General features: G+C 32.6%; 15 protein-coding genes across 29 annotated transcripts; 8 read left to right on the forward strand and 7 right to left on the reverse strand.

The window, feature by feature from the left end:
- Positions 1–2,828: 2,828 nt before the first annotated feature.
- LOC100786518 (peptidyl-tRNA hydrolase, mitochondrial) lies at positions 2,829–7,925 on the reverse strand. Of its 2 annotated transcripts, XM_003524909.5 has the most exons (9): positions 7,747–7,925; positions 7,536–7,648; positions 7,272–7,356; positions 7,122–7,189; positions 6,237–6,287; positions 6,071–6,144; positions 3,848–3,906; positions 3,685–3,761; positions 2,829–3,120 (listed from the first exon to the last, which is right to left on the reverse strand). In XM_003524909.5, exons 2-9 carry the CDS (start codon positions 7,641–7,643, stop codon positions 2,989–2,991), a joined length of 654 nt encoding a protein of 217 aa, XP_003524957.1. In that variant the 5' UTR covers positions 7,644–7,648; positions 7,747–7,925; the 3' UTR covers positions 2,829–2,988. The 2 variants fall into 2 exon arrangements, with proteins under 2 accessions (XP_003524957.1, XP_006580163.1); XM_006580100.4 differs by lacking the exon at positions 7,536–7,648 and having other exon boundaries at positions 7,747–7,916.
- A 6,542-nt stretch (positions 7,926–14,467) lies between these two features.
- Positions 14,468–23,884, forward strand: LOC100787600 (importin-5). 2 transcript variants are annotated; one of them, XM_041015533.1, is made up of 20 exons: positions 14,468–15,953; positions 16,137–16,340; positions 16,647–16,751; positions 16,859–16,924; positions 17,009–17,173; positions 17,415–17,489; positions 17,575–17,729; positions 18,062–18,197; positions 18,296–18,365; positions 18,488–18,615; positions 18,928–18,984; positions 19,871–20,056; positions 20,181–20,273; positions 21,122–21,207; positions 21,306–21,372; positions 21,636–21,702; positions 21,779–21,915; positions 22,069–22,160; positions 22,256–22,322; positions 23,248–23,884. In XM_041015533.1, the coding sequence occupies exons 1-20, from the start codon at positions 14,730–14,732 to the stop codon at positions 23,410–23,412; spliced, it is 3,345 nt and encodes a 1,114-aa protein (XP_040871467.1). In that variant the 5' UTR covers positions 14,468–14,729; the 3' UTR covers positions 23,413–23,884. The 2 variants fall into 2 exon arrangements, with proteins under 2 accessions (XP_040871467.1, XP_040871468.1); XM_041015534.1 differs by lacking the exons at positions 21,779–21,915; positions 22,069–22,160; positions 22,256–22,322; positions 23,248–23,884 and having other exon boundaries at positions 21,446–21,702.
- A 5,450-nt stretch (positions 23,885–29,334) lies between these two features.
- Positions 29,335–30,642, reverse strand: BZIP111 (bZIP transcription factor bZIP111). The gene is given in 1 exon segment (NM_001250233.2): positions 29,335–30,642. A coding segment is annotated over 1 exon segment (492 nt). The 5' UTR covers positions 30,008–30,642; the 3' UTR covers positions 29,335–29,515.
- A 7,800-nt stretch (positions 30,643–38,442) lies between these two features.
- On the reverse strand, positions 38,443–41,580 carry LOC100788131 (mitogen-activated protein kinase 7-like). 4 transcript variants are annotated; one of them, XM_006579349.3, is made up of 4 exons: positions 41,480–41,580; positions 41,005–41,125; positions 40,082–40,508; positions 38,443–39,314 (listed from the first exon to the last, which is right to left on the reverse strand). In XM_006579349.3, exons 3-4 carry the CDS (start codon positions 40,502–40,504, stop codon positions 38,631–38,633), a joined length of 1,107 nt encoding a protein of 368 aa, XP_006579412.1. In that variant the 5' UTR covers positions 40,505–40,508; positions 41,005–41,125; positions 41,480–41,580; the 3' UTR covers positions 38,443–38,630. The 4 variants fall into 4 exon arrangements, with proteins under 4 accessions (XP_006579412.1, XP_006579411.1, NP_001242539.2 ...); XM_006579348.4 differs by lacking the exon at positions 41,480–41,580 and adding an exon at positions 41,461–41,479; NM_001255610.2 differs by lacking the exon at positions 41,480–41,580 and adding an exon at positions 41,349–41,453.
- A 9,417-nt stretch (positions 41,581–50,997) lies between these two features.
- Positions 50,998–53,367, forward strand: LOC732582 (tubulin A). Its single transcript, NM_001250372.2, has 3 exons — positions 50,998–51,419; positions 51,497–52,205; positions 52,702–53,367. The coding sequence occupies exons 1-3, from the start codon at positions 51,092–51,094 to the stop codon at positions 53,012–53,014; spliced, it is 1,350 nt and encodes a 449-aa protein (NP_001237301.2). The 5' UTR covers positions 50,998–51,091; the 3' UTR covers positions 53,015–53,367.
- Positions 53,368–54,596: 1,229 nt separating this feature from the next.
- LOC100803832 (ethylene-responsive transcription factor ERN3) lies at positions 54,597–55,994 on the reverse strand. Its single transcript, XM_003524150.4, has one exon. It carries the CDS (start codon positions 55,980–55,982, stop codon positions 55,233–55,235), a length of 750 nt encoding a protein of 249 aa, XP_003524198.1. The 5' UTR covers positions 55,983–55,994; the 3' UTR covers positions 54,597–55,232.
- A 1,271-nt stretch (positions 55,995–57,265) lies between these two features.
- LOC100804364 (pentatricopeptide repeat-containing protein At5g44230) lies at positions 57,266–59,493 on the reverse strand. The gene has a single exon (XM_003524151.5). The coding sequence runs from the start codon at positions 59,344–59,346 to the stop codon at positions 57,493–57,495; it is 1,854 nt and encodes a 617-aa protein (XP_003524199.1). The 5' UTR covers positions 59,347–59,493; the 3' UTR covers positions 57,266–57,492.
- On the forward strand, positions 59,347–67,181 carry LOC100804895 (probable acyl-activating enzyme 18, peroxisomal). The gene is made up of 15 exons (XM_003524152.5): positions 59,347–59,531; positions 59,644–60,025; positions 60,127–60,256; positions 60,339–60,598; positions 60,899–61,100; positions 62,019–62,059; positions 63,225–63,359; positions 63,553–63,626; positions 63,706–63,926; positions 64,137–64,231; positions 64,304–64,520; positions 64,851–64,976; positions 65,459–65,557; positions 66,354–66,560; positions 66,695–67,181. The coding sequence occupies exons 2-15, from the start codon at positions 59,769–59,771 to the stop codon at positions 66,806–66,808; spliced, it is 2,178 nt and encodes a 725-aa protein (XP_003524200.1). The 5' UTR covers positions 59,347–59,531; positions 59,644–59,768; the 3' UTR covers positions 66,809–67,181.
- Positions 67,182–67,976: 795 nt separating this feature from the next.
- On the forward strand, positions 67,977–71,001 carry LOC100805437 (thioredoxin-like fold domain-containing protein MRL7, chloroplastic). Its single transcript, XM_003524153.5, has 5 exons — positions 67,977–68,249; positions 68,436–69,316; positions 70,202–70,286; positions 70,515–70,626; positions 70,762–71,001. Exons 2-5 carry the CDS (start codon positions 68,496–68,498, stop codon positions 70,863–70,865), a joined length of 1,122 nt encoding a protein of 373 aa, XP_003524201.2. The 5' UTR covers positions 67,977–68,249; positions 68,436–68,495; the 3' UTR covers positions 70,866–71,001.
- A 4,746-nt stretch (positions 71,002–75,747) lies between these two features.
- Positions 75,748–80,689, forward strand: LOC100789017 (mitochondrial dicarboxylate/tricarboxylate transporter DTC). The gene is made up of 6 exons (XM_003524914.5): positions 75,748–76,139; positions 76,301–76,384; positions 76,720–76,781; positions 76,993–77,354; positions 79,958–80,172; positions 80,283–80,689. The coding sequence occupies exons 1-6, from the start codon at positions 76,014–76,016 to the stop codon at positions 80,337–80,339; spliced, it is 906 nt and encodes a 301-aa protein (XP_003524962.1). The 5' UTR covers positions 75,748–76,013; the 3' UTR covers positions 80,340–80,689.
- A 2,753-nt stretch (positions 80,690–83,442) lies between these two features.
- On the forward strand, positions 83,443–84,843 carry LOC100805973 (heavy metal-associated isoprenylated plant protein 28). The gene is made up of 2 exons (XM_006580103.3): positions 83,443–83,620; positions 84,388–84,843. Exons 1-2 carry the CDS (start codon positions 83,503–83,505, stop codon positions 84,726–84,728), a joined length of 459 nt encoding a protein of 152 aa, XP_006580166.2. The 5' UTR covers positions 83,443–83,502; the 3' UTR covers positions 84,729–84,843.
- Positions 84,844–88,823: 3,980 nt separating this feature from the next.
- On the forward strand, positions 88,824–98,166 carry LOC100790076 (uncharacterized). Of its 4 annotated transcripts, none has more exons than XM_014775697.2 (11): positions 88,824–89,159; positions 92,634–92,771; positions 93,212–93,274; positions 94,070–94,140; positions 94,263–94,529; positions 95,507–95,670; positions 95,758–95,813; positions 95,919–96,043; positions 97,356–97,524; positions 97,625–97,722; positions 97,804–98,166. In XM_014775697.2, the coding sequence occupies exons 1-11, from the start codon at positions 88,892–88,894 to the stop codon at positions 97,906–97,908; spliced, it is 1,524 nt and encodes a 507-aa protein (XP_014631183.1). In that variant the 5' UTR covers positions 88,824–88,891; the 3' UTR covers positions 97,909–98,166. The 4 variants fall into 4 exon arrangements, with proteins under 4 accessions (XP_014631183.1, XP_014631182.1, XP_014631184.1 ...); XM_014775696.2 differs by having other exon boundaries at positions 88,825–89,159; positions 92,634–92,775; positions 93,207–93,274; XM_014775698.3 differs by having other exon boundaries at positions 88,827–89,159; positions 92,634–92,775; positions 93,207–93,274; positions 95,919–95,971.
- Positions 98,167–99,970: 1,804 nt separating this feature from the next.
- On the forward strand, positions 99,971–103,941 carry GF14C (14-3-3 protein SGF14c). Of its 6 annotated transcripts, none has more exons than NM_001354032.1 (7): positions 99,971–100,311; positions 100,513–100,819; positions 100,903–100,990; positions 101,701–101,810; positions 101,931–102,079; positions 103,440–103,492; positions 103,567–103,941. In NM_001354032.1, the coding sequence occupies exons 1-6, from the start codon at positions 100,239–100,241 to the stop codon at positions 103,490–103,492; spliced, it is 780 nt and encodes a 259-aa protein (NP_001340961.1). In that variant the 5' UTR covers positions 99,971–100,238; the 3' UTR covers positions 103,567–103,941. The 6 variants fall into 6 exon arrangements, with proteins under 6 accessions (NP_001340961.1, NP_001340957.1, NP_001235679.1 ...); NM_001354028.1 differs by having other exon boundaries at positions 103,572–103,941; NM_001248750.2 differs by having other exon boundaries at positions 103,575–103,941.
- Positions 103,942–106,410: 2,469 nt separating this feature from the next.
- LOC100527802 (uncharacterized) lies at positions 106,411–108,102 on the reverse strand. 2 transcript variants are annotated; one of them, XM_014775315.3, is made up of 2 exons: positions 107,411–108,102; positions 106,411–106,661 (listed from the first exon to the last, which is right to left on the reverse strand). In XM_014775315.3, the coding sequence occupies exons 1-2, from the start codon at positions 107,823–107,825 to the stop codon at positions 106,657–106,659; spliced, it is 420 nt and encodes a 139-aa protein (XP_014630801.1). In that variant the 5' UTR covers positions 107,826–108,102; the 3' UTR covers positions 106,411–106,656. The 2 variants fall into 2 exon arrangements, with proteins under 2 accessions (XP_014630801.1, NP_001237635.1); NM_001250706.2 differs by having other exon boundaries at positions 106,432–106,666; positions 107,411–107,896.
- A 4,888-nt stretch (positions 108,103–112,990) lies between these two features.
- Positions 112,991–121,204, reverse strand: LOC100806495 (protein SCAR1). The gene is made up of 9 exons (XM_026128478.2): positions 120,537–121,204; positions 118,982–119,145; positions 117,628–117,751; positions 117,235–117,367; positions 117,050–117,114; positions 113,861–116,966; positions 113,658–113,759; positions 113,276–113,383; positions 112,991–113,174 (listed from the first exon to the last, which is right to left on the reverse strand). The coding sequence occupies exons 1-9, from the start codon at positions 120,689–120,691 to the stop codon at positions 113,124–113,126; spliced, it is 4,008 nt and encodes a 1,335-aa protein (XP_025984263.2). The 5' UTR covers positions 120,692–121,204; the 3' UTR covers positions 112,991–113,123.
- Between the last annotated feature and the right edge of the window lie 8,325 nt (positions 121,205–129,529).

Genomic DNA, 129,529 nt, shown 5'->3' on the forward strand with positions numbered 1-129,529 from the left:
TTTCAAGTTGCAACAGTGCTATGTAATTAATTCCATGTATGGAATTTCTGTGTGTGGGAGAGGAACAAAACATATGCATGTGACATAAAAGGAAATTAAGAGCATAAGAATTATTGCTTAAGCAAATTATCTACTTAAAATTTAATGATTAGATTAGATTAGATTAGATTAGGACACGATCAACGAAAAAATAAGACATGAAATTAATAATTTAGCACGCCATGCATGATTGTTGATCGTGTAAGTCATGCGTGGAGGCGAAATAGCAAATTAAGGAGCAGGTTATATGATTTTGCAAACACCTACAGCTAAAGCAAGCAGAAACATGTCACTATGTCAGTGGTTGAATTAAATAAACATTGAGTCAATTATATGTTAGTCAATAATTCTCCAATGATATTTGTAACCATAATTAACGAATGGCCCAAGCCCAATCAAATCCCGAGTTACATATATAACAATGTTTGTTATGCTCTCCAAATTAAAGTGAAAGAAAAGAAAATGCTATTCCTAATAATTCAACATTAATTCATGTTTATAATTAAACCATGAATGTACAACAAATCAAATGTTAAATAAATGGTCGTAGGTGATCAACAGATAATTTCCTCACTAGATTAATATTGCAGGCAGCATGTGATCCTTTATAGCATTTGCTTGTAGTAAAGTAATGAGCTATTTGTAACAAAGCCCAATGCCACCAAAGAACTATAAAGATTTGACCAAACTATAACATAACTTTAATCCTAGATCCCAAAACGAGTTAATTGTTTAACAATTATAAATTGTAATTTTCTCGAAAAGGTTGTTAGAAAATCACAAGGAGCTAGGATTTAGGAAGTGATTTGCGCTAGAGCCTAAAGGCTAAAAAACTCACAAGTCAAAAGATAGGGTCAACTATAAATAAACCACACCAAATGAACAAGCTGGCATATATATATGATTCATGCACAAAACAAACCTACCATCTGTGCCATCCCCAATTTGCTATCGGATAACACTAGGCATTAATTAAGCTTTCATGATTGCATGGGCTGGATCAACATACACAGCTTGACAATACAATGACGCCAGTTAGTTGTTTCAATCAAAACTAATATTTTTCGTACTCGTCACCCCATAATGGATTGCATGTGATCATTTTTACTCAAAACATTAACATTGGTGTTTGGTTTGATTGATCTTACTTTTTTACTGTTGATTTCACTATCTTTTATTTTTATACTAATTTTTTAAATAAAAATAGTGGTATTTTTAATATTTATTATAGAATGGAAAAAATATTTCCTTAAATGAAACAAGTTCAAAGTAGTGTTTGATTTATTTGTTGTCTCCATTTTCTGTTGATATCTATGTTTTCATTGATAGTTATAAAAAAAAATCACATTAATTTTATGATTTTGTGGGGAAAACGATGAAAATAAAATATTTAAAAATATACACAATAAAAATAAGATGGCATTTTTATAGATATTAGTAACAATGTTGAAAATGAAAATATAAAATAAATCAAACAACATAAAATTTTCTTTTGAAAAGAACCAAAGAAAAAGTACAAAATGGCTAAAGGATCTGCATGTCGTATCTCATAAAACATAAAAAATGTTATGCCATCTATTTTTTTTTTTTTTAAAAATGATGGTGGGTACTCATTTATTTTGCCTGTAGCTAAAGTATTTCATCATAAATGAACCATTACTGCTGAGAAATCCTAAACATAAATGCATTAAATATGAAGTTTGAATACTAGCAAAGCAACCTGCAAAAAAGTACAAGGCAAGCATATGGTACTACGGAAAATCAAATCTGGCAAATTTTTTTTATAAGGTCCCTTTGGGACGTGGAGCACATGGAAATTTTCTACTCGTCACATTGTTGAAAACCTGTTTCTGAATTTTCCAGCATGATGGTTGGATCTTAGAACAGCTGGCCACTGTATATCCTTAACTATCTTATTCGGCCCATAACGTTATGCAGCGTGATAAACAAAACATGGAGCGTATGAAACCAATTGGATCGAATTTTAGGGACGCAAAGTTCAATTTTAGTGAATATTCAGCTTGTTAAAATTTAAGTGTGATTAAATATATTTATTGTCATTTCACATGATGATAAATTCAATCAATATTTAGCCATATAGTTTATTATTTTTAATTTGAATTAGCTACGGCAAGCATCAAATCAAATACATAAAAAATAAAACTAAAAATCAAACTTAGTTCAAGACAAAATGTTCAGGCCTGAAATGGCTCCCAAAAGTCAAGATAAAAAGAATCACAAGAAATTAGTTAAAGACAATTAATAAATCAAGTAACATGAGTGATGGTTTACCAACCAAATTATTTAACACCGGCCCATGGCTTTAAAACTCAAGTATGATGCTGATAGATGGTCAATCCTCTAAATAATTTATTTTCCTGTCCTTATCCATGTATTTGTACCTTCTAACTAACATCCATATCAAGACAGATACATAGCTAGTGAAATAATGTATAATTTAAGTCCCTGATCTTCATTTACTAGTTACACCCAAGTCGAATATCTTAGATTGAATTTTGAGGAATTATCCCTCTTTAACTGAATATCACATTTCCCTATCTACTCTATGATTCATGCCATATAACGCATCTCCGATTACGATTAGCAATTACAATTTCCCTCGGGGGGGAAAGGTACATGCTACTTTGAAAGATGCCCCTTTCACCAAGTCTATACACTATACACAATTTACCAATACTTTAATGCGTGAACAGTTATCCCACCCTTGTGCACTCGAGTATGCAAAATGCACATTACAGAGACAGGATCCAAAATAAAACAAATCGAGATGGAAAAAAGTTGGTCATAAACCATTTTAAAAGCTATATCTATCTCTGGAATGTTACAAAATTAAGCCAATTTCCAATCGCTTAAGTTTTACACATATTGCAACCTATAAAGCGAAGAACTAATCATACTTATAATGCAATTTTCCATCACGGAATCCTATCAAACTGGTAAATTCTGCACTCTTAGGTGCTTATACTTTTGTTCTTTGTTGAATCTTTTTGCACTCACTGCCAAACCTTTGGATAAAAGGAGCTTCAAGGCATCAACCCCCTCTTGCAAAGCCTCATCAATCTGTCCAACAAGAAAAAACAAGAAGCATCACTGAGATGAAGATTTTTTTAGTGACTTGGTCAGTTTTCAATATAGTGCATGTAGCCCAATCTAAAAATATTTTCTATACTATAGAAGTGGGGTAGTGTGCCTCTTCATAGTGGTGCTCTACTGCCTCCACACATATCTCATGGTATTAATAACTAGGCTCCATTGCAAAAACCTTGCCCTTGAATTTTCTAGATCAGTATATTCATTCTCAATCATTAGAAAGCCACCCAAATGGGACTATTAGCATATATTTATGGCATTGCACTAACGTGACAAGTAACTGCAATCATATTTGACATTTTCCACACCCCATAGGGAAGCCACACACCATCCCCTCTTGGCACCACATGACCACAATGCCACTCATTTTTCCCATTATATTTGGACTGACATTAATAATTGGATTCAAATTGTACTGAGTAGAAAACTTGAGAAGAATCATTGCAATTTGAACCATTGGAACCAAATTGAAACTTTCATTACACGAGGAACCAAAACTCCAAAAGTGAATTTAACAGTAAACCAAGAACTTACTCGTTGCCTAGCTGTTACATTAAACTTTTGAAGCAAAAATGCTTTAGGATCCATTTGCCCAGGAGGACTCCCAATCCCTAACGATAAAGCAAATTGAAAATAAGGATTACATCAATAATCTAAACTATGGAAAGAATAAAGGATTTGCAACATAAGTACCAACCAATTCTCAGCCTAGGAAATTCTCTATTTCCTTTGAAGTGATAGATCACACTCTTCAGCCTGGTTCAGTGAGAAGTGAGGACCATGTACAAGATGAGTAGTGGTATTCGAGAAGCACTTGACAAGAAAATATCAGAGCTAAAAAGATTTCATGAACTCATTTTCCATCAGACTATCACCACTTATAAAAAATATTATTGAATTATAAACACACTCGAAGTGCTCCTTAGTGTATTCATATAAAGTAATAATTTTTTCTTCGAATCTTAGCAATTGATATGCTTTTGAAACAATTTTTTTCTTCATTTGAATTGACAGTGAATTCTTTCGATTTATGTATTCTTTTTTATAAATTAAACAAGGCTTCTTTCAGCCACTTCATAAAAATTATTTTCCTTTTTACCTAAAACAGTGAAGCATTACAGATATGACAACATATGGCCACTTGAAAAATGTAGTGAATAATTGTGAAGCTATATATCCACCATGAATAGATAAAGAAAAACTATGAACAATGACTATGTGATTAGGTTTCCATACAAAAGCACCAATAGATGTTCGTTTACTGAAAGATAGCATCCACTATTAAGAGCATTTCTTTGAGTAACAGGGTTCTTGAACAATGACTATGTGATTAGGTTTCCATACAAAAGCACCAATAGATGTTCGTTAACTGAAAGATAGCATCCACTATTAAGAGCATTTCTTTGAGTAACAGGGTTCTTGATATAAACTCTCGCTGGTATGCATTTTTCCTAACCATTTAGATTCCAAACAACCACAATTGGAGTCATGGATAACTCCTCACGGATCCATAATAGAATTGAAATAATCTATAATATTGCAATCATTAGTTTTTTCAATACTTTAAAGGCTTAATTATCAATTTGGTCCTCAAATTTCTAAATGGTTCAATTTGGTCTTCAAGTTTTTAAAAATGAATCAACTTGGTCCCCAAATTTTTAAAAGGTTTGATTTAGTCCTCAAGTTCTTAAAAATGAATCAATTTGGACCTCAAATTCTTAAAAATGAATCAATTTGATTCTCAAATTTTTAAGATCTTGAGGACCAAATTGATTAATTTTTAAAAACTTGAGGACCAAATTGAACCTTTTAAAAATTTGGGGACCAAATTGATAATTAAACCTACTTTAAATGGACAAAGAAGGCATTTCCCATAATTGGATAGCAACAATAAATATCAGGAAAAACTGTTTTTTAATTCTAGATGAAATGGAACACGCTTTTAAGAATTAGGTAAGGGCATAAAACTTACAGGAGGCTTGTGTATATGAGAACTAAGAAGGTGAAGGAAAAGGAAAGTCGGCCCAAAAATCAAGGCCTGTGGGTATATATGAGAGGAGAAGGAAAAAATGAAAAATGTGACACAAGAGGGATTGGAAGGAGGAGAGAGGGGGAATAACAGAATAAACAGGTGGCATTGGGAATGGAGGAGAGAATGCAGGAAGCAGGGAATCAGGCAAGTAGAGAGAGAATGATTATTTAGAGGAAGGTGCAACCAAATAGAGGGAATGAGAGAATTTCTGAAGGGTTATGTTGGGGTTTGTTAGTCTGAGCAGAGGAACTTGTCATTTCTAAGTCACTGGGTGTTACCGTTTCTTTTTTATCCTAATTCCTATTTGCCATATTGTAAGGAGCTTGCTCCATTCACTGTCATTTGTTTCCTATAGTTTCTTGCTTTATGCCAATATACTGTAACAGAGGATTACTCTTCTGGTTGTAAGGGGATCCTTCAATATATATCAGTTCTTTTATTTTTTTCCAATCTATATCTAGTTCCAATCAATGTATGATTGAGGGGGAAACATTTATAAGCAATGGAATTTTTTCCCTCAAACCACAAACCAATATACAACCTAATCAGGACTCTCACAATGTTAACTAATTTGGCTTATTATATCTTCTTAGTCTGTCCGCATCTTCTCATTATAACAAAAGGTAGAATAAACTTCCAAAATGTTGGTTATTGTAATAGGACTCCAATAACATCTACATGTTAAGTTCAAGACAGATATTTATTGGGTTCTGGAATTAGTGAATTACACAATCTAATTATGCGTAATAAACACCATAAATCTTTATAGTGTTTAGAGGAGTAAGTACTTGAATTAGCAACAAGTTTCTTATGATCAGAGTAAAAAAAAAAAACTTAAGGATGGAAATAATAGTAATTTTGCTTCACAATTATCATTTAGTGTTGTACCCTTTGTGGCTTCCATGACCCCCTTTGTCATGAAGACGAAGCACCCCACAAGGCAAGTTCATGTCATCATGGAACTGCAAAAAAAAATACATGATTAAATAAAGAAACAGCACACCTATCACTGATTAGATACTTAAAAGAAAAGGTAGGATATGGAATAACTCACCACAAGCACCTGATTAAGAGGTAGCTTATAATAAGCAGCCAGTGGTCCTGTCTGCAGTAAAATGAAGAGTCATAGAATAACATATATTGATAATAAGCCCAAGGCTTCATATGTAAGCTAAACATCAACAAACAAGTAAATGAAATCATTTGCATGCTACCACAAAAACATAAACCTTCCATGGAATCCATATTAGTATATTACCAGACCCCAACAAAAAAGTCAGCACTTCAAATAAAATAAAACCAGTAAAAGCAGAAATGAAAGATGTAAGCAATCAGCTATGATCATGATGGCCATCTTTCAATCCTCTTCTCCTTGGGTTTTGTATGAAAAAGGGGAAGGGGATTAATAGCATTCAATAAGGACCTCTATTTGACCAAAGAATTATTAATCCACAGGAGATTTGTAAGAAGCTATGTTTCCCTACTTCCCAGCACTTTCTTATTCCCTTCATTATTCTCCAATCTGAATGATACTACCAAAACCATGAATTCTTAATTTACTCCTTTCCACAATGACTATAACCTTACTCTATCATGTATGAAAAGGCTTTCCAAAAAAAAAAAAAAACACAAGTCAATTCACAGAGATGAAGGAACACAAAGTAAAATCCCCTATAGGAAACCACAAAAACCTATGGAGAAAACACAGTAAACTTAACCATCACAACTGCCCCAAGACTCTCCCAGGAAATTCCATGCACAAAAACACCTGCAACAAAAACGAAAATCTAATACTAAAATAACCCCAAAACACACTAAGGTGACTACAATTCTTCAAAATGACCAAAACGTATCTAGATGGCACAACTTGTAGAAACTAAAGCAAAATATCTAGATGGTTGAGAGAAAAAAGAAAAGGCAGCACATCTTAATTCCTTACTGATTCACCACTGAGATTCATGTAAGTTTGAGGCTTTGCAAGAAAAACAGGAACTTCACCAACAAAACCTGTAACAAACCACCACCTTGCCTAATAAAATTCATGAATTACAAGAAACATCAAAAGAGAAACAGAGAGCAGCAGACAAACCTTTTCCAGAAATGGCTTTGGAATGGACAGTGTCCATAGGAATCCCCTGTGACTCAGCAAATGCATCAATCATCTCAAAGCCAACCTGACTCAGACCAAAAATAAATAAATAAATATTTTCATATTTCACCACAAAATTGCTAATTCAAAACTAACTATGCCCCCCCTACACTACAGAACACTTTCTATGCAATTTGATGTTGATAACTAAAACTTGGAACAAACTGCAAACAGAAGCAGAAGCAGAAGTAAAAGGAAAGGTACATTGTGTCTGGTTCCTTTGAACTTCTCGCCAGGGTTGCCCAGCCCCACAAAAAGCCAAGGGCGTGGAGCAACGGTGCAAAAGAAGCGTCTGTTTAACCTATTAAGCATGTCCTCTGCTTCGAACGTAGGAGAATAATTCATTCATTAACCTGATTGTGTTATGAACGAAGAGGAAAATGATAGAGTAGAATATGCAACGGTAACTAAATACCTTCTTAGCTATCACCGTTGTCTCTCCGCATCTTCACAATCACTAATCGATTCCTGCAGCTAGGCAGCTACTCTCCCGTTCGCCGAGAACCGGAAGCTGTTCAATCGCGGTTTCAATGTTGGCACGGTTTATGAGTGATGAACCAGAGTGTGAGTATATATATTTGCTGCTTCGTAACTAGTTCAACCAGCCACTTCTAGATATTTATAAAATAAGCATATATAATTTCTAAATTTAAACAAATCCATCCACAAACACACTATTTGATTTTATTAAAATAAATTCTCTATTTTATTAAATATTTTTTTTAGAATAAATTTAAACAAACTCACCTGAAACTTAGTATCTGAATTTATTAAAATGTTTATTAAAATAATTGATTTTATTAAAAAAATCTTTATTTTATTATATATTTGATTTCTAATCGTAGTATCTGATTTTAAAAGGAGAAAATATGTTTTATTCCTAAAAAAAATTACTTCTCAAGGGATAGAATTTATGTTTAAAGTTTCAAAACTAAGGGCTCATTTGAGTTGGTTGTCAATTTTTAGTTTTTAATTATAAAATGCAATTTCAAAACAAAAATTTGTTTGACTAAAATGATTATGAGTTGATTTTTTTCTTTTCAAGATAGATTTCACTTTATTTCAAAAACAATGATAATAGATTTATGGATTCTCGTTCGTGGTTTCTCCCTAACCCCACTTCTCCTCCAAGGCCCCAACTACTCTTTCCCTTTGCTGACGATCATCGGAGTATGAATAGTCATGGCGGTCAGAGTAACGATGCTCAATACATAATGGATTGTCGCAGCAGCACCACACTCAAAGTGAGCGTGAGTTTAGGCAAATGCGATCCCAACATTGTTTTGTCTGATCACACAGTCATGACCACTGTCAATTAAGATATTGTTTTGTAACCACCATCATGAACGCTGATGTGTGTTGTTGGCGGTGACAACTCCCACCGACAATCTAATGGAAAAAAAAAAGAAGAAAAGCCCAAGATGGAAAAGAAAAGTCTCATGTTGTGTGAGATTTTTTGATGGGTTTGGTATCATAGGTACAACTATAAAGTCTCACAAAATCCAACCAACAAGACAATCCATTATATTTGTATGATTTTAAATATCAAATGAGTTTTTTTTTTTTTTTAAGTTATAAAAAGTCTCAGTAGAATATCGCTAAATTTTATTATCTTCTAAAAAAATTATGATTGTCTTCGTTGAATACCATAATTTATTTTTAATATTTTAAAATCTTGATTAAATACCAAAAATTTTTTTTTTTCATAAAAAAGTATTTTAAAATTCTTTAAAATCCCAATTGAATACAATCAATTTTAAATTGTGATTTTAAAAATATATATGCTTCGATTTTTAGAACTAGATAATACTTTCTCAACTTGATTCACCTTTAGTTTGATTTTAATGTAAATTCACCCCAGTATCCTGAATTCTGGAAACTAATACACTCCCCTTATCCCATATGCTTCCTCCCTCTAGGTATCTGATTCTGCTAAATTGACATGGCAACATAATGAATGCAAAACAATCATAAATAATGATGGATCCAGAAATTTTATTTTGTGGGAGCAATATTCATGTACACAAATTTTGTGAGGACAATATCTATATTATAGATTACCTTTTTTTTTTTATACTAAATTTCAAACTATGGAGTAACTTATAACCATATATATACATTGCATTAATAATAAAAAAATAAAAAATAGTGGGGGCAATTGCCTAATGTGTAACAAGTGGATTCGTCCCTCGTCATGAACCATAGGAAAATGTTTATATACATGTTAGTTTGGAAATATCTATACACATGTATGCTCACTCTACTCTTTTTTTTTTTTCCAACAAATATATATATATATATATATATATATAATACGTATTGACATAGCTTTTGTCACAACAAGTGCCAAAATACTCTACCCGAAAACAGTAGATGATAACAAATAATACTACCAGTTTGTATGCTATCTACAACATCCGGATTACCATATCAAATCTCCTAAAAATGACTCGCAAGCAATACTTGACAGAGTAGTTACTCTATCCAGTAACACCTCTTATATTGACCCCTCTATATTTTACCAAAAAAGAAAAAAATCCTGAAAGTCATATTGTACCCTAACAAAACATATTCCTCAAAATCCTGTTTTGCTTCCAACAGATAACGTAAATTGTTATGTCATACACTGTACTGATTAGAATAAATCCTTATTGGCATTTCAACTAATTCCCAAATATGAATTATAAGTCCCAAATTGAAACCTACATATTACATTACCACTGACAATGGAATTGGAGCAGGCTAGTAGGAGAATATAAAATATTGATTTATCAAAGTAAGACACAATGATATGAACATGTCAAGACCTAATTATTTTAAATATCCGTTAAAAGATTCACATCATACAAAAACCTGTTTTGGATTCTTTCCCTTTTCCTTGTTTTACTTTCTAATTACTATTTTAAATAAAACACATTAATAAATATATGTTTCCACACGTCTTCTGTGAAGATATGAAGGCATGATGGTTTCTAACGGTCCTCTCGCCTAAGCAAACCCCTGTTTACAATATTAGTTTCTAGAACACAAGGTATTTTGGTAAAACAAAATAACAAAGGAGAATGTATTAGTAATAAGGGGAGTGAAAATAGCAATTTCCTCACTTTCGAAACTAATAAATTGGGCTATCCATTTTTTATGGTCTGTCTGATATTTTTATACTTCTATTTTGCTTTGACGTTTGGAACTGTCAAACGTGAGTCCTAGCCAAGATAAAAGCAACTTTACCATTTTTTAGCTGTTTTGGTGCAAATTTCAAACATGAGTCAAAGAAGGGAACGCAAGTTCCACTTGATGCTACTAGGAGTTGCTTCTGCATAAGCCAAATTGATTTTATTTTGCTGGTGTGTTATCTTCTCACTTTTACCCTTTCCTTTTAACCCAGACCGAACCATAATCCTGTTACCCTCACTCTTGCGTTCACTTACAACGACCTTCATAAGAACGATTTTTTAAAGAAAAACATAACAGAAAATGCAGTTGGTGCCGGTGAAGATAGCGCACGATTACCTTTAAAATAGGACTTGCGACAATTACTACTAGTCATAATATTTTTAAGTTACTTTTAAAACTTTTTAGTAATTTAACTTTTTCACCACCAAGTCCCAAATTAGTAATTTAGTTATTAAATGTTTTGTTTTTTTATTTTTGGCCGTAATTCTACGTTGAATTATTGCTCACGGGATATAATTAATTAATTATTATACAAAAAATGTTCACATAAACAAATATATAAATAAGGAGATGAACTAAAACCTATTTACATACTCAAAATCAATTTTGATGGTAAGTTTCCAAACAATATTCTTTCTTTGTATTAGTGGAAACATAAGTGTTTTGATGCCTATGTGTCTATATAATTCTATTTCGTTAAAATTAAAATAAGGAGAAGAAGGAATGAGAATCGAAGAGAAGGAATGTGCATGTCGATGAAAGCACTCACGATAGAGAAAAAAAGAAAGCAAGGATTAAAAAAAGAAATGCGCCAAATGAGAAAGAAATTTTTGTGTACATTTTTTCTCTTTTTATCCTTTAACTTACTGCAGCAGTTGAGGGAGAATAAGAGGGTTGCAATATATCCGAGGGATAAAAGCATCTAAAACGTTGCGTACACTAAAGAGAAATTATCTTTATTAATAATTGTACATAAATCAATTTTTTTAATACTTATTATCAAAACAAAAATTATGTTATTTCGAATTTACATTTACTTAAAATTGAATCTATAAAATTATATTGATCCAAAATTAATTTTGAAAACACGCACTTAGTCACTTAAAGATAACATAAGTTGAATTATTTTATTTATTATTATTATCATTATTATCTTTCTTTCATTTGGAAAAATAAAAAAACCTGGCCTGAAAAGGATAACATAAATGGGCAGCCAAACGAGTGAAACAAGTAAAAAGTCAGCAATTATTTGGTTTAGAAAAGAGAAATTCAATAAATAAGAAATAGAAAAAAAGATAATTTTAAAAAAGAGAAATAAAATATAAATAAAATAATATGTTATATGGTTTATTTTAAGAAAGCAGGTGAAAAATAATGTTTTTGTATCAAAGAAAATTTATTTTTGTTTGTCCAACGGCGTAAAAGTTTGGACCCCAAATTTTTTTTTTAAATAACTCTAATTATTCAGAAATTTCGTATGTACCCACGTATCTTGGTTTGAAAAGACCCTGGGTCAAAAAAAAAAGAAGAAAAAGAAAAGAAAGACCCTACGACCCGAAATAAAGGGAAAAGATAAAAGACGAAGGGAAAACTGAAAAGTCTTTGTGACCCAAAACCTCAATTATTAAACACAACAATTATTGTGATTAACCATCTCTTGGAACAAATTATGCCGATGAAAAGGTTGCAAGGAGTAGCATGTATTGGACTGTAACTCTCGCGCTTGTTTGTATAGATTCCACTTCGTGTTTCTTATTTAACGGTAATTTCTCTTAAAACATCAAGATGATAGTCATTCAAATTGTTTAAGGAAAAAATATACCTTCTTAATATTAAAAAAAATATTTTACCCTGAGTAATCATACTATTTACAAAAACACTGTCTTTAACATTTTTACAAGTATTACTTTTTAGACTTTAAAAAAGGCTGGCGGAAGTGGGGTGAGGGTGAGAGTGGGCTCCGACCCCTTTCCTTTCTTTTTTTTTTTAATATAAAAAAACAGAATTTTATTTTATATGTTACACAAATAAATATTAATTTTATATAATTTAATTTTTAATAAATAAATACTTTTAAGATATAAATTATATTATCATTAGAGTTCATAATAAGTAAATAAATATTTTTAATATATAAATTAGAGTAAATAATATATATGTACTAATAGTATAGATGATTTTCACATAGTTAACTACTCATAAACTGTAATTTAAGGTAGTTTTTGTTAAATTTTATATTATTATCCTAAAAATGACCCCTAATGTAAATTTTTGTTGATCGATGATGTAAAAACTTTTTGAGTGAAATATTCTAATTATTCCTAAAGTTTCACACAATAACACAAACTCTCTTGGTTTTTTTAACATTTATAATAACCCTCGTGATGTTTTTTTTTTAAACAATTAAGGAAAATTAAAGGATGCTTGATCGGGAATAATTTTTTTTCATATTTAAGAATCATGATTATTGGGAAAATGAATTCTTGAAAATCATAATTATTTTAATTTGTAAAATACGTTTGATTAGTCTAAATATGTTTTTTGAAAATTAAAAATTTATGTAAATTACATTAAAACTTTTTTTTTTCACTAAAAAATTTGAATTGTTAGTCCCTCCTTGAGAATGTTTCTGCGAGAAGATAAACTAACATTGATGCTCAAGAGTCATAATTTCTTGACTTTTTTTTTATTAATTGCATATTAAAGGTGGGAATATTAGTTTCCTAATTTAAGATTACCGGAAAAGTAAAAACTTTTGTCTACCAAAATATCTCCTTAGTGTAATGTACACAGAAATATCAGTGTATATTTTTCAATGAATTAAGAAAATAACGTAGGAATGAAAAACAAAAAGAAATCATGTAATTTCATAAAACCCTCGTGAGTAATTACTATAATTTATTAAAACTTTTTATATTGTTAGTGTCACATTGTTTTATAAAATAATCACTTATTCTTTTAAAAATTAATAATTTTTTTTTTAGTTTTTTATGTATTTGTTTCAGCTTTTTAAATTAATTAGAATCTTAAAATAATATACATTCAATTAAAATTAAAAATCGTTCTATTCTTTTTATAATTCATATTTATGCCCTTATCTAGCCATGCTTTTTTGTCACATGATTGTATCTTACCTTTGGGAATTAATTAAGGATATATGATATGATAAGATTAATCCCTGTGAACCTAAGCTTGATCCGGTGAAGAGTCAGATTACACATTTTGATGTTTTGGATAGACAACTTCTCACCTTAATTTTTCTTATTGAAATTATTTATTTTTTTATAGCATTTATTGAAATAAAATTTTAAAATTCCAATAAACTCATTCAATTAGGTTTGTTGTCGTTGCTGCTGTAATAAATTAGTAAATTAATTCCAAAATATTATTAAATTAATTTTAAAATTTATAAAAATATAAATTAGCTCGATTATTTTATAAAAAAATAATATTTCTCACATAAAAATGCTTATATGGTTTCATTCAAAATAATAGTGTGAATGCAGGGTAGGAACAAACTCAAAAACATAAAAAATAATAATTTAAACATCCACTTATAGTAAGAACAGGATTGAATTAGATGAAGGTTGAGAATGTTTTTTGTAGATTTGGAATTGTAGACTTGTTCACTATCTTATCACAAGTACTGACTGGGTCTTGTATAGCATATCCGGTAGAACGAGATAAGATACTTGTATGCTGGATGATTTACTATTTTTTTTTTTTTTTGTCACATGCTGGATAGTTTACTGGTACGTATTTTTATATTTCTCACCATTTTATTATTCAAAAAAGAATTTCGTACAAAATTTAAAATAAAAAATACTTAAAAGCTACATTAATCCTCAAAATAATTCCATTAATTAATTAACTAAAAAGAGTTTTAAATTGATCCCCAAAGCGTAGGCTAATGATGAAGCATGACCTAAAAAACAAAACACAGCTAATAAAAATCATGTGGTTGCTCTAATTAGCCCCACTCGCGGTGCACGGTAACCTAACCCTTTTCCCACTGATATTATGACAGTAAACCACAACACAACACTCCCTCACTCCGCAACCGTATATAAAACGACACACAAAACTCACACCTCTCTCGAGAGAAGAGTGCTCCGCGAGTCTAGTCTCTCTAATCACATCATCATAAATCAAAAACCCTAACCCGCGCGCGTGCTCACTTGTCATCCCTCTCTCTTCTTCTTCTTCTTCTTTATCGTGGCCGCCATGGATTCCGAGGTGCAGCAATCGCAAGTCGCCGCCATCCTCGGCGCGGATCCCTCCCCCTTCGAGACGTTGATCTCGCACCTCATGTCCTCCTCCAACGAGCAACGCTCCCACGCGGAGGCCCTGTTTAACCTCTGCAAGCAAACCGATCCCGATAGCCTCTCCTTGAAGCTCGCGCACCTCCTCCACTCCTCGCCGCACGAGGAGGCGCGTGCCATGTCCGCCATCCTCCTCCGGAAACAGCTCACGCGCGACGACTCCTACCTCTGGCCGCGCCTCTCCCCTCACACGCAGTCTTCCCTCAAATCGCTCCTTCTCTCCTCGATTCAAAAGGAGAACATCAAATCCATCTCCAAGAAGCTCTGCGACACCATCTCCGAACTCGCCTCCGGTATTTTACCCGACAACGCCTGGCCGGAGCTTCTTCCTTTCATGTTCCAGTGTGTTTCCTCCGATTCCCCTAAGCTTCAGGAATCCGCGTTTTTAATCTTCGCGCAGTTGTCGCAGTACATCGGCGATTCCCTCACTCCTCACATCAAGCACCTCCACGATATTTTCCTGCAGTGTCTTACGAACGCTTCCGTTAACCCTGACGTCCGAATTGCGGCGCTTAACGCCGTTATCAATTTCATCCAGTGTTTGTCCGGTTCCGCCGATCGCGACCGGTTCCAGGACCTGCTGCCCGCAATGATGCGGACGTTGACCGAGGCGCTTAATTCCGGCCAGGAGGCCACCGCCCAGGAGGCGCTCGAGCTTCTCATCGAGCTCGCCGGGACTGAGCCTCGTTTTCTCCGGCGCCAGCTTGTGGATGTCGTTGGCGCCATGTTGCAGATTGCCGAGGCTGAATCCCTTGAGGAAGGGACTCGGCATTTGGCGATTGAGTTTGTGATTACTCTCGCGGAGGCGAGGGAGCGCGCCCCCGGGATGATGAGGAAGTTGCCGCAGTTTATTAGTAGGTTGTTTGCGATACTCATGAAGATGCTTCTTGATATTGAGGATGATCCTGCGTGGCACAGTGCTGAGACAGAGGATGAGGATGCTGGTGAAACCAGTAATTATAGCGTGGGACAAGAGTGCTTGGATAGACTCTCTATATCTTTGGGTGGAAACACCATTGTTCCTGTTGCGTCCGAACAGTTGCCTGCTTACTTGGCTGCTCCAGAATGGCAGAAACGGCATGCTGCACTTATTGCACTTGCTCAGATTGCTGAGGGCTGTTCAAAGGTATTGTATTGATCGGAGATGTCTACTATTCTTGTGGGATTTTTGCTTTTATACAAGTAAATGGCAGTTAGAATATTTGTGTTAGTTATAGTTGATTTGATTGTGATTGATTGTGATTGTTGGGCAATAACTTGTGTGTGCCACTTGTGATTTTGACTTTCTACCAACTTTTACTTGCTGCAGGTCATGATAAAGAATTTGGAGCAAGTGGTGGCTATGGTCCTGAACTCCTTCCCTGACCAACACCCCCGTGTAAGATGGGCAGCTATTAATGCAATTGGCCAGCTGTCTACTGATTTGGGTCCTGATTTGCAAGTTAAATATCATCAAGGAGTGTTGCCAGCACTAGCTGGTGCCATGGATGATTTTCAGAACCCTCGTGTGCAGGTTAGCTGCCCTTTTATTGACGTGATATTCTTTATTCTTGAACATGGATTGAAAGTCTTGTGATTCTTTTAATGAACTTTGCATCTCATTAAAGACGCCAATTATTTAAAATACAATGCAAACAGTAACTGCAATGTTACTTTATTATACAAATGTGAAGCATTGTGATATACTTCAATTTTATGAAGTGTGTTTCATTTTTTCTTCTATTCTTTATAGTCATTATGATTTATAATTGAAGTCGTCTTGCTATTTTAATTAAATAAGCTATCTGGTGTAATTATTCTCAAAATATTGTCTACACAGGCACATGCTGCTTCAGCAGTTCTCAACTTCAGCGAGAACTGCACACCTGATATCTTAACGCCATACTTGGATGGGATAGTTAGCAAACTACTTGTACTTCTTCAGGTATATTTATAGAGAATTATTCTCAAGAATAATGTTATTATGGTCATTTTGCTAAATTATCGTAATTATTCCTTCACTTAATTTTGGATATTCTATACATTTTTCAGAATGGTAAGCAGATGGTGCAAGAAGGTGCCTTAACTGCTTTGGCATCAGTTGCTGATTCTTCTCAGGTATTTTGTTAACTTCTTTGTTCAATCAACATTTATAATTTATTTTCTTTTGATCACTCATTTAATTATTATGGTCTTTCTTAGGAACACTTCCAAAAATATTATGATGCTGTAATGCCATACCTGAAGGCTATATTGGTTAATGCAACTGACAAATCTAACCGTATGCTTCGTGCTAAGTCCATGGAGTGTATAAGTTTAGTTGGAATGGCTGTTGGGAAGGAGAAGTTTAGGGCTGATGCGAAGCAGGTAGGTGTTTCTTGTTTGTTTTTATACTTTGTCAAAGAAGAATATATTATGTATGGTTTTGTTTTATATGTTCACCTTTTATACCACTTTATCGTCATTTGGAAAAATAGTCGGTCTAGAACAGGAAAATAGGAAGTTAACTGCCCTGCATCTCTGTTAAGCACTTCTTTCTCTCTCTCTCTCTCTGGTTAGCTATGTCTCTTATGATTTTAATATTCTATGTGTGCTGGTTCTTCACTAGGTTATGGAAGTTCTTATGTCCCTTCAAGTATCTCAAATGGAGACAGATGATCCAACAACAAGTTACATGCTACAGGTATGCTTTTTATATATTATTTACATCATATGCATAAAGTGCCAATTGGTATATGTTTTAGTCTAACAACTTTAATTTGTTACAGGCATGGGCTAGACTTTGCAAATGTCTGGGACAAGATTTTCTTCCTTACATGGAGTTTGTCATGCCTCCACTGCTTCAATCTGCTTCACTTAAGCCTGATGTAACCATTACATCAGCAGATTCAGACAATGAGATTGAAGATTCTGATGACGAAAGGTCTCAACTTTAATCCCTTTTCTACGTAAAAAATTTAAACAATTACCAAATTATGAATGCATAATGTATCGCTTTTATCACACATCTCGTCATTTTGGTCTTGCATGTTCACTAATAGTGACTTTAAGCCTTAGGAGTTAAGGTGCATTTATTGCTTTACTTATCTTTATATTATGACATCCATTCATGTGTAATTGCGCACACACAAAACCCTAACACACATTCTTATTTACTAATAATGATTTCATTCTTATGGAGAATAAGAAGCACACATAAAAACATTTTTTGTTTAGGCGGGACAAATATAATTAAGTTTTATTTATCCATTGTAGTATGGAGACTATTACTCTTGGGGACAAACGAATTGGAATCAAGACTAGTGTTCTAGAGGAAAAAGCTACAGCATGTAACATGCTTTGTTGCTATGCTGATGAGCTGAAGGAAGGATTCTTTCCATGGATTGATCAGGTTAGACTTAGGCCTTGATTGAATCCCTTTACTTATTAATGCTTGTTTAAGTGTTTCTTTACATATTTTTCCTTGTTAATAATTTGTATGCAATGCAGGTTGCTGGAACTTTAGTTCCACTCCTTAAATTTTATTTCCACGAGGAGGTTAGAAAAGCAGCTGTTTCAGGTATGAAAAATTATTGTTGCTTTGCATCTTTTTTTGGTTGGTGATTTTTCCTTGCACAGTAAATGTGCTTTATATCATTACCCTATCTGTTTGAATGTTTATCATTTCCAATATTGCTATAGCAATGCCGGAGCTATTACGATCTGCAAAATTAGCTATAGAAAAGGGGCAATCTCGTGGTCGGGATGTTACCTATTTGAAATTTTTGACTGACAGTATCATCCCAGCTCTGGTGGAAGCATTGCACAAGGTAAATTGATATTCAAGTTTATCCATTCCTAGTTGTGTTATGGAGTTTCTATATTTGGATTTTGGAAGTGAATATTTTTATTTTTGATTTGAAATTGTCCTGAAAATATTTCGAGTTCTGAATATTCATAAAAACCAAAGCAATCCTTTGTGAGTGCAGCATGCTCTTTTTTGTTAGTTTAGGAGACCTGGTTCTGCCATGGGTTTGAGGACTAAGATTACTCTAGGTGATGCTCGTGGTGAATGTTGCCTGACTTGTCAATGGCCCTTGGTATTTTTTTGCTGAGATTTTCCCATTTTTGTTTACTTGCAGGAACCTGACACTGAGATCTGTGCAAGCATGTTGGATTCATTAAATGAATGCTTACAGGTTTGGATCATGAGATAACATTGTTATATATTTTCTCTTTTTTTTTCTGGATAAATCTCTATTCTTTATTATATAGAGCCATGAGTGTTGAATATACCTTGGCATAGTTGATGTTATATCTTATAATTTGAAGTTTGATGCTTATCATTATTAGAATTCAATTCAATCAAGAGCCTCACTGGAACTGCTATTATTTATTCTTCTAACTGATGCCTATCCCTGCTAGGTTTTGTGATCAATTGGCAAATAAAAACTAAATTTTACAGTTTAATTATTTGCTTTTTCATGATTGGCATGTTGAGGATTTAAATTATTATTTAGTTGACTTAATTACGAAATTTGTCTTTTGCACTTAACAACTGCCTGCCTCATTAAAGTTGACACCGGGTGCATATTACTTTATACTAATGTAGATGCAGATTTTGCAGTATTAGAGTGAGGTATGCCATGCAAAAAATTGGTGTGCCTTCCTGTGAAGGTGACTGCATATGTTCATTTACTTTGGCACAGCCTTTTATGATGTCACCTTATATAATTTCTCTAGGAGGCCCTAGTAAGGAGATCCTGGTAAGATGTCGATTAGTCCTACCACTGGAGCTAGAGTGCAACTGAGAAATATTATAGGCAAAACTATTTAAGATTTAGAGGTCAATGGTTTATATATAATTAACAGAGAATGCTTGGTTGTGGTTTATATTCTTCAATTTCCCAATGTGTGCTTTTTTTTATTGTGCATGAGTGTTTAGTAGTTGTTCCTGTGATGCTTGGGTAATGATCGACCCTTTTCTTGTTTTTTTTCTGTCTTTTATATCTTTCCCTTGAGTGCCTATGGTGCACTATAGATATGTTTTGGATGTGTTCCAATCTTTTTTGTTTCCTCTTTTAGATCTCTGGGATGCTTTTGGATGAAAGCCAGGTCAGATCCATCGTGGATGAGATAAAACAGGTGATCACAGCTAGTTCAAGTAGAAAACGAGAGAGAGCAGAGAGGACCCGAGCTGAAGATTTTGATGCTGAAGAGGGGGAACTGATTAAAGAGGAAAATGAACAAGAGGAGGAAGTTTTTGATCAAGTTAGTTGTTTAATCTAAAAATAATTTAAAACATCTTAAGTACTGGACTACTATCTTTGTATTTTTAAGTTTATGTTGATCAGTTTCCTGGTCTTCCTTCTAATGTATGTATACATTGTCCCAGGTGGGTGAGATATTGGGAACTTTGATCAAAACCTTCAAAGCCAACTTCTTGCCTTTCTTTGATGAACTATCATCATATCTGACACCTATGTGGGTATGTTCTTTGAGAAAGCTAGCAATTCTATTATTAATTAGTTTTTCTATTTCCATTTATTCATTCAGCTGGCCTTTAAGCGTTATCTTTTGTATTTTGTTTTGGTGTAATTATGTCTAAAGTTTTCTGTTTTCTCAGTTTAGCTAGTAAATTGAAATATGATTTCAAAATGTAGAATCTGTGCAGTATTGCTAATTTTGAACTCGGGCCTTTTCAAAAGTGTGAAAGATTACTCTGTTAAAGTTATGCCAGTAAAGGTTTTAGCTCAATTCAAAGATGAATCTTTAATTTTTCTGAGATTGTGAGTGGTGGTTGCGTGCAACATTAAGTATAGATTTAGTCATTTAGAGATAAACTTGCAAACCACGTACTTGCATAGATCTATATTTGACTTTTAATTCTGATCTTCACATCTATCATCATCTTACCAGTTTACACTATTTTATTACACTTGCCAACTTGGAGCTCACATCCATTTTCATTCTCCAAAGCACATTAGCTTGCGAGATTTTTTTTTCCGATGAAATGTATCATTCTACCATGTTTAAGCTCTGAGATTGACTTTAACCATGTTCTGTTCTGCAAATTGAGTGGTCTATATTATGTTGTCAGCAGATTTCTTACAGGTTGTGCCTGCTGATTAGTTTTAAACTCAATTTTCAAAGAACTAATGCATATTAGTTTAGACCATAGTACAGACGTTGATACTCGTGTCCAACATATAAGCTAGTATTTAGAGCTTCTGGTTTTCACGTATCAGATACACTTTTTGGCTCTCTGATGTTGTACCAAACACAACTAAAACATGTACGTCATTGTTTTGACTTAGTTTAATGTTTTGGATATAGGGAAGGGACAAGACTCCAGAAGAGAGAAGAATTGCAATTTGTATTTTTGATGATGTTGCAGAGCAGTGTCGTGAAGCTGCTGTTAAGTAAGCACTCTTTGTTTTTCTAGGTTACCATTTTTTTGTGCAGTGATAATTTTGAAGGCATTTTATCAACTTCATTCTTTTATATACCAATTGAGCAGGTATTATGATACCTATCTCCCATTCCTGTTGGAGGCTTGTAATGATGAGACTCCTGATGTCAGACAGGTAAGCATTAGGCACCCTCTGTTTGTTGACATTTTGAATACCATTTTTATTGCATAAGCTGTTTGACTGTTAGAGGGCAAGACCTGGCACAGCAGTAAAGTTGTGCCTTGGTGATTGATTGGTCATGGGTTCGAATCCGGAAATGCATACAATTACCCTCCCCCATATCTTTGCTTAGCGAGGAGCCTCCGGACACTGGGGTATGATAGTTTAGTTTTAAGCTGTTTGATTGTTGATGTTGGTATTGCTTCATATTTCTGCAGGCAGCCGTGTATGGTCTCGGTGTTTGTGCAGAGTTTGGTGGATCTGTGTTCAAACCTCTGGTTGGAGGTACTGCTTGATCCATTAACAAACTAGGAAAAAGCTGTACTATATTGAGTAACAAGTTGTTGTTGGCTTACTGCAGAGGCTCTTTCGAGGTTAAATGCTGTGATCCAGCATCCTAATGCTCTTCATTCAGATAATGTAATGGCATATGACAATGCTGTTTCCGCTTTGGGAAAAATTTGCCAATTTCATCGTGACAGTATTGATTCTGCCCAGGTCAGTACATATTTTCCGTTTATAACTTGCCTTTGTGGTTTTGGTTCTTGATTATGTTTGTCATTATTATGATCAATTCTTTCTGAGTCTGATTTGTTGTTTTTAGGTTGAGATGATGGTTAATATTTTTGTAATGTTCTGTCATGTTTGCAGGTAGTTCCTGCATGGCTAAACTGTTTGCCAATAAAAGGTGATTTGATTGAGGCCAAAGTTGTGCATGATCAACTTTGTTCAATGGCTGAGAGGTTAGGGGCCATACTCTGCTTTTCTCAATCTTCTGATATGCTCAAGCTGTCATGCATATCTTTTTCCTCTGTACTAATTGTCTGTTAATCTGCAGGTCTGACAGTGAGCTGTTGGGCCCAAACAATCAGTACCTTCCAAAAATAGTTTCAGTGTTTGCTGAGGTTAGTTTTTGGTTGCAACTTTGCCAATTTGTAATCTGTGTGACTGTCTGCATTGCCTAAAATTAAGGGTTGTTTGCTTAATATTTTTGGGTCGTAGGGTTGAATCAGAAACATTAGTAGACTTTTTGTTTTTTATGAAAGAATTTAAATAGAAAGCAAGCTGCTTAATATTTTTGGGTCGTAGGGTTGAATCAGAAACATTAGTAGACTTTTTGTTTTTGATGAAAGAATTTAAATAGAAAGCAAGCTGTATACAAGAGTAAGGAGAATAAGATTACTTCTCTAAATAGAATAGAAAGAATACATTAATGTATAGAACTCCTCAATGGCGGCTTGTTTACCTAGGCAATTTCCTACAATGAAGTGTGTTTTTCACATAGGCCATAATGTCCAAGGTTCAAATTATTTTATTGGAAATTTGATCTATTTGGTATGTTTTGGAGACCAGGGAAGTGTAAAAATTGTTTGTAGCACCCTGTCATATGATGAAAGATGAATATTTGGGAAATGTCTTGGCACTTTTTTGATTGAGTAAAATGTGATTTCATAATTGATTGCAACTAAGTTATTTGCATGGAGAATATATACCAGAAAGCAATGAATTATTTGTTTGTAATTGTAGCCATTAGATTCTTTTATTATAAACTTTTGTAATTTTTGCTGATGTCATGCAATCATTTAAATAGTTCATTTGAGTAGTTGTTTTGGTGTTTATATTGACAATGTGCATGTATACATAGTTAATTGATATTTTTTCCTCATGCATTAGTCCCGTGAATACCTTAGTGTTGTATAAAATGAGCAGTCTTTTGTTCCATCAAACAAGGATGCATTCAGTGAATGCTTCTTTTTGGTAATATATATAATTATATTGGATTTGTTTGATATTATTTCTCTATTTAATGGAAAACATTTTTTGTGGCAGGTTTTATGTGCTGGTAAAGACCTTGCTACAGAACAAACAGCTGGTCGTATGGTTAATTTACTCAGACAGCTCCAGCAAACTTTACCACCCTCTACACTCGCTTCTACTTGGTCATCTTTGCAGCCGCAGCAACAACTTGCATTGCAATCTATCCTTTCTACATAGTTGTCATTGCTTTGCTGCATATCCATCATTTCTTCATAGCATCTGGCTTGGCAGTTGGTGTCTTGCTCTTTTTGGGAACAAGCTTTTTCCAGTTTGGTGGTCTCTATATTTGTACCCATTCTTTTTGCCATAAGATGGTTTCCATCATTCATTCTTGCATGGTGTTCTATATCAGTTTTGAGAATGCAGAGTCAATTGTGATTGGAAAGGGAACTTTCTCTAGAATGTGTATATTATGAGTGTTAATAGTGCGATTGAGTCCAAAAGAGGAGGTTAGGGAATTGTGGCGTGGGAGCTTCTCGTTCTATTCCTCAATTGTTTTTTCTTACCATATTGCGTGAGAATATAGGGTTGTCTGTGGGGCAATTCTTGCAGTTTTGGCCTATTGTATTGGTTTTATTTCCTTATCAGACAGCATGAAGTTGTACCATATGAAATTTTAATGCTATTTATTTATTAAGTTTGCAGACAATTGTTTCTTCAAACAATAATTTATTCTTAATTAAGGGCAGGGAAAAGCATATGATTTGTATGTAGTATGGGGAATGCACTTAATCTGGGTCCTGCAAATTTTTTGTATTCGGGTTTTTAAGATTTGGATCCTCATGTAAAAAAATAAGTGAAGAGATCAATGTGTGGGTGTATCCACCCCTGATTTCAAACTAAATTTTGTGAGTTGCTTAAATTACATCAAAGGGTGGATAGGTTTATTTCACTTAAAAGTATCCAATCCCGTGATGGTGGGCATTGATTGATGCAATCATTGAGGGGAAAAGTTCATGCTTTCATAGTCGGGGACATGAACATCGGTATTATAGATGGGCATTTAAAAGTGAACTGAATCGCTTGGAAGTAACATGTCTATATAGACATGTTTTTTTATGTTGGTGAGTTATAGGAAGAAATGTTTCTTGCACGTACGAATCCTGATTCGTCTTGGGTTTAGGTTTGAGTTTAGTAAGTTGTAACGGTGATTGAGATTTTAGAGCAACGACTAAAATTGACAAAATGTTAACGGTTGATGTTTTTTACATGAGGATAATTCTCTTATAAAATGCACTTTTTTGCACTAATAGCATAGAAATTAAAACATTCACAAAAAAAAGCATAGAAATTAAACTCTTTATTGCAACTCATTGATTGGCTAATGTACAATTATGATAAAGAAAAAAAAATACGTACAAAAGATAAAAGATAATCGCTTAATTTCACTTTTGGACCTTTAAGTATCACAATTATCTAATTTGGTTCTTGAAGTTTCAATTGAGTTCTTCAAGTTTTGAAATTATGCAATTAAATCCTTCGGTAAACTTTTCGTTAAATATTTAACAGTTGACACGACAAATTGAGGATAAAACCTAATATATTTTTATTTACAACATAAATGTAAAATAATTTATTTATTTTATGACTTCACATTTTAAAATTAATAAAAAAATTTAAATTTAACATTAGTTGAAGAGTTAAACATAAATATCTCATACAAATATATATATATATATATATATATATATATATATATATATATATATATATATAATAAATAAAATAAAAAATATCAAGTACGCTAGAATTATTAAAAGTAATCACCATTTGCAAAGTTACTTCTAAAAGGTTTATCACTGATTTACAAAATAAAAAGTAATAAAGTAAAAAATAAAACCTACCAAAATTAATAAGTCGTTACAAATTTCAATTACATAAAATGTGTCAGGAGAGTTTTAGAGTGTCGCTACATTCCTCAACTTTCTATCCAGGCCACACTAATGCTTGGCTGGGCCGTAACGTAACAAACACCATGCTCATGCTGCTGACCATGCATGAGTTGGAATAATAATTCTCGTTGCGACCTGAAGGTTAGTGGAATGAACAAGGGAGGAAGAAGAAGAAGATTCGGAGATGGTTGTGCGAAGGATTTTGTCATATTGTAATGTGTGGAGCGTCAAAAAGTTACAGGAAGAAAAATTGTTGTGAGGGATAACACGAGATTCCACCACTTTCTTAATGGTGCTTGTTCTTGCAGTAATTTTTGGTGACCGAGGCTATATAGCCATATGCGGGTGAAAAGTTGACATATTGATGTTGGAAGAAAAAATTTGAAGTGAGAGGGCCCTTTTCCATTTCTGATAAATTAGAGGCTTGTAAAGAACTTTTTTGTTGAAATTTTAGATCAACTGCATACTTGTTCATCTTACAGGGTTGTTCAATTTATTATTGAAGAGTGTTAAAAATGGATAGGGAAGACAAGTGATGCCAGCTACCACACTAATTTGTGCCCTCGGCAAAGCAAATGTTTAGTAATAGAAATCAATGTAGTTGTGTAGTGACATAAAATGTTGTTACATAAGTGAGAATCAAGGGTTGTAATTGGGGAATGAGAGAAACCTTACTGCATTGATTATGGTGCCATCCTGAAACTTTATATTGGCAATGACAAATAAAGCAATGCTTAGTAGTAGAAAGCAAGGAGTAAAGAGATACTGAACAAACAAGCTAAAAGCAGCCCTTATATTTTATTTTTTTTAATTTTACCCGGTCTGCTTTTAGCCCTTAGAATTCGGTTTTTAATCAACTTTATCTAGTGGGATAATTTTTTTATTATTATTAGTGTTGTAACTTTGCCTGGTTTATTGAAGATTTAACAAGTTTGGAAATCATTTAGCGGGCTGCTAGAATACCTGTTTTTGAAAGTGCTCTTCTTACTTAGTGGTACACTAATAATTCTTAAAATAAGGAAAGAAAAAAATAGTAGAGTTTTTTTTTTTAAAAAAAAACCTTTTTACTATTTTAGATGGAGATAAGAAGGAAATAAAATTGAGAATAAAAATATATCACCATCTTAAATGACATTTATATCTAACAAGAAACTTCTAACTTTAAATGTGTAATTTAGAAATAGTAGAGGATTAAATTTTAGATGTTTTTATGCATATACACTAGCCTTTGACTATGCTTGAGTAACCATTTAAACGCGTTCTAATGCATTTAAATGAAAGAAATTTTTCTTTGGATGAATTGAGATGAACAAATGCTTGAGTTGTTAGAACGTAAATCCAAACATACACTTAAACATTATGGTAGGTGACATCATTTTATTTTAATTTAACTTGTACCATTCAAAGAATCAATTCAATTTTATCTATATCTTATGCATATACCCCTTCTTCTCTTCCAAAAGGATAGATACCTCTTCCCCTCCTCCAAAAGGAACTACAACATTGGCAATTTGCTTATCATCTTGGGATAGTTTTATTAAGGGCGGATAAAGTTTTTTTTTTTTTTCAAAGACCAGTGACTAATTTGCAGTACACGGTTATTTAAACAAAAAAAAAAAGTGTGAAAGTTTGAATGGTTTTTCGAGACAATTTTTCTTTTAAAGCTTATAACTACCTCAGTACCTCGGTCATTCTATATAGTAATTAGCCCATGTTTGATTAACATTAATTTTGAAAAGAAACAAAAACAATCATTCATTTTTAAAACTCCCTTAAATGTTGATGAAAATTAGTGATTATTTTCTTAAAAAATAAATTGACTAAATCATATCACACGTTTATTTATTTATAATCCTTAAACACTTATCTACATCTTGCCGTTTGTTTTGAAATAGCTTATGTCGTTGAAACTTGATAGCTTGTCTGGGAAGGATGTATGACACAAATGTTTATAATCTATTGTACAATTTTAACGATTTTTTTTTAACTTCTTTAAGATTAGAAAAGATGACTTTTCTTTTGCTCATTACAAAATCATGACTCAAACTGGTCATATAAGTTTTGAAAAAATTGTTTTAATGAGATTACTTTTTTCATAGACTACTTTTTTAATTCTGGAAAAAATATCAACTGTTTTTTAGCCTTTTCTTTATAAATTATTTTTTATTTTATAAACACAAACAATGTGAGAATAATACAAATATACAATCAAGGGATTCGGATTTTCTGGGTCCATGCTGGGATCGTGAAGACATGATTTGGTCTTATTATGAGTTACGACACATTACATATTTCAGTTCTAGAAAATTAAAATTATATAGATGTGAGTTCATCTGCATGCTTCATAATTTGTCCGAACTGCTTAATTACACCGTCTTCGCATTTTCATTTCTATAACGATGATGAGTTAACTATTCAAACTCTCACTTGGAATATTTTAATTTTTCGCACTTGTTCTGTACAACAGTGAAATTCCAAACAATGAAGGCATGCATCACCATTTCACCAATAATGCGAATATTATATTCTAATGCACAACTAAACTTTTATATTTTAGAAAATGGTATAATAATCGATGATGTGCATAACTGGGTAGACTTTATTGTAGAATTCTCATTTTTTTCATCGAACTTCTCTAAGATCAATTAAAATAAATTATGACTTTCCCCCCACAAAACAAATCATGACTCAAACTAACCAGTAATCACGTAAAGTTTGGAAAAAGAAAAAGAACATTTTTAATGATATTTTTTTATAAAGTTTAAGAAAAACTCTAAAGCTGTTTGCTTTTATATTTTGGATTTTTTCCAACTTTATTAGTTATTAAAAAAATATAAGTAATCAAAAGTAATTTAAAAAAAAATCACACACAAACAATCAGGCTATAGTTTGGTGATTTCGAATTATCTGGATTCAGGATGAACTCGCGAGTGGCCATGATTAGGCCCTTTTCTGATACATGATATAATTCTTTTCAGATAAAAGGAATATCTAATAATAAATAAGTAGGTAGAATATAAGTAGTCTACTTTCGACTTTATCTTTTAAGTAAAATTTCAACTTTCAATATAAAAAAATATGATTAAAAGGAAAGATTTTATTGAAAATAAATAATTGTATGAATAAAAAAAAGATTTTATTAAAAATGAACAGTCAAATTTTTTAGAAGATTAATTATCATATTAAAAAAATTAATGATGGATAGTCTGCATCAATGTTTGGAAGGAAAAAAATTCCAATAAATTCCAATTTATTGCTTTCCCATTTTCATTTCTTTAAGAGGATATTGAACTATTAACTATTTAATTCTCACTTCTATGATTATATCTTTCCCCATTTATCTCTTCAACATTGAAAGCGTGCATCAGCAATAATGCAAATATTATATTCACATGCACAAATTAACACTTGGATTTTAGGAAGCGGTACAAATGTATCATTATATCATATATGAAACGAAACAAAAGAATAAGAAAAGTATCATAGTCTCTTTTCCTAAATTAAAAGATCTAATCATCCACCGACTTTATTAGTTTCCCCCTTTACAATTAATCAATCAAAAGAAGTTGCACATTAACTGGTTATGATTGGTTCTAAAGTTTTGTTTATATGACATACGTCATCTGTCTGTTAATTGTGACAATTGACAATAAATATATACACGCTTTTAACATCTAAGCGAATGTGAACCCGTTCTAGTTGTTATTATTATAAATTATAAATTTCTTACTAATTTATATACGTTGTTAACAACATTTTTTTAATTGTTTTTTGTTATCTCAAGCTTAAAGACGAACATGAAATGTTATTAAGTCAGAGGAAGCGTGACTCTTGTTTATATTTTTGCTTATTTCGAAACAGCGAGCGAATCAAATGCGACTCTATCTTATTAAATGATAATAGTAATAATAATATAGGAGTATTTGTCAAGATATTATATTTTAATCTCAAGAATCATATTTTCAACCCTCATTTTAGAAATAAAAGTACAATAAAACATGATAATACTACTTTCTAGGAATAAACAATGCCTAGAAATATATAGTTTTACAAAATTCTTAACAAATATGGAATATTATATTTTCAAGCTCACATTCCTCAAAAAAATCTTTTAATCCGTAAAACATAGTACTAAGTTAAAAGTTGAAAAATAAAATGGACATTTAATAAAATAAAAAGTGGAAATGAACGAAAATCACTACCTGGAAAATAAAAGGTCGATATTTTACATTTTCGAGAAGAAAAAAGAATCCCCCTCTTGAAATACGCACAAGACAAGACAACCCTAAACATAACATAAACTGAAAACAATAGACATCACTATTACAATAAAAAAAAAAAAAAAATTAAAACAAGAGAAGACGTGGGTGTTGTGCTACAACTCAAGATCAATACATGAACAACATTTCATTGTCAGCGGAAGCCATGATTGGTATTCCATTCCAAGCATAATCCATGAAGCCACAATCATTGAACAACTGAGTGGTCGTCTCCTGTGCCTCATCGAACATCATCAAGCAGTTGTTGTTGGTGGAGTTAATGAAACTTATCATTTCGTTCAGAGAGTTCAATCTGTTGCTCAGTTCCCCCATTTGAGCCCTCAGAATCGCGTTCTCAGCTTCCACGTTGAGGTACATCTGCGTCGTGATGCTTATGTTTGTGTTGATTTGTGCGTTCTCCTTTTTAAGCTGATCCAATTGGGCACTCAGACCTTCCAGGTGCTGCTGTTTCCTTATCCTCGATCTACGTGCCGATTCCCTATTGGACAACATTCTCTTCCTCTTCCTCTGTTCCATGATGTCTCTGTCTCCTTCAGAACCAGAGTTTTGAAGAGAACTGGAACCAGATGAATAGGTTCCACTTCCACCAGGAGAAGCCATGCAGTAGTCTGCTATTTGAACAATAATAACCCTAATCTGCTAGCTAGGTTTAATGATTGAATTTGAAAAAAGAACACTGGTACGTACTATGTTTATACTATGTACGAGGTTAATTTATTTAGTTCATGAGAAAACGTAGAACCAGTGGAGGAAAACAACAGAGAAAGATTGCACCAAGTGTGTCCTGCGTCTTAGGGAAGAGTTTATGGTGAAGCCAGAGAGGAGGATCTCGGAGATCACTGGAGAAGACATTTGTGTTGTCTCTCAATCATTCATAACTGCATAACATGTAAGTATGAACAAAAATTATAACAATCCAATTCAAGAGAAAAAGAATCAAACTTTGAGAGGAACAAGGTAATTGATGATATGTGGGATAAGAAGGTTTCTGTGAAGGAGATAATTATAGAGGGAAGAAAAAATCTAGAGGTTGGAAAAGGGTGTCAAAGACTATGGGCAGGAAGAAGAACTTTTCAATTCTAGAGGCAACAGAGAAGAAGAAGAAGATGATGATAAGAAGGAATATGCAAAGAGATTGGATAGATTTTGACCAATTTTTAGGAGGAGGATAGATGAGAAGGGGAAGAGGTTTTGAATGGATTCATCGGGTGGAATTTATAGAGAAAAAAATAGCCCATTGTAATAATGGAATACAATAAAATAATTGGCTAGTGGGGGGATTTTGGTCTTTGGACTTATGCTTTTTGTGTGCCTGCAAATAAGGATAGAAATGGGTAGGTCATCTATGAGGAACCTTTTGGCCTGTTTAAGACCTAACCACTTGTATTTTTTTTATTTATTTTAGTATTTGAAATTAAGATTAAATTATCCGATGAAACTTTTAGTATTTTATTTTATTTATTTATTTTGTTTATAATATTTTATTAAATACTTAAAGTCTTCCGATTATAATTCTTATTTTGGTTATTGTGATTAGTGAATTTTAATTTTATATTAAAGTGTTCTAATTAATTTTAATTTATTTCTTTTACACACAAATAAAAAAAATATGTATCTTTTTTTTATATTAAATTTTAAAAAATATTATATGAATTTTTAAAGTTACACTATATAATTATTAGATTTCTTCATATATATATATATATATAAATAATATTTATTGTAAAATAATTTTTTTAATAAGTTCATAGATTAAGTCAAACTTTTAAATAAATTAAATTAAGCCTTAAAAAAACTTATGATAAATAAATAAGACCAAATTTTATATTTTTAATTTAGAGGAAGATGAAGGTGAGGCCTCCTCAAGCCCTAACTGCAAAATTAAAAAAAGTCAATAGAAACAAGAGAAGGTGAAAGAGGGAAAGGGTCACATAGTACGACGATGGTCACTGCTCCTGTTCATGTGCACGCGCCGTTTTATTTTTATTTTTATTTACTTATACTCCTACTATATATATATATATATATATGTTGCCATTTACTAAGTGGTAACGCAATATGACAGTAATCTACTTGGTAGATGTTGGACCACCCATTTGAAATATTTATTTATCAGTGGAATCTTAGGTAGTTGCAGTTCCTTTTGGTTTTTCTATAATAATCATTTTCTGGTTTTTATTGGTGCTCCTTGGCGTCTGATATTCTACTCTTTCTATTGCCAATTCAATCATCTATTATTTGTTTGAGTGAGCTACAATTAAAAGCTTTGGACCTCTTACTGTAAACTCAAACTATTATTATACATCAATTTCAACGTGTCATTATTTTCTTTCCATGTATTAAACATTTTTTTTTAAGTTTGTTTAAAATTTATCATAATTTAAAATATATAACTTACTTCAACAAATAATACTATGTTTTAACTACCCTGTTATTTTAATGAAGCATTGATAGATGAGAGCTTTAAACATTTTTCCATAGAGTATTATGGGGCATTTAATGGGATCAGTAAACCTGAGCTCTGGACTTTATGATATACTGTATATATACATATAAATATTCGTATATAATAACCAAGTGCCGATAAAAAAAACGTATATGGCCAAGTAAAAAATATTAACGATAGAAATAATCCACTCATTTGCATAATTTATTTTTACGTTCAATTGATCCGTTGTCTTTAATTATCTAAATCTAATACAAAAATTAAAGAAAATCACGTAAAATGAATTTGTTTATTCCTCACAAATCATACCACCGAAAATTTAGAACTCACGAAAAAATAACACATAACTCTCTCTAATCTTTTCAACATTCTATAAAACAGAATAATTAAGTACATATAAACGAATCAAATAATTAATTCAAAAGTAATGTGCATAAAAGATAAAACTTCCACATTGTTTAGAGGCATTGATGATGTAGTATTATATATAGATATATAATTTGAACTTGGTTTAGGTTTAAATTTATCCGTCACTGCTATTATATTTATATTTGTATCTACCAAAAAAATGGACATCTTGAAATCACAGCATTCACATTTTCAATTACTAAAATATTACTATCATTAAGAAATTTTTTCCACATGGACTAATATAATTAAACAGGCAAAAAACGTATTGAACAAATTTGTTTATGCGTTTCATGTGAGGTTTTGGTGAGAGGAGTTAAACCTCGAATGTTAACAAACTTAACTATACTCCATATTCTGCAGAAATAATTTTAAATCAATTATTGTCACATGATGGACCATAACTAGCACAATACTATACTAGTATTTAATTTACCGAAGGTGATCGATACTTTCTTCAATAGAGCCAGCTTTTGACCAACAGAATATTTATTTCATTTACGATGTAAATTAAGCACATGGTTCCAGTTATGGGTTGTTGGAAAAGAAAGAAAAAGGTTTCCGACCAGAATCCAGTGGGGTGGCCATGCCAGTCCAAGTTGCCCAGCTATTTGTTCTAATTTTTTTTAAGAGGTTTACACTAAACTTTACAAGGAAGAAAAGAGAATAAGGTACCCGTCCCATAGAGTGAAAAAAAAAATGAAATAACTTAAAAAATTTGAATTAAAATAAAATGTAAGTGTGAATTCTCATTTCATTTTAATGTTTATTTATTCTCTTTTTGGCTCTATTTCTCTACAAATGAACTGATCCTAAGAAAAGAAAAAAAATGAGAATAGTATATATGTTCCCTGGTTTATTTTCCAGCTGTTAACTTGATGTAGTTAAGAGAAAGCAAGATCATTCAAGATTCAAGTGAGACCCATTTGTCAGCTAGGTTCCACTAAATTCTGCCTCTCTCTCTCTCTCTCTCTCTCCCTCTCTCTCTCTTTGTTGCATCATCCAGCAGCTAGAACTAGAAGGATCCAAATCATTCAATGTGAATGCAGAGTTTTAATAACACTATATTCTACAAATAGGTACAAGCCATGTCTCCAGAACAACCTTTTTGAGTTGGGTCTCACTCATTTTCAACTTTATATGTTGTTTCTCGGAAACTTCAACTAATCTTACATTCATGCATTTTTTTTTAATCAATAAGCATATTAGATTTCTATTTTACATCTAACTAATATTTTTCTCACCGAATCAATCTATTATAGGATAAAAGATATTTTAAGTTGTAATTTCATTTCTAAAATGAATCCCATTATTTAATTAAGAGACCAAAGAATCGAACCACTCCTACCATTGATTCTGGTTACATTAATAATGTTAGAACTATGCATATAAACCTTACCGCTTAAGTCATTGACATCACCAGCGCCAGCCAAATCTTATTTTAATATTGTTTAAAGACTTATGATTCCTTCTGTTTCAGGAAAATTACAAATGCTTTCCACGTGGGAGAATAATTAACTTATAATTTTATCCTATGAAAAACTAGATGGCTGCTTCGGTTCATTTTTTCTTTGACTCGATAATCTTCATTGTGCCAATTATCTATAAGATGTTATAATTTTATCCTAGGAAAAATCATATGGCTGCTTCAGTTCATCTTTTCTTTGACCGATAATCTCCATTGCGTCGATTATCTATTAAACTTATTATATAGTCCAATTTATATTAGTTAGAAAAAGACTACTCTTATATATGACATTTTAATGATTTTATTGCACAACTATTGCATCATTAATACTGCCGATAAGATGGAAATTTCTGAGTTGATAATAATCTCAACCCCCTTCCAAAACAAAATCAGATTTTTAGCTCAAATAATAAATAAAAAAACTGTAAATGGTTACTTACACGATTAATAAAGAAACTCGATCGAGTTGTATTGGGAAGGAGATGTTGCAAAAGTTCAATTATGTTAACTTAAAAGTAAGGTAATTTCTTGTGACCAGTCAAAAAAATAACTTGTTCTGAATTCCCTAAACATGTTCTTAAAATCTTTTGACAATTTCGACGCATGTTTCTATCGTTATGTGTTTGTCGGCTCTTATGTAGTTAGAATTACAAACCTGATTGACAAGGAGAAATAATTAGGCAACGAAAAACATAGCTAGCTACCCAGTCCGATGAATCGTCAAAAACAAAAGATGAATGTGTGTAAGTATGCCTACTCTCTCCTCAGTGATAAAATTGCTTTCACTGATCACCCTTAAGAAAATTTCCTGAATGTGTAGAGTTGCTAAATGGAAGACAAGTTACTTTACGCATGGTACCCGAAATTGATTGTTCATATATCCAACTATGACCAAAAAATAGAAGACACCGACACAATTTCAGAATGGGAAAAAAAAAAAAAGAGTCAAGTATGAAGTATGAGATGAAAATGAAAACATTATATAACCACAAAGTGTTATAGAAAACAGACTCGCAGCCTCACTGTCCAAAATCATGCATATCCATGGTCAATTTGTCATTCTCAACAAGAACGTCGATAAATCTAAAGCATATATAGAGCTTTTTTTAAAACATATTTTAATGTATATATTTAATTTATTTTTATTACAATTCTCAACTATTTTCAATAATTATAAGTGCATGTTGTTTTCTAAAATTTGGTGACTTTAGAAAAACGAAATAGTGTATATTACTATTAGAAGATCTGATCATATCATGGGTGCTACTCCAAAGACAAAGACGTACAAGCACATCACTGTAAATGCTCATTATGTTACTTTACGTTGTCAGCACTCCCTGCGTCTGCTTTTCTTTTCATAACGTTTTCATCGGTAAAGAACATCACATCACAAGTCACAGCCTCACATGATAGTACGGAGATTCTCTGGCATATTCTTGGGCCATTGCCCACTCTTCCCCCTCACTTTCTGACTTTGGAGTTTGGGCGGGAGAGAAAATATTGAGATACTAAATTAAGGATATTGTTAATCTGTCATTAAAATATTAGGATATTGATTATATTTTTTTAAAAATATATTTATTATAGAGATTATAAAAGAATATAATTTTTTTTATGAATAATATAGTTTTATATATTTTAATAAAAACTTTTTAATCAATGTTAAGAACACCAATTAGTATTTGTTTTAAATTAATTTTTAAAAAATTAAAAGAAAAAATATTTTTATTTAAATGTATAAAATTTTGTTGTTTATGATTTTTTATGTTTTTCTATAATTTTTACATTAAATGTTTTTTATTTTAATTTTTTTACCAATGTGAAAAGACACTGATTAGATTAGTAAGAACAAAAAAGTTAAAGCTAATTGTGAGACTACCCATTTCTTAAGAGAAACTAGACATTTAATTATTCATGTAGTATAAGCTAAAATTTGATAACCATATATCTTCAAATGATTATTATTGATAAACTATCATTTTGCCTGCTTATCTATCGGATTTGGGAAATTTTTGTTATGTTTTCTAATATTTAATGCTTCAATTTCACTTAATTTTTCTCATTAAGCGCAGAAGGATAAATTTCACTCACAGTCATACATGAGATTCAATATAAAATCATATATTTTAATTGATTTTTTTTAAAATATTTTATTCCTCATTATAATTGTATTTCAAATTAATACCTTGAGTAGATTTCTACCAATTTTTTTTCATATTTTAAGTTATTTCAAATTATTTATCATATTAATTAGAATAAAATATTTTATTTTATTATCATTTTCAAATATTCTATTAAATAAAATGGCATAATATAAATGGATTTATATTATAATTTTGTATTATGAAGAAATGAGGACAATTTTTTTAAACAATTTTATTTTAGTCAAATAACTAAAAAAAACATGTTTATATTGTATTTAGTGTGTTTAAATCATCTTAATTTTACTGAAAGTTAGTCCTTAATGAAGTGATTATCATTTTGTTTCTTCTTATTATGCAATGGTGTTTAATAGGATTTTTTTTGTTATGAAAAATTTATGTGAATTAAATCCCCGGGACTCATTAAGTTAAGACAAATATAGTTTCAATAAATACTTACTAATATACTTACATATTATTTATTAATTTTTTTTACATTAACAATAAAATTAAAATTCATATTTTTATGGGGATATGAATTCGTTTTTCACTAACTAAACCAGTGTAAGACTTTGTCATTAGTAAGCATTCTTCAAATACAAGTTGCTTGAATAAGCACAGGCTCTTATATCTTATTTAGGCGCATCAATATTAAAAAAAGTAACTAATAAAAATTAATATGATAAAATATGAGGATGTATAATTATTTATGAGACCTACTTAATAAAAAAATTAAAGTAAATATTTTGCTGAGAAAAGTTGCTTAAGTTGTAAAAAGTAAAATTTAATAATATGTAATGATGGAACTTACTTAAGATATGAGAAAAGTAATATATATATATATATATATATATATATATATATATATATATATATATATATATATATATATATATATATATATATATAAATGGTTGAAGATGCTCCTAGCTTAGTTTTAGATGCAACCTGCAAAGGAACTTTTTGGAGAGACAGAAAAAAAGAAGTGATTTTTTTTTAAAAAAATTAATCAATAAAATTATGTAATGTTTATAAACAAAAGAGTAACATATTAAACATGTGTAATCGTCTTAATCCATATTTTATTTCTTTTATATTAAAAATTAAATTAAATATTTATTAAAAACAAAATTTTTGTCTTTCCATCTCTTTTCTTCTAAAATTTAATTCCCAAAATGTTGCAGGAAGTTTATCAGTGTGGCAAACATATCCTTTAAAGGCTAAGCCAATCAACAAAAAAAAAATCCTTTAAAGGCTAAAGCTTGACTCCCATTGTGAACTATTTTCCTGGAATCCGACTTATAAGTAGAGAAATGATATACACACTCCCACTACAGAGTAAACACTCTATTGAAATTTGATACTTATATTTTTTTTTCTCTTTCTATTAATTTTTACATGACAAGTAATCTGAGTGTTATTAATTTTTTATCGTAAATTTTCTCTTTAGAGTATATTCTTGGGTTAATTTTTAGTCCAATTACGTTTCTCTCTTCGCCATCTTTCTCTCTCTAGGTGAATGCGAGCACTAACTGTTGATGGATCATTTTTCTCTTTAGTAACATGGGCTTATCTTAAGATTTCCGCACACATATTCGCATTTCTGGGGGGGGAGACAGTTAATTTCATTACCATGTAAATTTATGCTAATGCTGAATATGAATTTATATTTTGGGATGAAAGGAAGGAAACAAAAGGCCAAAAAAACTACTACTGAACTTGTCACCGACTACATTAGCAGCAAGATGGATACAGTGGAATACTCCAGCCTACTCAGTTCACTTCCTCTGAAGTCTACATTAGCAGTTCAATGTTTGTCAACTCAGCAACCAAATGTAAAATGCACTTCTGAGGTCTTTACATGTTTTATAATCTCCTTACTGCTTCTACTTCAAAATACTATTACACTCCTCATAGGTCACATAAAGTTCATAAAAACTATAGTTGATTTTTTTTTATAACTTTCCCTTTCAAAAAACGTGCCTATGATACCCGGAATGATGAACTTTCCATGACACTCTGATGCATTTTCCGATATTGATGCTGTACCGGTAAAGCACAAGTACAAGATTTTCAAACCTGTGGTAAGTGCCACAATGCAAATGCCACTGATACTAGTCCCTTAGAAATGAAGAGATTGCAATGTGAGAACTGCAAATCAACTAAAGAGGCATTTGAAAGACTATATTTAGGGATATGAAAGTGATTTATGACCTTTCTATAAATTATTTTCAACATATTTCGATAAATTCCGTAGTTAAGCTTGTGAATAAGATCTCGAATGAAAAGAAGTACTTAATTTTATTGTTTATCTAAACACATTATAAGAATCTATGGAAGGTTCTAAAGCTATCTATCTGTCTGAACCTAAACACATTTGGTTCAACTGAATCATCCCACGATTGAAAACCAGGTAGCCGTGTCATTTAAGGAAAACATCATCTCGTAACCATGAATATATTTGAAAGCACAAATTGTCTTACTCTTTTCTGTTAAATTTTAGGAAACAACTGATGAACAACACTAGTTCAAATGGGTTTTTAGCCGAAAAACCAAAAACAGTGTGCATGGCTATATACAAGTTACAAGATGCCATTATCCTTGTGGAGACGTCAAATTAAAAAGGTTCTAAAGTAATCTCGTGCAAAGTACAAAATTCGGTAGTTAAATCCTTTTAAGATTACAGTTTATCTAGGGAAAATCAGAACTATCCCTAGAGACAAGCAACAGGACTAGAAAGCCTTTGGAAGAATTAATAATCTATGCATTGGTAGAAGCAGCTTCAGGATGATAATGTAGCATCTCATTCCACATCATTTCCCTAATCATCGGTTCTCCCCAATGTTCATCTATGTCAAGACTGATGGGAACCTGAGCAGGAGGGTTGCACCTTGGATCATATAGGCCAGCCATATACGGGTGTTGGAGAGCTTCCAAGACAGTAATTCTCTTGGTTGGATCAAACAAAAGCATTTTTTGCAACAAATCTATGGCTAATGGATCTGCTTGTGGGTATAGCTGAGAGAAGTGTCTGCCTCTAGTACAGGGCAGTGATTTGATAAATCTCCTGGCTTTTGCATTGTCAATAAACTCAAGATGAGATTCATGCTGGCTTCCAAGAACGCTTATAATTAGTTTCAGCTGGTTGAGACATTCAGTTCCAGGGAAGATTGGCTTTCTACCAAGAATCTCAGCAAAAATGCACCCTACTGACCAGACATCAATAGAGGTTCCATAATTGTCACAGCATAACAAGAGCTCCGGTGCACGATACCAGCGAGTGACAACATACTCTGTCATAAACTGGCCATCAACTCCATTAGTTCGTGCAAGCCCAAAGTCACATATCTTCAAATCGCAATTGGCATTGACGAGCAGATTCCCAGGCTTCAAGTCCCGGTGAAGAATGTTTGCTGAATGAAGATATTTTAGACCTCGAAGGAGCTAAAGTAAGAGTATATGGTTAGTATCATTCACAAGAATAGCTAAAATATGCAAAAATTAGAAGCTCAAAAAGAATCCGTTAACTGCTTTCTACTTGTAGATTATTATTTGTCAATTCTGTTCAACATTCTACTACAAAACTCATAAAAATGAAGAAAAGATAGTGACAAGAATAGTCCATAATATGTTTTTTTCATAAGAAGCTTCATCATTTAATCAAACAATGCTAAGGTCATATCAATCTCCCAATTTGGGCCAATGATTTTCTTTGTCTAGTACCATGGCAATATCTAGCCTGAAGCAGAGAATACAGACCCCTTCCCTAGACTTAACTAATTTACAGAATGATAGTATATGTTACTTCACCTGAAAAATCATGGAACTGAAACACTAAATTCTTTGACTCAGGAAACATAGTCATACATTCAAACTAGAGAATGTAAATCCACAACTCAAATTGTTCCAACTCCTCAAAAACAGCCAGATGATATAGTATAAGAATGCATGAAAGAGGATATTCAATAATTAATTCATTTTTAAGTTGTATGTTAATAATTGAAAATGGGGAATTCACTTTGAAGCATGGCAATGCCAATTAAACACTGCAAGAGTGCATTGCAACTATACTTCAACCCCCAACGAAATCTCCTTCAAATGAATATTTTATACATTTCTGCAAATTCAAAAAAAATTCACAACCACAGAGGTTTAGAAATTAGAAAGAAGAGCTGAAGGAAAGGAAAACTCCATAACAAACTGGTTAGTACCTGAAACAAGAAATATTTGCAATGATCATTGGAAAGTGGTTGAGAGGACTTAATAATTTGATGAAGATCTGTATCCATGAGCTCGTAGACCAAGTAGACATCTTTAAAACTTGTTCTGTGGATTGGCATCATAACATCTTTCAAAGCAATGACATTCTCGTGCCGAATATGTCTAAGCAGCTTCAGCTCCCTTAAAGTTCTCAATGCATCAATAGAATTCTCAAATATATTACCAATCTTCTTAATTGCAACTTTCTCATTGGTCTCCCTGTTGATGGAAGAGCACACCACGCCATATGCTCCTCGGCCTATAGGCTTGATTGGAACGTACTTCGTATCAATCTCAAACAATGTTTGCCATATTGTATAATAATGCTTCCCCTTAGGCTTAATTCTGTTGGGGGGTTCAACTAAAGTAGCCATTTCCCTGCAAATTAACAGCAACACAATATATTCTCAATAAGTGAACACACACAGGAGACTAATAATAAAACTCACAACAGTAAATTTATTATTATGGGCATGAATCATGCATTTACTAACTGTGACAAGCAATCACAGTCTGTTAAAGCTGGTATCAAACAAATATCAGAGACACAATGCATATATACATCCACTGGTATTGTTGCAGGATAAAGGGTGAATCATTGGATACTTTTTTATGCCATGTTAGAGAAGGTTCGAATCAATTCTTACTTGCTATTTCTACATCTGGGTTTTGATCTTTTGATGTCACCTTGTCTCTTTTTAGAACCTATTCTCACCAAGCCCATCTTTTTGGACATCTTTTTTTTCTTAAAAAATAACAAAGATTCAATTTTATCTTTCCTCTTCACCTGATCTCAGCCTTCAACCCACACACACCCCAATAACAACGAAACCAAATCAAATTGATTCCAAAAGAGTGAGAAAAGCGTTCATACCACAAAATTCAGCTTTCATCCCAGCATCTCCACTTTCCTTGCAGCTCTGACTCCGAGGCACCAAAAGCGAATCCAAAGATGAAGAATCCCTCCTCAATTGATGCAGCTTCAAGTAAACGTTCTGTACAAAAAATCAATTTTGCACAGCTCAAGCAATTATCTATAGAATAGAGTGGGTAATGGATTGGATTTCATATCATTTCAAATCTTATCATATAAACAATAATAAATGTTCAATTTAATCGAGATCAGGCTAGAGAAGAAAAGGAGGCTATAGCCATAGTCATCATATTAATAAATATATCATAACGTATCCATATAATAATAATAATAATAATAATTACCTAGGCATAAAGGCATAGAATAGAATAAAATGAAATATCAAAGGAGGGTTTAGTTTAGGGTATGGTTGGGAAAGAAGAAAGTGAAATAAGCACATTAACATTTTTGACATACGGCATACCCCATGACTCACATGAGTCATGACGACGACCCCAACCCACACGGCATTATTATTGATTGGGTTTGCTTTGCTTTTCCCGTGAGAGAATGTAAAATACGACAACGTAAGTATGTACTCTATGTGTGTTTGGCCTTTGGGAACTATAAATCTAAATCTAAAATATAAACGTGTCTTGCCTTTTTTCTTTTCCACGTTAACGTTAACATTCACAGATTTTGGTTCAGCCGTTTCGTCTTAAATTTCATTATTATTTTCATTCAGGTGCAAACAAATTGGCTAGTTTCCTTTCAACTCAACTAATCTGTAGAAAATCTAACAAAATTATTCGGTACCAACCCTATGCTTACAAGTACAACCAAAAGCCATTCATTGTTAACTCGGGCAGGGAAAGTGCGTTACCTCCTCCTATTCTTGCCCGTCACCGGCTGCTACCTAGTGTTATTTCTATCCATACATCACTCCTACTTTTTATAGTTTTTTTGGTGAACTTGTGATTCCAAGTCTAATATTTTGAAGAGACTTAATTAAAAAAAAAGGATAAAATATACTTTTATTCTTTTATCTTATAAAAATTTATTTTGATTTTTTATCTTTTAAAATATTTAATTTGTTTTTTCAACTTTCAAATTTGAATTTATGTTGTTCTTGTGAAATGATCATTTTTTTTATTATTTTGGAACACAATTTTCATTATAATTATGACTAATTCAATACGTAATGTTTTAACTAAAAATAGAAAAAAAATGATAATAAAAAATTGTATGAAAAAGTCTCACAAGCAACTAGAAAATAAAAATCTAATATCATATTTTTTAATTAATTTTTTTTATTGCTCGTAAAATTTATTTTTCATGCGTGGTTTGACATTGCTGCAGTAGTTGAGTACTTGAGTTCCATAATTTTGATATAAGTGAATTTAATATCACAAATTTTATATCTTGAATCACTAAAAGAAGAACTAAAAATCATGTTTCAAAATAAAAAATAATCATTATTTTGAAAGGAAAACATTAACTTCAATTTAAGTCTGAGCCCAATGTAAATACTTTATGCATGTAGCATGTTAAGAAAAATTGTACATGAGTTTTCTAAACAAAGACATTCTATTAGACAATTAGTATGTTATAAATTTGACTTTTTATTCTGTAATGAAAATGAAAGGATTAAAATCATGAAATAAAAATGATAAAAGTATCGAAACGATAATTTAGTCTAATCTAAAAGTTAAAAATTAATTGATTGGGCTTGTTCAAATTGAAAATGATAAATTTTACAACTGAACCAATTTTAATTGATTTGGTTCGGATTATAATGCTTATTTTATTGCTCATAATGAATTGTTAATTTATATTATTTTTTTATGGTTTTGCTGGCTACAAAACAAATTCAAGTGCTTCACGAAGCTTTTTCAACTTGAACTTCAAGTTCCTTCTTTTTTTATAACAAAAGTCTAACTCAATGAATTTTATTAATGATCAAATGAACAATACAATGGGAAACATAATAAAAAAACTTGGAAACCAGTATAAGATGGAGCTACTTTTGCCATTACAACATCAAGATTCAAGACAGTACTCTCGTACATTGAGCTATAATGAGGCCCAAATCAGAAATATGAGAAAGATTCCTGTTGACTTTATCAATAATTCCTTAGCATCAGTTTCAAAATCAACATTTTGCAACCCGAAAGCTTCACCATCCATAACTGGCATACATGCATGGGGTTAAGCATTCGGTCCTGGAAACACTTTTTATTGTGGCAAATTAGTAATGAGCACTAGCCGATATATATGCAAATGGTAGTATCCAAGAAATTATGTTGTGATTAGTGAATCCCTCCCTAATAAATATTAGCCGATAAAAACAATTTCTATCTTTAAAAGTGCCAAATAAAAACGATAGTCATATTCCTTCATAAGAGAAACGATAGTAATCTTACAGGAGAGAGAGAGAAAACGTTAACCAGTATCCTTTAAGAAATAAAAAAATAGAAAAAAATGACATTTAATTTTACTATTGTAATTTTTAAAAATAAATAAATTATTGACTAGATAGCTATTTTCCTACTTCTCCGTTTTTTTATCTAGTTTAAAATTCTAGCATATACATTAAGAAAACGATCTTTTCATTTGTATTAAAATTATTTGTAACTTTTTAATATTCTTTATAACTCTTTTTTATTATTTTGAAATTTCATACATTATTATTATTATTTATAAAAATATAATTAAAATAACAAAAACAATAATAACAAATTTCATCTTAATGTATTAAAATAATGTATAAATATAAACAATTCTTTCCTTTAAAAGAGACATATAAAAAAATATTATATTATTATATAAATGTTTTAAAATAAGTGCATATTTAGTTTCATGTTGAAGAATTGATTGAGTTCAGAATTAATTGTAAATATATTTTTATATATTTGCTGTTAAACAAGAATTTAGGATTGATTTTTGGTCTAAAATTAAATATGACAACTTTAAATAACTTTTAAATTGGATCCAAAATTTTATATTTTTAATTTTAAATTGATTTTATAATAAAAAAATTAAATATAAATCAAATTACTCAAAATTAATTTTGTCAATCCTCCTCATGCTATATAATTGTCATTAATAACAAACCCACACTTTGGATTAATTGGGGGCAGAATCCAAGTTTCGATTGATGTAGTATCCACACTTCACGAGTATAGTAATAAATGAAAGTAGAAGGGGAAGGATAAGCAATGGTAATAGCGTCTGCATTTGGGATCAACCTGGGCTAAAGGCCATCATGATATTCATGAAATTCAAAAAACACCTTTGCTGAATGTGACGCATCAAGATCAACTCCTTTGAAAATTTTAAAAAATGGTAATTACTCAGTTCGGACAGCTTATCTTTGCATTATGAAATCCATCATCCAAACTGACCATCTCAAGGAAGCAGGTGATTGGATGCAAATCTAGAACCTTAAATTTCCTCCCAAAATAAAGCATTTTCTTTGGGGGATCTTAAGAGGTTGCTTGCCAACAAGAATTAGATTGCAAACGAGAGGATTCTCATGCACCCATGCGTGTCCTTTTTGTGCAACAGGTTTTGAGAATGAATGGCACTTGTTCTTTGGATGTGATCATGCAATTTCTATTTGGCAATTATCTGGATTTTGGCATAAAAGTCAGCAGAAGGTATTAAGAATCTCTCTCTCTCTCTGAAACCAGCAAATTTGGGAAGAAACACAAATTCATCCACAAATATCTATCTCCATATATCTCTTCTCAGTTCTCACACGAATGGAAGCTTGCTAGATGAAACATGTTTCACACACCTACTGCAGTCCAAAATCACGAATATCACAGCTGGTCTCCTCCCCAACCAGGCTCGTTAAAATTAAATATAGATGCTGCTATCTTTCGAAACACACTACACTTTAAATTTGGTGCAGGGATGTGTATATGAGATGTTCATGGCAGATTTATCAAGGCAAGAGCGCAATGGAGCATTGGAGAACCAAGTCCAACAGAAGTAGAAGCATGGGCATTGTTACAAGGTCTTACATGGGTTCAGCAGCTCCGATACCAAAACATTATCATTGAGCTTGATTGCAAAGCTGTTGTCGATGATCTAATGTACTGCAATGGCAACAAAACATATGAGATCATTTTTATAAGGAAGCTAAGATAATAATATTGTTCATAATTTAGATAGATTGTCATTGTCTTTTTCTAGCATCCAATCTTTTGATCATATTCTTAGTTGTATTCGTTGATTTTATTTTGAATGAAATGAAGCCTACACGTTCTGCACATGCGTATAAGTATCAGGCCACGTGGGTGCCAACTAAGAATTATGTGACTATGGGATTTACATCTTGGATTTTAATAAATACAGTTCTATCATGACTCATATGTGTCTCAAAACTTAATAATGGCTACCAACATTGGATTTTCATATGGTGGTATAAATCAAGCCGATCATTCCAATATTTGTTTATCAGTTCAATTATAAAAAGAAAAATTACATTTTAATTTCTTATAATTTGACTTATTCTCTGTTACCTGAACTATAGAATTTGATATTTTATCATCTTATGTTTTGTTTTAATTTATTATCGCATTGATAATTTAGTACATTTTATCTATTTTTCTAAAGATTAATATATTTTAATCTCTCGACTTTCAGTTCAAAAAATAGTATATATGGAAAAAGAAAAAAAAAAGTTGAGCCACTAATAATGGAGATTTATATAAAAGATATTTGCTTTAAATTGTTGTTTTAACTTTTAACTTGTTCATCAAACAGAGTAGGGATTTGAATCCTCTCCTGCGTGTCTCTGTCCAACTTCTCTCCAGTTGGTTTGTAGACCATTGGATTGATCTCATGACAGAAATTTAAAATTAATGAATGAGAAATCGTGGCCCAAGATCAATCTAACGGATGAGAAATTATAAGTAAAATGAGAATGAGTGGAGGATAATGGAATTAGAGAAATTTATGTAGGAAAATGCAAATCCAAATGACAAAGATCATGAAATCAAAGGCATCAGGCCAAAGTTTTGCAAAATCTTTTCCCGAAAGCTCTGCTCATGACACTTTTTTGCTTTTGGATTTTATTTATTTTTCCTTTGTAATTTTCATATCTTGTATAGGAATGACCTGTGTGCCTGTAGTTTTTAACCTCTCTTGCATAACTACGAACAGTGACATTGAGTGTACAATCATGAAATAATGGAAGAGACTTCTAAAAATTTCATATTAGTGTGGGATAATGCACTTCATGTTATTGTTCGTGTTCACGAGCCTCGATGCTCTTGCCTTCTGCACTCTTTCATTCTTTATTTTATTTATAATTTCTTATCCATTAGATTGATCCAAGGGTCACCATTTCCCAATCATTAACTACAAAATTTCAGCCATGAGATCAATCCAATGGTCTACAAAACAGATACAGAGAAGCTGGAGACAGGCACACTGGGGAGTGATTCAAAATTCAACGGATTAGGTTAAGCTAAATCTTAGTTGTAATATCTTTATTAGTTAAACAACTAACAAATTATAAAGAAGGTATCTTTAGAGTCATGGTAAGCTTTCACTTTTTTATTTTCAAAAAATAATTTTAAAATAAAACATGCCTTGTAAAATGGAGATGAATTGCTTTTTTTTTTTTTAAAAAAAAAAACTCAATTTAAAGAACCAAAGCGATTCTGTCTTTTCATTCTAAGTTATAAAAACAAATAATCAATTATCTTCTTTCTTTATTATTTTTTTAAAAAAAGATTCACACATAACTATTGTGGTTCCCACCCCAGCACCATCCATCTATGATCAAAGCCAAAACTTGCTCTCCCTCAAAAAGTAAATATATTTCAACAATTTTCTCATGCATGATTTTTATTGTTTTTAACATGGATTAAGGTATTGTCAAACTATCACAACAGTACTCATTCATAGAAGCATATGACCCAAAACATCACAAACACAAATTCACCTCTTTTGAAGCAAGATTCAACTACCCATTAATTCATGCATCCATACTAACAAATTAATCATGTTCTTTGAAGCAAAATTGTGTATTTTTTAAGAAAAAATATTTTTTCATTTTCTAATTTTCTATAAGTAAACAATAATCAATACTCATAAGGGGTTGACTAATAAAATGAAAAAAAAAGTTGTTACAAGAATATGTATTGTACCAAAAATCACAAAAAATGTTTAAAATCATTCTAATTTCTTTACATTTTTACACTAAATTTAGAATAAATTACACTGATCACTATTAAGATTTCTTAAAATTAGACAAACTTTCACATTTTTTTACATTTACATTAGCATGCCTTATATATATGAGAGTACGGTTGTGTATATTTTTAAAACATCATCGAGGATTGCTGTAAAAAAAAAGAACAAGGATAAGTATAGAAATAAATAAAAGAATGGGAAGTTTGTGTAATTTCTCAAAACTTGAAGGATAGTTAGTGTACATTATTCTTAGTCTTAAAATGTTAACTATATTTACTTTTTTTATTTAATCCTTTTATAAATTATTAAAATAATTAATAATGATTTTATAAAAAGCATAATAGTATCGTTCATTATAAAAATAATTAAATTATTTTTACTGGATTTTTTAAATCTTATTTTGAAAAATAATTGAACACAATATCCTAAAATATATTTAAGAGATTGATATCTTTCAATAGATATTTTTTTATATTAAGAATTTGGGATATAACTCATAATCATAATTATATGCTTAAGGAATAAAAATATTATGTCACACTATGTTTTTATAAACAAAATTTAATTTTAATTAGATTTTTATTTAAGTGATTATTTTGAAGAGTTAAAACAAGAAGTATTAAAGAACTTTAAAAAGCAAATATTTTTAAGAAATAGTAATTTCTTAAACAAAAACTGTAACATAAATGGCCTAAATATACTCTTTGACCATTAGGCTTGAAATGGTAGCAGTTACTAAGATGCGTTTTGTTTTATTAGTAAGGTTGGTGTTGGAATTGAAGAAATAAAGATATTTTTTAGATGCAAGAAGGAGGAAACTGAAAACGAAGCAAGTAGTACTAATGTGGTGTGGTGTGGTGTTATTTTGTTTCATTGTCTGCTAATAATTGTAAGCATCAGTAATGGCCAGTGGCTGCCACCACATGCCCGCCCTGCTCCACCAATCACCAATCCAACTTCGCTTTCTTAAATCACATCCACATAAGGACAATTTCCTCATTTTTTTTTTTATTTTTAAACTTTTTTTTCTCATACGGAATGTCTAACTATTTTCATATTTGAAAGTCATTCAAGTCTTCAAGATTTAAAGATCTTAATTAAAATTAATAGTTTGAAGTCTAGACGGAATGCCGTTTATTGATAATCTATTTTGATTCTCTATTAATCAATATTTTGAACTATTACCATAATTAAAATGAATAGTTTCAATTCTAGACGGAATGTAATAGTCTTTCAACCACTATTTCATAAAATTATTAGATTTTTTTTTATGCAGAACACTCGAGTTAATAAAATGATTTGGTGAGGATGAGAGTAATATATATAAGAATACATTTAAAATATTTATTTTATACATCAAATTAAATCATGTTTTTAAAATAATTCAATGTTATTCTATTTTTTTAAAATATTTGATAGTTTAATTTTTGTTTTAAAAAATTACATAACTACATATTTCTTTTGCAACTTATGTAATACTAATAGATAGAAATGTTTAAATCCTATCTTAAATTTTAAGAATCTTATTTAGTCAATTGATTTAGATATTTTTATTTAATATCAATTTTTAAACACATCTAAATCATCTCATTATCACATATATCATTTATTTTTATTTTATATAATCAACACAACTCTTCTCCCCAACTCGACAATTTTAAAGTTTTTACTAAACGAGTTCTCTAAGTAACCTCAGATCTCTGCATCAACATCATTTTTTTTATTATGTTGTAATTATTTTAATCATATTATAATAAAATTATAAAAAAAATAGTTTGGCTAACATCACTACATTACGTAATTCTATGTTTTTCTATAATTAAGTTACACAATATCTTACAATCTCATTGCTTTCTTTCTATCATCTAGGATGTATCCTTGAAGATGATCTCTAACCCAAAATCTCCCCTCATTTTTAACTCTAATTGCTTCAATTCTATTTGTTCATCTTTGACATTTGTTAATTTTGTCATTCATTACTTGATGGGATGTCGAATATTACAAGAGACGAGTATACTTTAGAAGATAAAAACTTTCTTCTCTAACTAGTTCTATAAATGATGTATTTGATCGTTTAGGTCTCTTTTTTCAATAATCATCAAGCATACTTCTACTTGAGTCGTTGATCTACATCTTGAGAATACCATTTTTCTGATGTCATCTTAGAGCTACCATTTTTCTTTCTTTCGCAAGCTTGTTGGTATCACTTTGCAAAAAATTTAACTATGCTATTCAACCTTTATCATTGATATTTTAGTCGTGTAACTGCTGCCATGCCATCACTTGCAAATAGGCCTGATACTTATTGTATTTCTCTTTAATTCTTAGCCAAAAAGAAAATCCCTTTAATTCTCTTCACCCCTACAACTGCATCATTGAAAACATGTAGCCATGTTTGGATGAGAATTTTATGATCCCTCGGGGCGAACTTTGCTCTTTGTTTTTTTAGTTGGTTGTTCTTCATCAACTTTAATATTATCCAACCTGAATTAGTACAAAATGGCGGACCTTGAGATTCTCATATGCTATTTCATGTTTCTTTTTACTAGATTGCCAACCATTAGTACTATTGAAGTCCCATGATTCATGTTGACCTTAGTTCGTGGCGATTGAAACATAAGAAATTGTTATAGAAAAATAGTTTTTTTACAGCATGAATAATTAGAGTTTATGAATTTGGAAATTGTCCATACTTAGATGTTTTGTCAATTTTGTAAACGTGGGAGATTGTAGTAAATTTTAGATTAGTAAGAGATTCATAATTTTACATAAAATTTTAAAAAGAAAATAATATTAGATTAGTTTGGATTTATTGGGTGAAAATGACTAAAAAGATAGGTAAGGATTTGGGAGGAAGTGAATAAAACTTTTCTATCTGTACAAAAAGAAGAGAGTCGGAGTAAATAATTTTGCCTAATGAAACTTTATTAAAAGATTATGCTTATGATGGATAAAATTAGTTGATAAAATTAGTTGAAAAGTTAGTTAAAAACTTAAAAATTAATTGGTAACTAAAAATTAGAAATTAAAAAATTAATTTACTAAATTATAAGTGTCCAATAAAAATAACGGTTGAAGTAATCGAACAATGTAAACTGAGAAAATAATAAATTAAAATTGTCAATTCTCATTTGATTATATTTTTCATATAACTCAAAATTGAAATATACAAATAATGTAAAAGAATTTTCACTGGTTATATTTTGATCATATAAGTCAAAATTGTCAATTCTAGTAATAATAAATTTAAAATTCAAATCTAAAATACTTTTTAGTGACTAATGGTATTTGATGATAAATTTTTGACTTTTTTGGATTCATAATTTTTTTAAATTTAATTATCAATTTGGTTCCTAAATTATTTTAAATGATTCATTTTAATCTTTAAGTTTATAAAAATAAGTAATTTTAGTTTTCAAATCTTTAAAAGGTTGAATTTTATTTTCAAGTTCTCAAAAATAAATTAATTTGGTATCAAGTTATTTTAAAATAATTCAATTTTTTCTCACATTCTTAAAAATTTTGAAAACTTGAGAAGTAAATTGAACATTTTAAAAATTTTGGAATGAAATTGATTCATTTTCAAGAATTTAAGGATGAAATTGAACCCTTAAAAATTTTGAAAATCAAATTAAATAACGTGAGAGCAAATTAATAATTAAGTTTTGACTTTAGTAAAACGGATAGAAAAAAAAAGTAATTGTGCATGCAGGTGTGAGATGCGGAATGGGGGAGTGGGGTCGGATAGGCTGGCGCCAAACGGGCCGGATTCTAAAGATTTATCAAATTCCCCTTTGAAGCCTTAGGAGTATGTTAAGACTTGAGAGTGAGAGAGAGAGTGAGAGAGTGAGTGAGATAGAGAGAGACGCTTCGCAAATCTCAATCGAATCTCAGAAAAATGAGAGAAATCATCAGCATTCACATAGGTCAGGCCGGGATCCAGGTCGGAAACTCCTGCTGGGAACTCTACTGCCTCGAACATGGCATCCAGCCCGACGGCATGATGCCTTCTGACTCCACCTTCGGTGTAGCCCACGACGCCTTCAACACCTTCTTCAGCGAAACCGGATCTGGCAAGCACGTCCCCCGTGCTGTCTTCGTCGACCTCGAACCCACCGTCATCGACGAGGTCCGCTGCGGCACCTACCGTCAACTCTTCCACCCCGAACAACTCATCTCCGGCAAGGAAGACGCCGCCAACAACTTCGCCCGCGGCCACTACACCGGTTCGTTCCTCCCTCCCTCCCTCCCTCAATTTCAATTTCAATTTCTCTGACCTAATTTTTATTTTCCCCACTTTCAGTTGGCAAAGAGATCGTAGATCTGTGCTTGGATCGCGTCCGCAAGCTCGCCGACAACTGCACCGGCCTACAAGGCTTCCTCGTCTTCAACGCCGTCGGCGGTGGCACCGGTTCCGGTCTCGGATCTCTCTTACTCGAGCGTCTCTCCGTCGATTACGGCAAAAAATCCAAATTAGGGTTCACCATTTACCCTTCCCCACAGGTTTCAACCGCAGTCGTTGAACCCTACAACAGCGTCCTCTCCACCCACTCCCTCCTGGAACACACCGACGTGGCGGTCCTCTTGGACAACGAAGCCATCTACGACATCTGCAGGAGATCCCTCGACATCGAGAGACCAACCTACACCAACCTCAACAGGCTCATTTCCCAGATCATTTCGTCCCTCACCACTTCCTTGAGGTTCGATGGTGCCATCAATGTGGATATCACTGAGTTCCAGACCAACCTTGTGCCCTACCCTAGGATCCACTTCATGCTTTCGTCCTATGCTCCGGTTATCTCTGCCGCCAAGGCCTACCACGAGCAGTTGTCGGTGCCGGAGATCACCAATGCCGTGTTCGAGCCCGCCAGCATGATGGCCAAGTGTGATCCAAGGCACGGCAAGTACATGGCTTGCTGCTTGATGTACCGTGGTGATGTTGTCCCTAAGGATGTCAATGCTGCTGTTGCCACCATCAAGACTAAGAGGACTGTTCAGTTTGTTGATTGGTATAATTTTCTCTCATTCCCGATTCAATTGTCATATTTACTCTCATTTACTAATATACATCACTAGATTTGTGTTTGAAAACTTGTTTGAGTTGTGGAGACTATAACTATCAGATTATCTGTGAACACGAACAAACCCCATCCGGGATCTGGAACCAAACATACAAGTGCATGTTTGGTTTCTCACATTGAGAGATCTAATATCATATTGAAATGCTAGTTAACATGATTTTAGGGAAATGTTCACTTGTTTGGTCTCTCACATTGATGAACTGATTCTGGGTGTAGAATTGATTTTAACTTTTAGGTTGAAGCAACTTTAGGTAGTGTTTGCATTGGATCAGAAATTTTATAATGAGATTTGCTATTAACTTGCATTTTAGAATAAGAACACTTAAACATGATTCATTTCACTTAAAGATCAATTCTAATTAGAATCAATTTTTCCGTTTTTGATCTAACACTGTGAATTTGTTGTTGTTGTTGATTGTGATAGGTGTCCAACTGGATTCAAGTGTGGTATCAACTACCAGCCACCTTCTGTTGTTCCTGGTGGTGACCTTGCTAAGGTTCAGCGTGCTGTATGCATGATCAGCAACAACACCGCAGTTGCTGAGGTGTTCTCTCGCATTGACCACAAGTTTGATCTGATGTATGCCAAGAGGGCTTTTGTTCACTGGTATGTTGGTGAGGGTATGGAAGAAGGGGAGTTTTCTGAGGCTCGTGAGGACCTTGCTGCTCTTGAGAAGGACTATGAGGAGGTTGGAGCTGAAGGAGCGGAAGATGATGAGGAAGGAGAGGACTATTGATAATCGAAGGCTTTTTTTTGTTATCAATGTAATTGTTTCCGAGTTAAAAGGGTATATGCTTCGTTACATTACCCTGAACCATTATTGTTCGTTCTTTTTTGTTTTTGCTCCTGCTGTGTGATATAGTTCTCCATTATTCAAACTGTGAAGTGATCAACATTATGCTTCTATTTGGTGGTTTAGGACCTGTTGTTTGCGATCCTCAGTCATGTATTCAGAATTGTCCATGTCAAAAGTTGATTTCTTATGTTTATCTCGCAAATTTTACCGGATTTCCCGTTTTGATTATCTCTTTATGAACCGTGAAAAACGTACCCCTCGTATGTTTTTTGCAATTCGCTTCATTCTGGAAATCGATATGATTATTTTGTGATTTTTTTTGCGCTTTTTAAGTTTATTATTATCAGTGTTGGGTGGAAGTTTGGTGCAAGTGCCAAAACTCGTAAAAACTATTGCAAGCAAGGCTATCTGGAAAAAAGACATTACTAAAAACTAGGAAGTATGAATACGGATGTTCCAGATAACAATTTCGGAGTATGGAATTGAGGGAATCAGAACCTTCAGAATGAACTTGAAAACGCCTGAATTGGGAAGTACGAAGCTGCGTTTGGTTTGGCCTAAATATGGAAAAATGCATTGGAAAATAAACTCGACATGGGTTAGAAAATAAATGTTAATAAGATATCTGAGCTTAGTAAAATTTGTAGTAAACACTTTTGGGAACTAAGGAGCTCTGCTCAATAATATTTCATTTAGTGTGGTTTTTTAAGCATCCCTCAGTTGTTTTTCAATACTGTAATAAATTCACAAAACCATGTGACTTTGGCAGGCGTTACTTCGATTGAAAATTTGTACTTATATTACAAGTTTGGTTGAGATGATTCTACATATAAATTCCTTTTTTCAAAATTCAACTTTAATTGAGATTATTTTAATTAAAACAAATCAAGATCATCCAAAATCAAATTTGCAAAGTCACTCAAACACACGCCTTTCAAAATAAGATGCGAATGAGGCTAATAGGATGAAGTTGTCGGTAGCAGACTTAGAAAAGTTCCAGTTGGTGTTAGCAAAAAAAAAGGTATCATTAGTGTTAATGTGATATAACCGGTCAAGCTCAGGCGCCCACAAAGCCCCATTCTACGGCATAAAAATTCAAGAGAGAATTACTGCAGATCTATTCTTTAAGTCAATAACTATTTGGAACGGTTATTTGATTCTTCAACATAATTATCGTGGCATGATCAATTATTCCAAAAACTTTAAGCGGTGGGACCATTCTCAATCATACTTAGCAGTTAGCAAGTCGTGGGTCCTATCCTCGAGGGAAGTGGGGATGTGTTTAACTCCACCAAAGACTCATTTTTAAACTTCTTACTATCTATTCCAGACACCTCATCAACAACGTGGGTGTTGATCACAACGTAGGTGGTTGGATTTGACTTAGTAGATATAGGAGGTTAACTCCACAAACCCTAGTCAATCCCTCGGGTTGTAAACAAAGCATTTATTTATTTTATAGTAGTCATTTGTTTATTTTAAGGACATTCATATTTAAACATTATTTTCTTTTACAGTATTTTAATACTTTTATTATACATAACCCACTAGGACCAGTCTAATATTATAGGACAGGGTTGAGGTAGCTTGTACAAAAGTCTTAAACAAAAATACTTGTATTATACATGACTTGATCACAAAATAATATGGACCCCCAAGTGAACCTAGCTAGGAGATGCACTTATATGTGTGTGCAGAAATTATTTTAAAGGTGATATATAACACAAAAAAGTAAAATACATCTTAATATCCGTTTTCATCTAATTATCCAACCATAAGGAGTGGGATTGAATATATCGTAAGCACTAAGTACATTTGTAGAAGAATGAAGACTGATATATAGTGCGTACACATTTGACTTCACACATTAGTCTTCCTTATTATACTGAGATGGGGTGTGACTGTAAGTGATCACGAGCTTGCAAAATATCCAATGGGTTAACTTTGAGGAGTTGAAAAGAATTGTTACACTCTGGGCAAAGTACCATTGTACCGAAAATCTTGTTACTGATTCCTATAAGCACTTGGTAAAGCAGAGTGAGTTTAGAAATTCAATGGTCTTGACTCTTGGTTTATCCTCTCAGGGAAAATGACACGGAAACAAGGTAATATTATACAAACTATGTTTTAAGAAGAGATAGGAAGATTAAGATAGATATCAAGTGAAGCAGAAAAAGTGGGAGAGAGGATAATTGACATCATATGCATACGTATCCTCCTCATGGCACTCATTGGTGGCATATCCTGACAATTGCCTTTCTGCATTCAAACCAAAATCATCTTTTGATATTGGCAATTCGTTAATCCTTTGTTGGGCTAATGGCCAAGAATAATCAAACTGCGATGTATTTGGTGTGATACCCGTTGAACAGTTGATCATATTCATATCTAGTCCATACGGGTTATCACAGACTTGGTGGTTCTGAACCAAAAACAAAGACTTACCTTCACTACTACAAGCAGAGTAGTTTTCCATAACCATGATCTTATTGATGGCACTAACATTTGGACTAGCTGAAGTATCAGCACCTTGGAAAGTGGAACTTATCATAGAGGATTGCCTTTGAATTTGACTTTGACTTTGATTTGACATGGCTTTACGATCAAGGAGGTTTCTGAGTTTGAGAGATATAGGAGAATTTGTAGCAACGCCACACCCTTGAGTAGAAAAATTGGTGCGAGTGTTTGAACCTCGAAGGAGGCATGCAGCTTCATCATAAGCTCGAGCAGCTTCCTCAGCAGTTTGATAAGTTCCAAGCCAAAGCCTAATCTTCTTTGATGTGTCTTTGATCTCTGCTGCCCATTTCCCTGAAGCCCTTTGTCTCACTCCTACAAACTTTGGCCTATTCTTGATCTTGAGTTTCTCACAGAATCTACCCTCCTTGGCCCTTTGGTTTTGATACTCCATACTTATTAATATGAGGGCAATCAAGTTAGAGATAACATAAACATATATATAGGTACATGTGAGAGGCTTAGGAAAATATCATAGGTTAAATTTAATTTAGTTGGCTTAGAGTAGTGGAGAGCTCGTATTTTGTTTCTTGTATCCTTTTTATCTAAAATCTTAGAAGTCTTAGCTAATGCCTAAACTAATGTGGGGTTCGTATTTGGCTTGTAGCTGTAGTGGTTGTCCTCACCTCATGCCTTAGTTCTTTGGATTGGTCAACCAAATTGAAACAAAGTTTAATTCGTGATGACCACTTACATAAAATGTTGTTTTCAGGCATATAAATTTTAATGTGCTCTTGCAGTTGATCACTTAATCCTATAGATTTTTGTACAAGGCACCCGCGCGGTGCATGTGGGCTTATTTTATAGAAAAGTAAAAAGAAGATAAATGTACGTTTTTTCCACCTTGAAATCACACCACTTATATCTCATAGTCGTAGAATGTGACATATGACACTCTATCTCAGAGCCTGCCACGAGGTTTTAAATTTTGTTTTGTCTCAAAGTCTGCATTCGTGTTTACAATTCTAAAAAAGCATTATCCTTAATTATGTGTTTTCTTCAAGCACAATATATTTCGTGATAAAATCCGAATCACTAAGAACTGTAACGTGCATTTGAAGTGGAACCTCCATGAAGCCATGTTTCGGTCTTGAACAATAATTGGTCATCACATAAATATGACATATATTAGTTGTCTCATTACTGGTGGTTGACTTATCTGTGGGTTGGAACATTCTCCTTTATTTGTTTTTTTAAAAATTCAATTGGCCTCTAATTTTTAAAAACAATTCAATTAGCTTTTTTTATTTTTAAAAGTTTCATTTATGTCTTTTATTTTTTAAAATAAATTTAATTTGGTTCCTTTTTTTTCATCTACTTAAAAAAATTAGAAACAAGATCAAATTTAATTTTAAATAAAACCTAATTAGAACTTTTAAAAATAAAACGACATAATTGAATACTTTTAAAAATTAGAAAATTCAATTGAATCTTTTTAATAATAAGAAGATGAAATTTAACTTATTTTAGCTTGTTTCTTCAGTATCTCTTTACTCCTTGCTTTCTATTACTAAGCATTGCTTTATTTGTCATTATGAGTATAAAGTTTCAGGATGGCACAATAAAGGTCCATAATCAATGCAGTACGGTTTCTCTCATTCCCCAATATAAACTTGTATAGATACATTGATCATGTATCTATACAAACATTTGCTTTGCCGAGGGCACAAATTAGTCTGGTAGCTGGCATCACTTGTCTTCCCTATCCATTTTTAACACTCTTCAATAATAAATTGAACAACCCTGTAAGATGAACAAGTATGCAGTTGATCTAAAATTTCAACAAAAAAGTTCTTTACAAGCCTCTAATTTATCAGAAATGGAAAAGGGCCCTCTCACTTCAAATTTTTTCTTCCAACATCAATATGTCAACTTTTCACCCGCATATGGCTATATAGCCTCAGTCACCAAAAATTACTGCAAGAACAAGCACCATTAAGAAAGTGGTGGAATCTCGTGTTATCCCTCACAACAATTTTTCTTCCTGTAACTTTTGACGCTCCACACATTACAATATGACAATCCTCACATATCCTAAGGTTCTTCATAATCTTTATAGTGGAACCAACATCAGTACTCAGCAATCCAAATGCCAAAGCTAGTTTTTCACTATGAGCCATTAGTAAAAGCCTCTTCTCTCTATCATTAATACCGTATGGCAGCGAACTTAGGTTTGGCTGGTATCCAATACCTTTCAGCCGTTCTAAAAGATCATTTAACTCCTTCTTTATCTCATTAATTTTTGGATGACTCACATCACCAGCAACGAACTTGTGAATCATACCATTTTTTGCTTCAACCCAGCTCCACCCTGGATTTTTTTTCAAATTTTTCTCTCTCAGCAATTTCCTGACCTTAGACACATCATCCCATCTTCCAGCTGATGCATAAGTGTTAGAAAGCAACAAATAATTCCCTATGTTATCAGGTTCAAGCTCAAATAAACGCTTAGAAGCAATTTCAGCAACGTCAGGGTTCCCATGGACGTGTGATGCTCCAAGAAGTGCTCCCCACACAGCTCCATCGGACTCCATAGGCATTGTCTCAACAAGCTGAAGTGCCTTTTCCAAGTATCCAGCGCGGCTAAGAAGATCCGTCATGCAAGCATAAAGCTCTGCAGTTGGAGCAACACCATAACACTTTTCCATGGAGGCAAAGAGCTGCTGCCCTTGGTCTACCAAGCCTGCATGACTACATGCCGTAAGCACCCCTACAAAAGTAACATGGTTTGGTTTTACCCCGGTCTCCAACATGTCATAAAACAACTTAATAGCCGCACGAGCTCGGCCATGTATAGCAAACCCCACAATCATGGAACTGTAAGAAAACACATTTCTTTCCCTCATTCCTTTAAAGACATCATATGCCTCCTCCACATTACCACATTTTGAGTACATGTCTATCAAAGCCGACCCCACAAGGACATTATCTCCTACCCCAAATCCAGAACTCTCAGCAATGTCCCTTATCCAGTTAGCATACTTAGACGCACCCAATTGAGCACAAGCAGATATGACACCAACCAAGGTAACCTCATCAATCTCCACACCCTCATCTCGCAACCGCCGGAAAACCTCCAATGCATCCATCGGCATGGCGTTCTGCGCATAACCGGTAACCATGGCAGTCCAAGTCACCATATCCTTAACCGGCAACCCGTCAAATAAGTCCCGTGCGGCCCTCATATCACCGATCCTCGTGTAAGCAACAATCAGCCCGGTCCAAGAAATGACATCCCGTTCAGGCATTTCATCGAACACCATGCGCGCACAACGCAAAGACCCGCATTTGACGTACATGTCGATAACGGCATTGTTGACGTACAAATCAGAGGAGAAGCCACCAAGCAAGAGTGTCTGAGCGTGAAGCTGCGCCCCCAAAGCGGAGTGGCGAACGGCGGCGCAAGCGGAAAAGAGAGCGGAGAAGGTAAACGAGATGGGACTGACGCGTCGTTTCCGCATGGAGGAGTAGAAGCTCAGGGCTTGGGAGAGGGGTCCTCGGAGAGCGTAGGCGCGAATGAGAGCGGTCCAGGCGAAGGGGTTTGGGGTGTGGAGCTGTGAGAAGAGAAGGCGAGGGTAGGAGTGGAGGGGGACGTGGGGGAGGGCGGTGACGAGGCGGAGGAGCTTGGTGAGTACGTAGGAAGATTGCTGGAGGTTCTTTATGTAGATTTGGGCGTGGACTTCTTTCGCCTGATTCAGGCTGCTGCATCTCTCCAGGATTCTCACCACTTCCCACTCCAAAACCCTTCGCACAACCATGCCTCAATCTTCTTCTTCTTTTTCTTCTTCTTAGACTGATCAAAACAAATATATTAAATGTTTTATGCCTAACATAACTATATCCAGAAGTAAGAATTGTGGTAGGTGTAATAAAAGGACCAGGTGCTCAATTTCAATTTTCAACTCAGGCACATCACATCGAAGCTTGGAAATTGTTATAGATAGTGCGGACTGTGGACCACCCCATTTTTTTTTTTTTTAATATTAGTACCACTAAAGAACATATCTAAAATCTAAATCATATATAGTAATAATTTCTCCTTCTTTGGTTGGCAGCACATTGTCACCTACCTACCTGGAAGTGTTAGGTGATGTAAAGGCACTGCATTTTCAACTTGGGTGACCTCAAACTCAAGTACTCAACAACCCTTCTGCAAGTTGGAAAGATCAGAGATCGAGAGATGGGAAAGAGCGTGGGGGAGTTGGGAGTGGAGGAGTTGGTGAATGCAGGAGGCCTAAGAGTGGAAGAAGGCAATGAATTGTACCATGCTTTGAGGGATATCCTTTCTGAGTTTCAGTCTCCTTCACACATATGGCGCCAAATTGTGACTCGGAGACTGCTCAAACCATCCTATCCACACTCCTTGCATCAGCTTCTCTACTACTCTGTTTATCACTCTCAACATTCTTCCCTCCCACTCTATTGCTTCCCTTCTCTGTATGTCTCTCTCCTACTCTGCTTATCACCTCTGTTCTTCTTTTTCCTTTCTTTCTACCATATCATATATATGATGTCATGTGCACTCATTCATGTTTCAGAGATCAATCCAAACGCTCCAACCTAGGCCGTCTCATGGAAAAACATGGACCTGAGCTTTTAGGACCTTCCTACAAAGACCCTATTACTAGTTATCCTCTATTTCACAAGTTTTCTGTTCAACACCCTCAGGTAAGCCAACTACCCTCCCACCTCTAATTCCCTTCTTTCATTCTATTCTTGTGTTTTCAGCATGTGTCATTTGTTTGTGCAGCTTTACTGGTCCCTTGTTCTCAAGGAACTTTCAGTTTCCTTTGTTGAACCTCCCAAGTGCATTTTAGATACTTCTGACCCTTCTAAACATGGAGGGACTTGGCTCCCCGGTTCTGTCCTCAACATTGCTGATTGCTGTTTGCAACCCAGTTCACACCCCCACAAAACAGATGACACTTTAGCCATCGTTTGGAGAGATGAAGGTTTCGATGATTCCGAGGTTAATCATATCACGCTCAAACAACTCCGCCACCAAGTGATGTAAGCTTTTCAATTCACTCTCTTCCTTTTCGACCAAAGTTATGCTACTTAATTATTGGTAGTCTGATCTCTTGATTTTTTCTTTAAATTGTAACTTGTGCTAAGCCGGTTATTTAAATCTTTTGAAGAGCTATTTTTCAATTGCATCATTGCATTGAGTTTTGTACTGTTGATCAGGACAATTTGTGTTAATGTATATCATTTTGATATTCTTTGTTTCGGCCCTTTTCCTACTTGTGTCTTACTTTATATGATGATTTTTTTTTTCTTTTCTTCCTGTTGTTGCCATATTATTTCCAGGTTGGTAGCCAAAGCAATAGATGCCACATTCTCAAGGGGAGATGCAATTGCAATTGACATGCAAATGACAGCCAATGCCGTAATAATCTATTTAGCCATTGTCCTAGCAGGATGTGCTGTGGTCTCAATAGCGGATAGCTTTGCACCAAAAGAAATTGCAACTCGCCTCCGTGTTTCCAAAGCAAAGGGTATTTTCACACAGGTGATGTTTCAGTTGAAAAGCAAGCTACCATTGATTGAAATGGAACCATTCAATATTTGGAATGTCTCTGTTCTTTCTTACTTATCAATTTGTGCAAATAATACTATTTAGTATGCTTGAAGCAATGCTAACGCTACTAAATCTTTATATGTTGGAGAATAAATACTGTCCTTTTGAGTTCCCTTGGAAGCTTATGCTTATATATTAGGCATTTCTTGAAGGTTTCAAATTTAAATGCCTGGAACTGAACACAAATATTATCTTTAGAAGCATGCATCTTGTGTTGTTAAAAACTCCTTTTGAAATTTTCATTGTGTTACTGATATTTGGCAAGTATTACATATACTTTTTTATTTAAAAAAAGAGACAGACAGAAAAAGCTGTTCTTGGAAAATAAATTGCCGAAGTTCCCTATGAATTCGTACACCAAACTGATTAATGGTTTACAAATTGCATATGTTAGAAGCTTCAAATTTATAGCATTAGATTAGATACAAGCATTTATACAATCAATTTCTGATAAATACCTATTACTACAGCCTATGCGAATGAGGAGAAATATAAAGGGACGGGTAGGGCCTTAGTGGATTAATGATCACATGAGCAAGTGAAGTGAGGGAAAACAGAATATGCATAGGGGAATTTTTTGTAAGTTGTAACTGCTAGACAACTGGCAGAGGGGAGAGGAATAGTGAGCATTGAGGAATATGTGAAATCTGTTAAAAGCAGGGAAGAGTGGGACTTGGGAGGAGGCTAGTCCCTTGAAGTGCTAGCCTAGTTATTGTAATGTTCCGTTTCTGTAATCTCTGGTTTAATTCCCGGTTTTGTGCATTATTAGACTTAATTTCTATGAATCTCCAATTATTTTAGTAACAAATTAAGAATGTTGTATTTTACTCAACTTTATTTTGTTTTCAGGATTTCATAGCAAGAGGTGGCAGGAAATTCCCTTTGTACAGGTAAACAATTGTTATCATTACACCCATAGCTACATTTTCAGCAGTTTAACTTCTAAATATTAAGATTGTATTTTAAATTAGCCAAGGGTACTGTTCTGCTGCCTGTGTCTAATTTATCTGTTCAGATTATGGTTGGAATGCTAAGTGTAATGCACACATCAAGCTTATTTCCTGTTATGCTTAACTTTTGAAACAATTGGAAACTTAACCTTCATTGTAGTTAGGTTATTTCATATTCATCTGTTGATGCATCCTTTGATTAATGTTTCAATACTATGTTTTTACGTAATGTTTCTGATTTCAAATTCAATGCCATGGTCCAAATGATGGAAAAATGAAGTCTTGGGACTACTGAGATTCTATTTATTTTGTATCAGAAATATCTTGGTGTTAGAATATAAGAGTTAATCTGAAAGTAAATGATGTTAAATCATCAAAGCTATGTTGTATTTCAGGACATGTTTTTCTGGAACCCTGTTTCCTTTTTCTCAATTTTGCTTCACTTATTTTTTTGTGTACGTGAGAAAAGTAGTGTCACAAATGACTGGTTTCATCAATGAATTTATTTTTCTGTTATACATAGAAAAATCATGTTAAATCCAAATTCCCAATCATAATAATAATAAGTCTTTTGCACATTAACTATTCAGATGCTAACTCAAAATTCTATCTCATAAATACTTTACTCTTCTTCATGCTGATGTTTGTAGTATTCCATCTAACCCCTTCCTATCACATCTCCCAAATCCTGCTTGAATTTAATTATTCTACTTGCAATGTCTCATTTCTTGTATGAGTACTTGTAATAATAAACATGAATTAGTTCAATATCTTACATACATGCTTTCTGATATGTTGATTATTGTTCCTGGTGCTAGTTATAATCTCTAAATTATACCTAAACAGACCTCTTTAATGGAAACAAAATTAATTTACTGTGGAGCGAGATGCACCAAAGGTAGAAGCCAGCTCTCCCTTTACTTAGTTCACTTTAATATATACTGATTCCCCAACTTATACTACTTAAATGCCCCTCTCAGATTGCTTTCCTGTTCAAGCCTCGTAAAGATGAAATGTGTCAACCTTGGTATTGCTCATGTTTGTATGTTTGTTAAATAGATTTATGGCTGTTCTTTAAGCACATAGACCATGTTTCTCCTTGCAGTCGAGTCATTGAGGCGGCTACATGTAAAGTTATTGTGCTCCCTGTGATGGGTGAAGATGTAGGAGTACAATTACGAGAACAAGACTTATCATGGAAAGGTTTTCTCTCTTCTGCCAATCAGACTCAGAATCCCAGGTAATTCATACTGCAATGTAATCATTAAACAATATCATAATATAAACAAATGGTCATTTTTGGTGACTAAAATAATCACTTCTAAAGATCCCAGAAATGGAAGAGAGAAAAAAGGAGACAGAAAAAGAAAGAGAAAGAGAAATTGCATTTTTTTCTAGTGCTTTCTCTCATCTTAACGTTTAACTCTTGGCAGGTCTGATCATTACTCTCCAAGCTATCAATCAGTTGATTCTGTCACTAATATACTATTCTCTTCTGGAACCACAGGTAAAGGTCCTCCCTTAGAATGTATCAGATAGAAACTACCATTGTACTGATTTTCTGGTTATATTTTGACTTTCATCAGGGGATCCAAAAGCTATTCCTTGGACTCAACTTGCACCAATACGAAGTGCTGCTGATGGATGGGCTGCCATTGATATTAAACCTGGAGATGTGTATTGCTGGCCTACAAATTTAGGATGGGTGATTGGACCAACAGTATTGTATCATTGCTTTCTAACTGGTGCAACTCTGGCTTTGTACCATGGGTCTCCTCAAGGTCGTGATTTTGGAAAATTTGTTCAGGTAAATTCCCCAAAATCTTATATAATGTTTTTTTTTTACATCTTTTCTGTATTTTAATCACCTAAAAAGTTGGGACCACACGCCTTAATGTAAATGCTGATTAGTAATTAGTGACATCATAATTGCAATGGTTGATGTTGTATTGTATTCTGCATCAAGAGTATGATACTTTGCACCAAAGCGCAACCTTATTGAACTACAATTGTTCAGGATGCAGGTGTCACCATTTTGGGAACAGTTCCAAGCTTAGTAAAAGCTTGGAAGAGTACACAATGCATGGAGGGCTTGGATTGGACAAAGATAAAGTAATATCTCTCAGTAGTGTAAATAATCAAGTTGCTACTAAGAAAAATGAACTGAACTATGGTTATATGCAGAACATTTTGTTCCTCTGGAGAAACATCAAATGTTGATGATGATCTATGGCTTTCTTCAAAAGCTTATTACAGTCCAATTGTTGAATTGTGTGGAGGCACTGAGCTTGCATCTAGCTACATTGCAGGAAGTCCCTTGCAGCCTCAAGCTTTTGGAGCATTTAGCACAGCATCAATGACAACTGGTTTTGTCATTTTAGACGAAAATGGAGTTCCTTATGTAAGAAAATTTTCTGGATAGTTTGAGTTCTTTGGTCATAATTTTTATTTACTTATGCTGCCACTTGTGACAACATTACATCATACCCAGATCTGGGTGCAATTTCGTTGTTTGCAGTGTGGATCTGTCTATTCTTCTCTCTTCAATTCTTTTCAAATTTCATACTCTTCCCAATAGAGTTGTTTGCAGTTTCACTAGCAGACGTCCAAACTAATAACTATCCAATAAATTTCACCATCTTATCTTCATGATTGCAAATCTATCTACGGGCTAAGATAAATTATAATTTAGGTTTTCTAATTTATTTGATCTCTTTGACTAATATGACAGCCAGATGATGTTGCTTGTGTTGGGGAAGTGGGCTTATTTCCTCTCTCTCTGGGAGCATCTGACAGATTGCTTAATGCTGATCATGAGAAGGTTTACTTTAAGGGAATGCCCATTTATAAGGAGAAGGTAGAACTTCAATTAATACGCTTAGAATGATTTTCACACTTAGATACAAATATCTTCAAATATTAATTATTTTATGTGTGAAGGATACCATTTCTCCTCTGATCTGGAAGTATGTTGTGATTACTTATATGCTAGAGGTTTTTTTTGATGGCCCTGTTTCATAAGCACTTGTCTTCACGCACAATTAACAAATTACACACTGAAAATTAAAACTAATTAGGGTGAAAATATAGAAACATCTTTCATTCTGAACTTTGGCTGTTTTATAGTTGGTTATCAAATGCCGCCAATACGCATGCAAGCTTTTGATGTCCAAAATACTGTAAATCCATATGACCTCCATTAAAATTTTTTAAATAATCCCTTCTTTGTGAACTACATAATAATAGAATAAACTAAATTTGTAATTTTAACTACTCATTCTATTATTATGGTTATAATTTGTCATGTCTAATTGTCTATCATTGTAAATTTATTAACAGATTCTTAGGAGGCACGGAGATATAATAAAAAGAACAGTTGATGGATATATTGTTGTGCAAGGGAGGGCTGATGACACCATGAATCTTGGTGGAATAAAGGTATCATTATTACATGGAAACAACTGAATTAGAAGCTAATCAGGAATTTCAAAGATTCTGATAGTAATCAAAGCTATCAACGAGGGAAGCAGTAGAAGAATATAGTTCTGATGACCAAAGAAAAAATGGAAGAGTGTAGAAAAAAATAAAAAAGAGAATTTTTCATTCCTTGATTCACAATATCTGATCAACTTTCCATTAGTAAAGGATGCAACAGAAATTACAAGAAAAAAAGAAACATAAAAAGATAAACCATAACCAACTCTGCCACACTTGACTATGTGATACAATCCATTCCAGCTTGGCAACAATTAGAAACACTGAAAACAACTGTAATAACTTTCTGTTAAGAAAAGAAAATTTAACTAATCACCCCAGTCAGTGTAGAACTAGAAGGGGGAATTACTATGGGCGAAGTAATGTGAAATGATGGGCCCAGGATGGGGGATGAAGCTTTTGAAGGATAGGTCTGTTTGTTAGACTTAATAGTGTGAGAATACTATGTCTTTCATGTCCATGGTCTGCATAAACTTGGTAAGAATGGAAGATACTCTAACTGATAATGGATTCTTCAGAAATTCTTAAAATCATGTCCATTCTTACACATATGGTGTAAGAATTCTATCATAGCTTTCATGTCCATGATCTACAAGTACAACTTAGTAAGTAATACTCTAACTGATCATAGATATATCAGAAATTCTAAAACTTACATGATTGTTGCTCTTATTTTGCCATTCCTGGACTCGCTGTTGTTTTAACTTTTAACTTCGAAATTTCTGATTCTGATATGCAGACAAGTTCAGTAGAAATTGAGCGTGTCTGTGATGGAGCGGATGAATGCATTCTGGAGACAGCTGCAGTTGGTGTTGCAATTGCAAATAGAGGCCCAGAACAACTGGTTATATTTGTAGTTTTAAAGGAAGGATACAATTCAAGTGCAGAAACTCTAAAGATGAAATTCACTAAAGCTATTCAAAGCAACCTTAACCCTTTGTTTAAGGTCTGACTCTTAGTTGGTTTTAAACAATATTGAATTGATTGTGGTTTATTAATTTGTGAAAACTGACATGACTTGGGATGATACAATACAGTTCACTGATTTAGCATTCACAAACTCTTTTCATTACATAACAGGTAAGCCTTGTTAAAATTGTGCCAGACTTTCCTCGAACATCTTCCAACAAAATACTGAGGAGAGTAATGAGGGATCAAATGAAGCTCCAGCTATCAGTTCAGAGCAGACTTTAGTGACACCATTAATTCTCAAAAGACCAGCGCATAGCAGACACCAACATTCAGCATCTTCATGTGGAAAAATAAGTGAAGGATTATTTGGTTTGAGGGATGAACATGATAGATAGTCCTTGGAATTGGTATGCAGATTTTCACTGTAATATAGCATAGACTATTTATTAGTTGAAGTCCTTGGTGTGTAATCAAAGGCAAAAGCTAAGAAAAGAAGTGCTACCTGTGGTGGGTGAAAATATAAGAGATGTAATAATATAAATATTTTTAAGTACATGTAGCAAAAAATAAGTATATCTGGTTGTAGAATTACAATCATTCAATGCTCTATACGCAATTCACCTTTATATAATAAAATAAAGTCTTTTTTTTAAAATGAAGACATTTTTTTTTCATAGATACATGATTTTATCATTATTCAATATTTTTAGTTAGGTTAAATTATTAATTGCTTAAACATTTTTTAAAATGCATTTTTTTAATGCATGCTTTTAAAAAGATGATATATTTTTGATTGAGGAATTGAAGAAAGAGGTTAACTCTAAACTTGAGCTCCAAAGATGGACATTGGAAGCAAAAGTTTTTCCCTTGACTTAAAGTAAAAAGATTATGTGCATCAACTTTTTAGCAAGAAACAGAGGAAAGAGATTCAGAAGTAAAAATTTGAGATGTCATATCACATGTTTCTAATTTAAGTAATCTCAAATCAATATTACAAAATTACGCAAAAATTAATGACGCCGTACTAAAGACAAACTAGGTAATTAAAATAGAAAAAGACATCAGAGGTTATTCGTGACTAAAAAATATCTACCAAGTTAAAGATGAAGTTTTAGTGTACTATTATAGTGTAGTAGAGGGTGCAAAAAAAGTATTACACAACAGAAATTTGTTTTGGTTGTATATGGACACTCAACTACACAATAAGAGAGATACAAACTATTGGGGGTTTAAAAAGCAATGAGAGCTGCGAATAGTACAGTCCACTTGGCAGCCCATGACAAAAAAAACTGCTAGGTACACCCAGTATTTTTAAAAAATATCACAACTGCGCTTTCTTCGTATTTGTACTGAGTGTGGATGATTCGTAAGTCGTATGAAAAGTTGATCCGTACGGTTGATACAAATCAAATTGATTCGTATGTTGATATTAAACATACGGATCAAGTTGATCCGTAAACCTTTTATGAATCAACTTAAAAAATTTACGGATCAGGAATATTTCAGTCTTTTCACCTAGCATCAGCCAACATGAAGTGGCGACTCGTAATAGACGAAGCTGAGTAGCGTAGTTACCAGAAGTGACACTGTGACAGAGTGACGAGGAGAAGAAAGGCAACTACACACATACACACACCTACTTAATTCGTTTCAGAGGATAGCGCTCACTATTTCGGAACTTCAGTTGAATCATTTTCACGCTCGGAACCCCAAAACTAAGAAAGTAAGGGTTCATTTTGTTAAACTTTTGGTTATCCCGTGTGTTTTGACTCTTGAGCACCAGCTGTTTGATAAAATAATCCAACCATTAGTTTCCATTTCTTTTAACTTAAAATCTTTTCCTGACTTTTCTGTTTCTTTTCTCGATAATGATTCTGACACTCTTCTCCTGTGTGACACTGCTGAACAGAGAGAGAGACTCCTCATTCAAGATAAATAGATGAATTTCCGTTGACAACGTTGTGAAGTTATGAAAATGTTGTTTCTCCAAACCACTTTCTTACCTAGACCCTTCTCACCTTTTTGTGATGCTAGTTTGCATCCATTGTCATCACTTAACATTCAAAATCCTATGTTGGAATGTGCTCACAGCTTTTCTCATTATTCCCCTGTATCTAGCCACCGCATTGTAAAGTCCATATCATGCTCTGTTTCTAGTAAGTCTCATTCAAAACCCGATCCTGAACCTCCGGAACCTGAAGCTAGTTCGAACCAAAGAGCAAGGCCTAAGGCAAGAAGCAGAAGTGGCCAATCTAAAGATGTGGTATCCAGCAATGGTGATAAAAGTTCAGCAGAGACATTCCCCACTACGATTCCCAGGAAGCCGAGGCGTGGTCGCAGAAGTGAAGCCGTGGCAGTGGAAGATTTTGTACGCGGTTCGCTCGAGCGCACGTTTGCTGCAATTCGGGAACAAAACAAGGATGCTTTGGAGAATCATGAGAACATAATGAAGGAGAGGGATGATGACAGTTCTAAATCTGAAAGTGGTGATAAGGACGATGACAATGATGATGAAGAGGAAGATGGTGGTGAAGGCATAAGAAATAAGATGGTGATTGAGGAAGAGAGTAAAAGCTGGCCTTTGGATGCAGATGTTGGGTGGGGGATAAGAGCTTCCGAGTATTTTGAGCAGCATCCAATCAAGAATGTGGTGGGAGAAGATGGGTATGAAATTGACTGGGAAGGGGAGATTGATGACAACTGGGTGCAAGAGATCAACTGTTTGGAGTGGGAGAGTTTTGCTTTCCATCCCAGCCCTTTAATTGTCCTTGTCTTTGAACGCTATAACAGGTAATTTATACTGTTTTGGGTTTTACTTGAAATGATTTTTGGGCATGGATTTGCTGGAGCTAAAGAGACTAGAATTGTTGGTAATACTTAAGGCAAGAGTGGGATGGAACAAATGGTAAAACTGAATGAGATGGTAAAAACTTCTCTACAAGCACTCTTAAGAGAAGAAAATAAAATGGACATGGGAGAAATGAATCAAACTTCTTAAGTTATGTTCTTCATCCTTTTTAGAAGCTTCCTTTTTTAACTTCTTTATGAGTACTGATAAACCTAATAAAGCTCAGCACCTATACTTCCCTTATCAAAGACAGCATTTGGAAACATGGGGTGGGACAACTTGCTTGTTGGTTAACTTTGGATACTTTTTCTCCACATGCATTTGAATTGGGGCCCAAGAAAACAGTTTTCACATGTGATTTGATTTTCTTTTTCCTCGATTGAAATTATGGAAGTAAAACTGAACTTTCTTTCAGAAGTGAGAAATTGGATGTATCCATTTTTAGTTTATAATTTTGATTCTCGTCTCTAATGAAGTTTCTTCTTCTATACACAAAATTCAATTTTTTGAAAGGCTTTCTGCTGGCAATGGTTTGCTATACCTACTTCTTTTAAGCTGTCATTTCTTCACAGAAAATAATTGTTGTTTATTCAGAGGCACGTGATAATGCACATGAGTGTGGAAGTGCATAAAAAAAATAGTATTTAGAAAAGAAATTCTGTAACAATTTTAATTAAATGTTTCTTTTTGTTTGTAAAAATTGAATATATGAAAATGCCACATCCCCATATATAATGAATGATACGTTGGTAGCGATTTCAAATAATGTTAGTTATTTATAGCTAATTTTAGCCTTTAGTTTGGTGTTTGATTTTGTTATTCCACAGGGCATCTGATAACTGGAAAATTTTGAAAGAGCTAGAGAAAGCAATAAAGGTATATTGGAGAGCTAAAGATCGGTTGCCTCCCCGGGTATGATCATTTTTCTATTTCATGTGATAAAACTGCACTTTCATCTATTTAAACATGCCTAAACTGAAAAGAATGATGTTGCTTTCCATCAATGCAAATCTTCCTTCTGATTAACCACTTGTTAGATTTATAGAATTATATTTTCTGTTATTTAATTATCACTATACAAATGTTACAAGTGATACTATTTTAGAATACCGTGTAACATATTGAATTTCCTATTTATAGGCGGTTAAGATAGATATCAATATTGAGAGAGATTTGGCTTATGCCCTGAAAGTTAGAGAATGTCCTCAAATTTTATTTTTAAGGGGTCACAGGGTCGTGTACAGGGAGAAAGGTGAGATCATTGATCTTTCTCTTCACTTTTTTTATGTATACCAGAGTTTTTGTTTGGTTGGTACAAAGAAATGCACATTCTCTTTGTCTAGGCTCTTCTTTTATAATGATGCACTGTTACTTTGTACCTTTGCAGAACTCCGAACTGCGGATGAGCTGGTTCAGATGATTGCATTTTTCTATTACAATGCAAAGAAGCCTGCGTGGATAGATGATAAGGCCTTGTATACTCGTTATTAATCTTCAAGAATGTCATATAGCCCTTGACAACCTGAAGATTGCGTGTCTTTGTAATGAAACAAACAAAATTGGCAGCAATTGTTTTATGTATAAAGAATATAAAGTACTGTATAAGAGTTAAAACAATCAGGCACTACCAAATTTAGAAATCTTAAGTGAAACAGTGAGCATACATATTCATTGTTTTATCTTCTCTACGCATGAGCTATGGAGTTCGAAGTCCCTTGGATTAATTAAAAGTTAATCCAAACAATTATAGTGCCTTTCATCTCGTGCTATACATACGAATTGGAAGCATATTAAATATGCAAATTATATATGAATAATTTTTAAGAAAATAATTTGAGTAAATGGTCTATGCGTTGATAATATAAAATTATATTATCGTCCAATAACAAAAGATGTCATATGATAAATTTAGTATTTTTACAATAATTGTTTTAAACGTCACATATAGCATTTTTTTTATTGATTAATAATGTAGAAGTTTCTGCACAAGTATGGAAATTAAACTCAAAGAATTTTTGGTTTTTTAAAATTGTAGAAGTGTATTTTGTGAATAGCAAGCCATTCACAAGAAATGTTCGACTCTAGCTCCGCTCATTGGTCATAAATCATAATCATTCGTATTCCTTGCTGGGGTGGTCGTCTTGGCTTTCAAGCGATGCAACTGAATATGGTGATGTCTATCGAACTAAAAAATAATATTAATAAAAACAAACAAGGAGTGGCTTATTTGTTTTGGATTCTATTCTAAGCAGGCTTTAAAGGAAACATACAATTTATTCTCTTTCTTTTGGGCCAATTTTCGTTCAAAAAGAATCTTCAACAAATAAATTTAAAACATTGGAAAACAATGTGATCTTTTTTTAATACTTTTTCTTACATCTTCTTAATCATGCATAACAAATTATTAAAAATATACAACGTCTTCATCAAAAAAACATAAATTCAAACATAAAAAATTGTTGTTATGCTGCCACCTTCGCCAACAGAGTGATGGGCGTGGTTTACAAGTTGCAATACCCGTCTATATCCAAATTTGGTGTTACGTTTATCGCGAAGATTGAATCTAAAATGTTTTACCTCGAGACTCATATGGCTTTAGAATAAGATACATTTCATTCTCTTTAAAACCTTGTATATAATTAAAATTTGTAACATGTTTATTTATTTTTTGTCCTTAATTAAAGACCGAACGAAACCAAGCTTTTCACATTGAAACACAAAGGAGTGCAAAAACGTGGGAAGGGGACAAAAGTTTGATGTGATGATCGCCATTCAACGACAAATCCTAAGGGAGAGTTTGGTATTTTTGAGCTTCCACGAGTTTTATATCCACAGCAGCAACCAACCAATTCCACAAGTTGGCACCTCTCATGGAATCACATGTCCTCGTGTGGAGCACCAACGCAAGATAACAGATACAGCAAATCTCAAGTGTCAATTCTCTAAAATGTCCTTCGTGCATTCCCTATTTTACTCTTGTAATCAGGAACTAAACCAGAAAAAAATGATAGGAGGGAAAAAAATTACATTATCAATTTTATTTATTTTATAAAATTAAGGATGAATGGTAAGTTTTTAAAATTCCACTATATATATTAAATAGAATATAACTGCAAGCAGAAAATAGAGAGAAAAGTAAAAAAAAAAAAGAATACCGGAGTTTAGCGAGAATGCAAATTATATATATTCTTTTCAATATGAATAACTTATTTTTAGATATAAAAGATAATTAGAAAAGTTAAAATAGATAAATATAAATAAGAGAAATATTATAAAAGATAATGAAAAATATTCACCGTCACAAATAGATTATTTATAATATATATAAATATATAAATATATATATATATATATATGTATATTCTTTACTTTAATTTTATCAAAATAAAATATTTTAATCATAAGTTATTTTAAATTTGAAAATACCAAAATTTATAACAAAAGATTATTATTAAAACATAAAGTACGTGTGTATGAATACTAAATCATGGAAATTGCTTTATGGTAAAATATGGGATCTTGATGAACGTAAAAAATGGCAATTGCAAAATTTAGAATATAATGAGAAATCAACTATCTAAGTGAGTAAGCAGTGCACTGCATGTGGATTGGGGTAGTCCAAAAGGTACATGTTAGATGTTGGTTTCTTATATAAAAAAAAGATAAACATAAACATAAACATAATGTATTGTTCCACAGCAGACAAAAATCAACAATTTATGCATATTAGAGGCTTACAGGTTGACATTAGGGGGGTGAATTTGATTTTCTGGTTCAACATATCAAGAAAACATATTATTTTAGGGGGGCAATTGCCCCATTGGCTTAAACCTGGGTCGGTCTCTACTTATAATCCGTATCCTATTGTCGTTCACATGATTATCATGCATAGCAAATGCAAATTTGTAAAGCTCCCTTGCCAATATTTAATCGGTAATTGCTAATAACATACTACTATAATGGATAAGATTTTTTTATCCATAGGAATTAAAAAATTCACAATAAATCAATATATTTTGTTTAATACATGAGCTAAACTTTTTTGATATAATGAATATGATCGATGGGTAGAGTATTATAGTTGTTTTGCTATAACATCGACCATAAGCTTTCTTGGATACTCATCCTGTATATGCATTACCAGTATTCATTTGCAATTAATTTGATCATCATCAAAATGGATTTTCAAATTTTGACATACTGAAAACAAAGGCAAGGAGGGTATCTCCCGTTTTATCGCAGCTAGCAGAGCAAAAGATAAGGAATTCACATTCCCATGTCCTTGCTTACTTAATAGTTTTTACTAAACCTACGTAAAGCTCATTCGTTGCAAGATCCCAAAGCAACCAACCCCACTTGGCACTTGATTCTTCCTTTTCCTTTTTATTACAATATATAATACAGAAAGAACCACACATCATATGCACCAACTTGTTTACAATTGTAATTTTCATATTACGTAACCAAAACTGCGGTATGAGCCACCATGAGAAATCATATTTCATATATTATTAGTATGAAAATTTTTATATTGTGAATTAATAAAATATAATCTACGGTATGACTATTAAGATAATATTATAAAAGTTAATAACCTTTACTATACATAACAATTTTAAAATATAAAATATATGTAGCATCCTATCAGACAGGCCTTCAATATTGAATATTCTACTGCCTTAAAATGTTTAAATATAGCTAGGTTATTAAGAAGCTATCGACAATTAGACTTATTAGACCCGTCGCACCTAAATTTCGTTTCCATACCTAAGGATATGATAACTGATGATCTTCAGCCAAAAAAAGAAGGATGTGATAACTAATACTACATATAATTTTCAGTGGCTTTGGAAGATATTTGAAATCTAACTAAAATATATTACAAGCATAGTGTTAACGAATAAATGTCATATTTATATCTTGTTAATATATAACGTAGTAAAGAATTATCAAATGGATTGGTGCAGTAATTTACACCAATATGACATAGTGATTCAAAAAATTATCAAATTTTATAAATCAAGATCACTGAAAATGTCAAATATAAACAATTATATTTAAAAATAACTTAAACTTGCTTATATAATTAAGTATATAAATATATCACAAAAGGCTATTGGCAACAACTAAAAACTAAAATGCATTCCATATTTTTTAACTTCTACTTGTTTCAATTAGGTATAGCATTATCAATATATATATATATATATATATATATATATATTTAAATTATTAAATATGTCTATTTTTATTTACAGGAATTAAATCTAATTATTACTTGTCTTTCATATGAATAATAGTTTTATGATTAATTATCATGAGAAAATTTAGTATTTTGACAATCAAAATATCACAAAAATTATTATCACCTATAAAAATAACAATTTGTTATTCTCATTTATTCCCAAATTAATATTCTCAAAAACATTTTATGCCTGAAAGGTATTTTTATTTTCTTTATAAAACATGAAAAATAGTACATGCATTTTCATCCAATTATAAATTATCATATATGTTAACTTTATTGATTCTAATAATAATTATTTTAAAAATCATATTAATTATTTTAATTAGTTTACAATTTAAGATTTTTTTCTTTGATAATATTTATCTATTAAACTCAAAATTTATTCTCATATTATTTTTATGTAAGAAAGCATTTGGTACAACAACAAAAAAATTCATATCCAAAAATCATCATTCTTGAGAATTATAATTCCTAAGAACGACTAAATTTATTTAGTTAGTCATAAATGTTGTCAGAAAATAAAAAGAGCAACATTATTTTTATCACAAACTTTAATTTTTTACAATATTAAGTTATTTTACAAGAGTAACATGATATTTTTATTGTGATAAAACTTATCTTTTTAACTTAGAAAAATTAGATTGAAATATTTTTATGGAAAATGTAGTCAAATAATTTCTCATAAAAATATTATTTAAAAAAAATTAAAAAAACCAAAAATTTATTTTGTACTAAACGCTTTTTAGATGTGAAGTAAATCGTTTATACATTGTTAGTGTAATTTATCTTTTTATATTTTTATCAATTTACAAATTACTATATGATAAATTTATTGACCGTCGTAAGAATAATAATTTCTAATTAATTGAGAATATAAAATTTTGTACACTGATAACGTACAAAAATACTTCTTATACCCAATATTACCTTAAAATAATTGCATCCTGCTAGAAAATAAGCAGTGACTTATAATGTGGCAAGGATCACGATTATCTCCAATAAGCAACCAGGTATACTTTAAATTTGAAAAGAGTAAATGACGAACATGGATCTCATTGGGTTTCGTAAATTACAGGAATGCCAAGCCAAGGTTAATAACAAAAAAAGAAATGCCACATTAATTTTATCAAAATGTTGTTCTCTCATTTTGTTGTGGGAGGGAGAGAGCCTACGAATAACAACAACAACAACAACATATGCGAGCTTTACAATATATAAATGCGCTTCTAACTTCTAAATAGTGTGTGTGGTCTCTCTCTATACTATAGGTCTCGCCCAATACCTACTCTCCGCTCCCAAGAGCACGCACCACCACTATTGCACTTCTTCCTCGTTCTCCCTCTTTTTCTTCTTCTTCGCTAAACCCTTTTTTCTATCTCACTAACACAACAATGGGAGACGAGAAGAAGGGCAAGCCTGCTGCTTCCGGCGTGTGGTCCACCATCAAGCCTTTCGTCAATGGTGGAGCCTCCGGCATGCTCGCCACCTGCGTCATTCAACCCATCGATATGATCAAGGTGACGTCAAGTTTTCACCTTTCCGTCCTTTTTTTTGTATCTTTTCCTCCAAATGGACTTCTGGGTCTGTTCGATTTTTGTTGCTGGATTCAGATCTGTGGGTTTTTGTGTACGATTTCTGTTTTTGTGTGTTGTGGGGTTTGATGGTTTTGGTGGTGTAGGTGAGGATTCAACTTGGGCAAGGATCAGCTGCGCAGGTCACTTCCACCATGCTTAAGAATGAGGGTTTTGCTGCCTTCTATAAGGTTTTCACATCTCTTCCCATGCTCTTTTATTATGGATCCTTGCTTTATTGATGGGATGATTTTTGGCGTATTGATGATTCCAATGTGAGAATGTGAGATGCTTGTTGTGTTATTGGTTTTTGGTATGACCAGATATTGTGTGTCGTGTTTGTTTCACTTGTTTTAATTACCTGGCTATAGATCTGCAAGTGGAAGTGTATTTTTGTATACGTTGTTGCTTTGGATTATTTGTTATGAAGGGGTTTCTTATTGATGAGTGACTGTTTTATTCCAGTTTGAGTTTTGGACATGCGTTTTATTATCTAATGGTGTCTAAAATGTATCACTTCTTGTAGGGTCTATCTGCTGGATTACTCAGGCAGGCTACATACACCACTGCCCGTCTTGGGTCATTTAAGTGAGTTGTTACGTCTATGTTCATCACTCTTAATTAATCAAAAGTAGAAATTTTGTGGTCTTCATTTCTAAGGCTTTATGTTATTCCTTTGCTGTTTTGCATTGTTTATACAGCGATAGCTTTGTTAACTGGAAGACACATCATCTTTCATGGTTTCTAAGGAATTGTTTTGTGTGATTGTGACTAACTTAATGGTTTTAATGCTTTTTAGAATCTTGACGGCCAAAGCTATTGAGGCTAATGATGGGAAGCCCCTGCCACTGTATCAGAAAGCTCTATGTGGGCTGACTGCTGGTGCTATCGGAGCAACTGTTGGTAGTCCAGCAGATTTGGCACTCATTCGGATGCAGGCTGATGCAACATTACCTGCTGCTCAGCGCCGAAATTACACTAATGCCTTCCATGCACTCTATCGAATTACTGCTGATGAAGGGGTTTTGGCGCTTTGGAAAGGTGCTGGGCCTACTGTTGTTAGAGCCATGGCATTGAACATGGGCATGCTTGCATCTTATGATCAAAGTGTTGAGTTCTTCAGGGATTCTGTTGGTCTTGGTGAAGCTGCTACTGTTCTAGGTAAGTAACCATTTTACTATTGTCAAATTATTTTATTTGAACTTGTTGGCTTTTGCTTTATACATTGTGATGGTATGTGTGAGACAAGTAAGCTCAACTGTACTACACCTTTCTAAAGATTTTACCCAAATTATTTTTAGTGTACCTTATTTAAAATATTCTGTTGATGTTTCAGTAGTCTATGCTCCCATTGACCCACTTGTAGACTTAACAACACTGAAACAAAATGATTTAGTCAAACCTTACAATAGTTGGGTTGTCTTCCACATCCACTGCCATTATTTTATTTGCCAAAAGCTCAATAGTTGCCAACAGATACAATAGTTGGCCCTGTTTGTTTACTGTTTACAAAAACAGATACAATAGTTGGCCTTGTTTGTTTTCTGTTTTCTAAAAGTTTGTCCTCTGAGCACTTGAACAGAGTCCTTCAAGAAAAAAAGAAGGGAATGAGAAAAATCTCATTGCTGTTTCTGCTTTTTAGTTTCTCAAAGACTTGTTTGGGAAACAATTTTCATAACTTAATAGATTTTAGATGAGAAATTAATTGCTCAGTGTGGAATTGTTTTATAAAACAGTTTTGAAAACAAACCTGTGAGAAGGGAATCAAACAGGTCCATAGTCTTTCCTTGTTCTGTTTTCTATAATGTAGGAACTGAATTTATTGTTTGATGTCTCCTTTTTCTTACAACTGATTCTTGTCAATTAGTCACTTCTAGTATGCTGTAGAAGACAAATATCAGTGCATTTGAAAAGTTTATGCAATTCAGGCAAAATAAGAGAGAACAATTGCAATATTTCTGTATGTTATTGGAAGAGTACTTTACTCTTTTGAAACTAGCCATGTTAATGGTAGGATTTTAGGGTTAATGCACCAATGTTGATTTGGACAAACTCTTCAAGTGGATGACTAATTTAGCCAAGTATTGAAAATGGTCTAAGTTTAGCATCTCATTCTTAATAAGTGTTATTGAAAATTTAAAATGTCCCTACAATTCTAAGTTTTAGTCCTAGAGCTATATCTGTATGGGAAAATAATACATATAATCATTAATCCGTTTTCTATTGATACAATTATAATTATTTCAACATTATCTCTCTTCAAAATACTGATATGTATGTTTTGGATTCACTTGCTGAAGTTTCAAATTCTAAAGCTGTTGAGATGTTGTCTCTTATTGATGGGTTTTTATGTTGCCAAGATCCAGTGGGATACTCTTTTAATGATTCTGTGATGTTTGATGATAACTTCATTTATGTGCTCAAGATTTTGCATGTGGGCTATGGAAAATGTATTATATACCCAAGTCAGTCTTTAGTATAACTTAAGTTGGATTTTTACCCTTTTAAGAAGATCTTGGTTTTTACCCTTAACAAATTACTTTTATACTGAACTTTTGACTAATTAAATGATTGGAAGGCATGTCACGTGATTGCTACTTTTTAAAGCTTTGGGGAGTGTGTCTGTAAATTATTGATATTTGATGAATGTTGAAGAGGTTTTTTTATCTATTCTGCCCTACCTTATTTTGGTTCAAAAGGGAACTGGAGTAACATTGTAGGATTTGGTGGCCAATTGGCCATAGATGGTTGAATTTAGCCCGTCTTATTTGGTGGATGGTGGCCATAGAGGATTGAATTTGCCTATCTTATTTGGTCAAACTTCAGTTTAGTGATTTGTCCATATGCATCAAAAGGGAGCTGGAGTAACATTGTTAGCTTTGGTGGCCTTAGATGATTGAATTAGAGTATTAGATCATAGGCCAACCTTCAAAGAACAGTTGGGAAGTTTAGTCTTGGCCTTGTTTTAACCATTTTGTTGCTTTATCAAAGTATATGATTGTTTCTTCTAGTTGGGCTCTAAGTATATGATTTTTTTTTATCACGCTGAAGAAGTTGGGGAAAGAAAATCGAGTTAAAATAGTATCTTAATGTTTTGACTTTTGGCTTGGAAATGCTTATTTTTAAACGTAAGTGTGATTGTGCACAGTTTATTATCTATTATATTAAGAAAAGGGCACTAGTGGTTGGTAAAAAGAAAGGAGTGGTAACTCTTGACCGATTCTGTGTTAAGGACTGGTAACAGATACTGGAGACTAGCTCCTAAGAAGGTGAAGAATAATAGTCTGAATTTACAGAAAGAAAACAAGAAATGCAATATGTAAAAATTGAAATAGAAACACAATAACAATGGGGTCCCAGACACCAGGACTCTCCCACTAACCAACCCCTACTATTTATTCTCTCATTAGCCTCACCTTCCTAGATGCTTCTCCATCCTTTTGGTGTCTCCTCTTCATACTCTGGTGCTTGCATTTCTCTTGGTGCTCATGCAATTTGGCTCTTGTACAATGTCTAAGCAGTAAGCAGATATGTTTCTTTCTATTTCTATTTTTTTGGTACAAATTGGGAGACTTGGTTGCTCTTCGTTGTTTTGGGAAATTATGGAAGCTTGCATAATATTACACGTCATAATTCCTTGTCTGAGTTAAAGTTTTGAAAGGAAATCTAATATTCCATATGGATTGTGCCATAAGCTACATAGGTTAATATAGTGCCAAAGATTTTATTCTCAGTGTTACCAACTAACATTTGTTCTTCTTTAGGTGCAAGTTCCGTTTCTGGATTTTTCGCAGCAGCTTGCAGTTTGCCATTTGACTATGTGAAGACCCAGATCCAGAAGATGCAACCTGATGCTGATGGAAAATATCCATACACTGGCTCTGTTGATTGTGCTGTCAAAACCTTCAAAGCAGGTGGACCGTTCAAATTTTACACTGGATTCCCTGTCTATTGTGTTAGGATTGCTCCTCATGTCATGGTATTATTCTATAATGATTCCTTTGCTTTTGTTTCTTTGAATTAATGTTACATTCAAGGGGTTTATTAAGTTTATGTTCTGATATATGATTGTATTAATTGCTTATGCAGATGACATGGATTTTCCTCAACCAGGTTCAGAAATTGCAGAAATCCTACGGGTTGTAGTTCCCCGTGGTAATTTGAACATTTTGTGTTGAATTCAAGCTTTGAGCATATTGAATAATTTGTTGGGTGTAGTTCCCTTTTTGGCAGCTAAACACCAATGGAGCTGATCATTTTTAAGTTTAATTAATCATGCGACTGAAGCAGGAATTTGCATACAAACATTGTATTAGTGATATAATATAGAATTGGATGCGGCTGGAGCAGAATAGTATAATTCCATTTTAGCATGGATGTCATTGAGAAACTTGTGGAGATGTCCAAAACTAGAATAAGTAATCCTATCTCAGACAGCATTCCGACATCAAGTTTTGTAATTTCTTTCCATATGTGGGAAGTATTTTTTTCAACCATATTATTTCTTATTGAGCAGTGATACACGTACCCCACCCAACACCTGAAATATTAAACGGGTGTAGTTGAAATAATAAAATAATATATTTAAAGGGGTGGCTAATTGAGGTATAAACACTGTTTGGGTGTTTGTGTAACTTTTTTCTTTATTATTTGTTTCAAGTTTTTCCTTTGATTGGTATTATGTTGTTGGTGTCTTGTTAAATCTAATGGTTAAGGTAAAAATAAGTACAAAGTTTTATTAAATATCAAATTTGAAAGTGCACTGGAAATTAGTGGAAGACGGAAGTACAGCAACAATAAGCGTTGAATTTGGTTAAAGATCAAACTATGAATTCGTTGGGATTTTCTTGATAATTTTTTCAATGTTATTTTTGGTCTTTTATCTTTATTTTAAAAGGTTAAAAGTTCATGTCTATTCTTTTAATTGCTGCTTGTGATTTTTCTTGCATGTTAGCTGGATAGATAGTCACTTTTTTTTCTTTCTTTCAAGGTGTTATATTAATATCTATTTGTATATAATTATTTTGTATTACCTTATATATAGAGAGAGAGTTGTACATTTACCGGCTGAATTCGTCAATCCATTCTAATGGTTATGATGTTAACAAAAATATAAAATAAAAAAAAAGAAATATTTTATTTTCTTGCTAAATTTATAACATGACTTAATAGATTTTTTTTTTATAAATCACAACTATTTTGTATAAAAAATAATCTTGTTTAGTTAAGTACAATCATATTTAGGAATGATGATTCGAAATTCAAGTATAATGGTTAAGTTGAAATAAACCTTGTTAGTTGATAACACCACCTTTTTTTTTTCAAAAAAAAAACCAAGAGAAATATAGAGCCTATTTTAATTTAATAATTATAAGAAAAAATAGAAAGAAAATTTTAACACCACTTATCATGCGTATGAAAAGATCTGTACGCGTGCCATATTTTGGTTCACTTGTTCCACAAGAATAATGTGGGAATCACATATCATAATTTTTTTTATTGTTACAAATATGAAATATTCATAACTTATTTTGTTAATAATTATTTTTTTATCTACTATATTTAAATTCAAGAGGAAACAATTTAAATACAGTTTTACTCAAATCAACGCACCAAATGTTATCATTATAAAGTTTCTTGATTAGATTATTAAATAAATTAATAGGAATAAAAGATGTTTTCTAAAATATGGAAAAGACAATTTTTTTTTGTGTGTGTTGGGGGAGGGGGAGGATGGGAATAATCATATATTCTTGATTTAAAAAATATTTTATCCTCTAACTATAGTAAAAAGATAATTCTAATTTATTTAAATCCCAATAATAGAAATAATACGTGTAGTGAAAATAATAAACATAGATGTACAATAACTTAATTATAATGAAAATATGGTTAATAATTATTTTTAAGTTTTGAAAATGCAATACATGCGTACTAAAAAATTGTCATATTAATATTTGTGGTAGAAGAGACTTCGTCAACTATATCAACTAGTATTTTCACATATATATTTTTAACGCATGATATTCTCAGCAGATTTCTTTTCAAAATATGTGCAAGGAAGTCGCAAACACGGCAACGCCCTTTGATTTATTTATTAATAATTAATCATTAGCTTCTAAACTTCAATTTTTGAGCTTGTTACTTAAAAATATATATCATGCTGTCGTAGCTAGCTTCGTAGTCAGCTTCTATGAAAATAACACCTACGACGAAACTCAAAAAATAAAAAATAAAAAGATCACGCTGTGCCATTTTGAAGTTGCAAAAAGTTAAAATTGTAGTATTTCAATCAAATTCATACGTGATAAGGTTCCATTAAAATGTTAAAATGGCGTTCATGCTAATTTGTTACAATCATCCAATCATAATTGATGACACATATAGTACGTAAGTGAAAATAAAGTGATAGTAACACACACACATATATATATATATATGTGTGTGTCTTTTTCTTTTTGGTGACTAGTGACACATATATTTTGCCGTCCATAGCTTTTCTCTATACCCTACTGCGGTATAAAAGGTTTGTTTCTATCAACGGCTCCTCCCAATTTCTGAGCATTTGCTGTGCAATTTCCAATTTGTCTACACTTTCAAGTTTTTGTTTATGAGCAACAAATTATGAAAAGAGAAAGAAAATCCATCCCCTGGGGACTACGCGTGAAAATAAGTATATTTATATTCTTAATTATGTTGCATTTCTCAATCTTGCTGGTTTTCGTGACTATATATATAATACGCAAACAATATAAAGATTCATCAATCTTGCCACCAACAAATAGGACATATAATCTTGCTGTCTTTCATCCTTATAGCTAGAAGCTCATTGCAATCTTTAGGAAATAATGACGGTTAGAATTTAGAAACACTATTTTGTTATTTTGCCACTGCTCTTGAATTATGTCTCTCTTGTTATTATCTTTTGCACATCATCATGCACACATAACTACAATTTCATTTTTATTTTCATTACCAAGGTGTAAATAGGTTCTATATCTTCCTTGATTATAAGGGACCGTATGTTAACATTTATTTTAAATCTTTTAATTAAAAGACATGCTTAAGAAATTGTAATAATTATATAAATTAAAAAAATCTTAAAGAAAAAGGCATTTAAGTACTTTTATAAGAAGTTAAAAGTAACAACTTCTGAAAATGTTAAAAAAAGTCCTTAATTACACAAGCATACTCTTGATTGATATTCAACTTTATCAATTTGAAATAAGAGGTTAATTACGTGCATGCATTGTACATATATTCAACTACAGGTGACCTTTGTATTAATAATAATTCATATGGTTTATTTATGTTTAACTATTCTTCATTTTTCTTTTCTTGTGTTTTACAGATAGTAGAGATGTGTGTGCACATGGACTGTCCAGGTTGCGAGACCAAGATAAAGAAAGCTCTCAAAAAATTACGTGGTACATAAAAGCCTTAACTTTGTGTGCAATTGTTTTTATCAAAATCATATAATTATATACGTGTTTAGTAATAATTGTGCTAAAACGGAATAGAAGATCATATATACAAGTTCTATTTTATATTTGATAAACTTTAAAAATAAAACAAAACAAAACGTAAAATTAAAAACCAATACATTTCCATTCTACTGAAAGAGGGTGAAACCAAAATTAGCAGATCATATCATATCAATCGCTATATCAGATTTAATTTATTTCGCATTGACAACATAATGTCATTGAGCATACTTGACATTTTTTTCCCTCTCTTTTTGCTCCTTTAATATAGAAAGAAAGGTATAATTAGACCCTATTTGTGTGTGTATTAAAATTTAAATTAATTATGTATTCAATCTTGCACATATATAGCTAGCGTTTGCTCAACGATTTATTAATTTTGACATTATGGAAGAGTACTAATATTGTGTGATTTAAATGTGAAGCTTTGAGGAATAAAAATATTTATAGTTGAAAAGAAACTAATATAAAATATATTGCATATACCTATTATTGAATGAATTTTCTAAAATTTGGTGTATAAATAAACAAAAGTATAACTGTTTACATATAATTCAAGAGTTCAATGGACCCAATTCGTTTTTTCCTGTGAAAAAAATTATAAAATAGTGTGTATGCAAGTTTTATGTTAGTGCTCTTCAAACATTTATCGTTGTAGTGTGCCAAGTTCAAATTCATACCTATTGGTTTTAAACGAATTGTATCATCAGGAGTTGATGATGTTGATATAGACATGAGGATGCAAAAGGTAACTGTGATGGGTTGGGCAGACCAAAAGAAGGTATTGAAAACAGTGAGGAAGACTGGTAGGAGGGCAGAACTGTGGCCATATCCATACAACCCAGAATACCATGCCTTGGCTCGCCATTACGGCAATGGTAATTACTTTGCTTCTGCCAAGCCCTCCTCTTCTTACAATTATTACAAGCATGGCTATAGTTATGGTGAAGACTTTGGCTACTACCACAAGCCAATTGGTGCAGCAATTATTGATGAGAAGGCCATGTCCATGTTCAGTGATGACAACCCTCATGCTTGCTCTATAATGTGAAGCACAGTGATTTATCGCATGAACTTCTTGACTGTTTCTTGTCAATAAATGTGGGCTACTTGGAAAGTTGTATTATGTATTGGCAATACCATAATAAATATCCCTTGCACATTTATATATATAGATACTTGTCGTGGAAATTGAGTAGGGAAAAATACCTAACCACGGTTCATTCTTGTAGAAATGTGATTTGAATTTTTGCTAGACAGTTATATTCAGTATTTGATCATATCTCGTAGAGTTGATTGATTTAGGTCCCATGTCACAATACATCTCAATAAGTTAACACCTTCCGATATCATGAGCTACTCACTTGGGGATTACAGTTCTAGACTTTTATCCTAGCTAGGTTTCCCAATTAGAGCTTAATTGCATGAAAAGCCGATATATCCTTGCAACAAAATTAACAATATAGCTTCTATATCAAGTATGGTATTATTCAAATAATTTTTATTATCCACCAAAAGATAAATGTATTTATCTCGAAGAAGTATCACATTATCTAAACCTACCTTATATATAAATAGAAGCCTATAGAGTTTTACACTTTAGGTTGCTAGGCCTAATCCTTAACCACCTTATCTAAGATTTTAAGTTAACTTAAAATCTTAGATAAGGTGGTTAGGGATTTTAAAAACATTTGGTTACCTCTGAGATTACGGAGTCAAGAGATGACTGTTGGTATAGTGTGCAAACTCAGGCCACACCACTTCGACAGTGACATGCACGTCAGTAGCTACAGCAAGAGGGAGGTCAACACCACACACGCATGACGGACGACGGGATGTGAGACACAAACCGATAGGCAAGACGCTCAACAAAAAAGAAGCTTTTCGGGCACGCGCGTTTTAGTGGCTAGGGCTTATGTATAAATTCAGTCAACGAAGACGATCATCAACAAGACCGTCGTTGTCTTCGTTCGATGTTATTATAAAATTGCCACTATGTGACATTCTAAGACAGTTCTTTAGGACTGTCTTAGTTTCTACGACATAAAAAATAATAATAATTGCGTTAATTACAAAAATGTTACCGTGTGACATTCTAAGGCGATTCAAAGGAACCGTCTTAGAATGTGTGTCATAGAAACAAACTTTTTTAGTAGTGTTGAACATTGGAGTCCTTACAAGTGGTCTCTTTTCCTGCCAACTCGATTAGGTATTTGGACATTGAAGCATACATAATTAACTAGAAAACCACCCAGGAGGCTTGTGGAAAACACATATGGTGACTTTTTTCGACCATTTAGGATCATATATAAGGGTTCACTGATTGATTAAAAAAAGAGTTTAAAACTAAGTTTAGACTTAATTGGTAACAATGTGATACAAGCAACTAGTAGCTAGCTTTGGCCTTTAAACATATGATAAACATATGATAAAGGTTTGGTTTCTAAATAAAGTAATATTTGTGGGAAAAAAGTTACTTTTTAACTAGTGTTTTATTTTTTTTAAGAATTAGTCTTATAACTTTCAAATATGATAATACCTTACTTAAAAAAAACAAGAAATTTAAGAGAGAAATAAGCCATGCATAATGCATTAATTAATAACAAAGGGAATTATTTGTGGTGGAGAGGAGGCAGGTTGATCGCTTGTAGTCTACCGAGACTTTTGCAATTGGGTTTGGGTAAATAACTAAGAGAAAGATTAAAAACATACTCTTTTATTAGTTGAAATTTATTAAAAATAATAAAATTCCATGGATCTTATATTATATTTAATGATATTTTCTTTTAATTTTATAGTTTTTAATAAATTTTGATCAATTAAAAAAATATATTTAAAAAAATGTGTTAAAAAATATATTCCTAATACTTCTAGATGACTAAATATTCTCTAACTTCTTACCATAAAAGGAGTTTTAAACATGAAAATACAACTTCTTTTTCCACCTAATTCACACAACATCAACTAATACCTTCCATTTTCTTCCTTTTACTTTTTCATGAAAATCATTGCCCCACAAGCCACAGTCCCCACTTGTGGAAGTTCAACAAACCCTCATTTTAAAACTCCATTGCGTAGGTGTAGTGTGCTTGCGGAGACTGAAAAAAGAAGTGAAGTGACCGACTGAGTATTATACGTAGAAAACTTGTCAAGTTCTATTGCGTTGACCGAATATTGGGGAGTGCTAGAAGAGAATACTCATTTGTTTGAAGAATAACGTGATTTCAAGATCACCACTTAATTCTCAATGAAATAATTCGTGCTTTCAATGTGAATATTTTAGAAATAAATATATTTAGTAATGATTTAATCAAATAAAACTGAAATGCTAAGTTATAAAGGTCCATATATGAGATTCACTTCTAAATTATTATTCCTCTAAAAAAACAAATTATTACTACTTAATTTTTTTTATGTTACAAGACATATAAAATATAGTCATTTAATATCAATTTGAAAATTTACTTTTTTATTATTTTATATTAACTTATTACCATATATATATATATATATATATATATATATATATATATATATATATATATATATATATATATATCATTACTTTTTTGACACAATATATATCACTTTTATCTAGTGCATATAAGCTATTATAAGAACTATTAATTCAGTATATCTTTTTAATAATCAACCCTTTCTTTTGTGGGTGATCTATTGGTTGTTGAAGCGAATTATTAAAAAAGGTTCCCATAGTGGATTTCTTGCATCTTACACTTGATAGGTAAAGTTTGATTAATTTTCAGTCTTTTATCCTAAAAGCATTGTTGGCACATAATAAAGGCTTTGTTTTTTGCTGACTAACGCCTGAAAAGACATCAAATTCTTAGGGGAAAGAAGTTGCTTCGTCAATCATCAGTTTGTTAACAAAGATAGTCAAGGTTGAAACTTTCAAAGGCTTTTCTAGTGACATTAATGGGCACAAAAAATATTACTCACAAAAACATTCATTGTCATATAAAAATTGGTGAAAGAAAAAGAAAGAATAGATAAAAGAAAAAGTACATTAACCGTAAATTGTATACTACTCTCATCTAATAAGTTTATTTTAATGTATTCACAATAAAAAAATATTTTATACCGAAATATTTGTTTTTGTTCACATAGAATTCAACAAAAATAAATGTAATAAAATCTAACAAAAAAATTAAATTTTGATTTATATTATTAGTTCTAAAATTGATTAACTCAATTTAGTTATTTCTTTCTATTCTTATAAATCCTTCAAGTCATAAATCATAAAATCTCCTATGACTAAAAAATTCTATAGAATTTTTTTTATAAAAAAAACTGTTCAAGAAAGATACAGATAGAAAAAGAGAAAAAAAAAGATACTGAGGGTAAAAATATCCACTAAAAAAATACCACCAAATAAAACTATTCCCTTTATAATAGTTATAATAATGATAATAACTGTTTTCTTTAAGCAATATCATAATTACTGTTATTAGCCAAACTTTTAAGTTTCATCATATTACATGAGATGTTACCAATATATATTATCATTATTTGTAAAACATTTTTTTAGAAATTTTTTCCAATATATGTTTATTTAAAGAAGAGAATTAAGAATAAATAAAAAGAAGAGAATTAATAACACTGTTTTTTTTTTTTTATAACATACTCTTTTTTATTACTTTAAAATGAAAATCTCCAAAATTATAAGAGAAATTTATTGAATTAAGAGTAATTAAGACTTATAATTTTTCAATTTTTAATGAATTTTAATTAATAATAAAAATATACCATTAAAAAGAAGAAATTAGTGGCATTTCTTTATCTAAATATATTGTAGTAGTTTGATAAGGAAAAAAAATAGCAGAATTCATTTTATGTAAGTTACAAATGTTGTAGTTTATGGATGTATATAGAGTGCGATAAATCAGTGTTATTATTAAATTTATAAGATTATTTTATATTTCAAGTTATAAAGTTAAAAATAAATTTAACAATAACTTATATTTTATGAGAAAAATTTAACATTAAATTATAAATTTTATCGGTTTAAAAATTAATTTATCAATAAATGACTGACTAGTATATCTACTTGTTTTGCATATTATGAGAATAGTAAATATGAATTTTACATCTTTTGGACCTCACACCTTTAGGGAACAATTTGATTATTTACAAAAAGAAAAAAAAGAGGCCAAAGCAAAGGAAACCCCACTGGTGAGTGGTGAGTGGTGATTTTGTATGTCTGCTTCCGTTGCGTTGCGTGTCGTTTACATGAATCACAAATTAACAGATGGCTTGTTCCCACCTGCGAATCCATTGCCCATTCCGAGTTCTGAGTGCCTTCAAATATTATCATACATCAGACATATGGCCACGCCACCCTTCATTCACGCGCGCTGTGCCTACTCGCCTAGAATTTCCAATCGCAACAGCAAGGGAGCCTCACAACAACCCCATTTAGCTTCTTCCTCCTCACCCTCCACTTTTACTTTCTCTATCTCTTCTGGTAATTTTTTTTTTATTTTAATTCCCTAATCTTCCATTTTTTTAAAACCGATTTCATTGTGGATTTGTTATTGCCCGAATTTACGTTTCTCATAATTAAGATCGTTTTTGTTTCATTGGCCAATTGTACATCGAGCTTTGATTATTTCAATTTTCGTTACTATCATTTTACTCTTCGCCTTCTGTTCTTGTGTGCACGAGAGGTTGGTTTACACGTGGGAGAGCAGTGAGGGTCCACCCCTGTGTAGACACAAGGAAAAATAAAAAAGAAAAATACTGCTTAGGACTGGTGTTAATACTGAAAATCCTTCTTAGGCTATTGCTTCCTGCACCTCCAAGTTGCTTCTTTTCACCCTTTCCGCAATGTTTTTTACCTTTCGGATTGGTCATTCCGGAAGCCAAAAAAGATGCAGTAAACTACATCCCCCTTCTTAAGCTACTTACATAGTGGGCCAGATTTATACTGTTGGGCTAGAGGGTGGGGTGGACCTGGTACTGGCCCAAGGTCCTGTATGGTCCACCTTCTTTGATGAATAGGAAATTGGGAAGTGACTTGAAGATCAATTTAGGGTGTGTTTGGTTTGCATTTTCATTTTCTGAAAACTGTTTTCATTTTTAAAAGATTAAAATTCTGAAAACATATTTGGTTTAACTTCTTGTTTTCTGCTTTCAAGAAATAAAAATACTGAAAATGCATTTTCAAAAGGAAATGTATTTTTAGATTTACTTAAGATTACATTCCTTGCCATCGCATTTTCATTTTACTACCTGATTTGAATTGAAAACGAGATTTTATTGTTTCCAGTTTTTGGTTTGTTTGGGAAAATATTTTCACTTAAAATGAAAACAGAAATCCAACTAAATACATTTCTATCATCATTTTCTATTTCCAGTGAAAATAAAGACAGGAAACAACCAAATCAAACACCCCCTTATTTATTAGCTGATTTTGTATTTTGGTACTTGGCAGCTAACTAGCTCGTTGGTAGTTTTGCACCACTTTAGAAGTTTTCAACGTTCATCTAGTTCTAGAAACTTCATTTATCTATGCTATAAATAGGACTCTATTTTGATTGATAGAAGGAATCACATGAAAGGATACGCACTACTTATACCAGAGTTAAGAGGTTGTGACTGAAACTAAATAGGAGTTAACTTGATATTATGGGTCTACATGTCTTATTTTATAAGTGCAATTGGCGATTGCATACCACTAACTCATTGTCCTTAATTAAGGCAAAATACAGGTTTCGTTGCCTAACATTGGCCAATATGAAATCACTTGTGTTCCCAGTGGAGAGAGTGTAAAGTTAAGCACCATGCAAAAGCAAAACATTCTTCCATTGGCTACATACAACCAAGCATTCCCTAGGTAGATAGTGTGGGTGGTTTTCTGCCGTGGGTCAGTTCAAATCGAATGCAACCAGCAGCTCTCTGAAAGTTGATAGACATTATACCATTACTCAGCCCAATGCAACCAATTTGCCCACTTCTTGGGCTACTCACAATCAAAATAGTGTGAGTAAGTCTCTAGCACCTTATTTAGTACTTTAGTTTGACCATCTGTTATAGGGTGATGTGCTAAGATCATTTGAAGAGCAGTACGCTTTAGGCAAAATATTTCAAATCAGAACTTGTTTATAAAAGGTGGATCTGGATCTCTTACTATGAAGGTTGTCACTCCATGGAGATGAACAACCTCCTTAGCAAACAACTCAGCCACCATTTGAGCCAAAAAGGGGTGTTTCAATAAGATGAAGTGACCACACTTGGACGGCCTGCCCAAAACAACTAGGATTGCATCATACCCCTTAGATAGAGGTAGTCTTGTGATAAAATTCATCCCCACATCATCCCATTATAGCCTTTGGTATAGGTGATGTTTTGAGTAGACCTGCTGGAGAATGGAGATGCTGCTTGATACTTGTTCTGCTAGCAGATAGGGTGTTCCACTACAAATTTAGTTACTATAGCCATCATCCTTTGCCAAAATAGGTTTGCTTCCAAATGCCTATAGCTCCTATAAGCCCCTGAATGACCCCTACTGGGTTTGAATGAAATTCAGGTAGCACTTTAGCAGAACTGATGTCCATTCTTAGTTAGCTGTTATAACAATTCTACCCTTATAGAATAGGCATTCCTGATCTAAAGAATACCCTGGTTTCTCATTTGTTTTTTCCTGAAATGAAGTGATAATTTTACTCAAGTGAGGATCAACATTCATTGCTTGTTGAATATTTTCTGCAGCCAGCAAAATTGGCCCTATGAGAGCTATCAATTCCCCTTCCTCCATTTGTGATAGTGCATCTGTGGCCCAATTCTCCTGTCCAGGTCTAGGCCAATAGATTATGTCAAAATCATAACCCAGTGGCTTAGCCAGCCAGTTTTTCTGATTTTGGGTTGTTTTTCTCAGCTGTAATAGGTGTTTCAAGATTTTCTGGTAGGTTAAAACTGTAACTTTCCTGCCTCTTAGTATGGACACCAATGCTGGATGGCTTACACCAATGCCATCAATTCTTTTTCATAAATGGGCTTACTTAGATTCTACAGAATTTAAATGTTGTATTTGTTTATTGTTCATTTGATGATTTGAATGTTGTTGCTCTATCTTTTGATTTCAAAAGTAGTTTTTGTTCCTCTGGAGTTGACAAGAGATCTGAGTAGGTAGAACTTTCCATCATCTGAAAGGCTACATTGTTTTTTCTCCTTTTGCGTCAGACACTGTGCTCAAGAATGTTGCATTACTAGTGTTTGACCTTGATGCTTTTTGTCTCTTGTTCGACTATAATGTTCTCAAGATGACATAATCTTCAGACTCGCTGTTAAATGGTGAAATGATCATAGGATAATGAAGTCTTCCAACAGTTATTGAGCATAGTCTTAGGATGATCTTCATGATCTTTCAATCAGACAGATTGCCAATTTTTAATCCCTGTATGCTTAGAGAGAACATGTTAGCACATAATATTCTTATTCATCAATTTGCTTTGTATGTTATCCATTAAAACTATAGGGCCAGATCATCTTTTCCTCAACAAGATTCATACATATGCCGCCTCAAGGCTCCATAATGTTGGGAAGCCTTTTGCATTGGGCAACATTTTTTACAATTATTTCCTCCTTGGCTTGCTTTCTCCATCCTCTTTCTTTGTCACTCTTTTATCTATTTTCTTTTTGTAGTTTTCTAGGTAAAAGACCATTGTTGGAATAAGGTTTTGGTAGGGAAGAGAGAAAAGAGAGAAAGATGGTTGTGCATATTTGTTTACTGAATGACTATAAGTTTGATAGATGTGATAAAGTACTACAACCTAATACTCCTATAAACCTACTAATGATTACGGCAAGTACTAGTACTAGTCTAAGCCTACAAACACTAAGACTAATAATCCCAATATTCTAACCACAGTATTAATATTGGTGCAAATATATGTTAAAGTTTTAATTTCCATTAAGGCTGGTAGATGAATTTTTGCAGGTACAAACAGTGGACAGAGACACCAGGGCCTTAGAGCTCAAGCTATGAGTTCTGTCACTCTTGGAAATTCTATTGCTAGCATAGGGAATTTGAAGAACGACCCTGATCATCTCCTTGTTCTTGTTCATGGTATCTTAGGTAGGTATGTGATATATTTATATTGAGAGGATAAAAATTTGTTTGAATTATTTTGTGTTAAAATATGAGTGATGCTTGTATGGGTGAAAAGTGAAGTTAACGTGCTTAATGCTTTTAAAGTTAGTTACTATATTGAAGTTCAGTTGGAAGGGATTATGATTTTCATCCTGTTTATGATTAGTGGGTACCTTTCCAGTTTGCCTATCAATTATAAATCTGATTCAATTCATAATCTCACAATTTAGCCTATGAATGTGAATAAAGAAAAGTATTCCTTTCATTGTTTACACTTTTACCAGTTGGTTTCATTGCAAAATTTGTGCCCAAGGTTGTTTATCATATGTCTCATCTGTCCGCTTCTTTATGTTGGTCATTTGGATGTTGATCTGTAGTTTAGTCTCATACAAAGTTGTACTGATGTTTTGATTGATACAGCACAGGGGATTGGACTTATGCAGAAGCAGAGTTGAAAAGGCGCCTTGGAAAAAACTTTTTAATTTATGGTTAGTGCTTCTTTTTAACTAGTGGTTCTCTATGTTATATTGCATAATGCTCCTCTAGGTCTATAAATTGAGCTTGTTTGTAAAGTGTACAAGGGTGTATCCACCCTTAAATTTTAGAGGGTTAAAGTAGTTCAAATTAGTTTAGTGTGTTAAGATTGTGATGTAGTTGAAATTAAATCAATGGTGGATACACCCTTGTTTGTGTATTTTACATACTTACATACAAGCTCACTTTAGAAGAGCTTTCTATGTAATGTTTGATTGTTGAACCAGAGTGTTCTTAGTTTCTTTAAATTAAATCGTTACTTTTGGGATGTTTGATTGAGAAAATATTTGAATATCTCATTTCTTTTATTTGAATATGATGTCTTGTCTGTGTGTGTTGTGCACAAAAATGGAATTGGTCAAAGCATGAGAACAATTGTGAAAAATTTTCAATGATCTATGGAGGCAACTGACTGAGATACCTTAACCAACTCAAACATAATCTGCTTTACTGGTTTAAGTAAACATGCAAAATTTAACTCTCACTCTTGTGCTGAACAGCCTTAACTGTTCTTTTCACTTTCTTTCAAGTTAATGCTGGAAAAAGTCTATTTGTATCATTTGGAAAGAAGTAAGCTTAAGCTGCCTAAGATATATATATATATATATATATATATATATATATATATATATATATATATATATATATGCTGAGAAAACTTTCTTGGGTATTGCATGAGTGCCTCATCCGTGAATAATGTAAAATTATTTGTCTAGCTGAAGTCCTTAACAATTATTTGTTGTTTGCAGTAAGTTCATCAAATACGTACACTAAGACATTTTCTGGGATTGATGGAGCTGGAAAGCGATTAGCTGATGAAGTGAGTCCCGAGATATGCAAATTTATGTATCTGAAGTTAGCATGCCCAATTTCAGTTCTGATAGCTTTGAATTTCTCTCAAATTGTTTCATGTTGAATGATTATGGCCTTTCATCAAAACAGGTCTTGCAAGTTGTTAAAAAGACAAAGAACCTGAAAAGAATCTCCTTTCTAGCCCATTCTCTGGGAGGCTTGTTCGCTAGATATGCAATTGCTGTTCTTTATTCACTTGATACCTATAGTAGGGACCAACCAGGTAATCTAGCAAACAGCGTGACAGGAAATTCCCAGGGAACAAGCCTTTCAAGAGGAGGGATGATTGCTGGGTTAGAGCCAATCAATTTTATAACTTTAGCTACACCACATCTTGGTGTGAGAGGAAAGAAGCAGGTCTGTTCTGGACAATATATTTTTTTTGTCATATATATGACTTCCATTTGAAACGTCTATATATCAGATTTGTGTTGTCGTTTTTTTTTTTAAACTTGAAATTGTCTTGGTGCTGTATGTTGAAATTATGAGCTTAGGGATAGAGAGAGGAAGAGAGATAAAAGAGAATGAAACACTGAATTAATAATTTGATATTAAGTATTAACTAAGATATTACAATGTCTTGATGTGTTTAGTATATTTGTAAAACTTGAAGCTCTAACCCATATTTATACTAATTAACTAATCATAATCCTGGCTAATTAGGTGAACAAATCATTGAGATAAAGAAATAAGTTGTTAACTAAAATTAAGAGATAATGAGGAAATAGGGAAACTAAACCTTGAAGATAATGCAAGATATGACACACTCCCTCAAGCTAAACCTTACTAAGTTTGAAGCTTTTTTTATCCATCTAATAGTTTCTTTGTTTTCCCTTCAATTTTCTCTGAGCTGAGATTTGACTTTGAGTATTCTCTTTCTTGAATTAGTTTCTTGTACACAGTTCTTAGTTTTTACATCGAATTATGCATGCTTGTATTTATATTTTGAGATTTTTATTTTTATACAGGCATACAGCCTTTGAAGAAATTTTTAAATAGAAAGAGTGGAAGGAGGAGAGAATGCCAGTAACTCTTTTAATAGCAGTTCCGATGGAAACAATACTAGAATAGGATTTGCATTATCCCCAAACAGGTCCTAACAAAAATTTAATTTTACTGGAGAAATGTTATATTACAATCATGAAAAAGGTGATTAGAAAATAATGCTAATAAACAGGACTTTTTAAGTCAAATGAATGAATTGAATATCCAAACCATCCTTCTGCCAACCCCCTCTGTTTATATGTCTTGTTGATGCTCTTTGTGTTTCTCAACTTGTACTGAAAATTTGCCGGCCATAAGAGTTTTGACTGTTTACTGTGCATATATTTCAGCTTCCATTTCTGTTGGGTGTCCCAATCCTAGAAAAGCTTGCTGCACCTATAGCTCCTTTTTTTGTTGGTCAGACAGGTAGTCAGTTGTTCCTTACTGATGGTAAACCTGACAAACCACCTCTCCTATTGAGAATGGCTTCTGATTCTGATGATGGAAAGTTTTTGTAAGTAAAGGAATCTATTTGTACTAGTTCATATCCCTCTTTTTCAATTAAGTAATCTAATACTTACAAAGTTTAATATTTCTGTAGATCTGCACTTGGAGCATTTACATGTCGCATCATTTATGCAAATGTTTCATATGATCGTATCCTCTCAGTATGTTTTTCTGTTTACAACTTGTTAGGCATATCAATGATAAACTTATGGTTCCTTTCTCCTCAATTTTGGTAATTTCTTTAACTTCATATAGATATGGTTGGGTGGCGCACATCCTCTATAAGGAGGGAAACTGAGCTCAGTAAGGTGAATATGATGATTTCTCCAATTGGATTGTCTTATTTTTTGTTGGTTACTGATCTCCAATATTCAACAAATGTAAGTTTAATGATTAATAATTAATACTTAGATTATGACTAAACTAAAATCTTGTAGGATGCTTGGAATTATGCTTAACATCCTAACTGTGCTTAAGTCTTACATTTATAATCTGTTTTACTTGTCTTAAATTTTAGATTTATCACTTAAATGGTAAGTTGTAATTTAAATTCTACTATTGCTAATAGGATAACCGGATATCTTCTACAGGTATGAAATATTATCAGGAGTTCTAATATAAAATTTTGTTCATGTCGCGATGAATAATATCAAGTAATGAAAATAATAGAAGTATAAAAGAGATTGTTATTATTATTATTTACTACTTTGTGTACTAGAACTGTTACAGAGCATCAAATTTCCTTACCCTTTCCCAATAATAATATGATGATGACGTATTAGATTTTATCATCATCAATGCATTAAATTTCAACAGAAAAGGGTTTAAAAGTGAACTTGCATCTACTACATCAAAGTTTATCTGGGACATTGTGATAAAGAAACAAATATGAGCTGAGAGAATTAAGTGTCCCATCAAAATGTGACTATATTTCATTTTTTTAATTCTTTGATAAATACTTGTATACTACCGTACTTCACTTGAGGAGACATAAGGTTGGTTTATTAAGAAATAAGGAAAGGTCACCGTTCGATCCCTCCTGCTAACAAAAAGCTACAAACTAACAATTAACATTTTGCCGATAAAAAAAATTGTACTTCACTTGAAGAACTTCAGTAGTTTGACTGTTGATTGGGATATTCAGTTCTTCACATTTTCAGTTATCAGGATGGTTTTATAATTTGCACTATTCTCAGTTCATTAGTAGCCTAATCTCTATTGTCCCTTCATAATTAATTAGGAATTTCCAATTCGAATTTCCTATGACTGCAGAGTCACAGCCTGTCTGCAAAAGATGAAAGCCTGTATCCAGAAATGGATGTGGCAGTGGTTCTTAGTTTTATCTGTATCAGTTGATCTAGCAATACTGATGTTCTTGAATGTCTATATTTAAATCCCTTTGAAACGAATAAAATAAAATAAAATTGATGGATCAATTCAATTGATACTGCAATTAAAATGTTGTGACTTATGAGTGGTGTTAATTCTGGCATCCTAGTTTGTTCGTTAGCTTCCATGTTGCAAGCGTGGAAAAGAAACTAGTGATGCTGGGTAAAGGGGAAAGCGCTGCAATCCTTTTTTTTGGGTGCAGGTTCTGTTTTGAAAAGTAGGAGGAGATTTTCTTTAATATAAGAAAAGTTAAAGAATGTGAATAAGTTTTTATGGTATTAACATTTTCTATTGTATTGGCAGCCTCCTCGAAAATCTTTAGATGGATACAAGCACGTGGTTGATGTGGAATATTGTCCCCCAGTTCCTTCTGATGGGCCTAAATTTCCTCCAAAAGCAGTAAAAGCAAAGAAGGCAGCACAAAATGCGCCAAATACACAGAATACTGTAGAATATCATGAAATTGTAGAAGGTGATTATTATTGCCTAGAGTAACTTATTAAAATTAAGATGTGTATCGATTATCTGTTCAGTCACTGATGTTCCTCTAAAGCCACTAATCTTTTTAACAGATGAGATGATTCAGGGATTACAGCAGTTGGGATGGAAAAAAGTTGATGTCAGCTTTCACTCAGCATTCTGGCCTTTCTTTGCTCATAACAACATTCATGTACTGCATCCATTTAATCTGTCGGATGATGATGGTATCACTGATACAGAGTTTTTAACACGAGTGCTTGTATGATTTCAGGTGAAAAATGAATGGCTTCACAATGCTGGTGTAGGAGTAATTGCTCATGTGGCCGACAGCTTAAGACAGCAAGAAGCATCATCAATTTTGCCTGCTAACTTGTAACTAGTGTACTAGTATGTAATTCCACTTTGCCTGGGCATGCCTAATACTGTGTTTCATTTAGATAATGAAAATAGAGATGAAAATTAAAGAATTTTTTTTGAATTAAAGTAAAGTGTAAATGAATGGATTCCACGTGGGACCCATCAAATTTCTCTCCTCCCTCCCTAAACCTAACACAGCCTAACTACACAATACAAGATGAGAAAACATTCTTTTATTACAGTAGTCATTAATATAATTACAATATTTTATTATTAACATACGTTCATATAACCTTACGGTAGTTCTTACTTAACGGTGATTATCAAGCAACTTTTAGAAAGATACGCCATCATACCAATGGAAACAATATGGTTTGTGTGTAACATGACTTGCAAAGCATGGATTATTATTGGCATTCCAGAGTACATATTTGAGCTTCTACATGTTTTGACTGTTATCAGAATCGTACAATTCATAATTTGAAGCTTACAATTTGATACAATTTGGCTACCTACTGATTTATATCGTAAGATAAATTTTAAATGACTCTGTATCTGATACATGAATGAATTTATGCAATTTTGTATCACGGATAAGAATTATACGATTCAATTAAATAATGAATGAAAAAAATACAGGATTTAAATTCAAACGATTTAACATTGATTTGTGCAGATTAAGAAAATGCAAAAGTTATTTAAATAAAATTATTTGAGTTTGATTTTGAAAATTAATATTTTTGTATAAATGTTGGATGCCAGTTTAATATGAGAACCAGAACCTTATAGTTTGAAAAATGAGAAATAATACTTATATAACAACTTGTACAACAAATCTTACAACAAAAAAAAAAGAAAAAAAGAAAAAAAAAGAGAAAATAGTTTTTAAAAAAATATAAGAAATGATATAATAAAAAGAGATAAACAGATAAAATGATATTACATAAATTGCTTGTAAAAATTATTTTACATATATCATATCTCTTAAAAAACATAGGGGCCAAAATTAAACAATAAAAATAATGATACCCATATAAACACTTCAATGATCTCAACATTTCAACTTCATGTCATAATAACATTTAAACACTCCACACTCCACAATTTTTCGTTAATCAAACACAACACAAATATGTTTGTAATAAGAATGTTATTGTCTACCAAAATCAAACCACCCATAAATCATCATATATATATATATATATATATATATATATATATATATATATATATATTAAAATTAAAATAATATAAGTTTTTTAACCTATAGACACCCAACCCAATTCATTATTGATTGAGTTAATTTGGTTTGGATTTGACCTACAAAATATATAAAATTCAACCAAACCCAATCCCAAAATATAATGGAGGGATTATTTTTCCATTCTCAGGCAAATGTGAGAGTGTAACATGTTGTACCATGCTTTTCAAACTCTCGAATTAACTCACTAATTCTTGCAAGTTTACAAGTTCACTTATCCTATTTGAGTTAACTCTTGAGTAAATTTTTCTTTTAGTAGACTCTATAAACTTTAAGTAAACTCGGTAGACTCTCGAGTGAATGAGTTAACAAGTTAAAAAAATTAGACCAAAATATAAATTATTTTGGGTTATTTTTTGTTTGTTTAGTGTTCAACATACTTTTATTTAATGTGTTATTCTTAAATACAAAATTTTTCACCTTTAATACACATCACACTCTTATTCTTGGTAACATCAAATTTTTTATGAGAATGATCTACCACTACTATAAAATCTACAAGTTAGTATCTAGTAGTGATTCATTGTTATCCTTGATTATTTTAATATTGTTAAATTTATAATTTATTATTTTATTTTATTATATTATTGAAATGTTTAATTGATATATTATTTATAAATATTTTGATATTATTTTTATATCACCTAAACTTTAGAGTTTGTTAACTTAATCCGTACAATTTGAAACAAATGGTGACCATTACATTATTTAAAATTTTCCAAGGGTGACCATAATGAACCAAATTTAGCCGATTCCACCATACATTATAAATCTTTAATGTTTCCGTGTGAACAACAACCCCCCTTATTCAAAAGACAAAAAAAGTGAATTTGAAATTTCAATGCCCACCAAACGCCAATCAATTTGCCTCCCTCCCAATCCCACACCGTGACCATCACTCACTCCCCACTCTTCGCCAAAAGACAAACGCGTGAGAAACACTCTCCTCAGAGCGCGTGGCAGCACACCCTCTCCTCCACAACCAAACCCTTCTCTCAACCTGCTTATACCCACAACACAACACACACAATACTCAAATTTTTTCTAGAGCGAGAAAGTGAGAGGAGAGAGAAAGTAGCAGATCCTCCATGGCCTCCACCAAGGAACGTGAAAACTTCGTCTACGTCGCCAAGCTCGCCGAACAAGCCGAACGCTATGAAGGTATAATAATAATAATCCATTCTCTTAATTTCCATGTTGAGATTTGAGAGTCACCACACTGTGCTGACCTAGATGTTCAATTAGATAATCCTTGTTCCTTAATTTCGGTTTAGACGGTTGAATTTTCGTTTTGGATTTTGAATTTGAATTTCGCGGAGCACAATTGTGAGAATTTTTGAGTGTTTTGGTATGGTGTTTTAGAAATGGTGGAAGCAATGAAGAATGTGGCGAAGCTAAACGTGGAATTGACGGTAGAGGAGCGGAACCTTCTGTCGGTTGGGTACAAGAACGTGGTGGGTGCTCGTAGGGCTTCGTGGAGGATTCTTTCCTCGATTGAACAGAAAGAAGAAGCTAAAGGGAACGATGTGAGCGTGAAGAGGATAAAGGAGTATAGGCTGAAGGTGGAGTCTGAGTTGTCCAATATCTGCAGTGATATCATGACTGTTATTGATGAATACCTTATTCCCTCTAGCTCATCTGGTGAACCTAGTGTCTTTTTCTACAAAATGTGAGTGCTGAGTTGTCATTTTTTTGTTCTTCAGTGGGAATTTAGAGTTTTTGTGTGTTGATTAAAGCCTTTGTTGGTTGCAGGAAGGGGGACTATTACCGGTACCTCGCAGAGTTCAAGTCCGGTGATGAGAGAAAAGAGGCTGCTGATCATTCCATGAAAGCGTATCAGGTCTGCTTGTATTTGGACCTCTTGCATCTGTTGTGGTTTTAATTTAAACCTGGTGATTCTGATTCATGGTATCTGTTGTGGAGTGTGGACTATATGGTTGCTTTGCATGCCAATCTAACTGAAGCCAGAGAAGAAAAAAAGCTTCTGTTTTCACTTTCCTTTGTTATTAGAATCACAAATCTTGCTTATTGGTATTTCTTTGTGCTAAATGAATCCTGGACGAAAGTGCAAAGATATTGGCCTGTGTCCTTTTTTAATTTTCCTTTGAAGGTAATTGGCAAGTCAACATTCTATTATTGTAATTTTAATATAAATCATTTCATTGGGAGGCCTTCAACATCAATTTTAATATATTTTTAATGTTGGTGTTAACTTGTAGATGATTTGTTAGCCATAACTCTTCACTGGTGATAAGAATTTTGAAGGAGTGATTCTAATGGTTCTTTATCACTAAAGTTGCGTGCTTGTTAATGAGGAAAAGATTAACCAAGGAAAAGGGGGGAGTAGGGATGTAGGGTAGTGCTTATTCTTCAGGCATAACAACTTATTATATGTTGTATATGTCTTATGACCAAATATGATCAGTTTTACCAGTGTGGCATTGTGACATTCATTTAGATGAAGGCATCACTGATATGAATTTGGCTGTTAGTTACCGAAATATTTTTCCACTTGTTCATGTTTATCTGAACAATTCATAAATATTGCAGTTGGCTTCCACTACTGCCGAGGCTGAGTTAGCATCCACACATCCCATCCGTTTGGGCCTGGCTTTGAACTTCTCTGTCTTTTATTATGAAATTTTGAACTCTCCTGAAAGGTATGACTTTTATTTTATTTTCCTGACAGTATTATTGTTTAATTGCCCACCTCTTCGTGTACTATGTGCCAAAGTTGGTGCCTGCTTAACAAATTTAACACAGTACTCTTCATGTCTCAGGGCCTGTCACCTTGCTAAGCAGGCATTTGATGAAGCAATCTCTGAGTTGGATACTCTGAGCGAGGAGTCTTACAAAGACAGCACCCTAATTATGCAGCTTCTGAGGGACAATCTCACCCTGTGGACTTCTGACATCCCTGAAGATGGAGGTATTCATTAATGGAAATCAATGTACTCTGTCAATCTGTTTGCTGGACTTTGTCTGCAATGTAAATAAAATACATGAAAACTTTTAGGGTTAATTACAGTATTACACTCACATTCTCTGAGGTAGTGAGGTTTAACAAAATTTCACTCGATACCCTTCCCTTTTTAGACTCTACACAAACCTCTGTTAATTTGTATAAAATGTTACACCATGTGCCCTTCCATTAATACAGATCTCCCCTGATTTCTTACATAGGGAGGTCAAAGTAATGTGAGAAAAGGGAGGGGTGATGGGTTTAATCTCGTTAAAACTTGGGTGTCAATCTGATTTGTCTCATGTTATTTTTCATTTGTCTCAGTTTGATTGGTCTCATAGTGAGTTATATTAGTGGTAAATGTGACTCATCTTACTGGGATTAGATGGCTGAGTTTTCAAGCTAATCATTGGGGGTTTGCATATGAATTTCATTCAATTAAAATTTTATTTTGGAGATTGATGGTCTTCATGAACTTGTGCACCGAGAATTGAGTTTATACAATTTGTCTATTGTTTAATCTTTATAGTTGGATAACAATTTGGTCAGAATTGTTGTTTCCACTCTAATATCAGGTGGGAACTGGGAAGCATGAACATAGGTAGGGTTATTGGACATGACATTTGTATGACAGAGGCATTCAGCATTATCTTTAAGAGTGGGACATGGGTGCAGCAGGATATGAAAGAAAATTGTATGTATAAAAAACATTTATATTTATCATTTTCATAAGACATAAAAAAAGCATATAAACATTTGGAGCTAAGCAGAACTTCAAAAATTAAGAGCACTATTAGATTTAGCCTTGATTGATCCAATGAGTTTAAACCAGTAAATACCAAATAATTTAAAATGAAAGGTCTCCAACCAAAACTCAAACCATCAGAGGTTGGTTCTTGGGTGGTGAAGATTATGGCTGCTGTGTTCTTGCTTGCTTGCCCGTATTGGGTCAGAAGCCCACAAAACTTGAAAATTTGGCTGCCTGGTGTCTGAAAAAGTAAAAGGGTTTCCAAAATGAAAATTTTAAAAGCATGCATATCCTCCAAAACGGCTCAGATTCAAAGTATTGGACATTGTTAGACTTACAGTGGCCTGAATGCCCACTGCTTTAGTATTTTTAGGATCAGGTGAGTTTGCTGAGTATTAAAAGGTGATGTTGTCATATTTTGATTGTGTCTTACTGTGTGCTATACTTATTTTGGTGTTGTTTCCGACTAGGCTATTGCTTCTCATTTTATTTTAGCTATTTTTCTTTGTTCTGTGGTCCTGCCAACCCAACTTCAGTATCTCTGATTTCCCTGGTTAATTAAATGTCCTCTTTTAATAGCAGAGGAACAAAAGGTGGATTCTGCCCGAGCTGCTGGAGGTGACGATGCATAGGTAGGTTATATACCCATTTAGCTGATGGTATTTGGGTTTTACTTTTTACCTTAAAGTTACATTTTGCAATGAAGTGAAGCAGGTATTGGCCAAGGAATTTGTGGAGTGCATACGAGAAGGCTAGTCTCTCTCTTGATAGTTTACCATTAGGATGTTGTAATAGAACATGGAATTGGTCTCTAGAAAATCACCATAAGGCTTTGTGAGCCTTTTATTCTATGCGTGTGCTTTCTGTTACTGGAGACTGGAGTTGAGATTTGCATGGTGTTTGGCTGTAATTTAGTGAATTTCTTCATTTTGACTTTCTTTCTAAGAGGATGCTACCTTGCATTCTTTTATCAGTTTACATAGATAATATTTATTTCAAATTATGCGAATCATTGTTTCTAAACAGAAGTTTACGACCGTTTTTTCTTAATGGGTTGACTTGACTTTTACTATTTACCCAATGGTATTATTGTAATATGCTTGTGATTAAATAGACTATCCCAACATCTACGGCTAGTTTTTAAATTTTTTTATTTTTTAAAGGGAGCTTAATATCACGTTCAATCTTAATGGGTACATTCACGACAACACAGAACATCGCGTAAAACCGAAAAACAGGAACGAAAACACAGCCATTGCGTAAACCAAAAATGCCAAATTATAGGATATTATAGGAAAAGATATTTAGACATTCAAATGTTTTTTGACACCTAGGGAGAGAAAAATATAAGTATGATAGGTGATAGAATGTGATAAAAAAAAGATCGATAAAAAGATAAGAGGTGTTCATGAAGTGCTTAAAATATAAAGATGTTCAATTATGGGGGACTTTCCTAGCCTTGGATCCTTTGACTGCAAGTGGGGTTTTTTTTGTTGCTAGCTGGGGTTTGGATGACTGGTATCTGGCAGCCTAAAAAAATATATTAGGGGGTTCCAATGTTTAATATCGTATTGGATATGTCATGTGTGTATTCTCAACCTTCTAGTGTCGACCATTCCAAGTTGGAAAGTAAAAGAAAAGATTAGCGATAGAACCAATTATTTTTAGTCTTCTCATTCTTCAGTCTGATATTTCCGGAGACAACCAGTTTTTTTTTTTTTTGAAAGGTAGAGTTTTACCAGTTTTGTAATTTATCAAGTCGTTCTTTAAAAATTGTAGGAGATCAAAACATATAGTTTCATTATGTTATGATAGAAATAGAATTAAAGGATTTTTTTTTTTACTTATTGCGTGCGTTTGATTCAAAGGAGACAAGTGAAAAAGAGAAATTTTTGTTGTGAAGAATGTCTTTGGCAAAACAAATTTAACTAAATAAAATATAATTAAGAAAGTAATGATATTATAAAAAAAAACCTTATTAATTAACATTCCATTGTATCCATTAGTGGTCTTTATATCTTATGTTTTGTATTAAGTATTAAAGCACTGTACTAAGTTCGACCTTTATACCCGTTATAATTATATCAACCTTTCCTGATAAAAAAAAATAAAATCGGGTATTCATTGTGAATTTCTGAGAATCACAATTCCTTTAAATCATGTTACATCCTTTCAAATAAAAATGAAATTATCACACACGGATATTATTACACCAAATGTCGATATTCAGGCTACAAAAATCTGACGTAAACATGAACGACAGCGAAAGCAGGCTGCCGTACGTATTTCAAAAAGTTCGGCTTAATGATTTGATTATCATGCTTTAATTTCTGTTTCTTAAAAGCAGAAAACTCTAACCATATCAATTTCTGTTTCTTAATGATTTGATTATCATGCTTAATGATTTGATTAGCATGCTATGTCTCCCATCAACAGGAGGGACTAGGGAGAGAGAGTGAGCTGCTTTTTACTATTATGTTATGTTGAGTGAACTTAAAATAACAAATTGTTTTTTTTTTCCTGATTAAAATAACAGTATTTAACACTGTTTTGGAGTCTTAATTTGAGTACATCTATCTTGTTCCCAATTAATCTTTTTAGGATTAATAAAATTTTGCTTATAGAAAAAATTAACACCGAAAAAAATTATAATAAATTTTGTCCTTACTTTTAGTCATTGTTAAAAGTAAGGATGAAAAAAAAATAAAGTAAGTAAAAGAGACAAAAAAAATAAAAAATAAAAAAAAGAACTAAAAGATAATTTACCCTAAAAATGATACATGACATATTACATTTATTGGAGCCAGTGTGCAGCACTCTTATGTTCATTTGCAACAATGTCCTCCCCTCTTAGCACCTCTCTTATTAGCTCATAGGATGGGTTCTGTTCACCTTAGATTCTGATTTCTTTTTTGTTTATAGTTGCCTTTATTCTTCTTATGTATAAAAAAATAAATCAATTGAAGTAAGGCAAACAATTACTAACATATAGTGTAATCTATTTCAAACGGTTTAACATGCTAGTAATATTCAGACAAAAGGAATTTAATTAATGAAACAAGTGGAATATAAATTACTGATTGTCGAGGCTGCTCTATCTCAAATTTGATACAGTTAATTACATCTTATTCGATTAATTACATATCATTATTATAATAAATCTTCCGATTAATTACATACGTTTGCAAATCTTATCCGATTAATTACATATCGTTATCATAATAAAACAATAAATCTGCCCACTTATTATTATAAAACACGAAATTGGAATCTTTATTTTATTTTAACTTCAAATTATTTTCTTATACTGAATTATTGATACCGTAGAGTAAACGTTTTAGCCGGCTTCTAGAACCAAGATATTTTTAAAAAAGACGTATAAATTACCTAATTTTCAAAGCAGAGAGAAAATAAATAATTATTAAAAGTACAATTTGCTCTCAAATTTTTGTATTTACTTTTATAAACTTTTCCCTTTCTTTCTCATTGACCATTTCTTCAGCGTTTACGTTTGCATCAATCAATTAATGTAGCTTTTGCGGATCACACGTCAAAGCAAAGGATTTAATGTACTTGAATTAATTCTATATAGATTATGTAGGTGAGAAATAATCTGAACCGTTCACGTCTCCAATTGTAAAACATGATTGGTTCATTTACTGTGTCTTTTTTCGAGCATTCACATCTTCATAATCAGATAAGCTTTAGATTGTCACTGCCTTTTCAAGCCTCCTTTGTTTCTATCTGATTTGGATGTTCTGTGATTTCGTGGATGATAACAAACTTTCTTTGACTTTCATGCTGAGCTGCAGTAACAAGCAATTCTATAAGATATTTTGGCCCATTTTTTATATGTATAATATACAGATAGAGGGGATATGTAATGCCAAAATGTTAACTATACAAAAAAGCTAGCTTATTTTGCTGGAACGCAATCAAATAATTGGATCATTATCACTTTACTTGGGTCATGAAGTTGGGAAATTTCGGAGCTCCATGCATGTAGAAGTTTTTTTTTTTTTTTTCTCTCTTTTCAAATAAAAAATTACTCACACAATGTCCTCTCCATGCTTAATAAGCAAAATATCAAACAAATGCTTGGTACATGGGAACATATTTTTCTTTTGAAATCCCTATAGATGTGTGAATGAGATGAGTTTATTAAAGGATTACTTATTTCACTCAAGTTTTTTGAGAATATATATGTGAAAAAGAAGAGACTAGCAAATAGAAGGATAAAAATAGATGCATGTAATATTATGAATATAAAAAAAAATGGTGCTTTTTTCTTTCAATAAATTAAATATACAACATGTGTAACAATTATTACAAGTGTTATATTTTGATCAATTATCTGTTATACCTTGTGTTTTTTTATTTATTGAGAAACAACAACAAAACTACATTTAAAATGATAATTGATACCTAAGTTTTTAAGAAGAATTACTTAAAAAACCTCAAAGGGAGATCTATGTCAATACAAGAAAAAGGGGGGGGGGGAGAGAAAGGAATGAAAGAAGTGAAGGCTTAACAAGGTTGACGTTGACCACCTGAGCTCATCCTCCGTCTTTTAGATGGAAAAAGCTGCCGGAAATCACCATGAGCCACGGCGGCAACATGCCATTCATCCAAAGCCAACCTCTCCTCCTGACCAAACTGCGGTTTGACCTTTCGCCTGCCAGCTCCTACTGGCACGTTGCGAAGGGCCCCACCAGCCGTCCAGTATCTCTGGCATCCCTTGCAGAAATGTCTGGGCTGATTAACGTTGTAGTTATTGAAGTAGCAAAACTTGGTTTCCATGCTCTTGCATCTTGGGCATGGTATGATCTTATCAGGTCTCTTTATCTCCTCTGTCCCATCTTCACTATCATTTCTATCTTCTTTTCTTTCTCTTCCATGCAACGTAATCGTTGTTCCAAACAGTTTAATCCCTTCACTAGCTTGGCCACTTTGTGCTTCAGCCATTAATTTTAGAGAGAGGAACAAAGAGAGAATATTATTATTCTTATTGAAGAAGGTTTAGGTTGGGGTGGGGGAGGAAAAATTGTGAAGGTGCTTTTTATATATACAAAGGGGAATAAAGCTAAAAGTGCAAAATAGTTAGTACAATCATAAACCATGCCATGGGTCTTTGGCAGAAAGTCCATATGATAAACGCCAAACGTAGGTGGAATATAAAGTGCGTTGCCAAATTACACTAAAGAAAAGAGAAAAAGAAGAAAAGTTAAAAGGGTTTGGGTTTGGGTAGTAGAAATTTGAAAAGGCTATGGATGAGCTTTTTGTACACATCAGTAGTCTACGTCATGACCATGCAGTGCTAAGATGTATACATACAACACAACAGTGGCCCAATCCAGGTAGATGGCTTACAAAGTGTAAAAGAGAATGGAGTATAGTATATTGATTTATGCAATAAATCTTATAATATACACGAGAAAGATACGAACGAAAAGTACTGTTGGCTATTTGATAAGTGATGTGAAGAAAAGAAAGAGAATTATAAATGTATCATTGCTTTACATACAATGAGAGAGAAAGAGTAGTTTCTTGTATTTAAATTCTACTTATAATCTATTTAATTTCAAATGTAAGCCAGCTCATAGATATTATATATACTAGCCAAAAGGGATGATCTCTCTATATATTCCTTGTTAGTTTCTTTAAAGAAAAAAATTCAGAAAGAGAAACAAACGAATATTGTATATATATTAATTAATTTTCTTTGAGACGTCTAAATGCATTGATATATGCAAACTTGCCATTCAAGTTTGGAAATAAGGATGTTTGCTAGCTGATCATATGCATAACGGATAATTAAGTAATGAATGGTCTAGAGTCTATGATTCGTTATTTGTTTAGATAAGTTATTGCTTGGGTGTTGCTATCCTCCCACAGCCACATAGAAATGTAAACTATTGCCCGATTGGATTCTTTTACACTAACACGTACATGTTTTAATGAAAAAGATTAACACTGAAATTAATTTAAGTATATGTCTTAATTGCATTTAATGGTTCAAATAATTTTATTAAAATATATTTAATATTTCAAAAATAATTTTATTAAGATTAATTTCACCTAACTTTAAAACAAACAAATCCTTAATCAGGTCAAATTGATCAGTATATATAACATTTTTTTAAAAAAAAGTTTAACTTATTTAGAGAAAATTTTAATTTGACTCTTTAGTCCATCCTAACATTAATATTTCATAAAATTTTAATTATCTAATTAATCCCTTAAAATTAAAGTTTAAATCATTAACATATTATTTCCTTTGAGATTTTGTTAATGAACAACTCATTTAAAGATTTAAAATGTCATCATACTTATCCTTACACAAGACTAAAGGGGTAAATAATGATATTTCAATGATTTACTGATTTCATTTACACTAATAATATATAAAAATTAAACTCTATAATATATGTTAGCCTAAAAATATAATGTTAATATCATCGACAGATAAAAACCAGTTGAACTAGACGTCTTAGCATGTATATTACAACTTAAGGTTCGTTATAGAAAATATTTGAAGCTTGGGGAGTTTTAATTTGTTATTTTAATGAGAAAAAAAGAACAGTTTCATAACAAGGAAGGAAATTAAATTCAAGAAAGTATCTGCCTCTGAGAATGAGATTGGATATATATTCTACATGTGAGTAGGGATGCCTTTTAAAAGGACAGTAGAACTATAGTATAGTAGGTCGGTCACGAACGACTCACGAATCAATTTTAAATATATTTCGTGCTTTTTTCTTTTCCGTGGATATATTGTTTGTTAAAGTGGCATGCTCCTAATGGCATTTGGTAGCACTTTTCACGCAAAAAAGCCAACTTTTCAGATTCCAACAGATTTTTGGAAAACTTTAATGTGTTTTTAGTTTAAAAATACTTTTTACGATCAACCGAACTTTAAATCAATTCACAATCTTAAGATTCATATTTATAATTTTTTTTTTCATCCAACATAAAACTTCATATTGGCACTTATATTCTAACCACTTTTATTGATTAAAAGCAAATTCTTAGAAAAAATTAATATTATCATTGCATAAATTTTTGAACGACAGGAAAAATCACGTAAGATAATTTTAATAATATTTTATATAGTGGAAAGTAAGTAATAGATTTTTTAAAAAATAAATAAATTCTTATGAAAAGTTATTTTTTTTTTAAAGAAAAAGAAATAGACGCACCGTCGTGGCCTTGCCAACTCCATTTCCATAATATAAAATTTAGTTGTGGGTCTGGTTCCCTTTTAGTACGCCTCATTTATATGATACTTTTATATGCCATTTTTTTACTAAAGGATTTTTCATATTGTTAATTTGGAAAGTGATCCCATTTCCAACTCATTACTCTGTTTTATAATGAAGATTAGGAAGCATCGATTTGCTTTCTTTATTGATAAAGGATACACTTTTTCTTGAGGATTCTTTTAAAGTCAATCAGTTCGTATTTATTTAGTATTTCATCAATTTTAAAAGCAAAGTTATATCCGAGCAAAATATCATAGTCATAGATTTCTAATTATAATAAGGGATTGAGGGGAAAAGTTGGATGTTGCATGTTGATCTAATCCAGTCACAAAAATCAAACTCATTCATTAGTACTTTTTCTTTTCCATTTTCCTTTATGCAAGAAAAAAGTTCAGCTATCTATAAAATATTAGATTCACTAATATTACGTGCAAGTTTTGGCAAACATCATTTATTTATTAGAAATGATATCGATAATAAATAAGACTAGTGCCTCAAAGCTAGCGAAAGAAGATGCAGCAAATTGCCTTCCTGAAATGAAATCAAAGAGGAAAACCTAAGAAAGAAAATATGAGGAAAAAAAATCAGGTGCAGTATGGTAGGTATTTTTATTGTCAAAATTGAGATTTCATGCTGACCTTTCAAAGCGACTTTCATTGTCTAAGTATAAGTAAAACTCTAATTTTAATTAGAGAATATTATTAAAAACTGTAATTGAATCTTATCCTATGTGAAATTTAAATTTAAACTAGGAAGCAATAGAAGAAAAATTCACCAACTTCCCCTTGGACACAATGGTGCTGCTGCAGAAGCCACAAATCGACGCGATGAAACATGGTGAACAACCTGATTCTTTGGTGCAAGTTGAGGATCTTCAACCTTCACATAAATATACTTCTGAAATTCAGCTTGTGCAGCAAACTCAACCCTTATCTCAGAATTAAGATTTGATTTACCAATGGCACTGGCTTTAGGAGGACAGCAATTTGTGGGGTAACCTGTTAAACCATTGCCATCATTTAGGGTGCATTTCGTAGAGACAGAGAGAAAATAAAGTTGATGAAAATAGAAAAGATTAATGAAAATAAATGAAGAATAAAGTAAAAAGTTCATCTTATTTTCAGTCTTCTCAATAAAAATAATAAAAAGAGAATTTATTATTTATACATAGAAAATAGTCTTATAATATCATCCAATCACAAATTAAATTATTTTAAAATAATTTTAAAAGTCAACAAATTTATTATACATATAAATTATGAATTAAAAAAAAAATTAAAAACAATAGTTGATCCCATCTTATTTTCTCTCTATTTTCATTGAACTAAATAACCAACCTTATTTTCACGCCTCCTATTTCATTGGTTCCTATTTCATTGGTACCAAACAATGGCTAAACATATGGATGAAAAACAGAGAAAAAAAAGGTAGAATTATATAAAAATATTGAACATAAAAGGGAAGAGTTTATGTAAAAGAAAATTGTACGTGGAAGAGCACAACCTCTTGTGTTAAAAAAACATATCTTACTAGTTTGATTTTACTTTCAATCATGTCAGTGACAAGTTACAAGAAATTGTGAGACATAATGTGTTGAAACGCAAACGCTATACCTTTGTCTGTGGCCACAGACAAGGTGTCTGATGATTACGCATTTTTTTCTGGCTCTCGGATACCCTCCATCAATTTGCAAGTAGTTGCCTGCAAATAATTTTAATTTACAAGTATAAATGGGCATAGGCTAGAGGCTCAAAAGAACATGCATAATAACTCTCAAAATGGTTGAACATGCATAAATAGGTCATTATATTAAATTTATTGATTTTTATAATAATTATCTTAAAAACATATTGTGATTTCAATTTTGATGGTTGAACGGTAGAAAAATTAAGTGTTTATTTATTATTCATTTCAAGTATATTATATTTTTACTTTATTAAACCTGAAACAAATACATTCTTATTTTATCATTTTTAAAAGTATTGAATAAATTATACTGATATCTCATATATATGGTTTCATCAAATTTGTCTCGATATCTCTTCTTTTTCTTCTCTTACATTAGCCCTCCATATTTGTTTGATAAAACATTACTACATCGTAAACCTTATAAAGGATTCTGTTATTTTATTTTTGTAACCCAGAGGAATTTTACTTTAAGCATAAAAAAAATAAGGGGGTAGTATGCAATCTCAAAAATTAAGGAGAGTCTCAATGTAATTTACTTAAAAGTATTTTTTATTCCATGGATATCTTGAAGATACATTAATCATGAAATATTATTTTATATCACTAGCGCATAAGTTCTTCATACTATTCAAAAAATAAATATGGATAATATTTATTAAGTATGGTACTACATTAAAAAAAAGTTCATATCATACTGAATATTCTCTTTTTATTATTGTATAAAAATATGTTTTTATTAAATATGTAGAATATTTTGTTTTAGTGGTACACTCTTTAGGTTAGTTGAAGATCCTTTTTTTTTTTTTTTACCACATTTACCACGTATTAGAGGACGTTTGGTAAAAAAAATAAAAAAAAATTATTGATTTCCTAAGTTCCGTATGTATCTAAAGAAAAATAGTTTCAAGAAATTGATAATTTCCTAGGAATTGTTTTTACCTACTTTCCCGCATAAACATATAAGGGTCGAGATCCAACTAGAGCTACCTTGCCGTTGAGAGGGAGATAATAAATTGAAATCAAGTCAAATACTCTGAATTATGATTTTTTTTTCAGGAACTTTTTATAAACAATCGCCTGGATTTGTGATCTCACAATACATAGGGTCAGCCTGATTCAACTAACGAAGATATAAATTCATCATCATACGATAATGAAATGAAACTGCACTACACTTAATAACAGATAAACAAGATTTATTCACACATGTGTACATACAACAAAGCCTCAAGCAACTTCACTTCAAGAGGCTAAAAAACATAAAGGACTACTCGTGTATGAAATATTTTTTTTCTTTATTAAAAAAAACATGTCATGTATCACTCCAGTTATCATCATCTTCACCATCATCACTCGCAACAACCTGAAAGGTTCTCCGTTATGGATGCTAATTAGATATAAAATGCAGATATAAACACAGTTGGGGAAAAGAGTAATAGATAACAAAAGAAGAGTGACCAATACCTGACGGATTGCATTTGCCTTCTCCAAAATTGCTGTAACTTTGACGTTTGCTGTGGAACCAGTGGTATCATTTGACTTTCCTGATACTGTGGGCCTTAGGTTGAATGCCTGAACCAATAAATAAATGGCAAGTCAATGCAAAAGTTGACTACAATTAACATGATTTATTTTAATGTTGCTAGAACATGTTCTGGATTGATTTTTGTCATCAATTTGTAATTTAGAGGACTAATTAGATCTAAAAAAATAACTAAGTATTTAATGACCATTTTGACGTATTTATAATTTATAATGAAATACAAAGTTGATGACACTTATATCTCTGGAGGACCAAAATGTTTAGTTAACCTTAAATAGTTGAGATTATAACATGACCACATACTTTTGTTCTGATTTGATATAGGAAATCTTCTCTTTCATCTATCTCCTTTCCCATTCTCAACTGGTTTGCTTCCTTCTGACCCTTCAACTTCTGCTGATCCAGCTGCAGGAAATGCTCAACGAGATTAATACATTGTTAAATTCCAATATCTACCATGGCTGCATAAATACAATGTTCAAGAGAAAGGTAAGACCAAATGTTACCTTGTCCTTCAATTTATATATAATGTTGTCATAAGATTCATGATCATCGTGATTAATTTGTATTTGCTCAACCTGGGTGACCCTAGGCTGCTGGAGGATAGTAGAATCTGGAAGACTGTGATCACCAATATGTTCAGCATCTTCAGACATACAATACTGTGTCCCACTTGTCATATCCAACTGTGGTTTTGAGACTCGCCATTGCGTTGGAGGAAGAGGAGGAGGAGGTGGTGGTTGTGCAGGCTCTGCATGACTATGTGACATAACAGCATTATTGCATTTGGAATGTTTTTTACTTTCTTTCTCAAGTGCAGGATTAACATTATCGTAACTTGGAAAATCAAGTAAAGGCCTGGACAGAGAATGTTCCACACCATTCATAGTACATGTACCATGTCCACTTTTTGCATTGGTATCATCATTGGACACAGATTCAGTTGATGACCTTCTGCAAGGAGAATCATGCACCCCTTGGTCACTGCTTTCCGGAGTCTCATCAGATTCCCACTGATCAGAATTATAGTCAGAGCGAGGGCTTTGACCATCATCTGATATGTATGGAGATGATCTACAGAAAGTGTCATCATCATCAGAGTGAGAAACTGAACCATCCAGAGGAAGAGAAGCTTCAGGAACCAACTGGAAAGAAGGAAACATATCATTTACGCTTTCATGATGATTACTGCCATCCGGAAATCTCAGTTTTAATTTGGAGGTCTCTAGTCCACTGACAGGATGGAAGGATATTTTCATATGTTCAAGTGGAGGTGAAGGAGGAAGTGACTTTATAGGATATCCAGAACCAACTTTCTCTTTGGAGGATGTTGTCTCAGGAAGTGATGGTCCTACAATGCCATTTTGTCCACTCTGGTCCAATATAACAGATTTCAGAGAATTATAATGTTCAGATTTTTCATCAAAAGAAACTTTCCGCTGAAAGCTATTTATTAGTAATCTACGACTAAGTCCAAACACACGCGATGAGTTTTCACCATTTCCCTGGTTGGGTTCAGTACTGTCCTTTGTGTCAGGGGTCGATGGGAGAATACTTCCAGGTGCAATTACCCTGATTTCCCCTAAATTGTCCCTCTCAGTCTGACCAAATCCATTACTCTGCTGAGAATTGCCAGTGGCCTTTTCAGAGACACAAGCTTGGTCATCATTATGGCCTGACGTTAAGAATCTAGAATTTGGTTCCTTTAGAATCTGCTCAGCAACCTCTTCTGATGATTCCCATTCCTCTTTATAACCATTGCTCTTTTGCATTGAATTATGATGTGAACCACCATCTGTTTCACTTTTAGTGCTCAAAGACCCTTGACCTAGAGAAGTTGACTTGTTAAAGTCAGGAGGTTTTGATGGCTCGAGTCCTAATAATCCACCATTAGTCCAGAACCTAACTGAATGATCAGCCAAAGACTCTCTATGAGTCTCTTCAGATTTGCAGATATTGTTGTTGATCTTACCTGCTTCCTCATCTGGTAAATTAGAGTTTTTGGAACCAGAAAATGATATATCAGTCTCAATTGGTGCTGACACTGTATCATTAACAGTAGAAGAACCAATGTAGGAGTCAGTGCATACTGAGTTATCCAAAACAGAATTTTCACTTGGGCGAGGAACCTGCTCACAGGCAGGAGTCTTGGAGGGATGAGAATCAGCTATATTCTTGGCTATTTCTTTGCTAACAGAAATATCTGATGGACTCACAAATGCCAAATTAGATGCAAGCGGCTCTAATGTTAGAGCAGGAGTTTCTTGCAATGAGTTAGGCAAATTCGCAAGCATTTCTTTGTTTAAGGAAACGGTATCTGTGGTCATTTCTTCACTGTGAGGAGAATTTGATGGGTTCACAGGTCCCAAATTTGATGTATGTGGCTCTACTGTGGGAGGAGGAATTTCTTGCAAGTTGGGCAAATTCCCAAATGTTTCTTTGTTGAAGAAAACAGTGTCTCTGGTCATTTCTTCACCATAAGGAACATCTGATGGATTCCCAAGTCCCAAATTAGATGCATGTGGCTCTGATGTGAGAGGAGAAATTTCTTGCAATGAGTCAGGCAAATTCCCGAACATTTCTTTATTGAAGCAAATGGTGTCTCTGGTCATTTCTTCACTATAAAGAACATCTGATGGACTTACAGGTCCCAAATTAGATACATGTGGCTCTGATGTGAGAGGAGGAATATCTTGCAGAGAGTCAGGCAAATCCCTGAATGGTTCTTTGTTTAAGGAAGCAGTGTCTCTGGTCATATTTTCTCTATCAAGATCATCAGATGGACTTACATATCCCAAATTAGATGCATTTGGCTTTGATAAAAGATCAAGAACATGATTTTCTTGCAGTGAGTCAGCTAAATGCCCTTGTTCTTCATTTAAGAGAACAGTATAATCAGTCTGGAAAACGACATCAGATAAATTATTGTCCATTAAATTAGGAGGAGCTTCACTAACTCCATTTTCAATCATTCCACAAGTGACACGTGAAGATAACTGCTGCACCTCTCGTTTTGTTATATAATCAATATCATTTTCAGATTCTGATTCAATGGTGTTGAGAGCATCCACATAATTATCAGGTTCACTATCAATATCATCAGTTTGAGCCCTATTGCGGACTGGTTTCAGGTTGTTTTCTTCAGTAAATAGGATATGATTGTAGTCAATGTTGGTTATGGTAACAGCCTCTTTCACATGCATATTTGAGTCATGCTTTTCCACAAGCCTCTCCGGAGTTTTATTTCTATCACATGTTTGACTCTTAGATTCCACTATCTCTTCCTTTTCATCCCAAGTAACACCAAATGAACTAGATGCAACTTGCTTTTCCAACGAATCATGTGAAATACTATCATCAATATGATGAGATACTGATGACAGAGTATCAGCTTTCTGTTTCAATCTTGTAGAGGATGGTTCTTTATAATCTGGCTCATCAGATTGCATAGAATTACTTGGATGGAAAACACATTCAATGTAGCCAGCACCAGATTTTGAATCAAAAGAATTTGAATAATTTTCCAGATCTGATTTCATTGCCATATCTATGGTGGAGGCTGTTTGTGAGGAAGAGGTTTGCCCACTGATAGCAGAAGAAATAGATTGCATTCTGGGTAGTCAATATAATATGTAAGTGTTGATTTTGAATGAACAAGTATGCCAAGATTAAATAGACATATATAGATGTAATACCTTCCACTAGTGCTGTGCCTCTGTTCACTCCTTAAAATGTCTCCATTCCTTCGTGATCTTTTCTTCTGTCCAACATTTTTTGTGTAAGCATCAAGAAATTGTTTGCAAAAAAATCAATGCATGCATATGACAGGAAAGAAACAGGGTTAAAAATAATCTTCCCCCTGAAAGGATCATTATTGTACCTTGCTTTTATGAGATTTCCTTGCTTTTTCAGTTTTCCCAGAGTAAGATTCATCTGAATCTGCAGATACTCTTTTAAAGAAGGTCGGATCTGAATATCTCCTGAAACAAGATCCTGGGCCACCAGTATCAAATCTGATGGACACATGGAATATTTCATTAACCAGTACAGGACACTTGATTTAAGCAGGACTAGTTGATTGTATTCAACTCTTTCCAAACCAGAGAGAGATGCCAAATAGGACAGGTACAAGATCCAGGGCTACCAGTCCAAATTTGAACTAGACTGTAATTTTTTATCATCTAGACCTTGGAAATTAGTCTAAGCAGTAGTACCTAACTAATCTAGCTAATCTCAAACAGAAATACAAAACAGGGAAGGAAATTTAACATACTTATCAAGCAAGTGTACCCGTGGAGGATCACGGCATTCTTCATATGAATCCATAATAAAGTGAGGCAAGTCATTGTAAATGAAATGATTTCGAGCAGCTTTCATGCGTGGATGCCATTCACAACCTGAAAGGAAACTGCTTTTCATTAAGAACTCCTATAATCTTTGAACATTGAAACCATGATCATTAAATAATGTAGTATTGCAAAATGAAGTAAAATATATAGATATATGCTATCTAAAAAGTGCATAAAACTAGCTTAATGCCACTTGACTGCAATCAGGTTGAACGTAATCTGATATAAACATTACTGTCAAAATTATACATATTATGAGTTTGTTTTTTAGGGCCTTTCACACATCAGCTTCCTTGTCAAACAAATCACAATGTACAAACAAGATTTGATATATAATCTTCATATTTACAGTAAATCATGACCATATCAGCCCCTATTTCATCACAATACTTTGACTCATTGAACATATTGAAGACATGAATACTGAACCAACCACAGTGTTTCCAGTTTCCTTAAAGTTTTAGAGGTCTAATAACAACATAATAGCTTGCATGTTAACAAAGATCTATCTATATATTAACTATGGCACACCCAAAGACAAATGAGATTTCTCAGAGCAATTTCCGTTTGACAAATGCAAAAGAGAGAGCAAAAGCGGATTAAAGTGGATATCATGAACAATGAAAAGAAATAGAAAGAAAATACATCGAAAACAACCTAACTTCAATATGATTCAGCTTCCTGATCAGCACAATACTAGACAAACAAATGAGAGCCCTTCACATTACTTTATTGATACAAATTCTAGTGTGTCAATTAATGCATAGTGATGATTGGTATATCAAGATTCTACTCAAAGAAACAAGTTTAAGAAGTTTGTGATATAATCAAATATTTAACATGGGCATAACTTTCTCAAAAGCTACACTATTTGATTCACTCGGGACATAAATATGTTTATGTCAGAACTTGTAAAACGGTAATGATTTGCATTCTGTGACATTACTCGGGATGAATTAATTTAAAAATAACACTCTTTCTTGGTACAAATATTATTTTTTTAAGATATATTTTGGCAGGGCACATGTTCAAATCTTAGAAATAGCCTCCTGACCCCATTAGGCCGCCCTTTATATAATTTGGGAGAAATTCTATGTGGTTTTCAAAATTCCCTTCAAATAAAATTTGGTAAAGATACACCCTCATTAAGCAAAATACAATAAGTCTATCTTTCTAAGGAAATAACATTCAGAAATGAAATTAACATCTTCTGAAAAAAAATTAATATTTCCAATGAGTCCACACATAGAATGAGATAATTGCCTAAAAGAACCATACCAGCTGTGTAAGCTAAATGTATGTGACTTGTTTGTGCCAATACAGCCTTCTCCAAGGCAGGTAGTGAAGCTTCAATGTTTTGAACCTGAACCATCAATCTATGACTCCTGGAAGCTGTTGTCATTACTTGCTCTTGCAGACCATGAAAAACCTCTGCTGCAAAACTACATTTTCAAAAAAGTTTCATCATTCATGAATATCAACACAAATAGCAGAAGGAAAACTAGAACTACTTAGATTAAATTGCCTTCATCACACAAATATTAAACAAGGTTTCAACAAGCATATAGAGAAAATGTCACAATTACCACTAACTGTGTAATTATATATACCCTAGATAATAGAGCACACATACCAAACACACAAACAGATAGCAGAATAGGATGAAAGTACACAGTGGGCATTGGGAAGATTAAATTGAATCCAACACAAGAAATCATTATTTATTTTAACATTAAAATTTTCATGATTTATGTTAAGAAATATGCAAACATAATATGGGATATTTCCAAAACAACAAACACACACCATAAGTAAGGCTTTACATCTAGCAAAACAAACAATAATTACGGGCTATTTAAGCGCTAATTCTCACAAAAGAACAACTTGTCCAAATGGGGTTCAGCAAGGATAAGGTTTTGAAGAAAGAACTCACAAGATCCCACATTCGTTCTACTCTATCAAAATCAAAATATTTAATCAAATTGCATGGAGTTCCACCCTTGCCAACAAGCTCTATAAATACAACAACAACAACACTCTACAAGTACAAGAACTTAAAATTTTAACTCTTCCGAAACCATAGCCCAATTTCATTGTAACTTCAATCAAAATATAAGTTTTTGAATAGTAACTCAGATCAAAATAAGGAGTAAGACAGAGGGGAGGAAGGTGGCATATATCAGTAATGGCGATCCGAAAACTAGAAAAAATCCACAATGGCATTCAGGTTAGTCATATTCCTTCTACTTCGGACTATATTTACAGCTGTTTAGCAGGAGCATGACATGGAAGTATTAGTTTAGTTAAAAGAGAAAACCTCTAGAAGAAAAATCAAGAGTCAGCTCACAAAGTTAGAACAAGAAAGCATTTTTAGACAAATCCATTCCTCGAAACTATTGCACCTCGTGAACCACTCAAACTCTTAGAGAGAAAATGGATTAGAGTGATTATCCAAAGAGCAACCAAGGTCGAGCTGTACACAACCTATACGAGTCTACACAAAGCTCAACCAAAAACAAAAGTCAAAGAGCATTTTGTCTCCTTATCAATTGAAACTTGGCCCAAAATCCGAAAAATAAAAAACAGACCTCAATTCCAACGGCTAAGTATCATTCTCTCTAAACAACAAACTCAGCCTTATTTCGTTACAACTAAAACCAACATTCTCAGCAACCCCCAACCTTCAACCCCATTAGAGCCTCGAAACTACAGAAATTAACCAACCCCATTTCCCAAACAACTCCCATAAGCATAAAAATTGCAAATTGCATCCATTTAAACAAACCCAAATGAAAAAAAAAAAAAAACAAAGATGATATCAAAGAAAACATACTCAGCAAGATCACCAAGTTGCCTCAAGATCCCAACAAGACCAGCCACAGCCACACCATCCAACACAGCTTTAGGGTCCTCTCTGTTTGACTCTCTGTACAACTCAGGCTGCCCCAAACCGAACTCATTCCTCACCTGCAACCTCACCAGAGGCATCTTCTTCTCACCCAAACAGTGAAAACCCAAAACAAAGTTCTCTTCTTTTTTTTTTTCCTCTTTTATTTACCCTCTTCTAGCTGTTAACTCTTCTGCTGAAACCAATGAACGTGCGTGCAGGACGAGAAGCATTAAATGAACGAATTAAGAGAGAGACATCAACAACAACAACAACAACAAAAAAAATGGATTTTTTTTTTGGGGGGGGAGGTTTTAGTTTTAGTTTTAGAGAGAGAAATTAGGTGGGTGTTTGTATTGAAGCAGCTTAACTGCCAAAGAGAAGCGACGAAGAGTGAGAAAGCAGGTTAAGTGTACGGATCGGTGAGGTAAGGGAGAAGAGGGACATTGCCAACTTTGCAAGCCATTCTTGAACGGAAATCATTGTCTGAGTAAACATGGCTGGAAATTGAAAATACCAAAAATACCCTCTGTCTTTTCTTTAATGCCTTACGTGTCCGGAAAGTGTTGTGTGATAAAATGACTGGTTTGGGTCTGTGAGGTGTGACCAAACAGTGGCTTTCTTTCTATGGCTCCGAACCTTCGACATGAAAGGGACCCTAACGCTAGACATGAATCGGAAATCCTATTGGGGTCAACTTGTGAAAGTAAAAAAATAAAATGAAACAAAAATTGAGAATAGTGAAGAAGTAGTGGAATTATACGTATTTGAAGTGGATAATGCGAGATAGTGATGTTTATGAACGCTAACATACGGTGCTTCGGGTGACAATTACGGATGGAATGGCTTCTAATGTTTCAATTTTAAGGATTTAATGCTAAGATCTACAACTTGTTTTATGTGGTGGGATATGTATAGCACCATAGCCTTATTTTAATTAGTTAAAGGATTTAATGCTAAGATCTAAATTTGTTTTTATGTGATGGGATGTGTATAGCTAGAATGCTAGAATATTAATTAGTTAAAAGATATTGAAAATGTTGTATGAAAATGTTGTACGGACCTAGATAGCCATTCATAAATGAATTATAAGAAAGCCGTTGAAGTCATTTACTTGAGCTGCTAAGTAATGGCGACTGCATGTTACACTCTGTAATCTTTTCTTGCATGCTAATTAATTCGATACTAATAAGGAGAGAGAGGGAGTAATGTCATGGCAAGGGCTACATAAATCTAAGTACGAAAATGGTATTTTTGTCAAAGAAAATAAAGTAAAGGAAATGGGGAAAAGGAAAGTGATAGAAAGAGATTTGTCATTAATAAGAGTAAGGGGCAAACAAATTCATATGTCCTTTGCCATACATCATAAATGTAGATAAGGGAAGTTTTTTTCCTTTCTTTTTGGAGTTGTTAAGCTATAGTATCCAGTGGATGAATTGTAATCCACGTCTTTTAAAATTCTATCTATCTAGTAATAAAATGTAATTGCAAATGTATTACTTGATATACCAAAAAAAAGGTATTTTTATATATGGTCTATCTGAGTGGAAACTGAATAACAAAAAATAACATAATCATGATAAGTGAGCTTTTTGTGAGGCTTTAATACGACATTGTAGTCAACATATGCATTCTAAAAAATGCACGATTCGTGGAGTAGTTAACAGTAGTACTAACAAAAACAATAACTTAGGGCAATTCTCACCAAATACTTGAGGAATAAAATATGATCAACGGTCTCTTTTGCTGAGTCCGTAAGAGTTGACAAACAAATCTAGAAGTTAAATGTTTGGTGAAAGGTTTGACTTGGAACAGTTATCTAAAATCTTTAAATGCTTTCACTTCACCCAAAACAAATGCCATTTGATCCGTTTGATTCTAATTATATTAGTACTACCAAATTGATCATTATACTACTATTATTTCCGAGTCATTGTAGTAACACAGTAACACTCTGAAATCTTTGAGAGCTACATATTCTTAATTTGTGTTTCCGAATCCTAGTTTCAACCAATACACGCTAATCCCTAATCGGGTAAGTAGAAAGTAGAAAGTAGAAACTCACCATTTATTTAAATACATTTTTTTATTGCGTGTGATACATGGTGTGCCAGCATTAAATATATTTTATTGAATTAAGTCATTTAAATAACATCATATAGCTTTTAAAGTTTTAATGTAATAAATATTTATATCAAACAATTATTTTTTAACTTTTTTTTATCATGAATACATAATAAAAAAACAACTTTAATAAATTAAACAATAACTATTCTGGTAGGCAATATCTATTTTTACATATAATCGAATTCTATCTTTGTTGTTTTTTAAACTCCCACTTCTTTTAAAAATATTTCAATTTATTTGTGTTATTTTAAAATTTTAAGATAATCTTATTCAATTTTACCCTCATTTTAAAGGTAAAAACAACATTAATTATTGTTTTTTTAAATTAAAAATATATATAATTATAGAAAATATAATAGAAAAATTGAAAAAGACTTTTAACTATGATTATATTCTCAATCCGAGTATAAAATCTTTAAATGATATAATAACATACTTATATTTATCATGAGCTATTAAATTTATATGAATGGATGAAAACATAAAATAAAAAAATCACTTTGATGATTTATTTGAATCAATTTCATCGTTTAAATACAAAAATGAAAAAAATAAATAAATATGACAAAAAAGAATAAACCATATATTATCATTCAGTATCGAATATTTATTTCGAACATGAGCATTTTAAACAAACAAATTTAAAATGGTGATACTCATGTTGTGGTGAACTATGGCTTGTATTATTATAAAGTAGTGCTATAATTCCAACAAAGTGCCACAACGGCTCTCTGCTTGCCAAATCCAATGCTGCCATTAATTAGCTGCGTAGTGGAAAGTTCACGCTGTTGCGTCACAGTAATCAATGAAGACAGGCAGTGCCCATAATTAGTCCTTCAATTTGTTTAGGTTTCACAATATTCAAAAAGATACTTTAAAACTAGATCATTGATCTACTTAAGGTAATAAGTTATGATTAACTGGTCCAATCCATAAATTACTGATTAATTCGATTTGATTTTTTATATATTAAAATTTTAAAATTATATATTTATTTATTATTTATAAGTATATAACTAATATTATTTGAATAACAAAAATTTATTCATATTTTAAAATCTAAAATAACAATCGATAATAATAAGATATCAAAATGACTTCGTAAAAATAATTCATTTTTTTTAAATCGGCCAAGTTGAATCGGTTCAGTTGGAATTTGATATTTAATCGGTTGGATTTGATCGAATTATCTAAGTCAACTGTGTAATTAATCCAATAATAAAATCGATCCGATTAAGTTATTAAACTCCAATTAGACCAATCTGACTGACCGGGCCGAATCAGGTTTCACAATTATATTCAAAAAGATAAAATGGAATTTATTTTTTAATTACTTTGTTAATTTATCATATATAAATTAGATCATTCATGAAGCAAATAGAGTATAATAATGCGTGGCTGGCTAGATAAGTAAAGCCAAGGTGTTAACATGTCTTTAGGCATCTTTGGCCATAATTAAAGGGTTCATGACTGCTCATCGCAATTAATTATATATTCATCCAAAATGAACTTCTCCTTTCTCTATGTATGAATGAATTAAATAGTTGGATGACTTCAATTTTCCATTCCTTTCTTCCTGGTCTTTTTTCTTTATCTTTTCTTTGTGGCCTTTTATTTTATGTGTCATTAATTTGTTGTTTACTTTCGTTAAAATATGGTACATAGAAAGTAAGATGATTGTGCTGTCCCATTTCTTTACAGAGTATACGTATCCCAAACAAGAATGATATTTATTAATTCATACGGCCAGTTCTATGGGATAGTTACTTAGTTCCTTTTTCATATCCCAATATTAAAATAAGTCAAGGTGTATATACTTAGGTATGCTTAACTCTTCGGTAACAAAAATTAAAGTATGCTTAACTCTCACTTAACACGGGGTAGAAAAAATTAAAAGAAAAACGGTAATTCTATCAAATCTACTCGATTTATACTTTCATGAGTAGTATATTATATTGATGTAAATATGTTTTTTAATCTAAATTATCACTAGTAAAAAAATGTTTTCAAGAACACCTAAAGTTGTAAGTATAATATCTCTTCAACCATATGTGTTTTGCTATTTTGAACACCCCACGCTCACAAACTTTGGAAATACCTTTGCAATAGATTTTTATAAATGTTGAAAATAACTGGTTTGTATTATCCGTACGTAGGTATCATTGTATCAAGGTTTCAAGAAATCATATAACGTATCATTAGTAAAAGAAGGTGAGACATTTCATTTCTTGATTTTGTTTGTTAGTTTGTGTCTTCAAATAGGAATCGAAGTCAAGTCTCTTAAATAAATTAATAAATGAAAGATTAAATAAAAGGGCAGACAGAGATAACAGTTTCACATGATATCCACATGAGCTACTTACACATCCCGCAAATACAGATAAGGGCAATCAGGAGATGGGATCATGGTACCTGTGCTCACCATTTCTCTATTATTATATTACTAAGCTACATAGATCATTCATGTCAATGAAATAAATCAATATGTATGGAGGTTTCGAAAGATATATAAATTTTTAATTATGTCTTGATAAAATTAATCAGTCACTAAGAGTTACATCACAAACCATTTATTTAAGAGTTTGGTTAGCTTCCAAGATATGGTAGATTCAAACACAAAGGAAATAGGATTTTCTGCTAATTAACTTATTCCTCCAAATTCTTTTCAGTCCGTTTCCATCAAACCCTCCACGTACCATCGATCGGCGAATACGTCACCAACGGGACACATTGGAATTCATTCTTTCAAGAGCACAGTAAATAGAGTTATTAATTTCAAATTTTCTTAGGTGTTTCACAATTAAAATTTCTTTAAGTTGATTTTTTTTTGTAAGTTTTCTTTAAGTTGATGTACATATAAGAATAAACGAAATTAGCGGATGAAGCAAATAAGAAGTTCTATAATTAATTAATTAATTAATGTTGCAATTTATATCAAATATTATCGGGAAGAAAAGCGATGCAAGGTAGATCTCTTATGATTTTGGCTCATTCTTCAATTTTTGGTTGAGATATTAATTAGTTAACATGACAAACTAATTATATACAATAAATAGAATACTCATCAAACTTTTAGATACCATGTCCTTTCATATTTCAACATGAGACGGTCACACCACCATCACAAACTAAATACATGTGCAGTTATAGCCAAGTCTATGGTTCTGGTTCATGTGCAGGATGTCACATTTAATGCATGAATCTATATTCTTCTCATTGATTCTTTCCATCGTTTGCTGTTACTATCTCCTCTAAAATTATGGCAAATAAGAGTTATTCTAATTTTCTTACCAATCCATCAAACCCTCTTTTCTTCCATGCAAGTGAAAGTCCATCTCAAGTGCTTGTTTTTCCTCCATCAAATGGTAGAAACTATCATTCATGGACTAGAACAATGAAACTGGCTCTTTTTGCCACAAGAACAAATTGAAGAATGTCTATGGACTATGGTAGTATTCCTGTTCCATACTTTCATTGATGTCAAATTCGATCCATGCAGTTTGGACTTGGGAGAAGTGTAATGTGATGGTTCTTGCATGGATTCATTGTTTGATTTAGGACTTGATGTTGCAATCCATCTATGGATAGACCAAATTTGCAAAGGGGACATTCTTAAAATCTTTGATCTGCTAGAGAACATCTATCCTATATGCATCAAGATACACTAACTGTCACTGAGTATTTCACTGAATTAGAATTGGATAATTTCAAGCCTGTTCCTAGTTAAATGTTTGATTCCTTGTAGCTGTGCTTCTATACAGTTGTTTCAGGCAATGCGTTTGGTTTTGGAGACGAAAGTCATTGTAATTTTAAGGGGTGTTCGGTTTTTAGATTTACATGTAGGGGAAGGGATATAATTGGGTGGTAGCATGCTTTCAATGCTCATGTTATTATTTTGTCATCAAATACTATTAATTGTTAGTTTATTAATTTTTTTTTGGCGAAACTCACAGTTTCTCTTTCTTTTATCTTTTTTTTATTATTAAGTCAATTTTATATTTTTTGTTCATATATTACTTATATACCTTCTGTTCTTTTCTAAGTTTTATTATCATTAAATTTCACTCGACTTTAAAAAAACAGTTACATTGTTTCAGACATGTTAAATGTGTGATGCATATTTTTCCTTTGAAAAGAAACATCTAAGTTAAGGTAAAAAAAATTGTTTGAAATACGATTCAAACCAAACAAGTGAAACAACAGACATGAGTGCCACAGAAAACGCCGAAATACAAGTCGAGAGATAATATGTTTGGAATAAATTTATGGCGGAAAAAATTACTTAATTTTTGACAGTGAAAATAAAATAATAAATGGTTACTTTTTTTTATTGATATTACTATTACTATGATTTTGTAGGATAGAATCAATTATATGTTATCCAAGTACACTAGTACTAGTAGCTAGTGATGGCCGTGATCAAGAGTCTGAAAACTGGCGCCAGGGTGGAGGATCTGGGTTTGTTTGATGCGCTTGCAAATGTGTCTGTATTTTGCAAAGGGTCTTGATAAGTTTTGTGTCACATTTTGTTAGGCCCATTTCTACCGAGTGGTCCAACCCACATAATTACCAATTGGCAGAGTATTATCTGACATGAATGGTCCAAGAGGCCATGTAGCATTAATTCCCTAAAGCCCTCATACATTTTCATCCCTTGGATCATGAGATCATTCTAAACACATTAGCTTCTACACCAGCCAGCCAATAGGCAATAGGCTCAAAACTAAAAAAGAAAGTGTTTTCTTATTCTATAAGGTACCGAATTTAGGATTCATCCCATTATGGAAGGGATATCTATGTACCATAGCACCTAACCATTCCATGCTTCGGATAAAATAAAAATATATAGCGAACTAATAAAGTTGTTTTCGTGTTATTACCATGTTGATTAATGGGATAGTCTTAGATCGAGAGGTCACATTCAAACTTTTTGAGAAAGCAATTTGTCCCTGCAAAGTAGCTCAAGTGGTAGTTATCAGGACAAGGGTTGGAATCTTCCCTAAAACACAAATCATTGTGTTTGATCTTCCATCAGGAAAATGTTTTGCTCCTTAAGTGCAGTTGATTCGGCAACATAGCCACCAACACCCCAAAACACCATACCATATAACATAAAATATAATTAAAAAGCACACTCGCTTATCTTGCCTCAACCTCTATCACACATAGATTACTGGTTCTAGTGAATTCACTTTCATAATCGAATATAAGGCCCACATTGTCAGCAATATGCTTTGGAATTTTGTCTGGACCTGATTCTCTTGAGAAGTTGGCAAACACCCCGAATTATGTTAGCTTATGGATCGGTCAGTACCTACATAATTGTGCTCAAATTTGAGATCCTTAAGTCGACCCACATAGGCTGAAGTAGTAGCCGGGTAGGTTGTCTTCTTTAGAGCTTTACAATATGGAACTGTATCAAATTTCCCATCATCTTTCTTTTCAACCGTTGCTTTGCATGAGCCATCTTTGCTTTATTGCTTAGCCACAATGGATTCAAACATGATCTGACAAGCTGTGGGAACACCCAACATTTGGTGTTTAGCTTGTTAGCATTATTGAATCAGTCTTCAAAATTTGTTGCTCTGCCCGTTGGGGAATATTATTGATTATTGATATGATTAGCCTTTTATGTGGCTTATAGCTTATGGGCTTATAGTATGGATTGTTACCATTAGACTAGCCCAAATACCCAATCATGAGCTATAGTTAGATTATGCGGAAATTATTACCTCTTAACTCATTTTTAATTTTTTTTTATCAATTTTAGGATAATTTTTTAAAATTAAGCGAATGTTTCGTTAAATTCAAGCTAAACCAGCTATTGTGCACATTGTAGCTCGAACAACCAGTTATCATTTTGGGCTTTGCTGAGAATTCCCACACACACTCTTTGCTCTTTCAGCATTTCAGCATTTCCCACACACACACACACACATATATATATATAATGAACATTTAGCCTCAACTTAGAAGTAAATTTCTGCTTAAAATATGCTTCGTTGCTCTTGTAATCTTATAGTCGTTTTTTTAAGATACATGCATATATACTCAGGGTGTCTTGGTTCTCTGATAAGATGATTTTAGAGAGACAAATAAAAAAGAAGAAAGTCAAGTGTCTTAGAAATTTTACAGAGTGGTTGTAGAATATTAAGATATAATTTATAATGTTATTTATTTTTTATTTTAATTTCTTAAAGTCAGTTGTAGGATTATAATTATTTAATTGTTGGCATTTGTTCGGTTACATATATAATTTCCTAAGTCAAGTCAAATATTGATTTTTTGTCATAAACTTTTGGTATTGATTGCTAATGTACTCATAAAAAAAATGAATACATTAGTAATCCTTTTATATACATTTGTTCGGTTACATATATAATTTCCTAAAGTCAAGTCAAATATTGATTTTTTGTCATAAAATTTTGGTATTGATTGCTAATGTACTCATAAAAAAAATGAATACATTAGTAATCCTTTTATATACATGTGTGTGGTTATTTACAATATAGTAGATAGCTATTAATTAGCTCTCTGACACTCTCATATATGGGCTGCATTTGTCATGCTGTTATCACAATTCACAAGAACACATCTTCTAAGTTTTTACATTGACTGATGTCATGAGAGTGCCCTTTTATTTGACGCCTTATTCACTATTATGACGGCGTTCTTCCTTAGTTGTCTTCCAATTTCTTTCTTAACTCTACCTAGAAAACACCAATCATTATAATTTTGGATCCTAATAACAGAGACTTAAGATGGTTTATCACCCCTAAAGTAATATCGATACATACAAAAGTAGTTTAATT

This window comes from Glycine max, chromosome 5, assembly GCF_000004515.6.
Source record: "Glycine max cultivar Williams 82 chromosome 5, Glycine_max_v4.0, whole genome shotgun sequence".
NCBI classification, from domain to species: Eukaryota; Viridiplantae; Streptophyta; class Magnoliopsida; order Fabales; family Fabaceae; genus Glycine; species Glycine max.

Bases quoted from the DNA above. Each gene is read 5' to 3' on its own strand.
- LOC100805437 (XM_003524153.5), top strand. From the start codon at position 68,496: ATGAAAATGTTGTTTCTCCAAACCACTTTCTTACCTAGACCCTTCTCA. The intron at 69,317-70,201 runs GTAATTTATACT...GTTATTCCACAG, and splicing joins GTCTTTGAACGCTATAACAG to GGCATCTGATAACTGGAAAA. The intron at 70,627-70,761 runs GTGAGATCATTG...GTACCTTTGCAG, and splicing joins GGTCGTGTACAGGGAGAAAG to AACTCCGAACTGCGGATGAG.
- LOC100527802 (NM_001250706.2), bottom strand. From the start codon at position 107,825: ATGGCTGAAGCACAAAGTGGCCAAGCTAGTGAAGGGATTAAACTGTTT. The intron at 106,667-107,410 runs GTGGTCAACGTC...TTGTTACTGCAG, and splicing joins AAGACGGAGGATGAGCTCAG to CTCAGCATGAAAGTCAAAGA.
- GF14C (NM_001354032.1), top strand. From the start codon at position 100,239: ATGGCCTCCACCAAGGAACGTGAAAACTTCGTCTACGTCGCCAAGCTC. The intron at 100,820-100,902 runs GTGAGTGCTGAG...TGTTGGTTGCAG, and splicing joins AGTGTCTTTTTCTACAAAAT to GAAGGGGGACTATTACCGGT. The intron at 102,080-103,439 runs GTATTCATTAAT...CTCTTTTAATAG, and splicing joins TGACATCCCTGAAGATGGAG to CAGAGGAACAAAAGGTGGAT.
- LOC100804895 (XM_003524152.5), top strand. From the start codon at position 59,769: ATGGGAAAGAGCGTGGGGGAGTTGGGAGTGGAGGAGTTGGTGAATGCA. The intron at 63,927-64,136 runs GTAAATTCCCCA...ACAATTGTTCAG, and splicing joins ATTTTGGAAAATTTGTTCAG to GATGCAGGTGTCACCATTTT. The intron at 65,558-66,353 runs GTATCATTATTA...TCTGATATGCAG, and splicing joins TGAATCTTGGTGGAATAAAG to ACAAGTTCAGTAGAAATTGA.
- LOC100790076 (XM_014775696.2), top strand. From the start codon at position 88,892: ATGTCTGCTTCCGTTGCGTTGCGTGTCGTTTACATGAATCACAAATTA. The intron at 94,141-94,262 runs GTGAGTCCCGAG...TCATCAAAACAG, and splicing joins GAAAGCGATTAGCTGATGAA to GTCTTGCAAGTTGTTAAAAA. The intron at 95,814-95,918 runs GTATCCTCTCAG...AACTTCATATAG, and splicing joins TGCAAATGTTTCATATGATC to ATATGGTTGGGTGGCGCACA.
- LOC100786518 (XM_003524909.5), bottom strand. From the start codon at position 7,643: ATGCTTAATAGGTTAAACAGACGCTTCTTTTGCACCGTTGCTCCACGC. The intron at 7,190-7,271 runs GTTTGTCTGCTG...GGTTTGTTACAG, and splicing joins CAAAGCCATTTCTGGAAAAG to GTTTTGTTGGTGAAGTTCCT. The intron at 3,907-6,070 runs GTACAACACTAA...TCACTGAACCAG, and splicing joins GGTCATGGAAGCCACAAAGG to GCTGAAGAGTGTGATCTATC.
- LOC100787600 (XM_041015533.1), top strand. From the start codon at position 14,730: ATGGATTCCGAGGTGCAGCAATCGCAAGTCGCCGCCATCCTCGGCGCG. The intron at 18,366-18,487 runs GTATGAAAAATT...ATATTGCTATAG, and splicing joins TAGAAAAGCAGCTGTTTCAG to CAATGCCGGAGCTATTACGA. The intron at 22,161-22,255 runs GTTAGGGGCCAT...GTTAATCTGCAG, and splicing joins CTTTGTTCAATGGCTGAGAG to GTCTGACAGTGAGCTGTTGG.
- LOC732582 (NM_001250372.2), top strand. From the start codon at position 51,092: ATGAGAGAAATCATCAGCATTCACATAGGTCAGGCCGGGATCCAGGTC. The intron at 51,420-51,496 runs GTTCGTTCCTCC...CCCCACTTTCAG, and splicing joins CGCCCGCGGCCACTACACCG to TTGGCAAAGAGATCGTAGAT. The intron at 52,206-52,701 runs GTATAATTTTCT...TGATTGTGATAG, and splicing joins ACTGTTCAGTTTGTTGATTG to GTGTCCAACTGGATTCAAGT.
- LOC100789017 (XM_003524914.5), top strand. From the start codon at position 76,014: ATGGGAGACGAGAAGAAGGGCAAGCCTGCTGCTTCCGGCGTGTGGTCC. The intron at 76,385-76,719 runs GTTTTCACATCT...CACTTCTTGTAG, and splicing joins GTTTTGCTGCCTTCTATAAG to GGTCTATCTGCTGGATTACT. The intron at 80,173-80,282 runs GTATTATTCTAT...TTGCTTATGCAG, and splicing joins GGATTGCTCCTCATGTCATG to ATGACATGGATTTTCCTCAA.
- LOC100805973 (XM_006580103.3), top strand. From the start codon at position 83,503: ATGTTTAACTATTCTTCATTTTTCTTTTCTTGTGTTTTACAGATAGTA. The intron at 83,621-84,387 runs GTACATAAAAGC...TTGTATCATCAG, and splicing joins AGCTCTCAAAAAATTACGTG to GAGTTGATGATGTTGATATA.
- LOC100788131 (XM_006579349.3), bottom strand. From the start codon at position 40,504: ATGGCTACTTTAGTTGAACCCCCCAACAGAATTAAGCCTAAGGGGAAG. The intron at 39,315-40,081 runs GTACTAACCAGT...CTCTTACTTTAG, and splicing joins GCAAATATTTCTTGTTTCAG to CTCCTTCGAGGTCTAAAATA.
- LOC100806495 (XM_026128478.2), bottom strand. From the start codon at position 120,691: ATGCCTCTGGTGAGGTTGCAGGTGAGGAATGAGTTCGGTTTGGGGCAG. The intron at 117,115-117,234 runs GTACAATAATGA...AATGTTGGACAG, and splicing joins GGAAATCTCATAAAAGCAAG to AAGAAAAGATCACGAAGGAA. The intron at 116,967-117,049 runs GTATTACATCTA...TTGACTACCCAG, and splicing joins AGGCACAGCACTAGTGGAAG to AATGCAATCTATTTCTTCTG.
- LOC100803832 (XM_003524150.4), bottom strand. From the start codon at position 55,982: ATGGAGTATCAAAACCAAAGGGCCAAGGAGGGTAGATTCTGTGAGAAA.
- LOC100804364 (XM_003524151.5), bottom strand. From the start codon at position 59,346: ATGGTTGTGCGAAGGGTTTTGGAGTGGGAAGTGGTGAGAATCCTGGAG.